This window comes from Nelumbo lutea, chromosome 6 (assembly GCF_056320005.1).
Source record: "Nelumbo lutea isolate HS-2025 chromosome 6, American lotus-T2T, whole genome shotgun sequence".
NCBI classification, from domain to species: Eukaryota; Viridiplantae; Streptophyta; class Magnoliopsida; order Proteales; family Nelumbonaceae; genus Nelumbo; species Nelumbo lutea.
In genome coordinates, this window is record NC_142689.1 from 8,065,541 (window position 1) to 8,197,294 (window position 131,754).

General features: G+C 39.8%; 5 protein-coding genes across 12 annotated transcripts in view; 3 read left to right on the plus strand and 2 right to left on the minus strand.

Annotated features, from left to right (window-relative positions):
• Positions 1-2,716, plus strand: part of LOC148847154 (alpha carbonic anhydrase 7-like) — a 4,553-nt gene extending 1,837 nt beyond the window's left edge. Inside the window, exons 3-7 of the mRNA XM_088949293.1 lie at positions 261-367; positions 1,422-1,536; positions 1,703-1,867; positions 2,104-2,157; positions 2,277-2,716. Of these exons, the coding sequence (XP_088805419.1) occupies positions 261-367; positions 1,422-1,536; positions 1,703-1,867; positions 2,104-2,157; positions 2,277-2,351 (516 nt within the window). The 3' untranslated portion in view covers positions 2,352-2,716. The remainder of the gene's footprint in view (positions 1-260; positions 368-1,421; positions 1,537-1,702; positions 1,868-2,103; positions 2,158-2,276) is intronic.
• Positions 2,717-3,178: 462 nt separating this feature from the next.
• Positions 3,179-6,741, minus strand: LOC148847155 (E3 ubiquitin-protein ligase RZFP34-like). Its single transcript, XM_088949294.1, has 13 exons — positions 6,578-6,741; positions 6,094-6,239; positions 5,921-6,008; positions 5,767-5,826; positions 5,285-5,317; positions 5,084-5,161; positions 4,927-4,970; positions 4,762-4,802; positions 4,583-4,665; positions 4,380-4,471; positions 4,210-4,279; positions 4,047-4,088; positions 3,179-3,946 (listed from the first exon to the last, which is right to left on the minus strand). Exons 2-13 carry the CDS (start codon positions 6,192-6,194, stop codon positions 3,794-3,796), a joined length of 885 nt encoding a protein of 294 aa, XP_088805420.1. The 5' UTR covers positions 6,195-6,239; positions 6,578-6,741; the 3' UTR covers positions 3,179-3,793.
• Positions 6,742-16,723: 9,982 nt separating this feature from the next.
• On the plus strand, positions 16,724-106,221 carry LDA (limit dextrinase). Of its 7 annotated transcripts, XM_088950671.1 has the most exons (30): positions 16,724-17,131; positions 17,277-17,418; positions 17,646-17,698; positions 18,223-18,331; positions 25,108-25,244; positions 25,362-25,561; positions 25,760-25,909; positions 26,377-26,437; positions 27,183-27,303; positions 40,111-40,201; positions 40,301-40,394; positions 40,517-40,612; positions 40,778-40,918; positions 55,275-55,325; positions 55,992-56,062; positions 61,489-61,581; positions 65,809-65,899; positions 70,047-70,118; positions 88,026-88,082; positions 89,964-90,032; positions 90,130-90,186; positions 90,299-90,373; positions 100,274-100,362; positions 100,613-100,690; positions 100,927-101,065; positions 101,775-101,884; positions 101,989-102,088; positions 104,176-104,446; positions 104,549-104,746; positions 105,708-106,221. In XM_088950671.1, exons 1-28 carry the CDS (start codon positions 16,910-16,912, stop codon positions 104,284-104,286), a joined length of 2,880 nt encoding a protein of 959 aa, XP_088806797.1. In that variant the 5' UTR covers positions 16,724-16,909; the 3' UTR covers positions 104,287-104,446; positions 104,549-104,746; positions 105,708-106,221. The 7 variants fall into 7 exon arrangements, with proteins under 7 accessions (XP_088806797.1, XP_088806800.1, XP_088806801.1 ...); XM_088950674.1 differs by lacking the exon at positions 88,026-88,082; XM_088950675.1 differs by lacking the exon at positions 105,708-106,221 and having other exon boundaries at positions 100,488-100,690; positions 104,549-104,901.
• A 1,504-nt stretch (positions 106,222-107,725) lies between these two features.
• Positions 107,726-109,445, plus strand: LOC148847157 (transcription factor FER-LIKE IRON DEFICIENCY-INDUCED TRANSCRIPTION FACTOR-like). 2 transcript variants are annotated; one of them, XM_088950678.1, is made up of 4 exons: positions 107,726-108,341; positions 108,439-108,648; positions 108,760-108,944; positions 109,054-109,445. In XM_088950678.1, the coding sequence occupies exons 1-4, from the start codon at positions 107,859-107,861 to the stop codon at positions 109,076-109,078; spliced, it is 903 nt and encodes a 300-aa protein (XP_088806804.1). In that variant the 5' UTR covers positions 107,726-107,858; the 3' UTR covers positions 109,079-109,445. The 2 variants fall into 2 exon arrangements, with proteins under 2 accessions (XP_088806804.1, XP_088806806.1); XM_088950680.1 differs by having other exon boundaries at positions 108,760-108,939; positions 109,054-109,290.
• A 6,174-nt stretch (positions 109,446-115,619) lies between these two features.
• On the minus strand, positions 115,620-116,888 carry LOC148847158 (aquaporin TIP1-1). The gene is made up of 2 exons (XM_088950681.1): positions 116,387-116,888; positions 115,620-116,260 (listed from the first exon to the last, which is right to left on the minus strand). Exons 1-2 carry the CDS (start codon positions 116,768-116,770, stop codon positions 115,886-115,888), a joined length of 759 nt encoding a protein of 252 aa, XP_088806807.1. The 5' UTR covers positions 116,771-116,888; the 3' UTR covers positions 115,620-115,885.
• Between the last annotated feature and the right edge of the window lie 14,866 nt (positions 116,889-131,754).

Consider the following 131,754-nt stretch of genomic DNA (forward strand, 5'->3'; position numbering starts at 1 on the left):
AAATAAAGATAAAAGGATAAAAATAAAAAACAGTATATATTATGATGTTAATGAATATATACTATAGTTTAACATGTATTAGTGTTTTTGTTAAGAAAATTAGGTGGCCGCCCCCTTCACTTAGGAGTAAAGTTTGGGATTAAAAAAAATGATATGGTATTGAATAAAATCATACATGTTGATGAATAACCCTTAATAAATCAAAGGTAAGGAAAATTAATTTTGTTTCTAAATGCATCTTTTTATCGACCCCGATGCAGCTTGAATGGGAAGGAGGCGGAGGATCTATTAACATCAACGGCACTGATTATGTACTACAACAATGCCACTGGCACTCACCTTCAGAACACAGTGTTGATGGAAAGAGGTGATTCTTTACTTTTTCACATAACATCTAAAACTTCTCAAAGGATAAATTAGACAACCACCATGTATCTAGGGGATAGAGATGCTTAGCCCCTCGACCTTTGTTTCTAACAATGATCGTTAGCATTCGATATCTTATATCTTATATGACCATTATACCCTTTGACTTAGTTTTTTTAAAATCCTAATTCCCACATGTTTATGAGTTTTTCTCCAACTTCTTTTAACAAAGTTCATCTTGATAATATTTTGATAATGACTAATTCATCAATGACTTGAGAACAATTTGTCCGTCTTTTAGGATAGCTATTTTCATCATCTTTAATATTTATTGTTGTCACCCCATAGAATTTTGAATGGACAATTTAGTAATTCTATTTTCATTGTTAACCTTCATTAGAGGTGTAAAGTGGACTACGCAAAATGCAGGCCATCACGGGCCGTACCACCCTCCCTAGTTAAAATTTTGAGGGTCGACCCGGCACAGCCCACGGCCTAGGCCCGTGCTGCGGGCTGAGTTAGCCCATGGGCTGAGCTTTGGGCCAGATCGGGCCATGCAACACAGCCCGATTTACACCTCTAACCCTGATATAGCGGGCTAAAGGGAAAAACGCTGTAATCTATACAGTTTAAGGGGCTCTTTTTAAGTGTGTTACCAACTTACCACCCCCTAAGTACAGGGTAGCTATTTGTAATTACCAATTTTGAAAAATCCATTTTACCCTTTTGACATGTAGGGGTGATCATAGGCCAGCCTTGACACCTATTATATGTTGCATAGCCCATAACCTGGCCCAACCCACACCCCAGGCCTAAACCTATACTAGCCTGGATCAGGCTGAGCTGGATTTTTAAGACTACAACCTTAAAGAAGTAATTTAAGTATTATATAAAATATTTCATATTATAACATATATAAGTGTATAAAATATTATATATAATATGAATTTCTGTATTATAATATAATTTTTATGTATAATAATATAAAAGCAGTTGATAATTCTGGTTCATAAAGAAGTATATAACTGATTTATGTCCATAACGCCTGCTCTCAGGTTTGATCTAGAGCTGCACATGGTTCATGTAACCTCGGACACTACAGCAACCAACAAGATCGCTGTCTTTGGAATCCTTTACAAGATTGGCCGTCCTGATATGTTTCTCTCTAAGGTAAAATCTCCAAACAACATAAAAAAAAAAAAAGGGGGGGGGGGAATTTTCATATTTATGAGGTGAGGTAAAGTGAAGATTTCTCGAAAAAATTCAAGTTTTTACAAGAACATCTTTCACATGATATAATTAAAGTTGTTTAATTCGACTTCATTTTTTTTAACAGTTCATGGAAGGGATATTAGCAATTGCAGATAGAAAAGGAAGTATACATTTTGGGATGGTAGACCCAAGCGATATAAGCATTTGCACCGACAAGTATTATAGATACATGGGCTCTCTTACTGTTCCTCCTTGTACTCAAGGTGTTATATGGACCATCGACGCCAAGGTACCCACCCTCCCACCATGACCTGACCCAACCAAGTTTCAAAATATTGCAATATATTGGTGTATATCATATGATATGTATAGTTTTTTAAGGTCAATGATATGTTGAATACTTTGATTTGAATCTACTTAATAGATTTAAACAGTAGAAATTCTCTTCAAGAGCACCAACCTAGTTCAAAATTCTCTTCTCTACCCTCAAATGTTCATGCATTTATAAATCTAAATTGCTTTCAGGCGATGTCTGTTTCCAGAGAGCAAGTATTGTTGCTGAGGGAGGCAGTTCATGATGTAAGTCGGTTCCTAGCTATTCCGTTTCCCTCTTCCTTGTCAAATTTAAGTTTAAGACTGGGTTTAAAAAGAAATGGTTGGTAATACATCTAACCCAAGTATTAATTTCCTTGTTGCAGTTTGCACAGCAGAATGCAAGACCCTTGCAACCTCTCAACAGTCGTCTAATCCAACTCTATGAGCCCAGCGCTTAGTCACAAGACATACGTAACTGTTACTTTCTACCTAGAGTGGTATATATCTCTATGATGGATATGTGAAATATAGACTTGAATGTGGTACATTTGCATACTTGAATATCCTATGATCTAGTTTGATTGGAGTGTCCTCAATGAAAAATGACCTAGAGGATAACAGATTCACTCAAGGATTCGTTTCTGTCTAAAGGAAGAAGAGGGGTTGCAAATCTAAAAGGAAACAAGACCTAAATAGGCCTCTGGCCCTAGTGCATAAATCCTCAAGGCCAAATAAAGGCTATCACCCATTGTATTCCACTTGAAATTATATTTTTGTGTTTATATTCTAAGAGTAATGCATTGCTCTTGAGTGGTAAGCTTTATGCCCCCCCCCCCCCCTTTATTATTAATAAATTCTCCCCCTTCTCAAAAAAAAATGAAAAAGAAAAGGAAAAGGAAGAGTATCAATGAACTTGTACTTATAAAATTAGCATAAATTTATAAAATTAAATATAGAACAAATCCCACTTAATGTTAAAGAATTGTAATACTAAAATTGGTATTTTATATATGCAAATCAGATACGCAATGTCCAAATTCAATTCAATTAATAATAGATCATATTTTCAAATCCTATAATGGCTAAACTATAATGTATTTCAAAAATGACTCTCTCTCTCTCTCTTGCAAAAATACCCCAGTGATAACAAAGAAATTCAATATCAAATTCATGATAGACGTAGCATTCACAAGCTCATCAAATAATAAGAAGAACAAGATGATGAAAGAGGTAGCATTCACAAAACGAGAACATTATGAAAGGGATGAAAGTTGAGAGAGCATGATTTCACGAGGAAAAGTGAAATTTATTTAAATGGACCTTTCCAGGATTAGACAATCAACATCCTTTTTGAAAGCCTTTGGGCTAATACAATTCAATCAAAGCAGATTACATATATTCAGCAACCACTGGCCTAAGGAATTCTGGTGTGGAATACCAGGTCTGAGTAATATCATGAGAAGCTGCATAAGAAGCAAGTTTATGATCCACTCAATTATAATGAGGAGATACATATGTGATCTTAGCATTCGAGAAAGCTTTCAGAAGAGACAATCAACGTGAAATGGGGATTTCTCTGCCATTTGTATTATTTAGCTCCATACACTTTTCTGGTTTCTGCTCTAAAAGACCAGCCTACATGATGAATGTACTGTATAGTACTATCCCAGTGGCTCCACGGCATTATGGATTGACCATTCTGAGCAAACAATTTCTGTCTCCCACCCTCGACAAGCAAATTTACCAAGTGATAATTAACATGGAAGGGACAGATAGCTTTCTCATTTTTCAGCTCTATACCTGTTTGACATACATTGGTTGTGGCTTTTCGTCCATGTAATAATGGCACCATCTGCAGAATTCCTTTCAATGGGGAAGTCTCTTAATGCAAATGTAGCCATCAAATCACCACCTCTGAAACCCTTGATGAGCATGAAGCAGGGCCTCCACGTGTCTGCCTGGTATTGTATGACTTGCAGTTTAAGCACTTGTGTGCCACTATGTGAAAATTAACAGTGGATGTAGTTCCACAGTCATTGCACAAGATCCACACCTAATCGTTTGCAGAAGAGAACCATAGAAATTTAGAGATTGTTTGCCATATGGTACCAATGTCAATAGAAATATTGCTAAATTTTTGCTCTCCTACTTACCATCTTATTTTGGTACATTTCAGGCATGGGTGTTGAAGCAATCTGGATATCACAGTATTTCAGAAAGATGCATCAGAACTTTTATGTTTCATAGTTATTCAAGGGCATGAGTAACATTAATGCACATAATACATCAAGTTGATACATGATAGATGTTAAGTACCTCCTGATCAAGCATTTCCCACACTCTGGTCATGTTACAGATCGATCTTGAGCAAACTGGGCATGAGTACCTGCAAGATGTTTGTTCAATGTAAACCACTCCCCCCCCCCCCCGGCCCTTTTATAGAAAGGAACTAGAATTATCATGTTATCTTCTTTGCAAATACTTACTGGAGGTGCTGCTTCATCTGGTTGAGACAGTCCAAATGTATTGTGTGTCCACACTGAAGGACAGTGATGTCTTTTGTTGAATCAAAGATATACTGCAAATAGAAATGGAAAAACTCAACTTTCTACAACGGCCATTGCTTAAGCTAGTTCAACCAATTGAAAGAAGGATCAACAAGGTTCTACTTTCTTGTTTTGATCTTTACCTCAAAGCAAACAGGACAATTATGGTGCATCGCCCTTTCCACGCAACGGTGTGAATTCTTCAACAACTTTGAATAACAGCATCCTGAACAAGGAATGTTAAATTAATGTACATGAAAGATGAAACTACAGGAAACAATTCCAATTACCAAAAGCTGGAGAAAGACTAATAGTAACTTACCACATTTGTTGCAGTGGAAGAAGTTATCCTGTCCTCCAGTTCTGTAATGGCAAAAACAGGGTAAATTCATTCAGTGAATATTTGTACAAATAACTAGACTGGAAATTCTTTAAAAATTGAATTATGAAGAAAAAGAGAAAGAAAAACACATGTCAAGTGTTCAACCTGCATATTCCACATTTGTCACAATGATATTGATTCTTTGACACCTGGAATGAGAGACCAATTTGTTCTGTAAGATAACTACCATATGTATATTCAAGGAGTTAAACTTAAAAAGAAAAAAGAAAAAAAAAACTGAGAAATTCTTAGAAAAGCTTACATCATCATCGAAGAACCGGCATTTCTCACAGAAATACTTCCCCATGCAAACCCCACAGTTGATGCAATTCTGTTGAACCTGAATAAAAAAGAGGGAAATTTTTAGATAAATTTTCAATCATAGTTTACACTTCCCTTTTGTATTTGTACTCCTTCCAAACTGAACCTAATAATTTTAGAGTAAGTTTCTTAGTAGACTTACATCTTGCTCTGTGTCACACAGGGAGCAGATGACCTGAAAAGTAAAGCACACAACAATTTGACGCATTAATATTTCCCATATTTACTTGTTTTTGCTCAAACAGAAAAGGGTTCTATATGCCAGAACAAACGAGACAATACTATAAAATTTTCTCTCTTCCTTTCTGTAAGTGGGGGAAAATGTATTACTGACTATAATTTACAGACTATAATAGTTTTGGTGTCGGTCTGTGTTTGGATAAAAAGTCCATACAGATAAACCTTATCCGTAATTGGGTGTCTTTGAACAAAGTCCATAACTTTTCTTGAGAGACACAGAAAGCATTTGAAAAGGGAAAGTTAAAAGGAGAGGTTCTCCGTGAACCCAAACTGCTCCCATGATAGATAAATAAAATAAAAAAGACAAGAAAAGCTTAAAATAAATTAAAAAAAAAAAAAAGCGACGAAAGTAAAGAAAAATTTCTGGAAAACGAAATAGCTAACCTTTTTCACTTCATGGCGAGGAATTTCATGTCTATCAAATGGATTTACTTCCACTGAATTCTGTTAAAATTATCAACCCAAATTAATACCAAATACTAAACATTATCATAATTAAGAGCAGAAGGGCAATGTGATTAAAGAAATAAAATATCACCTTCGCTTCGTTGTGGCAGTGCCTGCAATCGAAGATCTCGTTGCAACAAGGGGCTCTGATCTTGCATCGTCTTCTGTAATGCGTGCACCTACACAATAAAATTTCATTCAGAAGAGCCGAAAACGTTTCAGAGAAAGTTTAACAAATAGGGCGTTGAAATGAATGGTACACACCCGAAATTCCCACATCTCAGCTCCATCAGTAACTCGTCTTTCTTAGAAGACTTCACGAATTCAGACCCATTACACGATTGGGGCAGGAATCCTCTTTCCATTCTCTCCAGGATTTATTGCGTTGCTATATTTCTTACTTCTCTGAACTGAACACGAAAGAAGCTCAATGATTAAAAGGTCAACAGAAACCACGCATTCCATGGAAAAGAGGTCTTCTCTGTTCGGTATGAAGTACGGAACCCCAAATACCAGTATACCACCATTCAGATTAGGCTGCTAGGGTATTTGGGAAGGTTAAAGCTTCCCAGAGAAGAACAACCATGACCCATCATCAAATTTCTTTAGCTTAACAACGTAAACAAGAGTTCCTTTAGCGGAAAAACGGTTTCCGGAAATATTGAATAATCAAAGACTCTGAGAGAGAGAGAAAGAGAGAGAGAGAGAGAGAGAGAGAGAGAGAGAGAGGAAATCTGTTGTTACGAACCGGCAATGACGCAAAATCCTCGGAGAACGAAAGCTTCTTCTCTTCCTTTTTCTTTTTTTTACTGGTTCGTAGTGAATAAAAAAGGACTGTAATAAGCGATTTGTGTTTTTCAGAGTTAAACAGAGGATTCATTTTTATAACTACCGAGTCGAAGGTTTGGCGGGAAAAGCCGATCGTCTATGTCTCGACTGTAATGCTATTCGAAGAAAAAGCGAAATTACCTTAACGGCCCTACTATCATTCCTCTGAATGGCGTGATTCGCTGGGTAACTGTAATTAACTGAGAAGGGTATTTCCGGAAAATAGTAGTTTGGACTGCGATCGTATGATATAACGACTGGCGGCCGTTGCACCGCGGGACTTTCACATGGGTTGGGCCGGAGACCCACTTGGATAGGAACTGAGGATTTGCTGACGAGGAGTGGGGCCCTCCACGTCAATCGGACCAACATTTTTGTCTTTCAGTGGCCCCGCGGGAACGGATGAGAAATCTTCAATTATTCTCCGACAGCGCGTGCCCGTCGCTTCTTCCACACGTGGCAAGTAATGGGTGGAGATGTTTCGTTGATCTGACGTGGCGTTTTATCAACCGATGTAGTGTGACAAAACGATCGCTTTCCTCTCAGAGGGGGGAATTTGGTTCTGCTCTCACTGAGCGCGCCTCACATCGGTCACACGTAAATACAAATACGAGAGATGTTGCCAATGTGCGGCGAAGATACATGTGAGGTCGGTGTGAGGCGCGATATATGATGAGCAAATTTCGACTCGGACTTTGAATATAACTAGCCACAATGTTCACGTGTCTTTGCTGCACTTCCCACACGTGACTGATTTTGATTTGATTGCGTAACTTTACACTTGGCATATAAAGAAATCATCCTACCATTTGTTAATCATAACCGTTGGATTAAATAGAGGATGAATTTAGATTGGCACCCCACATGCACATCTCAGTGTCACGGAGAGATGTTCTCAATCCACCGTTGGGATATGCTGTGAGACACGTGTAGAACGCCCATATCATCTCATGGATAATAGCTTCACTAGCTCTCGGATCTCCTAGAGGAAATGCTTCACTCACATGGCACCCGCTCTAGATCCATTGCGTTTGGACTTGAAGGGATTTTCTGTTCGAGCCTATTAAAATTTTGACACACCAATTTGTGTTCAATTAACCATCACCTGCAATCAATTGAAACTTTTATGACCGATTGACAATATTTTTTAAGGTTAAATTTTTTAAACTATCCTTACGGTTTATCTAATTGACTAAGTGTGCCCTTGCTATTTGAAAGTTGATTGATTCTACCCCTATTGTTCCTGACAATTGTCTAAACATGAACAAAAAAAAAAATGTAAAATGGCTGTTTTACTCTTAAACTCAATCGAATTCTTTGTTTTCATCCCACCAGGAAATTGCATCGGAAAACCACCAAGCCAAGAAAGTTAGTTGCATGTCTGGAATTTTTCAGTTGGTTTGCAAATACCATCAACGTTGGAAGCTCATCATCTCTGGTATCCCAACTGGTCTGAAAACCCCACTCCTCCGAACTCATAAATGATTTTTTTTATCACAAAAATTACACAGGTTAAGTTGAATTGGATGTTCCAAAACCCGTAGAGAGAAAATAATAAATTTGCCACAAATTTAGCAAAACAATCGGAAAGCCATAGCTTGAATGACTCTTCTCCAAGAATTATAGAGAATGAAAACCGCCTTGAGTATATGTGAAATAAAGAATAGTGGACTTATGGATGACGAGAGCCAAAGATTTGGATCTGAAATCAATAATGGTATTGTTGGAAATGAGTGAGAAAAAAAAAACACAAATGTAGAAATGCATAAAATCGTCAATCATTTCAAAATCCATTCTGCCATTATTATAACAGAACCTAGCCATGAACTCAAAAGTCTATACTCTCGGAAAGTCATGGAATATGATTCATAGATTTAGAATATCATTTGCTTAATCTACCCGAAAATGATGAAATAATTTTCTACAAGTACTTGGGTGAACAAATGGACACCTCCGATTATTTGTTACAACTTTGCATTGTTGTTGCTGCAACTTTATGAAACAAGGGAAAGAGGGAGAGAGAACAAAGGGGAAGGGGGAGAGAGAGAGAGAGAGAGAGAGGGGGGGCAAATGTGGAGGGTTCCACTAATGGTGTTGCTGGTGCTGGAGATGGATGGGTGATCGCCGGTATGGTGCTTCCATCACACCCTGGCCAATGCTTATTTTATCAACAATTCCTTTTATTAAATTTAAGTTTTTAACATCTTGATATTAGGTTGCACCGACTTTTTCGTCCCATTTTAAATGATTACAACTTTTTGGTTTTGCATTTTGTATACATTAGAAAAAAATGAATGCCATAACTCAGAGAACTTCCATATCAGGAATACAATGCCAATCGGGAACTTTCAGATGTGATGGAGTTGATTTGAATACGAACACAGAATTTGAGACGATGATGAGAGAGATTTTTAAAGATTTATTGATTTTTTAGAGGAAATCTAGATTTGCTCCTCCGACCCTAGGTAAGAGAGAAAAATAGAGAGAGGTAAAAGAGTACAAATTGCAGGTCTAAGGAGGAAGGGGTTGCCGATCAGAGGAAGGGGATGAGGGAGGGGTAATATTAGGTTATAAAAGAAGTTTAAACGTCACGTGAGATCACGTATATGTTGGTTTTGACGGAATACTAACGAATTTTAACGGTAAAGATAGAGTTAATTAATTGTCAAAAACAATAAGTATAGCATCAGTCAATTTTCAAACCGTAACAAATGGATTATCAGTAACTGACGATGTTGTCTTTCGTTGTGGCAACGGAGGGTGAGAGAGAGTAGCGTGACGGGCCAGCCGTGACGCCCACGTACTGGATGGCTATCTCCTCGAGGTTGAATTGGGGCTTCTTGGGTTTCACCGTGATGATGATTACAAGGGCCACGACGAGCACGAGGAGAGCTAGGAAGGTCATGAGCAAGAAGAGGCAGCAATAGCAACCCTTGAAGGAGGTGGCCGAGGAAGAGGAGTTGGGATAATAGTAGAAGTCGTCTTGGTGGTGGCGCCGCTACTGGGTGTGGTGAAGGTGGTGGTTCTGCGACGGGCCCGGTGGATGTGAGGCGTTCTCACAGTTCTTGTTAATCCTAGTCGCCATGTTTTGCTACTCTGCGCAGGCCGAGCTTCTTGAAGTGTTGAACCTTCTCAGAAAAATAAACAAATTGATATATGTACACGCCCCTCCCCTTCTCTCTCCTCCCTTTTCTTCTTCTTCATAGAAAATGGAGAGAAGAAGAAGAAAAAGATGTGTAGATTTTAAGCTCTGTTTTTTACACGCCATTCAATGTTCAATTGATCATCGCCTACAACCAGTTGAAGTTTTATGACTGAACAAAAGCTAATACTGACAGAATTTTAAATCCCTCACCGCTTCACATTCTCGTTCTCAGACTCAAACCTGTTCCCCCAACCCAACCATTAATCTCCATCAATGGTGTTCAAAGTTCAAACCGCAACAGAACGGTCTTCAAAGGAGACATGCAACGAGCAGGCCAAAATGATCTACGTTCTACTTTTTGATTTGCAGAGAGAGAAGAAAAATGGTGAAGACTGGAACGAAAATAAATAATCTAGCAGAGTCTTCTTGATCTTAATTGGCGAAACGGAAATGAGTTTTTGTATATAGGTCTTCTAGGCAGGGGCGGGGCCAGAAATTTTTTGTGAGGGGGCCAAAACCTAAAGTGGAATGGGGGATGGGCCCATAGGGGGCAACCATTGGGGTAGAGAGGGAGGGGGGTGGAATTTTATATGGAAATCTCTATTTCAGGTGGAGAATTTTGGACCATAGAGGGGCCATGGCTCCCAGCTCCCCTGGGTCCCCCTGGCTCCGCCCCTGCCTTTGGGGATGAATTCATCTTTTGTGAGAGTTGTGTAGTAACGTGAACGGACAGCCTAGCGAATTGCCGCCCGAGCTCTAGAAAAGCCTTCTTCAACATTGTCCTAGCTATCCTTCTTCTGCATATAATTGAAAGCAACAAGAAAACTAAATTGAATCGAGTCACTTTAATGCGATTGTCAGTTACAGTAGCAGGACTGAATTTGAAGGATGGCATGGGAGAGGGAGACCCAGTAAAGAATTCTTGGATCAAATTCATCTCCAGAGTTGGTACCAGTGCCAGAGATATTTGCGGCACGTGAGAATCTTTTTGTGATTGAAATGGATAATGGATGAACTGAAAAAGGTGACGAGGTTTTTTCTGATTTAACGGACAAAAAGTAGAGAAGCAGAAGGAGAGTTGGGAAGACCGGAAGAACACCGTTATAGTTGCCGTTAAAATCTACAGTTACCGAAGGTTAATGGTCGGGTCAGGGAAGCAAGGTATAAGTTTGATAAACAGAGGGTTTTAGAAATTTTTTTGTTTAAAAAAATTGTATAACTTGACATTTTTTTTATTTATTATTTATAAAGCTTCAACCAGTCAACGGTAATGACTAATTGAGCACCGAATGACGTGTCAAACTTTTAGTGGATTCGAAGAGAAAATCCCTTCGAATCCAAACGGACTGGATCTGAAGTACATGACACCGGGCCACAAACATTGGAAATATCTCTCACGTGTTAAATTCTTCGGGAAATCAAATCAGCCCCCTCACAGCATCCCACAATACAATCCTGCCCCATATTGGAAACATTTTCCGATGACATATCAGAAATGATGATGTCATTATCGGAAATGTTTCCAATATACAGCGGAATGTATTGTGAGACATTTGTGGGGGGCTGATTTGAACTGATTCTTGGGGTGGTCTTTCTGTGAGATTACTATGCTTTACTTGCATGTGGCAGCCTTAGGAGTCCAGATCTGCTAACCATAATTTGTTTGTTTAGACAGGAACCTAAAATGAGAATCGAAATAAGCTAGAATGGGATCATTTCCAAAGCCAAAGTAGGGAGACGAAATGAGCATTTATTCAAATAGGGAAATGCCATTTTACTAAAAATTGGAAATGAGATTTCATTCTGCGTATCAAACAGTTGGAATCAGAATTCAGATTTCAGACCCCTATTCCTACAAACCAAACGGACCCCAAGCTTTTACACTTCGATTCCTTGGAAATTTGTTAATCTTGTGGTTTTGATTTTTCCCCTTTCATAACCAGAGTTCAGATTGACCAGATGTTTCCAAACTGATCAACAATCCTAAATTGATTAGTCCTAACAAGAACCTTACAGTGTGGCTGTCATTGTTAGCAAGTTAGCAGAATGTGAGCAGAAAGGGATTTTTTCTTTCTCCTATACACTCCGGAGTGCGTTTGAACTAAAAGGAATTTTTTCTTTGAGTCCACTCAAACTTTGATGAATCATTCGCTGTTCACCTGGCCAATACCCACTGGCTGAAGTTTTAATGCTAGCTATGGCTGATAAAAATATTTTAAATAAAAACTCTCATGCTTTAAATAATGAAAGAAAACTCCAAAAACCCTCCTGTTCTATACTCAAATCCCGCTCCCTCAACCATTAACGTTAACAAGCTTTGGAAGAACGACAATCTACATGCACTATTGCCATGGAAGAAAGACATTTTCTTCATAGATTATATATTCTGATGAGAAACAGAAACAGATCTCCCACTCTCCGATTCCATTTTCATTCTTGAAAACCACATAATATAGAAGCCGGAAACCAAGAGCGATAAACAAACTAACTCTTACTCGTTTGGCAAATTATCAACACCGACCAAGCCAATTGACCCACTGATTTGTGTAAAAAACAATCCATGTAACACCACTCTCTGTACTAAAATCTGAAACCCTATAATCTTTTTAATAAGAAAACTTTGTGTGATACTGATTAGATATATTTTTTTTGGAAAAGTATCGGAGTTATTGCTTTTACTTGCAGAGCTTCATATGGAGGTAGAAGAAGACGTTCATTGCAGTCTTGGATAGGGCTGTTCACAAATAAATTCAAACCAACTAAAACGACCAACTCAGCCCTACCCAATTCGATTTGGTCAGTTTTTCTTCACCACTGGTCTGTTTCGGGTTGAAAAGATGGGTAAACCGATAATTTGATTCGGTTTCAGTGTTCACACATGAAAATCCAAACCAAATCGATCCAAGTTATCTATAAATATATTTTCACTAAAATGTTATATATAATATGTATATTTCAGTTTTAAATATATTTCCAAAAAATATATTATGAAATATTATATATAATATATTTATTTCCAAAATATATATATATATATATTTAAACCAAAATTGACCTAAACCAACTAGGTCAATTTTGCTTAATAGAGGATCGATCTCGATTTAATCTTTAAATAATCCAACCAAATTAGATCGGTTGAAAAAAAAAATAGTAAACCGATCGGATGAATCAATTTTTGGTGATGTATCAATTTTTTGTGCTAAGTACCTCGTCATATGGACTGCTTCCAAATGGTCGATGACTCAGAGGCCGAAGTGAACTTTTGCTGGATGAGGACCTAGATGCTGAGTTGACCAGGCCGAATTGGGGGCAGATTAGGTGTCGAGTTAACTGGGCCGAGCTAGGTAGGTTAGGTGCCGAATTGACTAGGCCAAGTTAGGCAGGTTAGGTGACGAGCTGACCAGAGGGCCGAGCTGCCTAGTGGCGAGCTTGATTGATTGTTGAGCTTCATATTTCTTTAGAGACATGCAAGGAATCAATGTCAGAGGACACGAGGTGGTTAACTCGGCAAGGTCGCTCTGATTCTTAAGTTAGTACTCTCATAGTAGACTGCAAGCTAAAAATCACAAAGTATGAGAGCTAGAATATGCTTATTTGCCCCCCTATGCCATTGGGGTTGGTGCCTTTTATATAGGCATTGTTTGGTGTGGACTTCACACACCGCATCCAAGATTTCCGAGAAGTCATCTAAGTGGTCCAAGATTTCTTAAGGCAACCACCATGTACGTTGACCACCCTTCGGATCGTTTGGCATGTGGGCCAACTTCCAAGGATCGTAGGAGTGTTAGGGTATGCATGCCGAATTTGTCAACGAGCACGTCTCGCTGATCGCTAGGTCGGCACCTGTACCAGGCCACCAAGTCGGCGCTTGTGCCAAGCCGCCAAGTCACGCCTAGGCTAGGCCGCTAGGTCAGCATCTGGGCCGGGCCGCTAGGTCGCACCTGGGCCAGGCCGCCAGTTCGCGCTTGGGCCAGGCCACCAGGTGGGACACCACCAACTTGGTTAAGGCTAGTTGTTGCCTAAGTGGTTTCGGGTGTCACGTAGTTGTTCCGAGGTGCCATGTTGTGACGGTCTGACACTGGCTTAGCCTTGCCTACGCTTGGTAGGCTTACGTTAGGGACATGCCTGTCATTTTCGCCTGTAAGATTTTTGGGAGAACTGATGTCATCTTCAGGCAGACCACCAAAAGCTAACGTACTCTTTGAGGAGGGGTGGTTGACCTCCTTGGGTGCCTAACCTTGGCACTCCTAGACCATCATCCCTTGCGGGGCGGCCCTGGTTAACGGCTAGCATGGCTACCAGGGTTCCTCATGGGCGCACACTTGCTCATGGGGACAATGTTGGACCAGCACTGCGCTGCCGATACTCAAGGGAGGCTTGGCATGTGGGCTTGGCTCAAGTACGTCCCTTCACAACGCCAGTCACTTGCCTTAGCTGAGTGAGCTACCCCGTTGCCCTTGGCACATGGGTGTGTTCCGTCCCAAGCGGTTGCCTATCATCATGGCACACAGGTGCCTGTCATCATCGACTTACAGGAGACCCATCACATCGGTGCCAAGTCACCTCATCGGCGCATGGTCGCCTTCCATTATGGTTGTCCCCCTTTAACACGTAAGCGGCGCCTCCCATGGACCGGTCTGAGCCAGGAGAGTGCCCCGGCCATTGGACTTGAAGTCATGATCCAGTGCTACTGACTTTGGTGGAGCCATCCCATCGGGCAACTCCTAGCCTTTATGCGTTACAAAGGCTTGTTCTGGCCTGCCTTGGCCAGGACGCCGCACGGGTTCTTTCGCTGTAGAATTACTCCCGTGACAATGTGTCACAATATCATTGGAGGGCTAAATCTGTCATCATCATTTGCCCCCACTCCCGAGCTGAAAGTAACTCGGTGAAGAGAGTAGATTGATCCTTTTGGCTTGAAATGACTAATTCGATGAGCTAGTAAGCGTCAATTCAATTCCTTAGCCTTTGGGAGCGACTCGCAGTCCACTCTCCTTACCCTTAATTTTGCCCATGCTGAAGAGGTGACTGGGTCTTATGTGGTGCCGAGGTCTTTTATCAGCTCGAAACCTTAGAGCTATGGCTGCGCTGCACCAGCCTCGTTAGTGACGTCAGTTACCCACTCCTACAAGAAACTACTAGGAGCTCGACCTACGGGGGCAGCACTACTGACTTTAGGTCACCAACTTGTACGGGAGCCTTGGAAGGCTCGACCGGCAGGGGCGTCCATGCAGTCTGTTGGCCACCTACTCCCACGGAAGCCATGTAGAGCTCATCTTTGTAGAGGGTATCTCGTGAAGAGGACTGATGAGGCTTTATCTGAGTTGAAATAAAGTTGGTAGAGCTGCTTAGTCTGTTGGCCATCAACTTCCTGCATAGTCTTTGAGTTCATAAAAAATAGAAATTAGAAAGTGAGAGCTTTTAATTTCTAAAAGGTGAGAACTTAGCTTTCTGGAAGAAGAGAACTTAGCATTTCAGAGGATGAGAACTTAACTTTTTGTAGCGTTTCCCACAGACGGCACCAAATGATGAATCGATTTTTGGTGATGTATCAATTTTTTGTGCTAAGTACCTCGTCATTTGGTTTGCTTCCAAGTGGCCGATGACTCAGAGGCCGAAGTGAACTTTTGCTTGATGAGGACCTGGATGCCGAGCTGACCAGGCCCAGCTAGGGGCAGATTAGGTGCCGAGTTAACTGGGCCGAGTTGGGCAGGTTAGGTGCCGAACTAACTGGGCTGAGCTAGGCAGGTTAGGTGACGAGTTGACCAGAGTGTCGAGCTGACCAAAAGGCTGAGCTGCCTATTAGTTGCCGAGCTGACCAGAGGGCCGAGCTTCCTGGTGGCGAGCTGGATTTATTGTTGAGTTTCGTAGTTCTTTAGAGACCTGCAAGGAATCAATGTTAGAGGACCCGGGGTGGCTAACTCGACGAGGTCGCTCCAATGCTTAAGTCAATACTCTCATAGTAGACTGCTAGTTAAAAATCACAAAGTATGGGAGCTAGAATATGCTTAGTTGTCCCCCCCCCCCCCCCCCCCCCTTATGCCTTTGGGGTTAGTGTCTTCATATAGGCATTATTTGGCGTGGGTTTCACGCACCGCATCCGAGATTTCTGAGAAGTTGTCTAAGTGGTCCAAGATTCCCTGAGGCAACTGCCATGCACGTTGACCACCCTCTGGATCGTTCGACACATGGGCCAACTTCCAAGGATTGTACGAGTGTTAGGATATGCATGTCGAATTTGTCGGCGAGCACGTCTTGCAGGTTGCCAGGTTGGCGCCTGTGCCAGGCCGCTAGGTCAGCGCCCGTGCTAGGCTGCCAGGTCGATGCCCGTGCCAGGCCACCAGGTCAGCGCCGGTGTCAGGGCGCTAGGTCGGCGCCTAGGTTAGGTTGCCAGTTCGCACCTGGGCTAGGCCGCTAGGTCGGCGCTTGGGTCAGATCGCCAGTTCGCACCTGGGCCAGGCCGCCAGGTGGTATACCATCAACTTGGCTAAGGTAAAATTGTTGCTTAAGTGGTTACATGTGTCACCTACTTGTTCCGAGGTGCCATATATCACAATATTATTGGAGGGCCAAATCCGCCCTCATCACGACCCAACCCGACCCGTTAACAGCAAGTCACCTTGTTTTACTTGGCGAAGGCTTTGTTTTCCCATTAATAGTTGGGGGAACGGGATTTGGGTTGTGTTTGGACTAACAATGCAAATTAACATTAAAGCTTCAGCCTGGTGTAGCATGCAGCTGCATGTGTTGGTCAAGTAAAAAGTAAAAGACGTGTTAAAATTTTAGTGGATTCGAAAAAAAAATCCCTTCAAGTTCAAACGCATCGGATCCGAAGTACAATATCCATGACACTTGTCCGCGTTGGGTTACACATGGAAAGGTAAAGGGTTAAAGGCCTTTAAACAATCAACAACCCAACTCATTCATTGTAAAGAAGTAAAGGGCTAAAGGCCAAACTCGAAAGTGAGTGATTCCTGCAAGGAAACCTGAAAGCTGAAGCATCAAAATCGGAGAGAGAGAGAGAGAGAGAGCAGAGGGAAGCATCCAGCAGCCATTTCCGTTGCTCTGTTTTAATCTTTCTGGTCGTGGACCTACCATAATATTATTATGTCAATTACATCCTCCCTTTCTATCTGCCCCATCTCTTCCACGTCCCGTAAACTGCCCAGCTCGGGCTATTGCTCTTCACCTCCCATCAGTCGATTCCGCTCTAGTTGCATTACCATACCTTCCACCTCTCTCCACCTTTCTTCCTTATCCCGTCAAAGAGGTAAGAGAGGCACCGTCTGTTGCTCCTCCATGCCACTAGAGCAGATTTCCTCTCCACAGGTTTGTTGCTTCTCCTTCCCCATCACTCATCTTCATCCCCTTATACAGAATTGAACACTCTTGAATCGAATGAAGTTCTAACAGACCCATTTATAACTGCAATATAATTTAATGATGGACAGTCTTTATTTGCAATGTCTTGCAGTTGCAGTGTAGCTTGTTATATTCGAGAGCATACTGGGTTACGAGATCTCTAATTGCATGGAACATCGATATCGCAGATGGTTCTTGCTATCTCTACGCAAGTAGAACTGCGGGCTTAGTTGTTGCGGAGGGCGGTATTCAAGGTTTGGAAATTGGATTGCTTTTTGTTTGATGTTTTGCTTAATGATGTTAACTTATTTAGTTCTGATTGAGGAGGCAGAACCCATCTTAATTCATCCTAGCAGAATCCTGTCAGCGTTTTCTACGTTTGAATCTAAGATGGTCCACTTTGCACTGTAAATGTTCCCTAAATTTGCAATGCCTTACTGGATATTCATTCTAATGTTACACTTAATTCCCATGCTAACAGGTCACGAGGTGAAAATTAAGCTTGAAGTAGAAAACAGCGGGTTACCTTCCAATGTGAGCTGTTGGTTTGTTTAAACATTACATGATTACATACGACAATCGTTAATTTTCCCTGTGATCTATGGTTTTATTTGGTGGCACTTTGCTTTTTGGTTGAACATGAGCTCTGTTGGTCGTTTCACATAAGAAACACCCTAGTAAATTTTGATGACTCAGGCCCAGTTTGGCTCGTGGGAATAGACGTCTGGAATCGGAATCGAATGGGCTATTCCTATTCCTACCGTTTGGTTGGGCGGAATCGGAATTCCATTTCCCATCCTGTTGGAATGGCATTCCCCCATTTGAGGGAATGGCCATTCCCTGGCCCCCTCCCTGGGAATGAAATTCCATTCTTGCTGATTCCAATTCCCATTCCCATTCCTGTCTGAACCAAACAGACTATGGGAATAGACCATTTCGATTCCAATTCTGAAGGACTTCAATTCTGACTCCGAATTTCCGATTCCGACTGCGAACCAAACGGACCCTCAATTTGGTATCTGATTGGTTTCCTTCTTACAGTTAACATCTTATTTCAGGTCGTTGAGAAGTTTCCTCACATTCGACATAATAGAGTTTTTAGAGTCCCAACTTCTGTGGATGTCAAGAGCCTTGTCAAATGCCAGTTAGCAGTTGCTTCTTTTCATTGTAAGAATTAGTGACTCTCTTTGTCTCAATTCAGTCTTGGCTCCTTCTTGTAGATTGAAGTATGGTGATTGTATAAAATGCTGGCTCTAAATGGTCACATTAAATCACATCCAATTGGAACATCAATAGTTTACTTTGGGATTGCATCCATGTTAATTGCTTTGAACTTATGCATCAAACATTGAGCTCCAAATAAAATCATTGGCATGATGCTAAGTGTGATTTCTTAGTCTATATTTTTCAGTTTAGTTTTCCATTACAGCATAGTAATTAGTCAATAGGTTGTGAATAAATTGCAATTCGACTATTAATAGGCAGAATAAGGAGAACAAACTTATAAAATACATCTAATAGAGGGAAAAATATGTGAGACCCTGGCCTTCAAAACTTCTCAGTTTTTTAAACATAAATGGTATTACAAACAAACATAAGTAAATTGCCCCAATACTATGTATAAGAAATCAATCTAGAGATGCCAGTATGCCCTTATTCGGTTCCTACAGAATAATATTAAAAAATAGCATTCAGTTAAGTAATGATGTACATTAAGTAACTCACTTCAATTTGGATGTGAAAATTCTGGCATATCTAATCTGATAAGTGATAACTATCTTTAAATGCCTCTAGGTTTATTCCTGAGCCTTTTTTTATCAGCAGATTTATCCCTGCCCCCCCTCATCCATCAAATTATAGCATTAAGATCTCCCTTGATGCATACAATCTGACGACCCTATGCTAATGTTAGAATTTCACCCTTCATGGGATCCCCTGTGCTTACAGATCCTGATCCAACTAAAATGAACATTACTATACCTATTTCCTCTTTGCCTCTGCATCCCCAAGGGCCATTTGTTACATAAGAAATAATCATCAAATTAAATTAAATGCTTAATGTTGTTGTCAATAGGGGCTTCCGTTGTTGAATCATTGCACCATGTGAGATGAGAATTTGGTCATTATATCCTAATCTTCTCTATCCAATCGATTATTTTGATATTAACCAGTTCACTCATTGCCTTAGAGGGATCTCTTCTTGTTATGAAATTCTAGCATTTAGCGTTTATTTGTTTCTAAATTCTAAATGCTCCAAAACGCCATGTTTAGATTGATGTATCGTTAGATGTGTCAATATATCAACCTTGTTGGCTTTTTCCTTTTTTCTTCCATAATTGGGATGAAAACGATCTTGCATGTTACAGATAAATCTCTTTTTATTGTCTAACGTGTCTACTACTCATGTGGCGTCCATACATATGAGCTACACAATAGAAGGATGTAATGGTGCTTGGTTAGCACTTTCCTGTCTTCGTAACTCTTTTCTCCTTCTTGTTTTTCTTATTAATACAGATTACAACTTTGTATCAGAGCTATTTGTTTTTTGATGAATGATAATAAATTTATTAATTCAGAAGCAGATTTAGAGTGAGTTCATGCAACATCCCAGGGAGAGGCGCGAGCTGCAACCCCTCCTTGAATCTTACAAGTAAAGTAGGAAAGAAAAGCAAGAACCACAACTGAGCCCAAAACAATTCTTCCCTATTTACCCCTTGCTTAGCTAACACATCTGACAAAGTATTTGTTGATCTCCCCACCCACTGTACAGTGACCAACATATTCCTTGTCAACCAATTAAATTTCTTCATTTCATTCTTGTAACGCCACAGCCTCTTCAGGAATTTTCAACCAACCCACCACCACTTTGGAATCCCCCTTGATTGTTAGGTGTTGTACCCCCAGCTGGTTTGCAAATTACACCCCTTGTACAACAGTTAAAAGTTATGCCTTATGGAGTCCCCAATTCTCAAGGGACCTGAGTAGAGCAACAAAATCTCTCCCTTCTCATTTCTCAAAGCACCCCCATTCCGGATAATCCTGGATTACCCATGCTACTTCCATCAAAGTTCAACTTCAGTGAGCCTTTAGATGGAGGAGAGCAACAAAATCTCTCCCTTCGCATTTCTCAAAGCACCCCCAGCTTGTAATTGATTTGTCCTTTAGAGATGAACACCTCGCTACTGCTGACCAATTTCTCCAAAGGTCATTAAAGGAGAATTGATGAAAGATTTCCAAGGTCTTCAGCCAAGGAATTGCCCTATTTAACACACAGTCTTTCAATTCCCGACTGCTCCTTTCCTTTTCTTGAAAAATTCTAATATTCCTTTCTTCCCAAAGAGTCCAAATCAAGGCAGCACGAGCACATCTCCACATAATTGTCCTTATTGTTGTAGGCCAATAAATGGTAGAATGGTTGAAGAGCATGTGAACTTCTGCAGGTAAACTCCAACTACTCCCAAACAACGAAAGTAGCCAAACCCAAAGGTTTGTAGAAAAGGGACAAGATATTAATAGGTGGTAACAATCCTTACCGTGAGCTCTACAGAGGATACACCAATTAGGAGAAATACAGAGGAAAGGTCTTCTCTTTTGTAGGTTATCTAGAGTGTTTACTTTCCCATGGAATACTTCCCAACAAAACACCATAACTTTTTTGGGGAACTGGCCTGCACCAAATTTCTTTTGATGGAAAGGGTTGGTGAGTAGAAAGTTCAGAGATGGACTTGAAGAAAGAAGCATAAGTGAAGGTTACATTGGGTCTAGGAGTCCATACCCTCTTATCTGGCTTGGAGGGATCCAAACAAACCTGATTAAGACAACCAAGCAAGATAGAAAGAGATTCAATTTCATCATCCCTAAGTCCTCTACGAAACCCAAAATCCCAAGTAGGAACTAAGGGTGTTCCCAAAGGTGAGACAAATTTTGAGACAACCTCTTTTTTGTACAAAGAAACAAAAAATAGCGAAGGAAACAAATCCTTTAAAGCTGTGTCTCCTACCCAAATATCCTCCCAAAAATGAACAGTGTTGCCAGAACAAACTTCATACCTAATAAAATTGAGGAATTAAGGAAGGGTGTTGTGAATGGCCTTCCAAGGTGCTGCTAAGTTAGCTTGCCTTGATACACCAACATCCCATCCATTCTCTAACATCCCATGAATGCTTTCCACCGCCTCATGCCACAATCTCTCTCTTTCCAATGGCCATCGCCACAACCATTTCCCTAACAGAGCTTGATTTTTTCTAGTTACCCTCTCAAGTCCCAAACCCCCATCTTCTTTACTTCTGCACACAATTTCCCAATTAACCAAGTGAGTTTTCTTGTCCTAGCTCCCATAAGAAATCTCTCATCAACTTCTCCAATTTCCTAGCTTCCCTAACCGGTATCCTAAAAATAGACAAAAATTAGGTAGGTAAATTAGCCAAGGTAGCTCTTATTAGGGTAGTTCTCCCTCCTAAAGAGACATAATTCCTCTTCCATGAGGCTAATCTCTTCTCAAACTTTTCTATCACTGGGGTCCAAAATCTACTCTCCCTAGGATTTGCTTCTAAAGGAAGCCCTAAATATGACATAGGTCAAGTAGAGGTGGAACACTCAAGACACTCCGCAATAGCCTCGACCTCCCCTACCTCCAAATTTATACCCGCTATGCAGCTCTTTTCCAAATTTATTTTCAAATTAGAAATACTTTCAAATCCTTTGATTAGCTCCTTTAGGTTTGCTACCTTTTCACTAAAACCTCATTCACAAAAGATCATTAGGTCATCTGCAAACTGAAGGTGGGTGACGGGGACTTGGTGTCTCCCTATTCTCTAACCCCTAATGGCATCTTCACTGTCAGCCTTAGTAATGATCCTACTAATCACATCAGCTACTAAGGTAAAAAGGAAGGGCGAGAGTAGATCCCCTTGCTTGACACCCCTGCAAGCTGGAAAAAAGTCCCTCACCATACCATACACCCAAAAATCCAACTACACCACTTGTCCCCAAATCCACAGTTTCGCATAACCTCTAATAGAAACTCCCAGTCCACCAAATCATAGGCCTTTTCAAGATCCAATTTACAAATGAAACCTCTCTTCCTAGACATTTTCATTTCCTTCACACACTCATTTGCAATTAAGATCAGATATGCTATTTGTCGCCCTTGAATGAAAGCCCCCTGGGTTTCACTAATGATAGAAGGGAGGACTGTTTTGATCCTCAACGAGAGCACTTTAGCTAGAATTTTATAGATGCTTGTCACCGGACTAATAGGCCTATAATCTTTTGGGTGGTTGGCATCATTCTTCTTAGGTATCAAGGTAAAAAAGGTGGCATTAATTCTAGGGCTTATAATGTGATTGTCTGCAAATTTCTTAAAGACTTCAACTAAATCCTCTTTCAACACCTCCCAACAGTCTTGATAAAAACCCATTGTAAAGCCATCTGGACCTAGAGCCTTGGATCTATCCGTTAGAAAGACAACTTTCTTAATCTCTTCTTCCTTGAAATCCCTTTCCAGCCACCTTGCCACTCCGTCATTAATTCTTGGCCATTCCACCCCTTCCACGACTGCTCTCTCACTCAAAGGTCTTTTATAAATCGATTTGAAGTGGTCCACAAATTTTCTGGCTATGTCATCCTGGTTGGTAATCACCTCTTCTCCTATTTCTAGCTTGGTCACAAGATTCTTTCTTCGTTTCCCATTTGCCAAATCATGGAAAAATCTAGTGTTCCCATCGCCTTCCTTAATCCACTCGTGTCTAGATTTTTGTCTCCAATTGATTTCTTCCCTCAGTAACACCTCTTCCAAATCCTTTTTCAATTGTCTCCTTAACACTCTGTCCTCCTCGGTCAACCCGTTTTGAGATTCCTTTACATCCAAGTTTTCTATTCGAGAGATTAGGCACAATTTTTCCTCCTCAATTCTACCAAAAAGATCTCTATTCCACTCTTTTATTTTGGCTCTCAACCTTTTTAATTTCTTATGAAACTTGATCCCCTTCCATCTAACCCCCCTCTCCTCCTCACCCCACCATTCCTTCACTTTTTTTCACAAAATCTGGATGGGTAAGCCACATATTTTTGAATCTAAAAGGTTTGGGTCCTATAGGAAAAAACTCAGTACCTGTCTGGATAGGACAGTGATCGGAGGTGACCCTGGGTAACGCTTTAGCAACCAAGTTTTCCAAACTATTCTCCCAGGCAAGGTTAAATAAGAACTTGTCCAACTTTGAACACAAAGGGGTTTCCTGAAGGTTGGACCAAGTGTAACTGGCTTGCAGCAGAGGTATTTCCTTCAGTTCACATTCTTCAATAAAACCATTAAATTTCCTCATGCTTGTTGTAGTTACCTGTTGGGGATTACTGGTTTCATCAGAGAATTTAATGACATTAAAATCCCTGCCCAGGCACCAAGGGCCATCCCGTAGCCCCTTGATTGCTTATAGTTCCTCCCACATCTCATTTCTCTCTCTATAGGAATTAGGTCCATAAACATTGGTTAAGACCCATACACACCCATCCTCTACATTCTTACACTTAATGGAAACTGAGAATTTGCCCATCAATTCTTCCACTACTTCCACCACATCCTCCCTCCACAGTGTCACGATCCCCCCCAAGGCTCCCCAAGAAGGAGACGAGCTGCAACCTAAAACTCTAGACCTCCAAAAACTCCTCACCCATCTCCCATCTAATTCCATCATTTTGGATTCTTGTAACAGCACAATATCGGGTTTTTCCCTTCGGAGTAGGTCTTTGATCACCCTTCTCCTTCTTGCACTCCCTAACCCTCTTACATTCCAGCTAATAATTTTCATCGAGACAAAATAGCAAAAAACCCATGAAAAGGCCATAATCTCCTCATTTTAGGCCCTTCCTCCTATCCCCTCTACCACTAAATTCTAAATCTCCCTCAATGTCTGAGATTAGCCTTTCCACTTCATATCTTTTTTTCTTCTTTGTTCCTTTTCCCTCCCTTCCTAATACAACAATCATCCTCTTTCTTTTCTCCATCCTTTCCAGCCAATGTTTGAGGAAGAATTTTACCTGCTCACACTTATTTTGGCTACAACATGTCTCTAAGAATCCTTCCTTTTTTTTTAGTTCCTCCATCATTGTACAGATCAACTCCCAAATTCTGTCCGCCTCCCCCTTACTACTTCCTTCCATCACCCTCTCTCCTTCCGCTATCACCCTCTTTCTTGCATCAGAACCTCCTGGATGGGAAACTGGAATATCTGTTACAGGCATAGCAGACAAGTCAGTACCTAAAAAAGAATTGACACATGCCTGGTAGGACGGGCATAGGACTAGAATCACTGGAATTGAGTTGCTGACAGGCGACAAATGGTTTTAAGGCCTTTCCCCTTTTTGGACAAAGTTGTGAAGTAGACATAGTGAAAGAATCACTTCTTGATGACCTACCCACTTGGAAATCCTTTCTCTGTGTTTCCGACACTAGAATACCCACATCCATTCTTACGGCCGATTCTTGTCCCTCGATGAAGGGAAGAGGAGTTTTCACAGTTTTAGGACCATTTTCTTCGCCATTTCTAGTCTTCACGCCGCCTGCCTCTTCAATCTCTTCCTCTAAAAACAACAGCTCTGTATGCAAACTTTCTATTTCAAGTAAATCATTGTTGCTTTTCGGAGACAGACTTCCCAAACTTAAAGTTTCGTCTCTATCATTGTATCAGAGCTAATTGAGTGGTAAATCTTTTTCTTTCTTCTGTATCCAGTCAATTGTACCATCAATTATGGTGACTTCTGATGCACATGCAAATGGCTATTTTATGTGGATTTCTTGCATTATGTTCATGCTTTCCTCATACACATTAATAGTTTTATTCATTTTTGCTTTTTCTTCGTTAGTGAAGACTGCAAGTGTTTCTTTTTCATTATCCTTGATTTAGAATTGATGCAAATTTGACTTGTCTATCTTTTCTCCTATGTAGCTGATGGGCAATGCAGTAATGCCACTGGTTTACAGTTACCTGGTGTTATAGATGACTTATTTGCATATGGTGGCCCACTTGGTGCTGTGTTTACAAAAGAAGCTGTATCACTTTACCTTTGGACACCTACTGCTCAAGTATGACATATTTCCTGTGACCTTAAAATGATCTCTCTCTCTCTCTCAATATCCCTCCCTCCCCTCCCACTAGGCTGGTAACTTAAAGTTCTGTGCCTCTTTTATTTCTGCAAGCAGGCAGTATCGGCTATTATCTATGGTGATTCATCAGGCGGTGTTCCCTTAGAGAGTGTCCAGCTTGAGGAGGTTGATGGTGTTTGGAGTGCTCATGGACCAAGAAATTGGGAAGGCTGTTATTATGTGTATGAGGTCTCTGTCTATCATCCTAGTACCTTGCGAATTGAAACATGCATGGTGAACGATCCATATGCTAGAGGGTATGCTGGCTTGTCAGTTTATAACATTAAAGTGGCTAATGTAATCTTTTAGTAAGGCTCTAGGTGTGTATGAAAACTCTACTTGCATATGCAGATTTACATATTATGTTCACCTTTCATTTTGTTTGGATAGGTAGTGCCTCCATATGTAGTATGCATTTTGTGCGTACGTTCTCATAGTTTCATCTTGTTGCACAGGCTCTCATCAGATGGCAAACGGACATTGTTGGTCAATCTTGATTGTGATGCATTAAAACCAGATGGATGGGATGCTTTGGCAGATGAGAAACCCAAGCTTTCTTCTTTCTCTGACATCAGTATTTATGAGTTGCATATAAGAGATTTCAGGTCAGTAATCTGTTTTTTCCTTTTAGCATCTTTTCTCGTATGTTTAATACTAATATTCTCCAGCATGGGACTGAAGGATGACTTGTTCTATATTCTGAATTAATATTACGTGTAAATCTTGGAGTTGAAATGTGTGCTTGGTAAGAGGTAGAAATTGACACCGTCTTTAATAACTACAACTCTTTGGCTTGACAAAATTCCCCATGCATTAACTCTCACTCTTCTCTCAACCTCAAATCATTTTGTGATTTAGATTTTAGAATTTTGTGAAAATAATGATTCCTCCCTCTCCAAAGAAGGGTTGAGCCTTGTGTGGGAATTTCTTGGTTTCTGCATGTTAAATGTTAACTAAACACTCACTGAGAATACTTGATTTAGGCACATCCTGAGACCTAGTTCAAAATTCAAATTAACTGTGTTCACATTTATATTTTTCCATTCCTGTTAATATTTGCTTTTCATTCCAGTGCCAGTGACCAAACAGTGCATCCTGATTTCCGTGGTGGTTATCTTGCTTTCACCTTACAGGTAGTGTTTAACCTTGTTAACCAACATTCTTGACTTCTAAATAATTTTCTCAGATATTTTCTCTTCTTTCTCTGTCTCTCATTCTCTCTCTTTTTATCTATCATATTTACTTTATTTATGCTTTTGCATCTTCCCTGCTATGAGACTTGGTTCTATAGCAGTTACCCTTTTCAGGCTACCAATAAAAACATCCTGATGGTTATTAAATATTCCTAAGTTTTCTTTGAGATTATATGTTGAATTTCTATCAGCAATTAACATGCACGTAGACCTAGTATACTGTTTAAAAAACATTCTTAAATTTGTCTTTTATTTCTGAGAACTATGGTAATTAAAAAAAGGTTTTATGAGTTAATATGGAGTGCTGTTCATTAATGTTTGCAACTCTAAAAATCTATGTATTCTACTAGATAATAATTTTCTTTTACACATCATCATTTATGTTTATACTTAGATAGGCATTATTTATATTCCGATGCATTGTTGTCTTAAATTAGATGACTAAAATAGTGGTAAGTCTTTTTTATATGCTTACGCTTAATTATTCTATGCCTCTTGTAGTGTATATCATGTGTAATCAAATTATGTATGGTGCATTTCTTAAGTAAGAGTTGCCAATACTCATCTGAAAAACACACACACACACAAACATATTCTAGTTGCAAGTTTGCAACTAGAAACCTTCATTTTAGGTAGTTATTTTGTTGACAGATTTATTTCTTGGCAATGCACATTCTGCTTGCAGGATTCTGCTGGTGTGCTCCATCTAAAGAAGTTAGCTTATGCGGGTCTCACACATGTGCATCTGCTGCCAACCTTCCAATTTGCTGGTGTTGATGATGAGAAGGAGAAGTGGAAGCACGAAGGTAGGAGTTCTGTTTCAAGTTTCAACCCAGCCTTTGTTCCTAAATACTTCTTCAGGTGTAAGGGCATAGACATGTGAACCAACACAGACCTTGTTTAATTCATCCTGATTGAAACTGAGTCAGCTGGGTCCAATGACTAACCCCGGTTACCAAGCAGTAATTCAGAACAAATTATAGGAGCAGTGTAAGAATAAACTAGTGCCTGATAGCTGGCCACCTTGCCTGACATGGCATAGAAGATTTCAGAAAAAGCTTCCACTCAAGTAATGAGGAAATATATATATATATATATATATATATATATATATATATATTGACTGGAAATGGTAACTTTCATTAATACAAAAGTTTGAGGTGTACAACTGTCAACCACCCACAAGTTTTGACCCCTAGTTTTCTCAAAGATTACAACATAGCCCAAAATAAATTGTTTCTAAGGGTTCCTTGCTTTGCCAAGGTGTCAGCTAAACCATTATTAACTGACCTCCTGGTCCATTTGAAGGTTGCTTCAGCTTCCCTTGCTAAGCAAGAAATTTCCCTCATTTGTTGTTTGAATGTCCAAACTCCCAAACTCTTTATTTGTTGCCAGCCTACTAGTACTCTAGAGTCTCCTTCAATCTCAAGATTGTGAAGTCCCCATTGCTTAGCCAGTCTCAAGCCTTGGAGTAGTGCCAAAATCTCAGCTCTTAGTGAATCACCCACGCCTACTGGTCCAGAATATAGTGCAATCAGTTATCTGTCTATCCTCCCCATTTCTGAACACTCCCCCAATTCTAGAGGGACCCAGGTTACCTAAGGAGCTTTGATCAAAATTCAGCTAAACCCTCTATTGCACTAAAGGGATCCATTGTTCCTAGATCACATTCTTTGTACTTGTAGAATTTTCCACTATAGACCATCCTCTAGAGATGTCCTTAATCGAGTAGTCCTTAAATAGCTCGATCGATGTCAACCAATGTATGATCCTATGCCATATTTTGTTACCTTTTCTTCATTAGGCTTAAGCTAGGATTTTGGGTTTAAGAGGGGGTTGAGGGATAATGAGTGTGAGGCCCTTATTCAACTGGTAGACAAACCTCAATAAACTTTTTTGGTTCAATATGTGGAGGATACCGGAGTTTGGTCTACCACTTTTGATGGTATAGTCACTTGTGCTTCTTTCTTCAACACTCTTGTGCAACTTCCTACAGGGGGGAAAGCTTCTCGGTAAAAGAGATATGGAGTAAGTCATTCCACCCAAAGTTCAAGCACTGTGTTGGGAGGTTTTCCTTGATAAGGTGAACACTTGTGACATGCTTCAAAAAAGGAGGCCAAACAAATGCTTCTCCCCTAATGTGTGTTTTCTTTGTTGATAAAGTTCAGATCTGTATATCTGTTAATTTCAGAATAATAGAGAGGAAAAGATAAAGAAGAGAGAGGAAGAGAGGAGAAGAGTGAAGAGAGGGAGAGAAGAAAGAAAGGCTGGTTCGAACTAGAGAGAAAAATCTACTCTCTCGAGTCGGCCAGGTCATATTTATAGTTTTCTATATCAAAAAACAAATTGACTCTTGTTCCCCTACTTAAGTATGGGGCACATCACTTAACATTACACCTCATACTAAACATAAACAAAAGGACTAATCTGCCCCTATATACTTGACACTAACACCCCCCCTCAAGCTGGTGAGTATATATCATAGAATCCCAACTTGTTGCATATGTAGTCCACTCTTGCCTGACTCAGCCCTTTGGTGAACAGATTTGCCCATTGGCTTCCTGTGTTAACATATGTTGTATTTATTACTCCACTAAGAACCTTCTCTCTCACAAAGTGACAATCAACTTCTATGTGTTTTGTTCTCTCATGAAAAAATTGGATTAGAGGAGATGTGGACTACAGCTTGGTTATCACAATAAAGCTTCATTGGAGTGTCAATTGAGTACCCCATATCCTGTAGAAGGTTTCTCAACCACACTAATTCACAAGTTGTATGTGCCATAGCTCTGTATTTAGCTTCTGCACTGCTTCTTGCCACCATTATCTGTTTCTTACTCTTCCATGTCACCAAGTTACCCCCAAGAAAGGTACAATAACTTGTAGTGGACCTTCTGTCAGATACAGAACCAGCCCAATCAGCATCAGTGTATCCTTCTATTTCAAGTTTTGCTCCACTCTTGTATAGCAAGCCACGACCAGGAGCTCCCTTCAAATACTTTACAATCCTTAGAACTGCATCCCAATGTGGAACCCGAGGGTTCTGCATAAATTGACTCACCACACTAACCACAAATGAAATATTTGTCAGAATAATGTTAGGTTGTTTAGCTTACCCACCAACCTTCTGTACCTTCCTAGATCTTCAAACTCCTCACCTGTATCACTATTCAACTTGACATTCAATTTCATGGGTGTTTCAACTTGTTTGGCACCCAACAACCCTGTCTCCTCTAGTAGGTCAATAACATATTTCCTCCGGCACAAGTTGATACCATACTTGGACCTCACTACCTCTATCCCTAAGAAATATCTTAGTTTACCAAGGTCCTTTGTTTGGAAGTGTCATGCAAAAAAGTTTTCAACCTATCAATCCCGAACTTGTCACTGTCGGTAATAACAATATCATCTACGTATACCACTAACAAAATCTTCCCAGCACCAGGCTCATAGCTGAATACTAAATGATCGACTTGACACTGTTTCATGCCAAATTTCTTCACTATTTCACTGAATTTTCCAAACCATGCACGAGGGGACTGTTTAAGTCCATGAATAGCTTTCTTGAGCTTACACACTTTACCATTCTCCCCTTGAGCAACAAATCCGGGTGATTGCTCCATATACACCTCAAGAATATAACCAAGCAAAAAAGCATTCTTAATATCAAGCCAAAACAAAGGCCAATCATACATAGCAGGTAGAGAGATCAAAACACGAACTGAACTAATCTTGGCAATAGGAGAGAATGTCTCTGTGTAGTCAATGCCATATAACTGTGAATCACCCTTGGCAACCAACCGAGCTTTCAACCGCTGAACACTACCATCAGGTAAATACTTGATGAAAGCTAAACTACTGTAGCTGAAGTAGCAGAAAAAAGAAGAAGAAGAGATGCTGGAATGTCAAACTAGCTTACCCAGTCGACAGTACTATTATTTATATTAAAGTATAGTACAATGTTACATGAAATGACTGGGATGTCCCTGATTAGTGATGGGACACCTAGACAACTTAAAACACTAAACAGACTTAGGCTCATTAACACAGGCCCGGTACATAACAACTTAAACTCAAATACAGGCTAATAAGAACTCTTATCAGCCGAACCATCCATACATACAAAACCTTCAACCTAACACTCCCCCTCAAGCTAAGCATGGATGTCAATCATGTTTAGCTTGCCAAGAAGGTCCATGAGCTTTGTTGCAGCCAACCCTTTAGTCAATACATCTGCAATTTGCATCTCAAATGGAGTATAAGGCACACAGAGTTCACCCGAGACAATTCTTTCTCTAACAAAGTGCCAATCAATCTCAATATGTTTTGTCCTGTCATGCTACATGGGATTGTTGGCAATGTTGATGGCAGCTTTATTGTCACAATATAGCCTGAGAGGACATTCGGCCTTAATACCAAGTACATTAAGAAGAGTTCTGAGCCATAAGAGTTCAGCAACCCCGTGGGCCATAGCCCGATATTCTGCTTCTGCACTTGATCTAGCCACTACATTCTGCTTCTTACTGCGCCATGTGACCAGGTTTTCTCCCACAAATGTACAGTAATCCGAGGTTGACTTCTTGTCTCCAACAGACCCAACCCAATTTGCATCAGTGTAGGCTTCAATTTCAATTCTATTGTTTTTCCTGAAGAGAATTCCCTTCCCTGGGCAAGTCTTCAAGTACCTGAGAATCCTTTCAACTGCTTTCATATGAGGGATCTTTGGAGAGTGCATAAATTGACTGACAACATGCACAACATAAGCAATATCTGGCCGAGTGAGGGATAAGTATATCAGCTTCCCTACCAATTTTTGGTATCTCTCTGTATCATAGTAGTCCTCCCCTACTGATTTCTGTAGGCCATGATTCTGTTCTATTGGAGTATCTGCTGGCCTGCACCCCATCATGCCTGTTTCCTCTAGGAGGTCAAGAACATACTTCCGCTGACATATGTAGATTCCCTCTCTTGACCTGTCAACTTCAATCCCAAGAAAATATCTCAAATGACCCAAGTCTTTGATCTCAAATTCCGAAGCTAGAAACTCCTTCAATCTTCTTATCTCTTCCAAGTCATTCCTGGTAATTACCATATCATCCACATAAACAATGAGTGCAGTAAGTTTGCTATCTTGTCTCCTTATGAACAAGGTATGGTCTGCACCACTCTGAGTGTACCCCACTTTCTTCATGGCCCCACAAAGTCTGTCAAACCATGCACGGGGAGATTGCTTCAACCCATATAATGCTTTCCTCAGTTTGCACACCTCTCTACTAAAATCATAGCCTGATGGAGGTTCCATAAATACCTCTTCATGAAGGCCACCATTTAAGAAGGCATTCTTCACATCCAGTTGATGAGGTTCCCATGAAAAATTTGCTACTAGTGACAAAAGAACCCGAATTGTGTTGAGCTTTGCTACTAGGGCAAAGGTTTCTTTGTAGTCAATCCCTTCTTTTTGAGTAAGCCCCTTTGCCATAAGTCTGGCCTTGTACCTTTCAATAGACCCGTCCTCCCTGTGTTTTATAGTAAGCACCCACTTGCACCCAACAATGCACTTCCCCTCTGGCAGATCCACTAATTCCCAAGTTCTTGCTTTCATTAGGGCTTCCATCTCTTCATTCATAGCTTCTTTCCACCTTGGATTAGACACAACCTCTGAGTACCTGGAAGGAACACACATAGAGGAAAGAGCAGACACAAAGGAGTGATAGGCAGGAGATAAATGTGAGTAAGAAACAAAATCAGTAATGGGGTGCCGGGTGGTGCAAGAGCGAATAGGCTTACGGAGAGCAATAGGAAGATCCAAATCAAAAGTATGTGAGTTGGAATTACCCTGGATTGTAGAGACAGATTGATCTGAGTCCAACTGGTTGCTGTCATGAGATTGAGGGCCCCTTTTTCTTCTGTTGTATGTAAGTATCTCTTTCTGTTGCCTAATGGAGCCTTTAGGAACATCTGCAGCATTAGAAGAGGTAACCGACACAGTGGGAGCCTCACTGGGTTGACCTGGAATGCCATAATAAGGAGTAGGAGGAGAGGATGGAAGATCCGAGGTAGATAGGGGAACAAAAAAGGAGGGAGAATGAGAATCCTCTTCCACCCCACTAGTCTCCCCCTGAAGAGGATTCTAATAAGACTGAAAATAGGGTTGAGACTCAAAGAAGACCACATCTGTGGTGACATACTTTCTCTTGGAGATAGGGTCATAACACTTCTAACCCTTTTGTGTAGGAGAGTACCCTAGGAATATTCCCTTTGTAGCCTTAGGATCCAACTCGGTCTTCTTTAAATCCTTCACATGTATGAAACATATACAGCCAAAGACCCGAGGAGGAAGGGAAAAATCTAGAAGAGTGGGACACAAAACAGAGAAAGGGGTTTTCATACCCAACACCTTAGATGGCATCCGATTTATCAGATATGATGCAGTAAGAACTGCTTGAGACCAGTATTGCTTGGGGACTTTGTGCTGGAATAGTAAGGCTCGAGCTGTTTCCAATAGATGTCTATTCTTGCGCTTAGCAACCCCATTCTGTTGAGGGGTATAAGCACAAGATGACTGATGTAGTATGCCAGCATCTTCCATGAATAAGTCAAGGATTTTTCAAAGTATTCAACAACATTGTTTGACTTTAATTGCTTAATCTTCTTATTAAACTGAGTTTCAACCGTCTTGCAAAATGCCATAGTTATCCGTGGTACTTCCTCCCGTCCTTTTAACAGGTAAATCCATGTGCATCGAGAGTAGTGGTCAATACAACTGATAAAATACCGGAAGCCATCAAAAGAATAAATGGGTGAAGGGCCCCAGACATCAGAATGAACCAAATCAAAAGGAGCACAAATATCATTACTGGAAATTGGATACACAATTCTACATTGTTTTGACACTTGACATACTTCACAGGTTAAACTTTGACTTGAAATGCCCTTAAACAGTTTGGGAAACAACATTTCTAATGAGGAGAAAGACACATGACCTAGTCTAGCATGCCAAAGATGCAACTTAGCTTTTGACTCCACACTCTTCGGACTACTACCAGCAGATGCTTGTAAGGCTGAACCGATGTCTGCATCAAGATAGTAGAGTCCTCCATACTCATGACCGCACCCAATCGTTCTCCTTGTCAATCTGTCCTGGAAGACACAATGAGTAGGAAAAAAAGTTATACTACAGTTCAAATTTTTGGTAAGTTTTAAAACAGACAAAAGATTTGAGGTGAGACTGGAAACATGCAAAATTGATTTAAGAGAGAGGTTCTTGCTTAGGTCAACCATTCCCTTTCCAGAGATAGTGGAGAAAGACCCGTCAGCAACTCTCATCTTATCCTGACCAGACAACAAATGATATGAAGAGAATAGGGAAGACATATGTGTCGTGTGGCCAGTTGCACTGGAATCAATAACCCAAGAAGTAGAGTCAATAGATCCAGTGGCGCTGAAGGCAGAGGCTGTACTTGATCTGGCAAGAGATGTAGAAGCAAAAGAATTATTCCTTAGACGGGCCAATGCCCTGCTAAGGCCCTCTACCTTGCTAGCAGTGAAGCCCAAAGCACCAGTTCCAAAGGAATCAGCAACCTGTCCCATAGGAGAAGGAGACATTGTTGGTGTATTTTGTGAGTTGTCATCACTGTTGCTGGTGACAAGATTCCCACTTGCCGCAGGCCTGTTATCTCTAGAAGACACTTCTCTGGGTATTGAAAATATCTTGACTGCAGCCACTGTGCAGGTGACACTGATTAAGACTAGCCGAAGCAGTTTTGAAGGTTCTGAACCAGTTCTGGAGCAGATTCTGATTAGTCGAAATGATCACAGCAGGTTCTGACAGCACTCGACACAGTTTCAGACTTGCCAAGACTGTCACAGTTCTGAAACAGTTCAGTTACAGCAGCAAGCAAGGAGTTCTGGGCTGGTAACCGACCTGAAGCTAAGGATTCTCAACTATTGTGCTATGCAGACTCCACTTGAACTTCGAGTACTGCAACTGTAAAGAGAGTGCCCCTCCTTGCGGCCAATACTAGGACTGCTGACATCAGTCCTCAACCAGGGTTCACAGTGCTGAACAATCTGGAGCTAGCAGCTCCCTAGGTAATCTCACAGCAGTGGTGAGGGATTTCGGACTGATAACCAACCTGAATTTGGAGCTGTTTACCACTTTGCTATGCTAGTAGAAGTGTTCACAGTGCTGGTAGAATACTAGATAGACTTCACTTGGGCTGAACCGAAACTGCAACAGTTCGGGTACAGTAGCACGTGAACAGTTCGAGACTGTAACAGTAGCAAGTGAACAGTGGGCTCTGTAGAAGAAGCTAAGTCTGTGCAAGTCTTGCTGGAGCATCGAAGCTGCAACTGTAGAGGAAGCTCTCCCCCTTTCGGCTAGTGCTAGGACTGCTGAAATCAGTCCTCAACTAGGTCTGTCCTATATAGACCTCTCTTAGTAGCCAAATAGCTACTATTTGCTGGAAATAACCTAGTAGGACATCTACTTCTGGGTCGTACTTCCCTTGAGTCCTACAACCAAGAGAAACTCTAGGTTCGAACTTGCTTTACTCTCTTACACCCCTAGGTCTTTACTGCAGAAACCCAGAAAAGGAAGAGAGAAGATGAAAAGACAGCAAGAGAAGAGAGTGTGCGCCGGCTGAAACCAGGAAGAAGCTAATGCTCTGATACCATGGAAGCTAAACTAGTGTAGTCGAAGTAGTAGAAAAGAGAAGAAGAAGAGATGCTGGAATGTCGAACTAGCTTACCCAGTCGACAATACTATTATTTATATTAAAGTACAGTACAATGTTACATGAAATGACTGGGATGCCCCTGATTAGTGATGGGACACCCAGACAACTTAAAACACTAAACAGACTTAGGCCCATTAACACAGGCCCAGTACATAACAACTTAAAAATCAAATACAGGCTAATAAGAACTCTTATAAGCCGAACCATCCATACATACAAAACCTTCAACCTAACACTTGATAGTGTATACCCACTTACATTCGACAGCATGCTTACTTGGAGGAAGAGTGGTGAGATCCCACATATGATTATGAGCTAGAGCGGAGAGTTCTTCCATCGCTTGATGCCACCCTGTTGAGATAAGGGCTTCCTGGACTTCCTTAAGAATAGAAACAAAAGATAACAACGAAACAAACTATTGATGGGAAGGAGAAAGGTGAAAAACAGAAACATAATTAGAGATAGGATGAAGAGTACAACTACGCTTACTTTTTCACAGGGCAATGGGAAGGTCAAGGTCAGAAATGGGGTGTGATGGTGTTGCGGAAACCACTGCCGGATCCGTTGACGATGAAGTAGTTGGAGGTGTTGGTGCATGTCGATGTGTATACACTTGCTGGATAGGTGGCTGTGCAGTGGGGAGTGGCATCGGAGGCAAAGGCTTAGTTGCAGCTGGAACAAGTGAAATGGGGTTTGCAACAGGGACTGGAAGCAGAAGCAAAGAAGGATGAACCATTAGCAAGGGTGACAGTGTGGGTTGTCGAGGATGAAGAAAGAGAAGAGAACACACCTGGAGTCCCAATCATATGATCGGAAGCTCCAGAATCAATGATCCAATGGGAGGGTTTGGATGCCAGACAAGCCATACCTGAGTGGGCAAGTGTAACTGTACTCAGCTGAGAAGTATCATGGATCAATCGCTCATATTCATTATGTGAAGTACTCATCATCTCTTGTCCGGAGGCATCTATAGATGGAGGTGTCTGACCGGCCTGTTGACTCTCTTCTCCCATACCACCACTAGCCACTGCATGATTTGCCTAGGTTGAAGGTGGGCCATGTAGATCATAGCAAAAATTAACAATATGTTCATCCATACCACAATGCAAACACCTTCTCGGACCATTACTACGTCCTTTACCACGAGCTCCCCCTGAATCTTGACTTCCAACATGCCCACCACCACGACTGTACATGTGTCCACCTCCACCATGACTGTACATGTGTCCACCACTACCACCACAGCCTGGCTGACCCTAATGAGTTACTCCTCTACCACCACGACCTCCCCTTCTTGTCACTGCAAAAGCAGACCTATCTGATATGGTGGGGTTCTCCAGATGTCCAATGGAAGTCTTCTAGAGGTGGGCAAACGCCTCTACAAGGGAAGGGAGGGTAGACCCACCTAGTATCTGTGCTCTCGCTGGTTCGTATTCAAACTTCAATCCCTCAAAAAATCTGGTTACATCAAGCTGCTCTCTCTGTTGTTGCTGAATTTTGACATCAGATGTAAGGGGATGATACGCATTCAACTCATTCCTTAGATTCCTCAGACTAGTATACTACTCAAGATTTTGATTATCTTGCTGCAAATTAAAATACTCTTGGTAGAGCTGGTATACTCTAGTGGTATTGTCCTGCCCTGAGTAACGTTTCTTTGCATGATCCCAAGTCTCCTAGGCCGTGTCTAAGAACATGAAGTTCACACTAATCTTAGGTTCCATGCTGTTCCATAACCAAGTCATAATCTGTGCATCTTCTTGTTCCCAATCATTGTACTCCTGAGAGTCAACTAGGGGTTTGTCTTCTCTCACATGCTTTACTTTCTTCTTAGCTTTGAGAAACACTTCAACAGATTTGGCCCAAGGCACTTAATTCTCTCCATTCAATTTGATGGAGGTCATTTGCACATTCAAGTAATCAAGGGGAATCATAATAGACTTGTGTTCACTACTGTCTCCCATAGATGCCAATTTTTTTTTCCTTCCTCACACTAATATGTTACTCTACCTCACCAATAATCACCACTGTTCTCCACTTTTGGCACCACACAAAAACCATCACACACAAAGACATCACACCAGCACTCCACACATCTGGTACTAGATCTTTGACCACCTATCTGAACCACACATCTGAACATAGACCACGGAACTACTGTAGCAACCCTCTTCGGTCCATCGGAGGGTTTCCTACCAGCCACCTGAAGCCACCACACCACAATCAATTGGAGGCATTAAAACCTCCAGAAGAAAAAAACGACCACTCCTTTTCAGCCTTTTTGTCAAACTCCAAGAAACCGAAGAGAAATCTACAAAATACTCAACTAGGGTGCACAGGAGACTATACAGATCTGAACTGATCTAACCTCGCTCTGATACCATGATAACGTTCAGATCTGTATATCTGTTAATTTCAGAATAATAGAGAAGAAAAGATAAAGAAGAGAGAGAGGAAGAGAGGAGAAGAGTGAAGAGAAGAAAGAAAGGCTGGTTCGAACTAGAGAGAAAAATCTACTCTCTGGTCGGCCAGGTCATATTTATAGTTTTCTATATCAAAAAACAAATTGACTCTTGTGCCCCTACTTAAGTATGGGATGCATCACTTAACATTACACCTCATACTAAACATAAACAAAATGACTAATCTGCCCCTATATACTCGACACTAACGTTTGTTTTGAAAATGCTGAATGTGAATCCCTAACCCATTTACTGCTTTATTGTCCTGTTGTGCTATTTGTTCGGAGTCTTTTTGCTCTCTCTCTGGGTGCAGGTGGATCACTCCTCAGAATGTAGTGAGTCTCTTCAGCCCAAATTTCCTAAGGCAGCCAACGAAAAGAGGAAGAGTGATGTGGAAAACAATTAGGGTGGTGGTGGTGTGGACTGTTTGGGAGGAAAGAAACACATGGGTCTTCAATAAGAAGCACAAGCCAAAGGAAGAAATTGTGGAAACTATAAAGATAAAAGTTGCAGAATGGATAAAAACATTAGAGCTATTCCAAAGTTGTTCAGCGTCTGACATGATAATATCATGGAATGAAGTGGCACACTCTTCTAATGTAAAAGAAAAAAATGTGATGGAATGGAAGCCCCTAGCTAGCAATAAAATCAAGCTGAACTTTGATGGGAGCTCTTTATGAATCTCAGGACTAGTAGGTACTGGTGGTGTGTTTAGAGATTCCTCAAGTAAAGTGTTGGCAATGTATTCAAGCCCTTTAGGGGTAGGAGATTTGCTAAAGGCTGAGCTGTTAGTGTTGCTACAAGGTCTAAAACTTGCTAAGCAAGCAAATCTACAAAACTTAGAGGTCGAAGGGGACTCTAAACTGGTCATCTCTTGGACTACCACAAGGAATAATGTTCCTTGGATTTATAGACATACCTTGAGGGAAGTAGAAAGCCTGACTAGGGAACTCAATGTCACTTTTTCTTGAATCAGAAGGTTTGCAAATGGGATGGATGACACATTAGCCAAGTAGAGGGTCTATAGGCAGCAATTGTTTTGGGCCTTATTGTAGCCTGTTTTCTGGGCTTGATTGTGATATATTGTAATCCTGTTTTTTTTTTTTTTTTTTTTTTCTCGTCTTATTAATAAAGTTAACTTTCCTTGTAGATAAAAAAAAACCAATGGTATAACCTTAATAGTTATGTAGTCAATGGCGAAGTCTAGGATATAAAGAGAGGGATGAGGCTACTGTTTGGGATTGCATATTGAACAGGGCTATCAATTGGACTAAATCATTGCATCTTTTCTCACAATTCTCTTTTGTTGACATTTGGAGAATCTGGGAATTGGTTGCAAAATCTTCTTTGGTTAAGAACAAACCTATTGTAGCTTGGAAGCCCCCTGAAAAAGGCTAAATCAAGCTAAACCTTGATGGTAGCAGCCTCAGTAATCCTGGCCCTTTTAGTCTTGGAGGAGATTTCAGGAATGCAGAGGGTCAGATACTCAGATTGTTGCCTTATTCTCTGGTTCAATTGGAGTGGGTGATGCAGTTAGTGCAGAAGTCCAAGTAGTTCTACTGGAAGTACAGATTGCTAGAGTGCTGAACTATGGGAGATTGCTCATTGAAGGTGATTCTAAACTGGTATTGGGTGGCTGATGGAGCCGGATACTGTAGCTTGGTCCTTTGGGGGGGGTGATGACTGATGAGAAGATGCAAATGCTTCCAGGTTGCATCTTGTGCCTCTTTGTGGGAAACTTTATGCTGTATTGATAGTTCATCTTGATTAATCTTGATAAAATGCTTATTATTATTTATCAAAAAAATTTCTAGATGTAGCATAGGAAGTATACATTTAGACTTGAAACCTTATTGCAGATGAAATGTTAGCTTTAGATTTTGATTAAAAAGTGAGAATTTACTAAAAATAACAAGAAGCAGGTATAGGTGCTAAGAAATCACTGACAAAAAGAAAATAAGCAACAACCCTCATCCAAACATTGGACCACTTCCAAGACCATCCGGACTACATATGAAGACTCTACAAACTAAACTTCACTAAATCTTGAGCACAACAATAAAAGATCCCTAACAGAAAAGTCATTAGGAAACCAAGATGAATTATTTCATTCATCTCCACCTTAAATTTCCCTTAAAACTGTTGTACATCAAACTAAACCTCTTGTACATCAAAAACGTCCAACTCCACCCTAATACTTCTCATCATCCCTATTTCTGCTACCTAATCTGGAGTTATATAATCTTATCTTTATATTATTGTTGGATATTTAACTAGATTTCCTTTAATTGTGATGGGAATAATATTAACTCATGCTTGCTTTTATGGGTTTTATCTGCTATGGTTTAAGATCATCTGGAATTGTCATGCATGGTTGGCATTTTATCTCTCTTTAACATGACAACTTCTACAGACACCGATATGCTGGCAACATTACCACCAGATTCGGATCAGCAACAAGCTCGAGTTACAGAAATTCAAGACGACGATGGATATAATTGGGGGTAAGATTTTATGAATCTGGATTCTATTGAGTGAATTGATTAATTGTAGTTTGGTGTTTATGCCCATTCTTATTAACCTGCATCATTTTTTTTACCAAGATACAATCCTGTTCTTTGGGGAGTCCCCAAAGGAAGCTATGCAAGCAATCCAAATGGTTCATGTCGTACAGTTGAGTTTCGGAAGATGGTACAGGTACTTCTACATCTGATATTATCCATATATAAATCATAGATATATCATTTATTTGCCTACACTTGAGTTCTGGTTGGTTTGTGCTTACTTGTTCATAGCTTTATTGATTATCTCAATTTCAGGCACTTAACCGAATTGGTCTTCGTGTTATATTGGATGTCGTCTATAATCATTTGCATGGAAGTGGCCCACTTGATGATTACTCTGTACTTGACAAGGTCATGATTTGATTTCTATGTTCATATCCATCTATAGTTTCCCTGCTAATCCCCAAAGTGTGGCAAGTTGGCAACCTGTAGTGCCTATTTTACTGCTTTACTATCTTATTCGTGTCTTTTTTATTAGTTTAGTTTCTATTCTTAAGACTCTGATTTTGTTTGTAGGTTGTTCCAGGTTACTATTTAAGAAGGAATTATGATGGATGTATTGAGAACAGCACATGCATAAATAATACTGCTAGTGAACATTTTATGGTAGAACGTTTGATTCTTGATGATCTTCTCTGCTGGGCGGTTGATTATAAGGTGGTCCTTGAAACCTCTGTGATGGTGTTGCTAAAACAACTCTAGTGTATACATTTTTTTTGGTGAATCACTTGAAAATTTTATTGAACTGCTACTGTTTACATTTTATTTTATCTAGTTTAGAAGATCCTACTACCTTTTTAATCAGTAAGTGAGATATATTTATGAGAAAGAGAACAGTGCACAAAATGCAAATGAAAAGAAGACTGAAAGAAGCTCCAATTTGAAACCCAATGAATCCAAGCCAACTACAATACCTCATCCACCCCTCTGCTCCCCCATAAAAAAGGAAAAGAAAAAGAAACATACTTATGCAGCAAAGTATTGACCCTTACAAAAGGAGTATTAACTAGAAGCACAAAATACCCTAGGAACCCTCAAACAAATAAATGCAACCCAACTTACACTCTATTTGATGAAAACCTTCTGTAAAAGGGAAACTACCTAAAGATTGTTTTTTTAATTGTGGCCAATGGTTTTTTTATGGTAATAAATAAAAAGAAAATTTTATTAATTAGAAATGCACTTAAAGTTGGTGATGAGGCATCACCCCAAAACAAGAAGAAAAGACATAGTACGAGACTTATCTCCCAAGATCAAGATCTAAAACAGAGGAAAAATTACAATTAAAGTCTTTATTTGTGATTCCCTCATATTCTGGAAGGAACAATGGTCAATCCCTGAACCTCTATCCACATAAGAAAACAATTTGGTCTCAGTGCTTTGATTGGTCATCAAATATTCTTTTGCTTCGTTCCTTCCAAATATCCCAATAGATAGCAGCGAAAGGGGATGTGGCTTCAAACTATCTTCACCTTTTTACTTCCACAAAAGCTGAAAAAGTCTGAAGTAATGCCCCCAAGCATACTTGGAAAAACAACAATCAATAAACAAATGCATCACACTCTACCTTTTTGCTAGGCAAAGGTAACTTCTCCCTGCCAGTTGAATTCCTCTTCCTTTAAAATGATCTTGTGTAAGAATGCTGTATAAGGTCAGTAACCACGCAAAAGCTTCCACTCTAGGGGAACCATATTTCCCTAAATCCTGATGGCATTAGATTTCCCCACCTGGTTCCTTGCCAAAGCATTATAGAAGGATTTAACACTACTAGTATTGCTAGATTCTCCACCATTAGAATCCTCTTCCTGCTGTTCATTTAATATTTTTTTTCAAAATAGTTTTCCATCTTTGTTTGATTTCCTCATCTTTTACCAAGGCTGTTTGATCTTCATCTTTAATACACCTAACATGGTTTAAATCTTTGCCTTTCCTTTCTCTCAGCTTTTCTAGTTTATACATTCCTTTTTCTCCCTCTTTAGTGCCTAATTTATGGTAAAGCTCATCATAAGCCTTACATTTAACTAAATTTACTTTCTTTTTAACTTCCTTATGGTTTTATATTTTTCTCAATTTTCTACATTTCTAGCTTTTTGCCATTCTTTGTAGCATGCTAGCTTTAACCTATTTATATTTTGAACCTCTTCATTCCATTACTAAGTTTCTTTAAGTAGAAATCTGCTGAATTAAAAAACATGAAAAAAAAATAGTTTCTTGAAGAGAGAAGGAGAAGAATAGAAGAAGAGAAGTTGAAAAGAAAAGCAATAATCTGGCCACCCCCTTCACTTATTATTTATACTAAAAATAATAGAGCAGTGCAAAGACAACTATGCCCTTATAGGGCGGCAAAACATAAAACAACATATATAACACTCAAAAACATAATAAAATTTGGACTCACATAACTACCGTGGTCTCCCACCTCCTATCTAACAACTAATATAAAACATCTACTTAGAAAAACATCATAAAATTGATTAATCTTCAACACTCCCCCTCAAGTTGGGAATTAATGTCACACATTCCCAACTTGTGTAGATCATGTTCAAGCTTGTTCTTTGCCACCCCCTTTAGTGAGAACATCAGCCAGCTGCAACTTTGAAGAGACATAAGGCAAACAAACTTCTCCAGTTGTTACCCTTTCTCTTAAAAAGTGTCTATCAACTTCAATGCGTTTTATCCTATCATGCTGAATTGGATTGTGGGCAATATTGATTGCAGCTTGATTGTCACAATATAACATCATAGGTTCCTCTGCTTTCACCCCAATCTCACTCAAAAGAGATCTAACCCAAAGAAGTTTTGAGACACCATGAGCCGTGGATCTATACTCAGCCTCTGCACTTGACCTTGCCACAACTGCTTGCTTCTTATTCTTCCAGGAGATCAAGTTTCCACCTACAAAGGTACATACTCTTGATGTAGACCTCCTGTCATCTAAGCATCCTGCCCAGTTTGCATCTGTATAGGATTCTAGCTTCAGATTCTCATGATTTGAGAAAAGAATGCCTTTGCTAGGGTGTTTTTTTCAGATATGCAAGTACTTTTCTCAATAACTTCCCAGTGCTGAACCCGAGGTGCATGCATGTACTAACTCACAACATTGACAGCATAAGAAATATCTGGTTGTGTCATACACAAATACAATAGTCGGCCCACCATTCTTTGATATCTCCCCACATCCTTTACCAACTCACCATCCACACCATTAATTCTGTGATTTGGATTAATAGGAGCGTCTGTTGGTTTGGTCCCCAACTTCCCAGTCTCTCACAATAGGTCAAGTACATACTTTCTCTATGAAATGAAGATCCCATGCTTGGATCTTGCAACTTCAATCCCCAAGAAGTATTTGAGCTCACCAAGATCTTTGATATCAAATTCTTGTTGCAATGATTTTTTGAGATCATCAATCTCCTCTAGATCATTTCCTATCACCACTATATCATCCACATACACAATCAGAATTGACACCAGAGCATCTCTCCTCTTCACAAAGAGGGTGTGATCAAACTGTGTCTGTGCGTATCCAAAAACGAATGAGTTCCCCTCTAAACCTGTCAAACCAAGCCCTAGGTGATTGTTTCAGTCCATACAAAGATGTGCTGAGTTTGCACACCTTTCCTTTACCAGCATTTTCATAAAAGCCCGTTGGAATGTTCATATATACCTCCTCTTGTAAATCACCATTAAGGAAGGCATTTTTGACATCAAGCTGGAACAAGGGCCAGAATAGGTGGCTACTAGAGATAAAAGAATACAAACTGAACTCATCTTAGCTACTGGTGTAAAGGTTTCCAGATAATCAACACCATAGGTCTGAGTATACTCTTTTGCTACCAACCTTGCCTTGTACCTCTCTGTCTTGCCACTGGCCTTATACTTCACTGTGAATACCCATCTATATCCGACTGTCTCCTTGTCTGGGGAGAGATCAATTATTTCCCAAGTTTGGTTTTTGACCAAAGCATCAATCTCATCTTGCATGGTTGTTTTCCACTCAGGTTTGGAGAGAGCATCAGTAACATTCCTAGGTATAGACACAGAATTCAGGGAAGAAAGAAAAGCACGGTAGGAGGGTGATAAGGCACTGTAGGAAAGATGGTGTGAAATGCAATGGGTTGTACACTTTCACTTCCCCTTACGAAGTGCAATGGGAAGATCAAGGTCAGTGTGAAATGCAATGGGTTGATAGAGAGTGGTGTGGAGTCAACCATTATCTGTTGGAGCTGATATTTCTGTGAGGCTGCCCGTAGTGGCTAAGGTAATGAAACTGGAGGTGCAGGTGCTGGCTGAACTGATGGAGGTGCTGGTTGAACTGATGCAGGCACCAAAGAAACAGGAAGAGGAACATATTGTAAGTTATCCTCCTCAAAACTCTCCCCTTGAGGAGAGCCACTCGAGAAGAAGGTGAATTCGAAGAAGGTAACATCTATAGTGACAAATCTGCTCATCGACACTGGGTCATAACAGCAATACCCTTTTTGGTTCTGAGCATACTCAAGGAAAACACATTTCTTGGCCTTAGGATCCAATTTCTTGCGATAAGGACCAAGAATGTGAACAAAGGAAACACAAACAAAACCCCTCAAAGGTATATGAAATATCTCCCCATTTGGAAAAAGAAGACTAAATGGCACCTTAAACCCCAAAGTCCGTGAAGGAACACTGTTAATCAAGTGCACGACTGTAAGAACTGCACAGGAACTAAAGAACACACCATAAGACTCCTTGCCACCTCCACAATGTGTTTGTTTTTCCTCTAAGCAACTCCATTCTGTTGTGGTGTATATGCACAACTGCTCTGATGAATTACACCATGTTCTAAGAGATACGTGGTCAGGTCCTTCTCAAAGTACTCTCTGGCATTATCTGATCTAAAAGCCTTAGTTCTCACCCCAAATTTCGTAAGAACTATCTGGTGGAACTGTAGTACCAAGTTAGGAACCTCATCACGTGATTTCATCAAATATATCCAAGAATATTGTGTATAATCATCCACAAACAGGAGAAAGTAACGGAATCCTCCCATGGTTGGGATATGATATGGCCCCCATACATCAGTGTGAACAATATTAAAGGCAAAAGTGCTTTTTTTATTACTTAGTTTAAAAGACTGTCTACAATGCTTTTCTAACTGACAACTCTCACACTCCAAAGTAGATAACTAAACAGACTCAAACAACTTTGGGAAAAGACATTTCAAAGAACTAAAAGAAAGATGTCCCAAGCGATTGTGCCAAAGCATAATCTGGTTCACTGACTTTCACCCACTACTATTGCTGCTGCTAACATGATGGCCCTGATGTCTCGAAATCTCATCCAGAAGGTAGACTTCATTCACCTCACATCCACTCTCAATCATCTTCTTTGACTCAAAATCCTGCAAAACACAATTACTAGGAAGAAAGGTCACAAAACAACTCAAATTTTTTGTCAAAGAACTAATAAACAGTAGGTTGGTATGAAGTCTAGGGACATGTAAAACAGAATATAGAGTTTATCATTGGTCACTCTAACTGTCCCCTTCCCAACAATGGGAATATGTGAACCATCTGCTGTAGAGACTTTGTCTCTACCAGAGCACAACTGATAAGAGCTGAAAAGGGTAGGGGCATTAGTCATGTGCTCAGATACTCCCGAGTCTATAATCCAGGGAGGTCCGTCCTTACCTGAAGTGGATGCAAGATTTGCAATTGCATATGAACTACTAATATGTGCAAAGGAAGTGGTGTAGTTGGCTCCTGCATTCTATTATCCATCTGGAAGGCTAGAGCTAGGTGAATTTTTCTTACTCATAAGCTGTCTAAACCTCTCCAATTCTGTTCTCACTGCTGCTCCTGCAATGGATTCCCAATCAATTTGGGAAAGAGGGCCCGAAAAGTCTCCTATAGTGGCTACATTTGCATTTCCCTTCTTGTTCCTTATCCAGACAGGCATAAGATTTGGATGAAGCTTCCAACACGTGTCCCTGGTATGCTTAGGCTTCTTGTAATAATCACACACCAAGTCCTTTTTATCTTCCCTCCTAGTCTCACTACTCCTCCTATCTCCATTCGACTTAGATTTTGTTGTACCAACCATAGCTGATTGGTCAATCCCAGGCTGTCTCAACATTACATTCCTCATACTCTCCTCTCCAGAGACAAAGGCATAGGCTTGAGAGAGTGTCACACCCTCCCTAGAAAGAATATGCTGCCTAGCAATGCCAAATTTAGGGTTCAGCCCTATCAAGAACTCAAAAACCCTATTCCTCTCTACCAGTTTGTGATAGGTTGCTGCATCATTTTACACTTTCCCATACCACAGTTTCTAAGTGATCTATTTCCTACCATAGGGTTTTCAGCATGGAGAAATACACAACAAGAGGCTTTTCTCCCTGTTTCATACTTATCACCTAATTCCTTAATTGATAGGCTCTGGCTTCATTTTGTTTCTGAGAGTAGGTTTTAGTCACTCCATCCCAATTCTCCTTAGTAGTATTAGCCCATAGGAAATTTTTTGCAATATGAGGTCACATAGAATTACACAGCCAGGACATTACCATGTATTTCTCCTGCACCCATCGAGAAGAGTCTGTATTAGGTTTCTTCTCCTCTCCAGTGAGATACCCTAATTTTCCACGGGAACCAATAGCCATCTTAGCTGATTGTGCCCACTCCAAATAATTTGTACCATCAAGTTTTACTGTAGTAATGATCCCAGACCCAAAAATATCACTACTACCTCCAACACTCAGTCCCACAGTACCGGTAGATTTCATTTCGGTATTCCAACTCTCCATCTTACTTCAAACAGTTCAACAGTAAGAAAAAATAGATTGGAGACTTTCCAAAAGTAATTTAATATCACACACACAGAAACCAACCCTTCTGGAAGAAGAAAACCCTATCTGGAGTGAAATCGCTCTCCTCCCCATGCCTCCCAATAGAGAGAAGTGTGAATCGATCACTCCAGGAGGCTCAGAAAATTCCAGAAATCAAACCACCCTCTTCAGAAAATCAAAAGGAAACTAACAATACCTGGGTGCACAAGATCAGGTAAAAAATAAAGAGTCCAACTTTTCTGAGACGCTTCCCTGTACTCCAGTTCTTCCTGATTTTGATGCCGAGTAGTAGATCACCTTCCTAATGACTAGATCCCACCAAAAAATCCAAGAACCGAGCAATCTATAGCAGATCGATCAGCCCTTTATTAGTTCATGCAGTCGGCTGATCTAGGGCTGCATGAGAATTCTTCAAGAAACCCTAGCCGATGCTCTGATACCAAGTAGAAATATGCTGATTTAAAAAGTATGAAAGATGTAGAGAACACTGATGTGGGCCCCACAGCTGTGGTCCCCACTGTGTTCGTAGGACAATATGTGTAATTATTTGTTTTAGTCATGGTAGTGTCAGTTGGGGTCAGTTTGTTATTTCAGTTTTTATTTACTTTATTTGTCATGTAAGTACTAAGGGCAGATCTGTCCTTTTTTCTATGTACTGAACATAACCTATAAATACTAAGAGAGTGGTGGCGGCAGATGTGTTAGAATCTGTCCCTTCTTTCAAACCTTTGTGTTCTCTTGTTCCTCTTCTTTCTTTTCTCCTTCCTCTCACTTTTCTTCTACTTTTCTTAACCTAAAATCTATTAGGGTTCAAGGTTGATTGCAGTCTTGATCTTCTACTAAAGAAAAGCAGTTTCTTGAAGAGAGAAGGAAGAGTGAAGGAGAAGAAGAGAAGAGAAGTTGAAAAGAAAAGAGAGCAATAATCTGGCTGCCCCCTTTCACTTATTATTTATATTATGTAGAGGAGATGGGCCGAATGGCCCATAGACTGTCACTTCATGTTATGTTATGTTTCTCTCTGTTATGGGCCTTATTCTGGGCCCATACTCTGTAGTGTTCTGTTTTTTTTTTGTATTTTTCTGCCCACTCAAGGGCCTCTCTGTAATTTATCAAAGATTAACTTAATAAAAGAGTATTAGAGTGTTAGAGGGAGGTTAAGTTTGAACTCCTCATTCTCTAACTCTCCTTGCCGCAGTTCTCTCTCTCTCTCTCTTCTTCTCTAATCTTCTCTAATCTTCTCTGGTTAGTTTTTTTTCTGGTTTTCTAGCACAGTCCCATACTTCTAGGACTGTTTTTCAACTTGGTATCAGAGCGGGTCGTTACTTGGCGTGTCCCTCATGTGGTTCTAGTTCAGCCAACTGCATGAGGAGGTTCTAGGGGTGAATGTTTACAGTCATTCGCCTGGTTCTTGGAGGTCATTGGAAGGTGCCCAAGTTTCTATACACTTGGAGAAGGGTTTGGTGACCAGGAGGAATTAGAGAGCAAGTTTTTTCAGCCTGATTTGAAATAAGAGAAAAGGGATTTCGAAGCTAGCTCAAAGAGCAAAGAGTTCGGCCTGGTTTGAAGTTCAAACCAGAGATACTGTAAGTTGTTTTCTCAGTTCTTTGCAGAGTTATTTTTGTTATTTGGGAGGACTGTTAAAGCATTCAAAGCACACCTCCATTCGGCCCACTGTTGCTGGACTGATTTCTGGGTTATTCTGGAAGTGTTGTTCGGCTGTTATTGGGCTTCCAAACTGCTGAAAAACTGATTTAAATTAAGTGGTACAAGCCTCTACTTTAGTTCAGCTGCTTCTTGGACCTAGACAAAGTGTTCTTGAAGTGATTTCTGTTTGTTAACAGTGAAGTGTTGACTGTTGCATACATAGTGTTTGTAAAAGGTCCTCTTAGGTACTGTGGACTGTTTTCTTTGTTCTCCTTGGGAAATTATTGGTGGGAACCAAGAATACTATTGTTTGGAGGCCTGCTGATTGTTCCTTGAAGGCTGAACCAGGGTTTCTTCTCTTTGAAAGTGCTGCCACCGAACTTGGTTCTCACGGATGTCAGTTCTGAACTGAGTTTGTGTATTGCTGTGTTTGCTATTATTTCAACTCAATTTGAGTTCTTTGAAGTCAGATCACTTTTAAAGGCTTGCCGAAACCCTAATTGAATCTGTGTTTGCTATTATTTCAACTCATAAACCGTATGCCATCCAGGGTTTTAGGGTTTAAATTCCCCTTCTGTCTTCTTCATCTAGACAAGGATCTCTTCCCAATTCCTCTTCGTGTGTTTGGCTGTACTTGCTATGTTCACATTCCAAGTGTGCAGAGACATAAGTTTGAACCGAAAGCCCACAAATGCATCTTCATTGGTTACTCCCCCACACAAAAGGGTTATTGTTGTTTTAATCCAAAGATTGGCACCCGACATGTCTCTATGGATGTTACCTTTGATGAACTTTCTCCTTTTTATGGTTCCTCTCAGGAAGGACATTGTCCACAGGGGGAGAGTTTGTCACAAGTTTTTGCCCTTCATCTTCCTGTCCCAGTTGAGTCTCTTGACAAACCTGTATCCTCACCAAATGAATCAAAGGAGGATCAATCACTTCATACCTCTTGTCCTAGTGCTCCTATTTCTTTACCTCCTCGTCCTATCCATAATCCCAAAGTGTATCAAAGGCAGAGATTCAGGAATGAGCAATTCGTTTCCCTTACAACAAATGAGGCTCATACATTCCCAATCACAGATGAGATAATATGTACTGCTTCAGCTCTTTTGGAATCATCATTCCCAGACCTTGATGTCCCCATTGTTGTTAGGAAAGGGAAGCGGAAGTGTACTGCACACTGCATTTCAAAACACCTTTCTTATGACCTGCTTTCTCCTTCATACTTTGCCTATCTCTCTTCTGTTGCTTCTAACCCCATTCCTAGGTCTATCTCAGAAGCCCTTGGGATTCCAGAATGGAGAGATGCCATGGAGATCGAAAAGGATGCTCTACATGCAAATGGTACTTGGGAGGTGGTGGATTTGCCTGAAGGGAAGGATCCAGTTGGGTGCAAGTGGGTTTTTACCATTAAATACTGGGCTGATGGAACTATTGAGAGGTACAAGGCCAGATTTGTTGCAAAAGGCTACACACAGACATATGGGATTAACTACCTGGAGACTTTTGCCCCTGTTGCCAAAATGACATCTGTGAGGGTTCTTTTATCTCTGTTAGCTCACTTTGATTGGCCTCTCTATCAGTTAGATGTAGAGAATTCATTTCTGAATGGTGACTTACATGAGGAGGTCTACATGTGTCTTCCTCCAGGGATGTATGGGAAAGATATGCAAGGAAAGGTATGTAAATTGAAGAAATCACTTTATGGTCTCAAACAATCTCCTAGAGCCTGGTTTGAGAGATTTAGAGCTGCACTTGTTAAATTCGGCTATGTTCAGACACAGTCAGATCATACTCTGTTTGTGAAGAAAAGTAGATCTCTAGCAGTGTATCTCATTGTGTATGTTGATGACATTATAGTGACTGGTGATGATGCCTCAGGCATTCTGGCCCTTAAGTCTTTCCTCAGTACAGAATTTGAGATTAAGGATCTGGGGGAGTTGAGATACTTCCTTGGCATAGAAGTTGCCAGATCCAAGGATGGGATTCTTATTTCCCAAAGGAAATATGTTCTTGATTTGTTGTCTGAAACTGGAAAACTGGGTGCAAGACCAGCTGTAACTCCCATTGATATGAGTCACAAACTTTCAGCTTCGAATGGAACTTTGTTGGAAGACAAAGGGGTATTTCAGAGACTTCTTGGGAAGCTTCTGTACCTGTGCATGACTAGGCCAGATATTGCATATGCTGTCAGTTGCATTAGCCATTTCATGCATGCTCCTAGAGATACTCATATGGCAGCAGCAGAACGGATTTTGTGCTATCTGAAAGGCTCTCTAGGGAAAGGAATTCTATTTACCAAGCATGGTCATCAGAAACTTGAAGCCTATACTGATGCTGATTGGGCTGGAAATATTGATGATAGAAGATCTACTTCAGGGTATTGCAGTCTGGTGGCTGTTAAAGTTGTCTCTTGGAGGAGTAAGAAACAATCTGTTGTGGCCCGATCCTCCGCAGAAGCAGAGTATAGAGCCATGGCACATGGAGTCTCGGAATTGTTGTGGCTAAGGTCCTTAATGGAAGAACTTGGGATTGATCATGACAAACCCATGATGTTGTACTGTGATAATCAGGCTGCCATCAACATTGCTCACAACCCGGTACAGCATGATTGAACCAAACATATTGAAGTTGATCGACACTTTATTCGAGAAAGAGTCTCCTTTGGAGAAGTGTGTCTTCCATTCATTACTTCTGAAGGACAATTGGCAGACTTTCTCACCAAGGGCATTTCCAAGGCAAGGCTTCATCATGACACTGGCAAGCTGGGCATGATTAACATCTATGCTCAGCTTGAGGGGGAGTGTAGAGGAGATGGGCCGAATGGCCCATAGACTGTCACTTCATGTTATGTTATGTTTCTCTCTGTTATGGGCCTTATTCTGGGCCCATACTCTGTAGTGTTTTGTTTTTTTTTGTATTTTTCTGCCCACTCAAGGGCCTCTCTGTAATTTATCAAAGATTAACTTAATAAAAGAGTATTAGAGTGTTAGAGGGAGGTTAAGTTCGAACTCCTCATCCTCTAACTCTCCTTGCCGCAGTTCTCTCTCTCTCTCTCTTCTTCTCTAATCTTCTCTAATATTCTCTTGTTAGTTTTTTTCTGGTTTTCTAGCACAGTCCCATACTTCTAGGACTGTTTTTCAACTTACTAAAAATAATAGAGCAATACAAAGACAACTATGCCCTTATAGGGTGGCAAAACATAAAACAGCATATATAACACTCAAAAACATAATAAAATTTGGACTCACATAACTACTGTGGTCCTCACCTCCTATCTAACAACTAACATAAAACATCTACTCAGAAAAACATCATAAAACTGATTAATCTTCAACACTTTAGTACCTTGCCACTTGCCTTTATATTCTCCTAAGACATCCTTGTTACTTTTTTTTTTAAATATTTTTTTTTTCCATTTCAAGACAAAAATAATTAATATTTCCATCTAAATTCCAATTCCCTTCAATTGTCTATCTTTTTTTTTTTTGATTGGAAATGGTAACTTCATTACTACATAATTAAGATACAATTGTCAACCCCTAATAAAGGTGTTGAGCCCAAGTAATCTGAATTACAAAACTGCCCAAAACAAACTTTCCCTCACAGTCCCTTGTTTGGTTAAGGTATTCGCCAGACCATTAGCTAATCTTCTCCGCTTGAAGCGTGCACCAATCTCCCTTGTTATATTGAGAATTTCCCGTATGGGCTGTCGATACATCCATGCTCCTAACTTGCCTAATTGCGGCCAACATTAACAATTTAGAGTCTCCTATCACAACTTGGTGTAACCCCAATTGTTTGGCATATCTTACACCTTGAAGCAGAGCCAACACTTCCGCTCTCAGTGAGTCTCCCACCCCTATTGGCCCAGAAAAGATAGCAATCTCCCATCTCCATCTTTGAATGCTCCCCCTATACTTGAAGGCCCCGGGTTACCTCTAGAGCTCCCGTCGAAGTTCAACTTTATTCTTTGTTGTGTTGGTGGGGACCATAGTTCCTGCACAATAGGTTTTGTGGATGTTGTAGCTGCCAGCACTCCCCAATTCCTAAATATGTCCTCGGTTGAGAAATCTTTAAACAAATCTAGAGTTTTCAACCAATGGATAGTCATAATGGTTATTCTTTCTACAGTTTCCTCCTTGGATTTCTCCACTCCTTTAAAGATCTTGTTATTTCTTTCTTCCCAGACTGACTAGAGTATAGTTGTTCTTGTGGTTCTCCACATGGTTCTACCACACCTTCGGTTGCCTGAAAAATCTTGGGTCAAAAGGCTTCCCACATTCGGGGCAGGTGTCCACCTGCAACCGAAGAGAGAAGAGAACTAGGACCAAATAAAGTGCACAAAAGGACAGGATATTAATAGGTGTGTGATCGTCTCACCAGAATCCAAGCAGAGGGTATAAATATGGCATTCTTGGAGGGTCGCCTTGCCCAAACACATACATATTTATATGTAAGACACCACACAATATTTTATATTTTTATGTAATGTTATTAATAGTAGTACAATAGATATTATTAGACTAAATTGTTCATATTATGGGTTTATAGTATTAATATTGTTATTGTTATACTAGTTTCCTTTTGTTATTTTCTTATTTGTTTGGGTTTAATCGAGACACAAGTTAGTGACATGGTCTTGAACCCTTTAGGACTTTTAAACCTGACTTGTGAAAACTGGAAGATTTTATCCAATTGACACACAAGAACAATCAATAGGACTTCTTTTTTTTTGAGAGAAGGTAAAGTAAAGATTTGTATTAAAAGTAAGCTGTAAACACAAATAGCAAGTGTTGACAGATCAACCATGTACAACCAGGAACTATACATCGGAATTCACAAAAAGATCCCAAAAAGTTTTAACAAAGAACATCAGAAGCAAGATTAAAAAAACTTGTCTGCTTATCTGATTAGCCAAAAGGATGCTGTTTTCAAAATACTGATCGTGAGAAATTATTCTAAAGAGATCTGCGACTGAAAGCCAGGAATGGATTGAAGCCACAATCTGATGCACCTTGTCCACAGCCCAGCTTTCTTTGTAAAAAATTCTTCTATTTCTCTCCTTCCACAGTCCCCAACAAATGGCATGGGGGATTGTGCTTCACAAAATCTTCCTTTTTTGATTTAAACTCAGCAGTTTCCAGGACTTCAGGAGATCAAATAAGCACCTTGGTTGGCACCACCTTACATTTAGCAGCTCACAAACATGATTAAAAAAGAAACTTGCTACTTGACAGTGCAAGAGAAGATGGTCGGTGGATTCTGTTTCTTGACTGCACATCACACAAGCCAAAGAGTTCAAAGGCATACCTACCTTTGATAGGCACTTGCCATTTACAGCTGTCCACATGAAATTTATCTTAGAAGGGATATGATCATATGAGAGACCCAAACCTCCTTCCAAGGAAAATCTAAGGGGGGTGAGTGAACCAATTCCTCAGAGAAGGATTTGACAGAGAAGTTTCCATCTTTGGACCATCTCCACAATCTTCCCTCCTGCCGATTCGTATCAGGTAAATGTGCCTGAATGAATTGGAGAAGGCTTACCAGATCAAAAATCTCCCAATCATTAAGTCGCCGCTGATTCTGGTCAATAGGTCTTCTTCTTCTTCTTCCTAAGACCAAAACAAGGGCTCAACCCTTATTTTTTGTATGTTTATTTCCTTATTTTTCTACTCATAAATATGTTCACTTTCTATATATTGATATGGAGTTTATACTTATTTCATGAGATTTATGGCAATTATTAGTTAAAGATCACACTACTTGTTACTATGAAACCTAGGGATCTACCCTAAGATATATATATACACACACAAAATAGATAGATAGATAGATAGATTTTTTTGCCTAGCTTTACCTTGGTGCCTTGAAACAAGAGTAACCAGTTCATTCACCATTGCCATTTCCGACTCCCTTAGTCTTCCCCTCAATCCCAAGTCCCTGGAAACCTATCACTAAGGGGAATCTCTCCAGCTCAAACATCTTCCCAAAACAACACTTTGTTTCCTGCATAGGCATCAAGTTTAAAGTAAGGAAGGATGAAAGGCAATATACCATGAATAGCTTTCCAGGGAGAACATCGAGAAGCCCTAGGGTCAACTCCTGCATCCCAACTATTATCTGCCAAGCACCCTATGCCATAGTCTATCCTGTTCCAACGGCGACCTCCATAACCATTTCCCCAATAATGCTGTGTTTCTCATCCTAACATTTCCTATTCCTAGGCCTCCTTCACTAGGTGATCCTTCTTAGAGTCTCCTGGTTCCCAAAGGAAGTCCATCATAATCTTCTCTAACTGGTTTGCCACTTTCACATGGTAGTCAAATAGAATTGATGTTGTTCCTTTTGTTCATACAACATATTGAACATTGAAGTCTTAGAATAGGATTTCTACCAAAAAAAGAAGTCTTACAATGGGATTAGTCAATCAATTCAAGCATGAGAGATGCACCTTGTTCTTTGGAATGTTGTTGTTCATTATGTGGGGTTCTTGTTATAAACTTTAATTTCAATGACATTTCATTATGTGCCATTTTCCAGGTTGATGGTTTCCGGTTTGACTTAATGGGACATATAATGAAAAGTACCATGGTAGGCATTTCTCTGACTATTTTTTTTATTGACTTCAAATTGTGAGGGATAAAATTGAAAAGGAACAATTGCAACTATTATGCAAACATACCATACATGGACACAGCACTGATAGTGTGTTGCAAGCTTGTCTCAGGAACACCACCATCCATGGACATACTGAAATACAATTTATATGCTATCTTCTTCTTCCAAAAAAAAAAGAGAAAAAAAAAACAAAACCAAACAAAAAAGGGGGGGTATGAAAGAGAAGACCAGAATTAGATTATCTTGATTTTTCATGTTAAATGAATTTTATATTTTGTAATCAGAATAAAAAAAATCCTTTATGGGAGCATATCTTGATATCTTGTTATGCTACCCCACTCTCCTGATGATATTATTTTATTGATAAATCTTTGCAAATCTCCATGGTTGTAATCTAATGAATGAACCTAACAATAATCATCTCAATCAATGTTTAACAATGTTTCACCTAATTCTAGAATGCTTTTGCATTCCTCTCCTTTCAAGTACTCCACAACTGTGCATGCAGTAAAGCTCTCCACCTCTTACTGGGTGCATTGAGAGGGTGATCCCACCAATTTAATATTCTTTAGTTTGTAATACCCAATAAAGATGTGACTGCAAGACAGATTTAAACATTTACTTTTATCTTGAACACAGGTAAAGGCAAAGAATGCTCTCCAAAGCCTATCCAAAGAAAAGAATGGAGTTGATGGTTCTACGATCTACATGTAAGGATAAAGCCACCGGGTGGCTCCTTTTTCTTCTAAATCCAAAGTCTAATCTTTTGTCATTTTTTTGGTAGCAAGATCATGCATGCATTAATGAAAATGAAGAGGTAAAAATTACATAAATTCAAGCTTACTCTCAAAAGAGAGGGCCTGAGTCATAAACCCTCTACACAAACATCATGAATGCAACCTGGTCAATAAACTCCTGGATGATCATTAACAAGACCTTCACAGGTATCAGCTAAGGTGATCTTGATAGAAAATCTTTTGGAAATTCTGCACTCATCTCCTTTTGTTCCATAAATCAGTCCAGCTCTCTCTTAGGCCCAGAAATGCTTCTGTACTGCATCACGATACCAGTCTAAGCCCCCATTTGGGAGTGTTTATTAGATAAATAAGTGCTTATGAGTGTTTGGTGAAAAAGCACTTCTATCAAATGGGGATAGTATAGGTATTATGAAAATTATGTGGTGGGCCAAGTTCGGCCAGAAATGTAAGCACTTGTTGAAAAAAATGCTTAAAAATAAGCACTATCAAATGGGGGATAAGAAGAGACCAAGAGAATCCCTTGGATTCTGGAATTGGGGAGTAATTTTAAATCCTGAAGGTAGCCTGCAGTGGGTCTTAAGTGGCCCAACCACTGCATCAGATGGTTCAGAACCTGAGGTTAAAGCTCTTCTTAAAGGCCTCCAGATAGCCAAATCTCTACAAGAAGAATCTGTGTTATTAGAAGGTGATCCAAAGATGTTATTGTCCGGGTTAATATGAATGGGACAGAATTAATCAAGTGGCTGATCTTTTGGCTAAATCAGGGCTGGTAAGGGATCTTTAGTGCAAATATTTTACCTGCTTCTTGATTGGGCTTTGATTTTTTATTTTAAGCCCTCCTTTTTGTATATCATTTCATGTATATTCCCTCATTTTGTTCGAATGAATTTCCTTCCCCCCCCCCCCCCCCCCCCCCCCGAAAAAAAAAAAGAAAAAAAAAAGAGAATATCTTAGTGAAGGTGGCTCATTGGGTTAAAATGGCCATTATTTGAGCCATTATCTGGGAATGAGATTGTTAGAGGTTGGTACAATATAGCAAACAGCTCATCTGCAAGGACAGCATTGTACCCCTTGCAGGTCAGCCCCTGGTAGTAATTTTATTAAGCTTAATTTTGATGAGAGCAACTTGGGTAACCAGGACTGTTTGGCATGGGGTGTATTCGGAAATGGAAATTGGAATGTTTTGGTTTCGTATACAGTAGTACCCTTAGGTCAAGCGGATTCATTGAAGGATTAACTGATGGCAGTTCATCAGGGTTTGAAATTAGCTAAGAATTGTGGAAGGTGACAATAATGTTGTACTAAGCTGTTTACTGAAGAATAGACCAGGACTGTAGCAATATAGACATGTGTTCAGAGAAATAAGGAAGTTGTATCCAAAATTAAGGGTGGAGTTTCAATGGATAAAGAGGGAGGCAAACAGCATGGCTGATGCTCTAGCCAAAGAAGGGAACATAGTGTCACGGGGATAATCAGCGAGGCCCCGTGCGGCGCTCGATGGGGTCGAGAAAGCCTACGAAAGCAAGCAACAACACACACCAGGCAACAAAAATGCACACAGATTAGACAAAAGGTAACTTGTATTGCATTAATCAATGGTAAGCACAAGCACACAGTACAGTGTCGAGGGGATCTCGTGCTTAACCTTTACACGCTCATGAACTCACTCGACTACCTACCTCCCCTCAAAGAGTACGTTAAGCTTTTGGGGGAGTGACAGTAAGAAACATCAAAAGAATGAAAATTCATACTATGTATTTACAATAACGCCATTGGCGGTCCCCCCTTACAAAATACATGCGTAGCCCACCCATGACACACATGCTGACACCTTGAAGGCACGCGGTTGGCACTCTGATGGCTCATGGTAGGTGCTTGATGGCGCGGCAAAGGAGTCACTCGTGACATTCTCCCCCACTCAATTCGATCTACGTCCTCGGAGATCGGCTTCGGCTGGTCCCTTAGAGTCACTACTGCGGAAGGAAGGTTCTTCTACTGCTCCCGAACCTGCTGTCGTCCAAGGCCGAGGTGTATAGTCTTGTAGCATGGTTGGGTTGGCCTACTCTGTTGTGGTTTCTTAGGGCTAAGTCCTTTCCTGGCGGCCTCAAGGTATGTTAATGGCTGATTCGACTTGGTTATTGGGTAGGTTTGGGCCAGGTAAGGGTCAAAATGATGGTTTGGATTGTTGGAGTGTTGATTCCCATGAATATTTCCCCAAGGGTCTCACAAGGCTCCTACATGATTCAGTCTGAGGGATGGTGCGAAAGTGGTCCCTAGGCAGCTTGGGTGGCACTCGCTTTCCCCTGTGGTTGTGGTGATAGGCGATGTTGAACTTGGACACGGCCTTGGGTCTTCTACTTTGCTTGATGGTTGTCGACGCACACGAACTCTGTTGCTGGAGAGGTGTAGACGGCTGGATGGTGTGTTGTTTCCTACTGCTGCTGTAGTTGTTGGCTCGAGGTGCGGCTTCTTCAGCTTGTAGAGTGGGGAACTTCTTTGCTTCCTTCATGTTGGCGTTGAACATGACTTCTTCATGAAAAAGTTGTAGTGCAGAAACTTTCTTCCCATGAACTCGGGTAGAAGTCACAACTGGTACCATGCAAGGGGAGCGCTCGTCCAAGATGCACAGAGAGTTGATGTGAGGCAGGAGCGCGACTTCTGCTTGTCTCATGAAGTCCATTCCCAAGACAACTCGGAAGTCATCCAGGGGTACAACTGAAAGATTAATCTTGTCTGTCCACGACCCAACTTGGAGGTCAACCCCACGAGCCGTGCCTTCAATCGCCTTTGCCCCGGAGTTCACGGCCTTGATCCACCCTGTCTCTTTCACGGTGTTCAGCTTGAGTCGCTTGGCCTCGGCAACTGAAATGAAGTTGTGGGAGGCCCCTGTATCAACAAGGGCTTGAGTCGACTTCCCGCCGAGGAGGATGTCTACATACTTCAGCCCCCTTTGGGCTCTCTTTGGCCTTCCATGATTGGCCTCTTTCTTCACCATGGCATTGAAGAGTTGAAGGGCGCCCACTCTTGGCGCCTGCACAGACTTTTCTTCATCACTTTGCTCGTTATCACTGAGCTTGGCAACAAAGGGCATTGATCTTCTTCTTGGTTGGGCAGTTGCGAACCAAGTGATTTCCCCCACAAAGGAAGCAAGAAATTGGGGACCCAGCGGTTCTGGGCATGTAATGGTGCTGAGGGCCTTGCTCTCCTTGTGGCTTCTTCCCGTAGTCTTGTCTTGCTGGCTTGTTGAAGCTGGAGTTGTCGTACGGAGGGCGTGAGCGACTTGCTCCCCCACTCAAATTAGGGGAACACGGGCTTTCTGGCTTAGGAGCTTCTTCATCTGATATGCCGGTCTCATTGAGTTGCTCCGCCACTGCCATTGCTGTGGCGAGGTCCTGTACGTTGCGGCGTTGGAGTTCTAGCTCGGCCCATGGCTTTAGTCCATCCATGAAGTTGAACAGTAGATCCTTGTCGGACATGTCCGTGATCTCCAAGGTAAGGGCTGAAAACTCTTTAACGTAATCGTGGAGTGAGTCCCCATGTTGGAGTGCTTTCAACTTCTTCTGCGCCAAGTACTCCACGTTCTCTGGGTAGAATTGCCGCTTTAGTTCTCGTTTGAAATCAGCCCATGTCTCAATGGTGCACGTACCCCGTTCAATGTCTTGGCATCACTTGCGCCACCATAGCATAGCAATGTCAGTCAAATACATGATCACTGTACGAATTTGTGTTAGGTCATCACCAATGCTAGCGGCATGGAAATATTGTTCCATCTGCCACAAGAAGTTGTCAAGTTCCCTAGCATCTCGGGAGCCGGCATAAGGTGTGGGCTCCTGAATCTTCACACGAGCAGGGGCCAGCATTGTGGAGGGGCTTGGAGTGCTGGCCACCAGTCTCTTGAGGAGCGACATGTCTCCTCTTAGTTCATCCACATGAGTCTGGATGTCGGAAGGAGAGGCCATGGCTACTTTCATGGCCATCCATTCAGCTTTCATCTCATCCACCTGGTCTTGGATGTCGGATTGAGATGAGCTCCCTTTTTGTCGAGATTTTGTTCCAAGGACTTCCTTAAGGGTTCTATTCAGGACGTCTTGGACCTCATTCATAATGCCATTTAAACGGGCTTCTAGCTCCACCATGGAGCTCTCAATTGTTTCCACATTCAAGTGGATTTCTTCTACACGGTCACGCATCTCCCCAACAGTCACTTCACAGCGAAGGATGTGTGTGTCGAAGGCAGCAAGCGTATTAGCTGACTTGTCAGGCTTGCTTGTCTTGGATGTGCGACCCTTTGGGGCCTTCTCTGCAGCGGCTTCATCGCCTAGAGACTCATCAGTCTCCCTTGCATGGGCAAGGCCATGCCTAATCTCGTCGGTGAGTTCCTTGTTGTGCTTCATTGCGCCACCACTAGTGTTGCTATGCAAGGGTCACGAGCGTTGAGGAGCAACCTGCTCTGATACCAACTGTCACGGGGATAATCAGCGAGGCCCCGTGCGGCGCTCGATGGGGTTGAGAAAGCCTACGAAAGCAAGCAACAACACACACCAGGCAACAAAAATGCACACAGATTAGACAAAAGGTAACTTGTATTGCATTAATCAATGGTAAGCACAAGCACACAGTACAGTGTCGAGGGGATCTCGTGCTTAACCTTTACACACTCATGAACTCACTCGACTACCTACCTCCCCTCAAAGAGTACGTTAAGCTTTTGGGGGAGTGACAGTAAGAAACATCAAAAGAATGAAAATTCATACTATGTATTTACAATAACGCCATTGGCGGTCCCCCCTTACAAAATACATGTGTAACCCACCCATGACACACATGCTGACACCTTGAAGGCACGCGGTTGGCACTCTGATGGCTCATGGTAGGTGCTTGATGGCGCGGCAAAGGAGTCACTCATGACAATAGGGCATGCATGTACTTGGGGTGGACAGGGGAACATAATGCTTTTGGGACTGAAAGTTGATGTGGTTGTAATTAACCTTACGGTGTCTAGCTCAATCCTATTTATCTAAAATTCTTGTTTAATTAATAATTTTTTTTCAATTAATCCAAAAATCCAATAGGGTCTGAATCCAATCTGCCCCCTAAATGTGATTGTTATTGGATGGATCAAATATGGATTTTAATCGGATTGTACTCAGATGTGGCTGGATCTGATCTGAATTCAAACTGATTACATCCCTACTCTAGACTTGAAACTAAAGCAAGGGTTCTTCCTACCTTGATTGGCATTCCCTACATGCAATTGTGTCATTGTCATGTTATAAATGGGTTAGCCATTTATGCATCTTATTAGTCTTTCTGGTTGTCTCCTTTAGTTATATTTTTTTTACTTAAATTTTTAACTAATAAAGTTCCTGGTTTTTAAGATATGGTGAAGGATGGGATTTTGGTGAAGTTGCTAAAAATGGCCGTGGAATCAATGCATCACAACTTAATCTTTGTGGGACTGGCATTGGGAGGTATTATGGTTTTCAATACGATTCTGCATCTTCTACACATTGATAAGTTCCATGTTTGAAGGCTTAAATTTTCTATACTGTGACTGTTTGTGAAATTTAATTAGTTATTATTTATCTACTCCAATATTTGCCTCTACTTCCCTTTAATGTTAAATGCGCATTATTCATTTTAATAAAACTTTTCCTTTTGCTTTGGCGTAATAAGTTTCTTTTAGTTATCAAAAAAGAAATAAATTTTTATTCATGAAATCTTAGTTCCCTAAGAAAAATGTTCCAAAAAATGGAGAGAGACTTCCTTTTAGAGAAACGTACTTTGTTTATTATAAAACAAAACCTACTCTCAGGATGTGCAACATCCCGAATTCCAGTTTATGTTACTTGGCTGGGTTTGGTACTGCTTGGGATTCAGTCTAATCCTAAGATTGATCACCATTCACAATTGTCAAGAAATATTTGTGATCTTATAATATAAACAGTTCCTAAGAGGCTATCATTTGATGAAATTTAATTGAAGTAATCCAATAGTGGTATAAAATAAATTTAATTTAGAATATAAACAGGAACGAGTCTAAACTTTTGCAACTCTCTCATGCCAAATAACCATGCTTTCCTGGTGCATTGTGGACAAAGGCTTTTAATGTGATTGTGCATGCAATTAGTTTTGTAATAAACTTGGACTTGAATCTTAAGGATTTCTCACGTTTTAAAAGGAGGGATTTTCTGTATTACTGGCCAGCTATTTTTAGTGTAGAAGGTGGTACACTTTTAACTCCTCTTAGAAGCTGTTAACCGTACTTTTTTTGGATAGGTTAGTTAACAATAATTTTATACATTTTCATAATTAAATCCATTGACAAGATCTCTTTGGCTACCATTCAGAAAAAAAGTAGAAAGCCTGCTAGGGATTTCCCTTAGAAAATAAAACTTTCAATATCCATAATTAAGAATAATTATTTCCATAAATTATAGAAAAGACCTAAACAACTCGAAACATACTAAAAGTATATATATTTATTGCCCTACACGCAAATTCATACTTCATCTTAGATAACATATACTCTTGTGGGAGTCTTGATCTGCTGCACTTTTTTCCTGCAGTTCCATTCATTCTGTAATAGATGTCTCATTCACACGTCTGAGTCTCATGTGTATGGGTATTTACACACATATAACGGGACACCTGTCAGAGTGAATGGAAATGCAGGAAAAAGTGCAGCACATCCTGACTCATAGGCCTAATGTTCAAATCTTAAAAAGAAATCCAAAATATCTGGGCCCATTTTGGACCACTAAATATCAATTTTTTTTTCGAAGAAACACTAAATATCAATTGAATTTAAATAATAGCACAAATTGTCTCTTTGGATGGGTGCAACATGCTAACGGACCTCTGGTTAAGGAGGATCCGGCTTTGAATTTTGGCCTGAATACATGATTTGACTCAACTCGACTCATGCAAACCTTGTCCCATGGGGTCAGCTACACGAATCCTGTTCCACCATTCTATTATGTTCAGTGCCATATCCATTGTTAAGCTATGGGCCCTCAAATCATTTCTCACCACTTCAACTCATATCCACATTCCCATTAAATAATTTCTCACTAAAGGATTTGACTTGCAAGGAAAAATGGATTTCTGTAAATGCTAGATGATGCTTTGTGCCTCTACAACCAATCTGACATTTTGAAAAACAAATTAATAGGAATGTGTATTTGTTACATATTTAAAAGTTAATGTGATCCATAATGTGATCTGATAACTGAATGCAAAAATGTAAACCAGATCCCACATTTTTCATTTTACTTGACTAAGAAATATGTTCAGCTAACTAGCGCAGGTAACCCAGGTCCCTCTGGTATTGGAGGGGTGTTTAGAAATAGTGAAGGCAGAATTGTTGGTTTATTCTCGGGTCCAATTGGAGTAGGTGACTCCTTAAGGGCTCAGGTTGTGGCTGTTATGGAGGGATTGCAAAAGGCAAAGGACATAACTTTAAGAAAGCTGATTATAGAAGGTGATTCAAAGATGGTAGTGGAGTGGCTGCAAAAGGAAGAAAAGGATTTCTGGGTTTTTACTAATGAAAAGAAGAGGTTCAAGTGGCTGACATGAAATATGGATGTGAAATTTAGTTGGATTGAAAGAACTGCAAATGGGTTTTCTGATGTACTAGCAAAACATGGGGAAAGTTTACCCTCCTATTCTTGTAATTAATGCTGATAAAGGATTTTCTATGGGAGTCAGGTGCTAGGAAAAAAGATCATTTGGTGAGATGGAGGGAGGTAACTAAAATAAAAGAGGGGGGGGGGTGAATTGGGACTAGGAAATATAAGCAAGAAAAATTAGGCTCTTCTAAGTGAGTGGCTATGGCACTTCCCATTGGAAGCAGGCTTTCACCATGAAAGCTTGTTAACTCCGTGGTTTCGAGATGGTTAGAGAGTTCTTCATGGATTCAAGTGAAGGAGCTCTAGAAAGGGTGAAATGGTTAGAGATATGTCTGGTGGGACGTTTTGTTAACTCTGAACCTGATGAGTTAGAGGTTCAAAGCTGGGTTAGGTCAGAGTGGAGCTTGAAAGAAATCCAGGTGAGGAAACTAAATGCAATTTTTTTTTTCTTTTCATTCTCAGCAGTAAGGAGGAGGCAGATGAAGTTCTGGATCGAGTTTCAAGTAGTTTCAGAATGCCTGAACTCAGGCTGGTTAAATGGAAGTATGGAACCCTCTAGTAGGGGCAATACGAGAAGTGGGGCATTGGAGCTTGGTACAGTCTGCGCTGTGGGAAACACCTGTGGTTGTTCAGAAGAATTGATGCCTACACATACAAGATGAAGAATCTGGTTGCTGCGAGAATCCTGGTCGAAGTTGAGGACATTCACTTGGTTCCGTTGAGTCTGGTGCTAAATTTCGCTGGGGAATGGTATGACCTGAGAGTGATGGTCGAAGGCTGCATACCACTTCGATGGTTTGAGGAGGATACAGTGGTAATACCGAATCGATGTCAGGAACCATATTTGCCGTGAAGAGGATAAGGGGGAGCTGCAGCTGCAGGTCTCTAGGAGTCCAGAGGAAGAAGATGTTGGGTTGGGAGACTAAGAGATGGGGAGTTGGAGAGCCGCATAGAGGAGAAAGGGGAGATTCTAGAGAGGTGGGAGGTTAAAAAGGAATTTTGGGCGAAGGAGATGAAGGAGCATTAGTTGAGAAGGGACACCTGGCAGGAAGAGGATTTAAAACAGAGGCTGGTCACGCAAAAGCTTTTTGCTCCTTTTCAAGTATGAATTTGGAGCTAAGCAGAAGTGGGGCCCACGTGATTAGCAGAGATTTTTTATTGACTATGGGTGGTGCCGAAGCGACAACAAAGGAGTCTTCGTTTGAAGGTAAGGTTTCAGAAGTCAATTATCTAAAGGGAAAATTCCAGATTAGTACCCTGTACTTTGGGTCTAGTGCCACTTAGGTCCCCAAACTTTAAAATGCGATAATTTAGTACCCGAACTTTCAAAATGTGCTAATCTAGTACCTGCCATTAATCAGCCCGTTAACCAGCCGTTAAATGCCATTTAAAAAGACAATTACCCTTCGAGTGTCATCTAATTCTCTTTATCAACCATCCAAACGTTGACAAAAAATGAACAGTCCCAAATCCTTGCCTCTTCTGTTCAAAAAAGTTGGGGTCACCAGAATGCCCACTGAGACATAACCCCAACTTTCTTGAATAGAAGAGGCAAGGATTTGAGACTGTTCATTTTTATCAACATGTGAATGGTTGATAAAGAAATTTTCTTCCTAGTTTACTTGGATTTGAGAATTAGAAGTACGCTTCTGTATGTATTTACATTGGTCCCTTCTTGAGTTCCATTGACTGCTTTCAGGTAGCATGGATTGACACCTCGTAGGTGCTTCTTTCCCTTGTAGGTGGTGACCAAACTGCTTTTTCTCCATTTTCAGGTGCATTGTTGGGAATGGACTTTCCCAACACATCATAATGTACCAATCTTTTATCTTTATCTGATACAAGTTGACCAACCAAGGATTATTTATAGATTCTGCAACTGTGCTTGTCTAATCATTATTTCCACTTTATCTTAGAACTTTGGTTACTTGTTTTAGGCTTTGAAGCAACTTTATAGTATTATTTTTCCAACTATAGAACTCTGTCAGAGTTTTGACTATTCTACATGTTTCCAATGGTGCTGTTCTTTTCTCTTTGTTTATGAGTTCCTTCTTAAATCCTTTACAGCTTCAATGACCGGATACGAGATGCAGTACTTGGGGGATCTCCATTTGGTCATCCACTTCAACAGGGTTTTGTGACTGGCTTATCTTTGCAGGTAATTAATATTTCTGTATTATGATCTTAAAACTAAGTTGCCTTAGTTTTTATCTGCGACAAGTGCATATGATTCCATTTTGTGTTAGTTTTCACTTTTCTGTAATCCATACCTATATGGAATAAGAATGAAGAATTTGAAAATATTTTCAATATCAAGGAGAATATCAATGGACAAGTTTTTACCTTCCAAAATCATGTGATGTCTTCGTTCGTTTTCAAAATCATTACAAGCTTCCCTTGGAGAGGTGCTAGATGCAACCTCTCTGAATAAAAATAGTCAAAGCATTATAGAATACATATTACAACTAAGCCCAATAGAATTGAACCCTGTTGACCCCTTGCTTAGCTAAACAATCAACCATTACATTGGCCTCTTCCCCCATCTATTTTTATTCTTTCTTTTATGTGAAATGGTAACTTTCATTAAACTTAAAAGGAAAATTAATACAGCTGTCACCTTCAGGGGCGAGGTGACCCCTCAAAATAAAAAAACAACTTACAAACAAGCCCAGAATAAGGGACCAAGTGCCCTCCTAGTCTATTTAAAATGTGCTTTAAGTTCCCTTGTTAGGTTCGTTATATCCGTTATAGTCTATCTAAGGAACCAAGTGCCCAATACTTCTGCTCTAAGTGAGTCACCCAACCCTATTGGGCTAGAGAAAAAAGGCTAGAACTCTTCCTTGCACATCTCTACAAACATCCCCAATTTCAGAGGAGGCAGGATTACCTACAAAGTTCCCATCAAATTTCAATTTCACACTATATTGTAAAGGAGGTGGCCAATCCTTGAGTGGTAATAGATGAACAGGAAGAACCCGCTATTGTGCTCCAACCTCTAATCAAATCAGCTACTTAGAAGTCCTTGAAAAGATCCAAAGTTTTCAGCCAATAAAACCTTGATGGTGATCTCTTCTATGAGTTCATGTACAGTTCTTTCTTGCCCTTCAGAAATCCTGTTATTTCTCTCTTCCCATATTGCCTAAATAATTGCTGCCCTCGTTGTTCTCCACATCGCCCTTCCCCTTTTCTTTGGTTGTTGGAAAAAAAAAACTAGATCAAAAAGATATGCGACACTTGTGGGAGGATTCCACCTGCAACCAAAGAGAGAGGAGAACCAATCCCAAATTTGAGTAACAAAAGGACAAGAGATTAATAGATGATTTACCGTCTCACCACTCTTCAAGCAAAGGCTACAAACATGTGGGGATAAACATCGGCTTGGTCTTTTTCTTTGAAGCACATCCAAGGTGTTAATTTTTTGGAGAACCACTTCCCAACAAAAGGCCCTCACTTTTGGAGGTATAGGAGCACACCACATTTCTTTGACAAGAAAAGAGGTAACCAAGTTAGAAGATTGCAACAAAGCATTGAAAAATGAAGAGTAAGAGAAACAACTTGAGGAGAACTCTGACCAAATTCTACTATCAAGACAAGACTGATCAAGAAACATTGGGTTTAGAAGAGAAAAAAATTCATCTATTAAACCTACTTCTAAATCCCTTAAACCTCTCCTTAAATCTAGATCCCATGAATCCGCAGAGACACGAAAACAGGATATGACTTTAAATTTGTTTAAAGAAAGAGAATAGAGGATCTTGAGTCTATCCTTAAGAGTATGGTCCCCAATCCAAGTGTCCTCCCAAAAGAGAACCTTATTACCCAAGCAAGCATTATACTTGATGAAAGGAAAAAAAGTGGGTAGGACACCAACGGTGTCTTTCCACGGGAAGGAATGAAAAGCCCTAGGGTCGAGACCAACATTCCATCCTTTAGCTTCCATTCCATATATACTTGGCTACACCATTTACCAAAATGGAGTAGTGGCAAGTAGATAAACAATCCTTGATCCAGCTACACCATCTTTCTCCAAACCCTCTATTTCTCAAAACTTCAAGCAAAATGCCCCCGTCCACCAAATCATAAGCCTTTTCCAAGTCAATTTTGAAAATCAGCCCCTTTTCTCCTTTTCTTTTCTATAATCCACACGTTCATTGGCAACAAGGATCTGATCGGTAACTTTCTCCTAGACACAAAAGCTCCTTGGTTTGGAGAAATTAGGGATAGTAGTACTTTTTTGATACTTAAGGCTAAGACCTTAGAGATGACCTTGTACATACTACCAATCAGGCTAATGGGTCTAAAGGTAGCATTTCTTGAGTTCATATTTCTTGTTAACCACTTGAATTTCTTAATTTCATCCCTATATCACCATATTACTGACACAAGTTCCTCCAGCCACCCCACTACCACTTTAGAGTCACCTTCAATAATTAAGTTCTCCATGCTCAGCCTGTTTGCAGTCTGAACTCCTTGTGTAGCACCTAGCAATTCAACCCTTATAGAGTCTCTTGACCCATTGGTTCCAAGAACAAAGTTTTTACATCCTTGTCTCTTATAACTCCAACTCTAGATGGCCCTGGATTACTTTGACTACTCCCATCTAAATTCAGCTTCATGTGTCCTTCCAAAGGAGGTGTCCACACCAAGTTTACCCTAGTCTTCTTTGAAGAACTTCTTGCCACCATATAACAATCATCAAAGGAGATTTGGCAAAAGAACTCCATAATTCTTAACCAGTGTATTACCCTGCCATCACACTTTTCTTGACCTCATGTCCACTTCTACCCTTTTCTTGGAAGACTCTTGTGTTTTTTTGCTAAATGGTCTAATCACTGCTTCTCTTGTACACCTCCACATTATCCTTTCCCTTCTCATTGACCAGGTAAATGTAGATGGATCAAATAGAAAACTTCTGTTGGTAGCAATTTTAACATTTTGATTCACACATGATGCACTAGTTTGGGGACATACAAAGCAAAGTTTTTTTTTTTTTTTCCTTTCTTTTGCAAACAATCCAAGGTGTTTATTTTCCCATAGAACACTTCCCAGCAAAGGGCCTTAATTTTAGGAGGGATTGGCCTGCAGTGCACCAAACTTCCTTGAAGGGAAAGACCTGAAGGTTGGAAGGCTGAGAAAGGGACTTAAAAAAGGAGGCACAAGAAAAACGACATTTGGGTGAGGAATGGGGCTCCAGACAAACTCTAGTCAGAAGATGCAAAAGCTTTGTCACTGAAACAAGCTCTTTCTTCCTCAATCATCTATGAAAATTAAAATCCCAATTATGACCCAATGGAAGTAATGGAAGGGTAAGGCTGAGAAAGGGACTTAAAAAAGGAGGCACAAGAAAAACGACATTTGGGTGAGGAATGGGGCTCCAGACAAACTCTAGTTAGAAGATGCAAAAGCTTTGTCACTGAAACAAGCTCTTTATTCCTCAATCATCTATGAAAATTAAAATCCCAATTATGACCCAATGGAAGTAATGGAAGGGTAAGGAATTTTTAAGCAGCCTCATTTTTATTATATGCTCCATAATATTACTTTAATAAAATTCCACAATCTACACCACTGTTCACATTTTTGTTAATGTGAAATTTTAATAGTAATTACACGATTCAGTTTTCCCTTGAAGCTTTATGTTCATATTGATGCATAAGTCATAAAGTGCATCCTAAGAGTACTTTTATTCATTTTTATAGGTGTTGTAAGCCTAGTGTTTTTAGATGGTTGTATTGACTTGAGGCCAGAAAGTATCAGCTTTATTTAGTAAGGATGCTTCATACCTTAGAGTCTTAGACTACTATGCCACTATGCCAGAAAGTTGCTCGAGAGTCATGATAAGATGTGCATTCAAAAGAACTTCAGAGACTTAAAGGGTCCTCCAAGAGGGTTCTAGCTTCTAGAATATCTTTTTATTTGTATAAAATGTAATTATTTGTTATTCTGCATGGTGCTGTTGGTGGGGAATTTGCCTCAGGTGAATCTCCTAACCTCCTGTACTTCTTCTAATCCTCTATAATAGAATTTTCTACATTGCTGAATGGTGATGAGAAAAGGAAAAATAGATGTTAGGTAGTGATGGTAAGACCAGATCATGGCTTTACTTGCTACTATAATCATGAAAACCATTTTGAATTGGATTCTCTTTAAAGCAAAATTTGCAAGAAGAGGCATAACATTTTCAATTCTTGAGTTTCAAATATTCCTGAAACTTAATTGCCCATGTTTGTGGTTTTTATGCTTGTTCCACATGATGATTGGAAGTAGAGTATTTGGTTGTTGGTTACTAACTTCTTCTCTCACAGCCTAACTCACACGACCATGGTGATAAAACTTCCATGGACCACATGCTTGCAGTGTCACAGGACTACATCCAGGTGCGTCTTTTTATTACACAGATGTTGTGCATAGCCTGCACATTTTGCATAATACTATAATAGATGTGAACTTTAACCAAAGCAATCTGGTGGTTAGCAACAGCATAGTTGAGGTGGCTAAGCATTGCTTAGGTGTTCCTGCCTGGCAAGGCAAGTTGAGGCCTAGGTGAAAAAGTAAATATTATATGTATATATAAATCATTTAAATAGAAAGGTTATTACAAGATCTGATGATATGATATCTATAGTTGTTAAGGTGCATAAGCAAGTCTATGCTACAGTGGAGCACCTAGTTGCCTAGGCAATAGAATTTTATAAAATAGAAAAAAATAAATTCTAGGTTAGTTTTCTAGTTTTATATACCAATAAGCATGCATCTAAATTGAAAAAAAAATCACAACCTTAATTTTTTTGATAAGTAATAAGAAGCATTTAATTAAAGATCAAATAAGAACTATCAAAGGATACAGCACAAAAAATCCATAATGAGGTGCAAGATGCAGCCTCAAAAACAAATCAAGATTATGATTGAGCCCAAAATAAATGATCCCTATTCACCCCTTACTTAGCTAGAAGATCTGCCAGCCCATTAGCCGATCTCCTCTCCCACTGAACTCTCACTATTATGTTGGAACCAGCCATTTGAATCTTTTCATTGTCCCCTAAAAGACAAAGCTACAGTTCAGCTCCTTCAATGGTTCAATCACCAACTACTAGTTTGGGATCACCTTCAATCTTTTTTGGTAAATAAGAATCACCTTCAATTAGCAAACTCCCAAAGTTTAGCTCTTTATCAATCTGTGCTCCCTATAGAGTTACTTAAACCTCTGGCCTAACCACATCCCCCACTCCAATTGGACAAGAAAATAAGGCAACAATTTGATCCTCTGCATTTCTAAAAACTCCTCTAATACCGGAAGGCCCAGGATTACTGAGGCTGCTGCCATCAAAGTTTAGCTTGATAAAGCCTTATTCAGGGGGTTTCCAAGCTACTATGGGCTTGTCCTCAAAGAAAGAAGATTTTGCAACCAATTCCTAGTTTCTCCAAAGGTCAATAAAGGAGAATTGTGAGAAAAGATCCAAAGCTTTAGCCCAATTGATAACCTTCTCCAAAATGCAAACCTAAACAGTAGTCCCTTTCTTTATCATTAAAATCCTAGCATTTCTTCCCTCTTGAACCTTCCATACCAAAGCATCCCTAGCACATCTCCACAAAACCAGGTAGTCGGGTTGAAGGGTCCACCAGTTTGCAGAGGCACTGTCCACTTCCATCCAAAAAGACCAAAAATCTTTTCCCTAAGTCCAAAAAGAGAAGGAGATTAGTAGGTGGTAACAACTTTCTTCATTAGCTTTGCCAAGGAAAAACTAGTTTGGTGGGATACTAAGATTAGGTCTTCTCTCTTGCAGGTTATTCAATGTGTTTAATTTTCCAAGAGAGACCTCCTAGCAAAGGGCTCCCACTTTAGGGGAAATAGGTTTGAACCAAATTTCCTTGCAAAAGAAAGGTTGAGGATTAGGGATAGAGCACAACTAAGAGAAAAAAGAAGCTTAGGAAAACAGACCCCAGAGGGTTAGGAGTGCATAGATGGGCATCGGGTTTAGAGTGATCCAAATAAACAGGGTCAAGAGTTTTGAGAAGTGAAGCAACCAGGTCAAGATTTAAAATTTTGAAATCTCTTCTAAAACTATATTCCAACTGAAACCAGAAGAATGGGAAAGTGAAACAAACCTCTGAATGGGTTCATTTTTAATGAGGGACAGGGAATATAGGATGGGAAAAAGCTCCTTGAGAGTGGAAATACCACTGCAAACGTCCTCCCAAAACAGAACCCTATCTCCTGTACACACATCATACCTGATAACAATGTTTTGAAAATCGTAATCATATTGTAAATCATAGAGAAAGTTGAATCAAATCAAATTGTGAATCGTATCGTAAGTTGTATGATTATTTCTATTTTATACAAACTTGTCAAAAAATTAAATATTGATACATATATATAGGAAAGTGATTTTACCCTATTTTTGATCTATATCTACCATATATGTACTTAAAACAATAGATTTACCACTTATACAATAGAAGTCTAAGATGATATAATCAAGTTTGACTTGAAAATCAAACAAATATACATACAATGTCCCTTTAACTTACATATGATAGAAAATAAACTCAATTTCTAGTCTTGAATAATGTAAATAAGTCGTTTTCTAGTAAGGGCTAAAAAAGTCTCCCATGGCAAAAAAAAAAAAAAAAAAACAAAGTAGAGAACTAATTCTTAATTGAATTTATTTGAACCATAGTGAATCGTAAAAATTGTAAGATTTATGAATCGAATCATAGGATTTAAAAAAAAAATCGTAAGATTTTTGCAGAAAAGGATTCAGACATAAGATTTGAATTGAAACCCTTGGGATTCTTGATTCAAATCATGAATCGTAAGATTTTGACAACATTGCCTGATAAGGATTAGGAATTAGGGAAGATTACCATTAATAGCCTTCTACTGAGAGTTTAAAGTGGCCTACCTAGAAATACCAGTATCCCGACCATTACCTGCACACCGGTGAATATTTCCTACTACATTATGCGAAAGTCTCTCCCTTTCTAAGGGCCATCTCCATAGCCATTTACCCAATAAAGCTACATTCTTCCTCCCTAAATTGCTTAAGCCCAAACCCCCTTGCTCCTTACTTCTACACTCTTACTCCCATCTCACCAAGTGGTCCATTCTTCCTTCACCAGGCTCCCATAGTCCTATTAGAAATCCCCCATTATCTTCTCTATTTCCACACCTCCCTTTATTGCATCTTAAAGATGGAGAAATTAAACCAGAAGATTTGCCAAGGTAGGCTTTATTAGAGTAATTTGACTCCCAAGTGACTTAATTTCTCTTCCAAGCTGACAATTTCTTAGCACAATTTTCAATAATTGGACTCCAAAAGCTTCCTTCCTGTGGGTTATCTCCTAAGGGCATACCTAGATACTTCAACGACCAACTAGTAATAGGATACCCTAAGACCCCCGCTACCCCAACCAGCTCCTCCTCTGCCAAATTCAACCCCACCATGCAACTTGTTTTCCTCAAAACTAATCTTCAATTTAGAGATAAGTTTAAACAATTGTATCATTAGCAAACTGCAAGTGTGTTAGAACTATACTCTCCCTCCCTACCCTCTAACCTCCAAAGAAATCCAAACTATCAGATCTCAGTATAAATCTACTGAACACCTCAACTACCAAGGTAAATAAGAAAGGAGAGAGGGGGTCCCCTTGCCTCAATCCTTTGGTGGCTAGAAAGAATTCTCTAATCACTCAATTAACTATAACCTAACAATGACAAATTTTCAAACACCCTTCAATCCAACCACACTGCCTCTCTCTAAACCCATAGCTTCTCAACAAATCCAACAGAAAATACCAATCATACATGTCAGCAAAAGATGTCTAACTCTAAAGAGAATGAGGGTTCAAGGCACAGTTCATTGTGACACCGGAGACTGTTATCTCTGGTGACAAATCTCAGGTAGGAGCAAGACAGCTGCTGAGTAGAAAGTGGTGGACTGGTTTAAAGGCTTCGTAGATGGTCTACTTTATGCCGAAAAAACACAAGGTTGGGGAAACGAAATGACTTATAAAGGAAAGAGGTTCACAGTAGCAAACAAAAGAAATAGAAATGGAGGATTCTTAGTTTTAACAGAGTTCTTTGGCAAGGGGATAAAACAAACAATATGTATACCAGAGGGACAAGCTAAACAGGGGTAGAGGGTGATTGCTGGAGCACTTGAGGAATTCAACCAGGGAAAATGGGAGTTACTAGACAACGAACAGCAAGATAGAAGTAAAGAACTTAACTCAGGGGTCATAGGTGGGGGAAAATTTGGGAAAACAAACCAGCATAATATCTCGTTCTTTCCCATTTCAATACTCTCTACTGAAACCAATTCGAAGGTATTGTGTGAGGAAAGGAATGCGGACTGGGGCAAAAGGAAAGTTGTAAAACTTAAAAAAGAGGTGGAAGACTGGCAGGAAGTGTTGCACATACTGGTGGAGTCGATTAAGCCAAAGGAGAAAATCATCCTGATATCATGTTGACAGGTGTATTATATGTACTGTACACAGGTTTAGTACCCACAGGGGTATTTTTGTATTTTTACAGTCTTATTGTGTTGTACAGTATAAATACAATGCTTCACTCGACTGAAGCTGAACTTTTGAGGCCTCAACTCTGTTGCCTCTTCTTCTTCTTCTTCTTCCTTCTTTCTTCTTCTCCTTCTTCTCCTGCTCAACATGGTATCAGAGCAGGACCGTCCAGGCCTGGAAAACAACCAGCCGAGGTCTCTCTCCACTGCTGCGTAGAAGCTTAGTCCTGATGCTTGAAGACAAGGAAGAGGAAGTATTCTCTAGTGCTGCTGCTAGTCTCCACTGCCGTGTAGGGTTCTGCTACAAGTTTTTTCTTCTTCTTCTTTCATCCTTCAGCCTTAGGTGCTGGTAACTGGAGTTGCTCAGCTAAGAAGACTATAGAAACCATCCCAGATGTACAAAGGAAGGTTCTGATTTGAAGAGAAGTTCGAGTCCTTGACTGTACTGCCTATTCACAGTTCGGGTCACCTAGGTACTGAACTGTTCTTTTCTGTTTATGGTTCTCTTCTTGTACGACTGTTGATGTCCCAAAATCTGAGTAAGGACTGTCCCCTTTCCTCCGATTGTGTGTTGCTCTATTCTGCTCTCTAAGGGACTATTGATGAACCCTAGACCCTAAGTGACTGTTCGGCTGCCCTGGAAAGTGGATATCAGCCGATTAGGTGTGGTGAACCACCACTCATATTGCTGTGTTCCTACTAAGTTTGTTTTTTTTTTTTCAGCTGACAAACTGTATTAAAGTTGTAAATCTGTAGGTCATTCAGACCTGGTTACATTGCAAGTGCAGTTCGTATATTGTTCAGTGAACTCCTACACAGTGTAGGTCATACAACTTGTACTGCTGCTGCAGTGTTTGTGCTTGGTTCCCTGTGAAACCGAAAATCTGCAAGTGCCTAGTTGTGGACTATAGCAGCTCTGTAAGGCAGTGTGCCTTTGGTTTTGTGTACTTCTAAACCTAGAATCATGAATAGTGAAGATTCAGCTACATCCAGAATCTCCACAATGCTGAATGGAATGAGTGGGAACAGTGACCTATCCTTCCCTATGGTTGTCGTTCTGCTTGATGGGTTAAACTACCTAGAGTGGTCAAGGGGGATCAAGCCATACATAACTGCAAGGGGAAAAATAGGCTACATAAATGGAAGAATCAAAGAACCAACTTCTGGAAATGCAGAACATGATAGATGGGATCAGGAGAATAGCATGGTTATGTCTTGGCTTTTGATCTCCATGCAACCGCAAATAAGGAAGAACTTCATGTGGGCTGAAACTGCAAATGAGATTTGGGAACAGGCAAAATCCACATATTCTGAACTTCAACACTATGCCAAGATTTATCAACTGCAAGCAGTTTCATCTACTTGTAAACAGGGGGAGAGGAGTTTATCCGTTTATTACTCTGACTTGACAACCGTTTGGAAGGAGCTGGACCATTACCAGAATATTGATTGGAAGTGTGATGAGGATGCAAAATTGTACAAGAAACTTGTCTCACAGCAAAGGGTGTTTGCCTTTTTACATGGCCTTAATCCTATCTATGAATCCATCAGAGTACAAATTCTAAGTTCTAAGGATCTTCCTTCAATGCTCTTGTCCAGTCTGAAGAGAGCAAAAGAAACTTGATGAACAGTACTGGAGGGGATGCAATTGTGTTGGCGGCAAAGGGGGTTCCTCTACTAGTGGTGGCCTTTCTTCCAAGAGAGGGGATCTCTAGAAGAAAGCAGAAGATAAGGAAAAATTGTGGTGCACTAATTGTCAGAAGCCTCGGCACACCAAAGATACTTGTTGGGATCTCCATGGGAAACCAAAGTGGGCTCAAGATCTACCTAAGAAGCAAGGCTTAGATGTAATTAGAAGACCCGGACAACAAGGTACCAAGAAACACCACATGGCCAATATGGTTACTCGGGAGATTCAGCCCTCCACTTCTACTGTGACTCAAACACCACATGGCTAACATAGCTACTATGGATCTGACCCAAGGGAGGATATTGTAAACTCCTTCCGTGACCATTTGGACCTTTATGGTAGAGCTATTCGCCAGATGGATGCTCCTCCCACCACCTCTTTTGCATCCACATCAGGTAATCCTGTCACAGCTTTCCATGTTGCTTCTCATAACTTTGACTCTCCATGGATCATTGATTCTAGAGCGTCAAAACACATGACTAGTATGTCTTCTTATTTTCAAACTTATCACCCTCTTTCCGGAAGAGATAAAGTGAGACTAGCTGATGGATCATACACTTGCATAGCTGGTCAAGGAACTCTCTCTCTTCCCCTCGGCCTTACTCTTTCTAATGTTCTTCATGTTCCAAAATTCCCTATGAATTTGTTTTCAGTCAGTAGTGTTACAAATTCCTTAAACTGTACTGTGACCTTTTTCCCTTCCTATTGTGTGATTCAGGATCTGGCCTCGGGAGGACGATTGGTAGGGGACGTATAGTTGATGGACTCTATATGCTGGAGAATACGACTGACCTTCATGTTACAGAGTCTATGAGTCAATTCAGAAAGAGTAAAATGTATTTGTGGCATTGTCGTCTGGGTCATTTGTCTTTTGAGTCCTTGAAAGTTGTTTTCCTAGAACTGTGTATGTCTGTGTCTGTTTCTATTTTTTCTTATCAAACGTGTCAGTTAAGCAAGCATTGTAGAACTCAATTTCCTCAAAGAAATAGTAAATCTAAGTTTCCTTTTCACATTGTGCATTCTGATGTGTGGGGCCCTGTTACTTTACCTTCTGAGAGTGGCTACAAGTACTTCATTACCTTCATTGACGATTATTCCAGATACACTTGGGTATATCCAATGCGAACCCGTGAGGAAGTACCAAAAATTATCCAAGATTTTCAGTGGATGGTCTTCACCCAATTTTAGACCAAACTCCAAATATTTCAATCAGACAATGCAAAAGAATTTTTTCATAGTGACCTCACGGAGTTCTTTGCTTCACATGGCTCACTTCATCGGAGCTCTTGTGCCTGCACGCCACAACCAAATGGTGTGGCTGAACAGAAGAACCGACACCTTCTTGAAGTGGCACGCGGTTTACTACTCCACATGAATGTTCCCAAACGATTTTGGCTTGAGGCTGTCCTTTGTTCTACATACCTCATTAACCAGATGCCCTCTCGTTGGTTAGAGTACAAAGCCCCACATCAGCTTCTCTTTCCTAAGGCCCCTCTTCTTTCTATTCCTCCTCGTGTTTTTGGTTGTCGGTGCTTTGTCCAAAACCTATCTCCCACCCGGGGGAAATTGGACTCTCGTGCTATCCCGTGCATATTTCTTGGCTACTCATTCTCTCAGAAAGGGTGTCGTTGCTTTGATCTTGTTTCTCGGAAATTCTCTGTCTCCATGGATGTTACCTTTTTTGAGGATGAGCCCTTCTTTCCCGTTTCTCCTCAGGGGGAGTGTAGGCATGAGGAGAAACTGGTTCAACTGCCTCTTTTTCCTACTCGTTCTCCCCCTTCTCCTTCTGATCCTCCACCTTTCCGTGTTTTTTCTCGTCGTAAAGGCCAACCAGGTTAAAGTGTTGTGGAGAATCCAGAAGCCATACCTCAAATGCCATCAAATTCCTTGGGGGAAGATCATGCTCACTCAGGTAACTTGACTTCCAACCTCCCTGTTGCTAATGATCTTGACCTTCCCATTGCCCACAAGAAAGGTGTTAGGTCGTGCACCACTAAACACCCCATTTCCAACTTTGTTTCCTATGAGAAAATCTCACATTCATTTCGTGCTTTTCTTTCCTCCATTGATAGTATCCTTATTCCCAAGAATGTGGCAGAAGCTCTCTCAGTCCCAGAATGGACGAAGGCCATGAAGGAAGAAATTGATTCTCTTCATAAGAATGGCACGTGGGAACTTGTTGATCTCCCTAAGGGAAAGGATCCAGTTGGATGTAAATGGTGTTCACTGTTAAGCATGGGGCTGATGGAACCGTGGAGAGGTATAAAGCTCGTTTAGTGGCAAAGGGTTTTACTCAAGTGTATGTTGATTATGCTGAAACCTTTGCCCCTGTTGCCAAAATGAACTCTATTAGTCATTTTTTCTCTTGCTGCCAATTTGAATTGGGATCTACATCAGCTTGACATCAAGAATGCCTTCTTGAATGGTGACCTTGAAGAGGAAGTTTATATGGTTCAACCCCCCCGGTTTTTTGGCTCAAGGAAGTGAACAAAAGGTGTGCAAATTGAAGAAGCCTTTATATGGGCTGAAGCAATCTCCAAGAGCTTGGTTCAGCAGATTTCATACTGTAGTTCAGTAGAGGGGATACAAGCAACGTCAGTTAGATCACACACTGTTTGTAAAAAGAGTAGAAGGTAAAATGGCTGCCCTAATAGTATATGTGGATGACATAATTGTTACTGGTGACTAGAATGATGAAATTCAAAGTTTGAAGGACTTCCTTGCCACTCAGTTCGAAGTGAAAGATCTAGGACCCGCAAAATACTTCATTGGAATTGAGGTTGCCCGATCAAAAAAGGGTATCTTCATCTCCCAAAGGAAATATGTCCTAGATTTGCTTAAGGACATTGGAAAGATTAGGGCTAAACCAGCTGACTCTCCCATTGACCCCAACCACAAGTTAAGTGACAGCCAAGGTGAACCTATTAAGGATGTGAAGCAATTTCAGAGGCTTGTAGGGAGACTGTTGTACCTCTCTATGACTCATCCAGACATAGCATATGATGTTGGTGTCCTCAGCCAGTTCATGCATGCACCTAGGTCCACTCATCTTGAAGCAGCGGAGAGAATACTGCGGTATCTTAAGAAGTTCCCGGGTGCTGGCTTATTATTCTAGAAACATGGGACATTTGAGAGTTGAAATTTACACAGGTGTGGATTGGGCTGGATCTCAAAGTGACAGAAGGTCTACTAGTGGTTCCTGCACCTTTGTAGGAGGGAACCTTGTTACTTGAAGGAGTAAGAAGAAAACCGTGGTAGCTAGGTCCAGTGCTGAAGCTGAATACCGTGCAATGGCACATGGAGTAGCCGAAGGTATGTAGATAAGGAATTTATTGGGAGAGTTGGGTTTTCCAATTGGTAAACCCATGACTCTGCTCTGTGACAACAAGGCAGCTATAAGTATCGCTGCCAACCCGGTACTACATGATAGAATAAAGCACATTGAAGTTGACAAGCACTTTATCAGAGAGAAAATCATCACAAGCGAAGTATGCACTCCATACATCAGCTCTGAAGACCAACTAGCAGACATCTTTACAAAAGGGCTAAACCATTCCAGACACCAAGGTCTCTGTGACAGGTTGGGCATGATTGATATCTATGCCCCAACTTGAGGGGGAGTGTTGACAGGTGTATTATATGTATTGTACACAGGTTTAGTACCCGCAGGGGTATTTTTGTATTTTTACAGTCCTATTGTGTTGTACGACCAGTATAGCATAAATACAATGCTTCACTCGACTGAAGCTGAACTTTTGAGGCCTCAACTCTGTTGCCTCTTCTTCTTCTTCTTCTTCTTCTTCCTTCCTCCTTTCTACTTCTCCTTCCTTCCTCCTTTCTTCTTCTCCTTCTACTCAACATACCATTTGATAAGTGCAAGGCTCTTCTGGACATGGCCGAACCTCAGAGTAAAATTAGAATATTTGAAACTTCACTTGGCCAGATTGCAGTAGAAAATTGGTCGCCCTTCTGTAATGAAGTGAATATTTCTCAGAAATCCCTAGTGATCAAGACCCTAGGTTTACCCTTTAACTTGTGGCAGGAACACATCTTCCCCAAGATTGCAGCGATTTGTGGTGTTCTGGAAGGATTTTCTATGCAAAACCTCCAAGTGGCAGGAGCAAGAGTGGAAAAAATCCCAAGAAGCCTGGACATTTTCGCTGACGATTGCTGGAGAATGGTGTGGTTGGCGTTGAAAGTTGAAGTGTCTCTCTAGAATGGTTCGGAGGTTGAAGAAGGTGCTGACATGGACTGTTGGAGAACATGTGGCATCAGCTGGGTGGACCGCCCAAAGGGCCAAGTTGACCAAAATAATGGGGGAACTGAAAGGTCACGTGAAAGACCTAAGTAGCACTTATCTTCATTAAGGGAGTAAGTTCGAAAGTTTTTGAATGGGATCCAACGGCCCAGATGAAATTGTATGTAGAGGTGCTGAAGTCCAAAGGCAGGCCAGCTCGTGCCCTGTATGAGAAGATGGAAAGTCTAAACCAGGCTCCCACAACCCGACCCAACTTCTCATGCAGGGTTTTAAGATTCAAATCGGGTCACGTGACCTCATCATCCCCAACTACTTCTGTTTGTTCGTCTCGTCCCCAAATAGAGGCGGCGATCTGAACCCCCCCCTCCTCTTCCTCCGGCTGCTAGAACGACTTCGACAACTAGGATGAAGCTTCAATGGAGGCTGGTGACTGAAGATAACTCCACGACTGAAGATAACTTCATCGAAGATTATTGGTAGGAGCAGGGAAGGATGAGTGGAAGAAAAGAAGGGTGCTAGTGGCTGATAAAGGAGTGACAGATTGGAGGAGGGTTCTGAGTACAGTTGCAGGGGAGATAAGTATTGGGAGTGAAGCTATGTTGTTCCCTTTTGCAGAGACGAAAGTCGTGCTTGATGTAGGCGACCGGGAACTAAGTTTTAAAGTAGTTGTGGTGGATGGAGGTCTGATACAGGTTCATAATTGGAGCCCAATCTGCAATGAAGTCGAAGTCCAAGATGGGTGTGTCCGGCTGAAGCTTGTAGGCCTTCCATTTCACCTTTGGCGAGACTCTATTCTTGAGCACATCGTGCAAAGTCTGGGAAGCATCTTGGTGAAAGCTGATAAACGAAATATGGGTGCCGTGGAGTTACAGGTAGCTGGTGTAAGGCATGAGAACCTGCGAGGTTCTTTGAATCTGCTCGGATGAAGCCTGGTACAAGGTGTGGGTGGCTTCCGAAGTTGAACGGTCATGGTGGGAAGGTGCTCCTAAGGTAGAAGATGATGAGCTGGCTGGGTGGTGGACACGTGGAGGGCAGAGGTTGGGAGATGAAAAGGTGGAGCAGATGAAAGTTATTTTTGGGGTTACCGAGCCAGTTGGGGAAAACAAAATGACAAGCAACCTAATTAAGGAAACTAATTCAAATGGGTTTGAATTAAACAAATTAATGGCAGGCTCTTCTTCTAATGCTGATGTGGCGAAGAGGCAGGATGGGTTGGGGAGCCGAAAGGTTTGGTCCGAGCCGTTGAAGGTGGCGGGTGGGTCAGGCAGGGCGAAGTTTGAGCCGAGACAGCGTTGGAAGGGCCCACGTGACAACTTAAAAGGTCACGCGGGTGGGTTGGGTGGGTGTAACACTGAAAGGAGGCTCCACTTGAAGGACCCACGTGATAACTTAAAATGTCACGTGGGTTGGGGTATGGGGACTCTGCTTGGGCCGCTGATAGACGATGTTAATGGTCTATCATCGTCCCAAGTCACGAGAAAGGGGGGGGGGGGGAATGCGCGCAGCGGCGGAAAATGGAGAAGAAGTTGGATTTGCAGTGGGTTTCCTGACGAAGTCTGGAGGAGCTTAGCCCCCTATGACGCTCCTCAGAGAGGCCGAATCCAAGATACGCTAGGGAAAGAACTGAAGAGAGGGAAGAGAAGGATGAAGGTTAGGTGCAGTGTAGTGAAGGAGATGAAGAATCGGAGGACTTTTCTGTTGATGGTACTAGTGTGGGCATTGTAAATGACGAAGGTAGTTGTGTTGGAAGTGACATGGATTGGTGGAATATTGCAAGCTTATTTCAGGGTGAAGATTACAATCGGTTTAACTCATTCCCAAGACTACAGAGTGTGCAAGGAATATTAGAAGGGGCAAATCGGGAGAACTGGAAGTAGAGCAGGAACACACCATCTAGGGGTGAACTAGGGGTAGAGTGGAAAGATCACCAGGATGACCAAAGGATAGAAGTACTTCCCAACCAACTCAGGGAGATAGATGTTTACCAACCTTTGGAACAAGAGAGGGAGGCCGGGAGCAGTCCTTTTCTAGTCTGTCCATCAGTCCCAGGTAACCGAGTGATTTCAGTTTGTGCTACTAATGTGTCTCATGTGTCTTTGGTTCCAGATTATGTTTCTATTCCATGTTCTGTAGCCCATGAATATGCAGCCAAGCTAGTAGGCGGGCTCTCCGAGGAGGGGGAGAGGGGAAGGAAGGAAAGTGGGAAGGTGCGGGAAGGAAGGTATAGGAGTGAAAAAGTGTGGGAAATCATTGAAAGAGTGTTTAAGGAAGTGGAAGGAAAGTTGCTCTGGAGGAGGGAAGGGGAGGAAGAGGGGAGGGGTTAGTGGAGAGGAGGGAAAGGAATGAGGGTAGAGATGGAGAGAATTACAGGGAAAGAACAGGGAAGGAGGGAGGTAACAAGAGAGGGAAGATGGATGGAGAGGAAAGAACAGAGGTGGGACCAGAGGAGAGGAAGAAAGGGCAGGTGGACAGAGATGGAGGGGATTCTGTAGGAAGGGTAGGGGTGGAGGACTCGGTGAGAGAAGACATGATAGCAGAATTTGTAGGGAAGTTGGGTTGTAGGTTGGAAGATTTGAATGTGTTAAAGAAAGCTTACAAAAGAGGAAGGAGACCAAAACAATGAAGAGGAGATTGAGTGAAGTAGAGAGACTGAAGAGAGATGTATAAGGAGACAAGAAGCTCAGGGTAAAAGGAGATAGAAGGAAAGGGGGAAAGTAGTGGGTAGGTGGCAAGGGGTTTAAAAAAGAAGCAGAATGAAGATTCTTTGTTGGAATGTGAGGGGAATTGGGAGTGCAAGGAAGAGAGCGACAATAGAAGAGGTAATAAGGCGGTATGACCTAGACATTGTGCTGTTGCAAGAGTCTAAGAGAATGGAGTTTAATAACAAATGGGCAAGGAGTGTATGGAAAGCCAGGGGGATTAGTTGGGTGGCTGCTCCCTCGTGGGGTGCTTCCAGGGGGATTGTAACAATGTGGAAGAGGGATGTGGTTGAAGGTTTGGAGGAGTTGATCAGAAAGTACTTGGTTTCCATGAAGTTTAAGCAGCAAGAGGATGATTATATGTGGGTGTTCACAAATGTATACAGACCGAATGACTACAGAGAGAGAAAGGAGTTGTGGGAGGAATTGGCTGATGTTAGAGGGTTGTGGGATGAGCCTTGGTGCATGGGTGGGGGTTTCAATGTGATCAGATTCTCGGATGAATCCAATAAGGGTGATCAGAGGGTGACAAAAAGCATGAGGAAGCTTAACAGTTTTGTGGATGCCTTTGTGCTTAAAGGGATTCCCCTAGCCCATAAGATATTTACATGGTCAAATCTCCAATCTAGATCCATTTGCTCTAAGCTGGATAGATTCCTGTTCTCTTTGGATTGGGAAGAACATTGGGGAAGCTTGGCTTCTAGAGCTCTCCCAAGGGTGACCTCGGATCACTGGCCCATAGTGTTATGTAAGGAGGAAAGAAGGTATGGAGGTCCTACCCCCTTTAGATTTGAAAATATGTGGTTACTTCATCCAGGGTTTATTGACAAAGTGAGGGTGTGGTGGTATGAGTGTAACCCATTGGTGGAATGGGAGGGGATGAGATTCCATAAGAAGCTACAGTTCTTGAAAGCAAAAATCAAGGAGTGGAATTTGGGAGGATAGAAGAAAGAAAGGGAGATATGATGGATACGATTGAAAGCCTTGACTCTAAAGAAGAAATGGGAGAATTTGGAGAGGAAGACAATGAACTCAGGAGAGATTTGAGAAGATAGTTAGAGGACTGCCTGCACAAGGAGGAAATTAGCTGGAGGCAAAAATCTCAGTGTAAATGGTTGCAAGAGGGAGATGGAAACACTAGGCATTTCCACTCTCTAGCAGATGGCAGGAGAAGGAAGAACTTTATCTCCAAATTGGTAGTAGATGGAATTGAGTTAATACAACAAGAGGAGATAGTCGGGGCCTGTGTGGAGCACTTCAAATCTATTCTAAGAAGGCCTGTGAGTAGAAGGGTGTGGGTAGAAGGATTGGATTGGCCAGATGTAGGGGTGGAGAACAGGAGAAGGTTGGAAAGAAGTTTTAATTTAGAAAAGATCAAGGAGGCTGTGTTTTCTATAGATAGAACAAAAGCTCCAGGGTCGGATGGGTTCACAATGGCTTTTTATCAAGACTGTTGGGATATTTTGAAAGATGATCTTTTGCGGGTGTTTGAGGAGTTTTTCAAGAGAGGAATTGTCAATTCGGGTGTGAACTCTACATTTATAGCCTTAATTCCAAAAAAGAAAGATGCATCCCACTCGAAGGATTTTATGCCAATTAGCTTAGTTAATAGCTTGTATAAGATCATTGCGAAAGTGTTGTCTTTGAGGCTGAAGGAGGTATTGCCAGGTTTCATTGCGAGCTTTTGTGAGTGGAAGACAAATTACTGATCAGATTTTAATTGCTAATGAGAGTGTGGAGAACTTTAAGAGGGATAAGAAGAAGGGAGTGGTCTGTAAGTTGGACTTGGAAAAGGCTTATGACTTGGTGGACTGGGATTTCTTGAGGAAAGTTTTGACTAAATTTGGGTTTGGGGCTAGATGGTGTAAGTGGATCATGGGTTGTGTCCAGAATTGTCATTATTCAGTGCTAGTGAATGGGACAGTGGTAGATTTCTTTCCAGCCAGTAGGGGTATAAGACAAGGAAACCCCCTTTCTCCTTTCTTGTTCATTCTAATTGTGGAGGTATTGGGGAAACTGATTCACATAGTAGATTCTAGGGGGCTCATTAGAGGCTGGAGAGTTGGGAGGGTGGAAACCCCCCTCACTCACTTACAGTTTGCTGATGACACGATTCTATTTTGTGAAGGCGGTAATGTGAGTTTTATTAGGAACTTGAAGTTAGTGATACAATTGTTTGAGCAAATGTCCAACTTGAAGGTTAACCTTGGGAAAAGTTGTGTAGTGGGGGTGAATTTGGAAGAGGGAGAAATCAGGGAGAGTGCTGAAGTGCTAGGGTGTGAAGTCTCGGGGTGGCCTTTGAACTACTTAGGGTTGCCATTAGGTGATAATCCTATGAGAGAGCTTTTGGAACCTGGTGGTGGAAAGGTTTGAAAAAAGACTGGTATCTTGGAAAAAGAACTACCTCTCTCTTGGTGGGAGAATTACACTAATTAAGGCCATGCTTGCTAACTTACCCATCTTTTTCCTGTCGGTGTTTAATATCCCTGTGAAGGTTGCTAACAGATTGGAGAAGCTAATGAGAGATTTCCTGTGGGAGTTGGGAGAGGAGAAAATGGATCATAGAGTTAGCTGGGAGATAGTGTGTAGGAGTAAGACTTGTGGTGGTTTGGGGCTTGAGAGTATCAGGAGAAGGAATATGACTCTTTTGGGAAAGTGGTTGTGGAGGTTCCCTATGGAGAAGGAGAAGCTATGGGCTAGAATAGTGGCAAGTATACATGGGATGGAGCACAATGGATGGGGCACTGGAATCAGAGCTAGGATCACAAGCAATTCTCCTTGGAAAACCATTCATGACCTGCTACCAGTTTTCTCCCCTAATATCAGGTATGATTTGAATTCCGGTAACTCCATAAAATTTTGGGAACAAACCTGGGTGGGGAGTGCCCCTCTAAAGGATTAGTTTCCTTCTTTGTATGCTCTTTTTGATTTGAAAAATGAGCCAATCTCGTCTTTCACCACCCCGTCCTCTTCCACTTCTGAGATTGGGTGGAACTTGGGTCTAAGAAGGGATTTGAGGGGCTCAGACTTCGACAGTATTTCGAGCCTTCTTGCACTTCTTGATAACATTGTCTTAGACCCCCCTAGGGCGGATTCTAGAATTTGGACACCTACCCCCAATGGCATCTTTTCTTGTGCTTCTTTCTTCAAATTTTTAAGTCAGTCCACCAGTCCTACTTTCCCCCCTTTCCCTGTTGATGAGGTTTGGTGCAGAGCAATACCTCCTAGGGTTGGTAGTTTTTGTTGGGAAGCCTATTTGGAAAGAATCAACACTGGTGATCTACTCCAAAAGAAGAGACCCAATACTTGCTTGTCACCTCATTGGTGTGTTCTTTGTAAAGTGGATGGGGAGATTGGTTTTCACCTACTGGTGTCTTGCCATTTTGGGAGGTCAATTTGGGATTGGGCTTTCTCCCTATTTGGATGTAGCTGGAATCCTCCATTAGACCTGCAGGGCCTTTTTTCCCCTTCTTTTTTCAAGTGGCGGATAAAAAGGGGAAGGACTATGTGGAGAGGACTAAGGGCTGTAGTATGTTGGACACTTTGGGAAGAAAGAAACTCTAGGATATTCTCAGAAGCTGAGAGAGGAGTAGCAGATCTGAGGGCTATCATACATATTAGGGCTGTATGGTGGCTGAAATCTTTGGAGCTATTCACCGATTACACTGTTGATGACATGTTGAGGAAGTGGGGTGAAATTGCAAATTGCACACAAACCAAGTTAGTAATGAGTGTGGCTTGGACCCCTCCACCTGGTGGATTCTTGAAATTAAACTGTGATGGGTGTAGTAGGGGAAATCCGGGACAATCGGGGATTGGGGGTGTTTTTAGGGATGAGAATAGGGTCATTTCTGCCATGTTCTCAGGTCCAATTGGAGTGGGTGAATCCCTTAGAGCTGAGATCTTTGCAGTTATGGAAGGAGTCCGGAAAACTAAGGAGTTGAACATCAGGAAACTCATAATTGAAGGGGATTCAGAGGTGGTGATAGGGTGGCTGATTAAAGATAACAATGGCTTATGGAAGTACAACAATGAGAGGAGGAAATTCAAGTGGCTGGTGCAGGAGATGGAAGTTAAGATATGTTGGGTTAAAAGATTGGCTAATTCTCTAGCTGACGGTTTAGCTAAACAAGGGGCAGAAAGGGATTCACTGTTTTGGGCTAAGCTGTAACTTTAGTGTTTTTTCCTTTTTTTTTTCCTTTTCTTGAGGTTCTTTGTTGCTCTTGGAAGATAAGTGCGTTTGTCTTCCTCTTGTAAATCTTCTATTGATGATTTAATGAAAGTGTTATTGATCGAAAAAAAAAAAGATAGAAACAATAATTTCTTTCACCTGTGAGTGGCACCCTCTTCCCTGTTGTAGCCAGAAAAGTATTGCCTCTAGCCAATTGGGTTTGAATGTGAGGAATGCCAAGTTTCTGAAGGTGGTCTAAACTTTAGAGGCTAATCTGCCAAAAATAAGGAGATGACCTGTGGACTCTACTCTCTGATTAGCATGATATACACATGCTGAAACCAAAGGAATGCCAAGGTGTCAAATGCTGTCATCTGTAGGAATATCCCCTTTCAACAGTTTCCAAGCAAAAAGAAAAAGAGATTTTGGGGGGTATTCTTTTGTTCCAAACCAAGGAATGCCAGGAGTTAATAATATCTCTCTGATGGAGAGAATACCAAGCTGATTTACATGAGAAATTACCACTTAGATAGAGTTTCCATAACTGAATGTCCAAACCATCTTTGAAACTAATCGGAAGGGATGAAAGAGAAGTCAAAATGTGTGGCAGTAGGTTGTTTTCAATTCAGTCCCACTGCCACACACCATTTCTGTCCTGGATATCATTTATTTTCAGCCTGGGATCAAAAAGATGATCAAGCATACCAATAGTAACTACCCAGGTTAAGGATCCCTTGTAGTCTCCCTGCAAATGCCATCTAGAAAAGAAATTGGCTTTGAAGAATTCAGCCCAGCAGCTATCTTGATTCTGTGTTCTCCTTTACTTGCATCATTATATTTCCCCAATTTTTTTTTATAATTCTCTTTTTTAGTTTTTCTGTTTTTTACCTTTCTGTATTTAACTATGCTTATGGTTGTAATTTTGTTCCATTTATTTCTACTTCAGGTTGGCATGGCTGCAAACTTGAGGGACTTTGTTTTAACTAATCATGAAGGGGTAGAGGTAAGGAATAGAGCTGTATTGGAGACACTATGATGCATTTCTTATATGCCCATACTTTCTATGATGGAACAATTATGTGGAATGGAACCCTTAATTCACAATGCAGTTCCAATGCGATGTTATATGAATGAGAAAGCTAGCATGTTACTTTTCTGGTCACCCTTTATCTCAAGAGAGGTGGTATGTCTTAGGTTTGCGATCAAAGATACTGTAATCCACTGATGTAGGACAAGTTAGCACTTCGGAGTCTTTCAATTTTCAGATCTGATGGTGAGCTTGTAGGGTGAAGACAATTTGGGTGATTTATGATGAAGAACAGATATGGAGAAGTAAATAGACAGCTTACTATCCATCGGAGAATGAGCAGGATATTAGAAAGAAAGAGAAGAACTCTCAGGGGTGCAAGTTGAGAGAGAGAGAGAGAGAGAGAGAGAGAGAGGAGAGATATTCTTAGGTAACCCATAGGGATACTTAAACAACTCTAATAACTCATTACTACTCTTACAAAAACTAAGAAAACCAAAAACAACTCCAAGAGTAGCCAAGAAATAAAACCAAAATCCCATCATTGATGAACAACCTATCAACAGAACAGCTATATCTCTCTCAAAACATACAGATTTACATAGTACCAATTTCATTGGTTAGATAATGATACCAAAATTATGCAAAACAGAAAATCTCTGGTCCTTGAGAAATAGGCTAAATAAAAGCGGAATTATCCAAACTTCAAATTTTCAAAAAAAAAAAAAAAGTCTAATAAGACTTATTAAACTATTTTGACCCTTTAAGATAACTGACCTTAGCTCTATGGCATTAATAAACTAGAAAATAAATTTAGAAAGAGAAAACTCAAAAAAAAAAAGTAACTCCTTTACCGATTCCATATCTCTTGAAGGAGTTAGTAGACAGTTTATGATGTGAGGTGAATACCCACTTTGATAAAGGAGAAGTTTTCATGTAAAAGGGGCCCATCAGGGCAATGGGAGAGCAGTTGTGGGCTACCTCAATAGATCTGTACTTTTGTGTAAATAGTCTTTACACTTGTACCTTACACTGTACATTTCTGATACTTAATAAAAATTTTACTAGTTACTGATTAAAAAAATGAATATCTCAATCACAAAAAAAAATATGAAATTGGAAGAAAATTGATTTGTTCTCCATGGATTCTTTCCTACTTCATATCTGCATTATTTATACTCAACTCAACTGCACTACCCAGTCCCCCCAAAGGTTAAAGCATTTGTCTTTGGTGGTTACTCTCCGTGGATGTTACCTTGGTTAGTGATCATTTTGGTTTTTTGCTAAGAAGACCAGTTATTGATCATTTGTTGAGTATAGGCTTTTGGATGGCCAGTTTATGTTTTGATTGTCATAAGATATTCCTCATTTTGCCCTAACTTTTCTTGAAGTATGTAGACAAAGATCCTTTTGAGTGCTTTCCCTTCTAATCTGATGAGGAATTTGAGGAGAAAGAAATAGAAGATTATTGAAGGAAAAAGAAAAAGTGGTTAAAGAAGGCTTAATTCAAGAAACTATCTTTGGATTCCCCTCTCCTTCTCATTAAGTTGTTCTACCGGCAGACAAGAAATTGGATATGGGGCAATTTCTATTATGTTGGAAGGGTTATGATATTGGAACAACTTTGACTAACCAGACCCCCCTGGTGAATTTTGATGAATACCAGCTGATTGGTTACCGCTTTTATGATATTGATTATTGGTTATCAGTTTTCTAGGTATCATGCCTTTGGGGTCAGAATCACTTTTCTATTTTCATGAAGCCTCTTTAGCATTCTTCTGCTGTAGCTGTAATAATTGGTAAATTTTCTATCATTTTCAGTTTATTATATTACAAAATTAAGATGTTCCTTCCCAGGTGAAAGGATCTGAAGTTCTAACTCATGGCCAATTGCCTGTTGCATATGCTTTGTGCCCCATTGAAACTGTAAGTATTATTATAAGATTTTCCTGTCTAAACAATCTTAGTGAGCTAGAGCTTGTGATTCTATCCCACTGATTTTCCATTTCTATTCATAAACCAGATTAATTATGTCTCTGCTCATGACAATGAGACCCTGTTTGACATAGTGAGCATGAAGGTACATTTCACTTAAAACGATTGAAGTTTTTTGTCTTAAACATAGTAGAAGTTGGCGTTTTTATATTCCCTTTTATGGAAGTCTTAACTCATAAGCTATTGTATTTGTATAGACCCCAGTGGAAATTTCTGTTGATGAGAGATGCAGGATAAATCATTTGGCAACAAGTATAGTAGCACTTTCACAGGTTCTTTCTATCTTTGTGGAATCTTTTGTTTCTAAAGATGATGATTATCTGGAAAAAAGCACCAAGATAGTCTGTGCTTTGATTTTCTTAAAACTGATGTAATTTTTTTTGTGTTCTTGAAGCAGCCCTATTAATCAAAATAAGCAATAAAAGAATCGAACAGTAATATTTAAAGAAGAATGAGAAGAAAAATTGTGCTAATAGAAACAATCGGTGCATTGCTTTATCAGCCATGCGCAGCATGATGCTATGTCCTATTGTTAGAGTCGGCTATTAAGGGGTAGTTTGGTCATTTTGTCTTACATTAAGTGTGTGGTGTAATATCTTTTATAGTTTACTTTAAGTGTTGTCTCATACTTAATTAGGGGCATAACTGTGTTTGTAACACTCATTAGAAACATATAAATACTACTTGGCCAACTAGAGAGGGCGATTTTTCTGTAGTTTGAACCAAGGTTTTTCTCTCCCATCTCTCCTCTTCTCTTCTCTTCTCTTCTCTCTCTCTCTCTCTCTCTCTGTTCTTTTTCTTTATCATTCTAGGACTGAAACCAGTGCATACCAGATCTGTAATACTTATCATTAAATAAAAAATCAAGTCTATGTTATTTCATGATTTATCCTTTTCCTATTTCCCTTTCTATAATCTTATTAATTTCCTATGATTAACACCTTGTCATATTTAATGAACACCATATGATCAATCTATGTACAACTAGTCCATGTTGCTAGAGGCCTAGAAGTGTCTAACCAAGTCTTGGTGATTGCTTTAGCATAGTGTTTTCTTAAGTCTACAAACTTACCATTTATTGTTAGGCAAATTGAAGTACAGAAATATCCCACTTTAATCATTACAAAAAACTGAAAGACTATTTTATATAACACAATAGATCAAAGTGGAGTTGTTTCATGGTCTAGAATATCAAATGAAGAATATAGCAATAATGAGAAAGAAACAGAAATAGAAGGATCTAAGTTGGGTTTTATCTTGGGAAAAATTCATGTCGTCTCAGCAAAGCCTTATCCTAAATATGTGGTTGGCTACTTGAATCCTGTTTTATCATTACACTGTCGTGGACCGTGTCCATCATGGGAAAGTTCCCACAAAAATTATGGTATTAGCAAAATGATGATATTTCTGGACATATTATTGATATTTTGGAATATTGTAATAGCCTGAACCTTGCACATAGAAGACCTACTACTGTAGAAATAAGGGTTTACTTAATGCAATTTGATGGTTCTAAAAGAGCCAGGAGAAGGCCAAAAGGGACATGGAATTATCTGGTTCTGAGGATTGGCATTTTAGTAGAGGCTATGGCCCTTGATAGGGTTAAATAATAAAACAGAACATGTAGGGAAGATTGATATGGTTGAATAGAGCTCTTTTTTTTGTCAGTAACAGATCAAGGAGATTTTATTGTTGGAAAAGGAGCAAAGAGCAATACAAGAAATCATAAAACTTTGCCGACTGGTACAACTTGCTAAAACCTAATAGATAGATATCCCAGAAACAAATTATCACCTTATCACATTCGCCTATAATCTAGGGCCATAGTGGAGGCCCCTGATATAGGGAGCTTCCCTATCAACAAGGTTCAAAGATATGATATGCGCCATATCAGGCGTAATTGTATTAATAGGCCACTGAAATGCTTAATATTAGGAGTTATAAGATTTGATGTTTTCAAACGTTAAATGCATGTTTTATAATACCCCTGTAAATATCTGAAACAAAAAATAATAGATAAAAATAGTATAATGGTCACCAAAAACGCACAATATACCTATTTGTGGATATTGATACTTTGAACTTTTCCTATCAAAATTTTCCTAGATAAAAGTAGGCAGAGCTTTGAAGCCATCTAAACAAGAAAAATCAAATCTGTGGAAGGAAAAACTCATAAAAAATTCAATTATAGAAAGACCCCTGTTTAGTGAGAAAACTGCAATGACAAGAGTGCCCCTGTCCCAATAATATGGGTATGATAAAATCCACTCTAAGTTGACTGAAAGCTTTAGTAAACAGATCTGTAAGTTGATTTTCTGATTTGGTGTGAGTGGCGATATCATTACTATGGACCTTACAAACAAAATGGTAATCAACCTCGATGTTTTTTCCGCTCTCATGAAACACAGGATTTATAGGTGTGTGGTAGCTTGATTATCGCAGAGAATGAAAGTGGAAAAAACCTTTTTTTCTTGAAAAAGATTCTTCAGACACATTAAATCCCATGTTTTATGATTCATAGCTTGATATTCTGTTTCAGCACTTGATTTAGCACCCATGCTCTGTTTTTTACTTTTCTAGGTCACAAGATTCTCATCATCATCATCATCATCATCATCAAAGCCTTATCCTGACTATATGGGGTCAGCTATGTAAACCCTGCTTCACCATTCTGTTCTGTTTAATGCCATATAGTGGATTTGCAGCTAGAGTGTGAATTTTCCCAGTCTTCATTAGTAAAATCAGATATATGTTCCTCAGGAAAAAGATAGTAGTGCCGCTCCGGTGCTTGATGGAAATTTGGACAATTCTTTAACTCAAGAAAAGGAAATTGTTAGAATGCTCGAGTCAGGGGTATTTTGGTCATTCTGGATTATCTTCTTGAGAGTAAAAGGTCTATTGTATCTGTGTTTAAGTTATGTGTCCCATCTTCTATGAGGGACAAAATGGTCTTTCCTGTAACTCTATGTTTTTGAATAAATACAAGTGGGTCAGCTAGGGAAGGGTGATTTTGACTCTCTTCTAGTCTGGCCGAACCTTTCTTTCTTTCTTCTTCTTCTTCTTCTTCTTCTTCTTCTTCTTCTTCTTCTTCTTCTTTCTCTTTTTTTTCTTCTTCTCTACTTCAACCTAGAATCTGCTAGAGTTTACTAACATGGTATCAGAGCTGTAAGGTCGTATCCTCATTTCTTTCTTGCTGCTGTTCTCTTTCTGGGTTCGCCGCCAACTTTCACAGTCATCTTCTTCCTTTTCGACTGACCTGAGTGGAGGTTCGATAAGGGGCTGAAAAGGAGCTGTCGTTTTGTGGGCCTGGAGGTGAGAATGCCTCCGGTCGTTGCTGTGGTGGTCGTTGGAGTGGTATACTAAACCCTCTATTCAGTATGGAAGAGGGCTGAATGTATACAGGTATGAACACTACTGTTGTTTGTCCAAGTAAGGAACTGCGAATGTTTCCTTTTGTTTCAAATGTTGGTTGTGGTGGTGCTCAGTGTGACTGATATGGATCTCAGTCATGTTCCTCTGCATTTCTCTTCGTATGTATGTTGAAAGAAGAGTTGTCGACTGCTGAAGTTCACAACAGCAGTAGATTGGTGGTGGTTGTGTCGTGGTGATTGGTGTATCTATGTTTCAAAATATTTAAAAGTGATCTCCTATACCTTGTGTGTAATCAGTTCTGCAGTGTGCAGCCCAAGTGTTTGATGTGAGGACTGAGTGATTTCAGTCTTAGTGTGTTGATGGTGAATGGTCCTGCAGTGTGCAGCCCAGGTGTTTGATGTGAAGACTGAGTGATTTCAGCCTTAGTGTGTGGTGTGTAATGTGTATTTAAAGAAGCTGGAATTGGTGGTGTTATAAGTGAGATAAGTCTTGTGAAAGAGTGTGAGGTTGTGTTGTATATTTGAAGGTGAAATAATTAAGATGGCTTCATTTGAAAATGGGGATGATAACAAAACAGGTGTCATGCTTTCTCCAGACTATTTAAGTGTTCAAATGACATCCATCAAGTTGAATGGTGAGAATTATGTACCATGGGCAAAATCTATGGAGGTGTTCTTGAAGGCCAAGAGGAAGGTAAAACATGTAAGAGAGGAGAAACCTCCCTCTGATACCCCTGGGTTCAGTGACTGGGAACAAGTAGATGCACAGATAAAGACATGGCTTTGGAACAGTATGGAACCAAAGATTAGTGTGAACTTCATGTTCCTAGATACAGCTAAGGAAATTTGGGATCATGTTAAGAAGTTATACTCTGGACAAGACAATACAACTAGGGTGTATCAGTTGTACCAAGAGTATTTCAATTTGAAGCAAGGGAGTCAAAGCTTAGAAGAGTACTATGCAAGTTTGAGGAACATTCGTAATGAGCTTAATGTTTATCATCCTTAACATCAGATGTTCAGATCCAACAACAGCAATGTGAGCAGCTTGATGTGACAAGGTTTCTTGTGGGGTTGAAGGCTGAGTATGAGCCTGTTAGAGCACAAATATTGGGAGGATCTGCTCTTCCCTCACTTGAAGAAGTCTTTGCTCATCTTAAGAGGACATCTATTGAGTCGGGAGAACATTCTTCTCTCTCTGACAGATCTGGTTTGGTAGTGACTAAAGGGGGTGGTCGTGGAAATAGAAGTGGTGGTGTCAGGAGTGGACTCCCAAGCAACTGTGGTGGTCACATGTTTACCAGGGCTAGTGGCCGGACTAGAGGCTGAGACTCAGGGGGAGGTCCGGGAAGAGGAAGGAGTAATACTCAGAGAAAGTGTACACATTGTGGTTTAGAGGGGCACACAGTTAATTTCTGCTATGATTTGTGTGGTGCACCCAACACTTGGACTAACCATGCTAGGACTAAGGGTAGTGACACAATTACTGAAAGTCAGCAAACTGACCCAATCCTCTCCACATCTACTTGTGCTTCTGAGAAGGAAATGGTGAGTGTACCACGTGAAGTATATGAGCAGTTCATTCAAACATCTGAACAGAACACTGCTACACTTGCCCATTCAGGTATGGCACTGGATCATTGACTCCGGGGCCTCGGACCATATGTCTGGGACTCATGATGTATTTTCTTCCCTTTCCCACTCCTCCACACCTCAAACAGTTACACTTGCTAATGGTTCTACATCTCGTATCTGTGGTGTTGGTGATGTTAATCTCTCATCCTTGCCTTTATCATCTATTTTATATGTTCCTAAGTTTCCTTTTAACCTTATGTCTGTCAGCAGATTAACCAAGTCTCTTAATTGTTCAGTAACCTTCTACCCTTCTTCTTGTGTGTTTCAGGATCTCAAGACGGGGAGGAAGATTGGTGGAGGGCATGAAGTAGGTGGATTATATTACCGTGATGGTGGTGGTCCTCCAGTAGCTTTTCAGTCATCTCTTACTCCTCTTCAATGGCACTGCAGACTTGGTCATCCTTTTCTCAAGGCCTTGAAGTTACTGGTTCCTTCCTTGAGTCATCTTTCATCATTAGATTGTGAGTCATGTCAATTGGATAAACATCATAGAGTCTCATTTAGTCCAAGAGTTGATAGTCGTGTCTCAAGTCCTTTCTCTTTAGTTCATTCCGATGTATGGGGTCCAATTAAAGTGGTGTCATACAATGGGTATAAGTATTTTGTAATCTTTGTTGATGACTTTTCAAGGATGACATGGATTTATCTTATGAAAGATCGTAGTGAGTTCCCTATTTTTCAAAAATTTTATGCTGAAATACGCACTCAATTTGGTGTTCATATTAAAATTCTTCGCTCCGATAATGCCAAAGAATACAACTCCTCACCATTTCAGCAATACCTAGAACATCATGGGATCATTCATCAAACTTCTTGTGCCTACACCCCACAATAGAACGGTGTAGCTGAACGAAAAAATCGACATCTTCTTGAAACTGCTCGATCCTTGATGATTAATATGAATGTCCCAAAACATTTTTGGAGTGATGTTGTTCTCACATCCTGTTTTCTGATCAATCGGATGCCCATGTCAATCCTTGGAAGTCAATCCCCTTTCTCCGTGTTGTTTCCCACTTTATCTCCATTTCCTCTTACCCCAAGAATCTTTGGTTGTGTTTGTTTTGTTCAACACTTGGGGCCTGGGTTAGACAAGCTAGATGCTCGAGCTACTAAGTGTATCTTTCTTGGCTACTCAAGGACTCAGGAAGGGTATAAGTGTTATAACCCAAAATCCTATAAATCGTTTGTGTGCTCTGATGTCACATTCTTTGAATCGGTTCCGTTCTTCTTAGATGTTGGGGTCTCTTCCTCTCCCTCTGTGGTTCCCCTTCCGGTACCTGTTGTGGACATCCTTCCAATAGCTCCTGTTTCTACTGCAGATGCACATCCTATGCTTGTTACTACTGAGAAGCCGCCAATCACTCAAGTGTATACCTGTAGAAGTGCATCGGGCCCTCCTCCACTTTAGCCCCTGTCGACAGGTCCTGCTACTGTTCCTTCTCCTTCAGATCCTGATCTTCCTATTGCTCTGCGAAAAGGTAAACGTACTTGTGCTTCTCACCCCATTTCACACTATGTTTCTACTACTCACCTTTCTGCTTCTCATTGCAAATTTATATCATTACTCTCATCTGTTCTCATTCCCAAGACTGTCCAGGAAGCTCTTGCCTCCCCAGGGTGGCGGCAAGCCATGGAAGAAGAACTCTCTGCTCTACAACATAATCACACTTGGGAACTCACCGCTCTTCCTTCTGGTAAACACACAGTTGGGTGTAAATGGGTCTACACAGTGAAGTTTCTTCCTGATGGCAGTGTGGAGCGATTGAAAGCGAGGTCGGTGGCCAAGGGTTATTCTCAGATGTATGGTGTGGACTATATGGAGACATTTTCTCCTATGGCTAAGATTGGTTTAGTTCGGGTGCTGATTTCATTAGCTGCTATGTATGATTGGCCTCTTGTACAACTTGACATCAAAAATGCCTTCCTGCATGGTGATCTAGTTGAGGAGGTGTATATGGAGCAACTACCAGGGTTTGTTGCTCAGGGGGAGTCTGGCAAAGTGTGTAGGCTCAAAAAGGCAATTTATGGACTGAAACAATCTCCACGTGCTTGGTTTGGCAGGTTCAGTGAAGTGATGAAAACCTTTGGGATGAAACAATGTCAGGTTGATCATTCTGTGTTCAGCTATAACTCAAAGGATGGGAAAATCTTGCTAGTCGTGTGCGTGGATGATATTGTCATAACTGGGAGTGATAGCAATGGAATCAACGGGTTGAAGAAATTCTTACAGGATCACTTCAATACGAAAGATCTGGGGAAGCTGAAATATTTCTTGGGAATAGGTTGCGAGGTCAAAACATGGGATCAACCTATGTCAGAGAAAATATGTTCTTGATCTACTTGAAGAAACAGGGTTGTTAGGTGCTAAACCAGCAGAGACTCCTATGGAACTCAATGCCAAGCTGAGTGTTGATGCGGGTGAAGAGTTTGATGATCCTGGAAGATACAGAAGGTTGGTGGGCAAATTGAACTACCTGACCATTACCCGACCAGATATATCATTTGCTGTGAGTGTGGTGAGCCAGTTTATGCAACATCCTCGGGTTCCTCACTAGAAAGCTGTTCTGAGAATTGTTAGGTACCTAAAAGGTGCTCCAGGTCGTGGTTTGTTATACCAAAGTGGAGGAACTCTTGAGATAGTAGGGTACACAGATGCTGACTGGGCTGGATCTATGTCAGATAGGAGATCAACTACAGGGTATTGTACCTTCCTCGGTGGCAATCTTGTAACTTGGAAGAGCAAGAAACAAACAGTGGTGGCAAGAAGTAGTGCAGAAGCAGAGTACAGGGCTATGGCCCATACCACATGTGAGCTAGTATGGCTGAAGAACTTGCTTCAAGAGATGGGATTCTCAATTGACAAACCCATGAAACTATACTATGATAACCAAGCTGCTGTTCACATCTCTTCCAATCCTGTCTTTCATGAGGGAACTAATCATATTGAGGTTGATTGCCACTTTGTAAGAGATAAAGTGATAAGTGGAGTGATAACCACATCTCATATGAGCTCAGGAAATCAGTGGGCAGATCTTCTCACAAAGGGATTGTCTCGGGGAAGAATAGATTACATTTGTAACAAGCTGGGACTATATGATATATACTCTCCAGCTTGAGGGGGAGTGTTAGAATGCTCGAGTCGGGTATTTTGGTCATTCTGGATTATCTTCTTGAGAGTGAAAGGTCTATTGTATCTGTGTTTAAGTTGTGTCCCATCTTCTATGAGGGACAAAATGGTCTTTCCTGTAACTCTATGTTTTTGAATAAATACAAGTGGGTCAGCTAGGGAAGGGTGATTTTGACTCTCTTCTAGTCTGGCCGAACCTTTCTTTCTTCTTCTTCTTCTTCTTCTTCTTCTTCTTTCTCTTTTCTTTCTTCTTCTCTACTTCAACCTAGAATCTGCTAGGGTTTACTAACAGAAATGATTGTTGGAGATGGTGGGGATGTATTCAAGAAGCAGTAAGAAGATTCAGAGCTGAAAACCAGAGGGAGTCTGGAAGAAGCAGTGAAAACATTTAATACAGTTCTAAGATTCAGAGCTCAAAAGGCAGAAATAGGGATGGGAACATATGTTGGGCTTTTAGTGGCCCGAATGGTTCTGCTAACTCTAAAAAGGCAGAAATAGTAGCTGCCTTCACGGGTCTTCATTGTCCCAAAATGCTTGGATTTACTCCCTAGTTATTGAAGGTAATTCAACCAATACAATAAGATGGTTAATAGAAAAAGACAATGGACCTTGAAATTTGGCTCATCTTTTGGCAGAAGCTATAGATATTTTGAACTCAATGCAGGTTAAATTGAACTGGATTCCTAGGGAACTGAACACTGTAGCAGATGGATTAGTTAAATCTGGTGCTCATAGAGATTGTTTATTTAGTGATAGTGCTCTTCCTTTGTAATCTTTTCTTTTTTTTCTCTCTGGTGTACATCTTCTCATGTACCCCCCCCTTTTTTAATAAAATCTTAGTCACTTTTTGCTAAAAAAAAAAAAAAAAAGAAATTAGAGCTCAATAGCATAGAAAAAGTCATCAGCCGGTTCCAGTTTCAAAAGTCTTTGCACGGATAAAAGGAGGCTTATATGGCGTTGGGCTTAATAAGCTCGTCAAAAAACACAAAAGAGCAGAGAGGGGGCTAGAAGAACATTCTCAAAAAGCTGATAAGAGTTTTTGAGTGGGAGTCCTGGTGGGATTGGGTATTAGGTGTGCCATTCCTGCGGGTGTTGATTTTGGTTTGTAGGGTCTGGGTTTTGCATTAGTGTTGCAGTTTGGTTCTTGTTTTTGCTGGTTTGCAAGTATTATTCAGTTGTTGAGCTGGTTTTCTTTTTGGAGCTTGGGGTTTTTTTGCTTGGTTTTCTGGGTTTGTCTCCTCGGGTGATTGCTTATCACCACCTTCTTTGTAATTGTTTTTTGTTTTAATAAAATTTCTTTTATTTATCTTCAAAAAAAGATTTTATTGTCATAATCTAAGCAAGATATTCTTTTTAAGGCAGAATCTTTAGTTGTCTAATGCCTTTTTCATACATAAAACTCATTCTGCCAGATCAGGAGCTCTGCCACTGAATGGTGGTATCAAGGAGTACTTTCATTGGGTTTTGTACCTTCCAGACTATAATGCTGTATTTACTGGTAACTATGGGCTTGTAGAGTCTTGCGATCAAGGTTCCCAGATTGTGAGTGATAGTTTGGATAGAGGCCCTTGGAGATTCTCACCATATCAGAGAGGTGAGATCTTTGATAACCAAAGTGAAACTACTAACTCCACTTGGTTCTTAGATAAGCTAGTTTGATTTCAGGCATCTTGGCAAGAGAGCGATATTAAGGAGTGGCTTTTTTTTTACTTATTTAGTTTTCTTGGCATGGTTTTGTTATAGTCTTAGGGGTTATGTGCTATATTTCATAGAAACTCAACTGAGGGTCTTGGGTAGCCATGAATTCATTATTTTCACATGGTATTTTCTCATACTTCTAGCCACCTCTACATTAACTTATAGTATGTATTTTTGATTTGTTTCTTTAGTTAAAGATATTATATAACATCTGAGTTCTTTTTCTTCACTGTTAGGGATGTTTAGATACCATTTACACATTATCTTCTGTCATTTGTTTACCTTTTTTGCCCCATCTATTGTATTTATGTTCTACCATTAACTAAGGTTTCCTTCTCCAGGGAATACCTTTTTTCCATTCTGGTGATGAGCTATTACGCTCTAAATCACTTGATCGTGACTCATATAACTCCGGCGATTGGTTCAACAGGTTTGTTATTCTAAAATGCCCGCCACATTAGTATGAGGCTCATTATGTGTTTCTTGGATGGTCAGGGTACTGTTACTATTGACTTGATTAAAATTAAACTCCCATTCTCTTTGGTAATACTGCAGCCACGTTTTGATCATGGACTTGCAGATTGTCATAGTAGTCATTTTCTAGTCCTACCATCATTGGATGAGATGACCTTATTCCTACTGCTAACATATACTGAAGTCTTAGTCCTCATCCTTTCCAGGCTAGACTTTAGCTATAACACGAACAATTGGGGTGTCGGTCTTCCTCCCAAGGAAAAAAATGAAAAGAACTGGCCATTGTAAGTGTTTATTAATATTCATTTAGTTCCTCTCTATTTTTCATCAGTTTCTGATGTTTTAATGTTAATTGATGGTTCATCACTTTGGGCTGATCAATTTCTCAGGGCAATTGATGTGACAAAAAAAATTCTTGCTGACTGCTTTCCACTCATAATGTTTCACTTATTTCTAGCATGGGGCATTATCTTACATTTATACTAAAGGTTCCTAGATGCTGATCTGCTTCTGTTTTCAGGATTAAACCACGGTTGGCAGATCCATCCTTCAAGCCTCAGAAAAGACACATCCTTGCTGCTGTAGAAAATTTCTCAAACATGTTAAGGATTAGGTATTCTTCACCACTTTTCCGTTTAAGGACAGCAAATTCCATCCAGGTGAGGCATTATTAGTGGAACACTTTTATGTCAACTTATGTCTTTCTTATACTTAAATTTCCAATTTATCAGAATGGGTTAGGTTATAAAATATCTTTTGGGACATTGGAGTATCTATTTCTTTTCAACCAAGCTTCCTCAAATTAGCTATGCATTTGTTTGCATTTTAGCCTCTCTACTTGCTAAGTGGTGATCCACAATATTGCAAATGGTTGGGAGTGCTTCAAATTCAATTCAATTATTGGTCTGCTAGGCCCAGCCAGACAAATTGTGTTTTAATAATAAGATTCACATCCATACACATGTATAATGGATTCATAAGCATGATCTGACATGTTCAACGTATTTGATAATTATGTATCTATATATACATATACAGAAGGATGGTTTTAAATTTATACTCAAACCACATTATATTGGCCAGGAACAAATTTGATCAACTACAAGATGCCAGACCAGAAATCCCCTATTTATATCAACTTCGTAAAACTTCACTAATTTGATCAAAATTTTTGCATTTCATCACACCTGATGATCTTAGAATCCCCCCCAAGATCAAACAGACACTGTTTGTGTTGAGCATTGTAACAATTCGCCTTTTGCCTTTCAATCAAAATGTTTGCATTTCCCAGTCCATACACAGACTGGTACAAATTAGGCTTTTCTCCCAAGATCTAATGGCTAGATGTGATATTCTTTTCCTGTTCAGAGAAGAGTACGTTTCCATAATACTGGTCCATCATCAGTCCCTGGGGTCATTGTGATGAGCATTGAAGATGGATATGAAGGGATGCCAGGGTTAGCTCAACTAGATCCCATGTGGGTTAATATAAACTTAGTATCACATTCTCCTTACGTCAGTTCTGCAACCTGCAAACTCTTAATGGATAATATATTTTATATTGCTTTTCTTTTCCCAACAGCTACTCTTGTATCGTCATCATCTTTAATGTATGCCCAACAGAAGTCTCATTTGGGTGCCCTGCACTGCAGAAAAGAACTCTTAAACTGCATCCCGTACAGGTAACAGTGTTTCTCTATTAGGAAGATATTGTCTGTTTCATTGAAGTGCTTTTTCATCCTTTAACCGGAAGCATGTCTGAAATTATAAAACAAAGGATAAAATTGTTAGACAGTTTTGTATGCCCTTAGCTTCAATATGATTTGATGTACTTTTGTTATTTAGTGGAAATAAATAAAGTGCATGTTTGATTCACGTTGTTTGGTTTAATTTTGTGTAAAACCCTAAAACTGAACATTTATAGACTCATGTTAGTTTTAGATGTTCACAGCCGTTGGATAAGTCTGGGGAGATTTATCCTGCCAAGGCTGATACTGGTGTGCCACCAAGTGTTGGGATGGCCTGTCTCAGCCATCAGGGTAAGACCCGAGGCACATGCAGTATGGGATTACTTGAATCCTTGAATCGGACCAGATTTCCAGTATTGCCCTGGACCTTGGAGATAGATGGGCAAAACTGGAAAGTTACACCTGACCCCTAGACTCGATTATGACATTTCACTAGGTGTTGGATCAGGCTGCCTTTGATATGCCATTCAGTGAGATCCTTAGCGGGGATCAAAACCTGGGTATGTTGGGGCAGTTTGAGAATTCATCTGAGTGGGTGATCATAGTGACAGAATCAGCCACTTTGTCGGACAAAGGGTAATGATCGGGAATGCACTCTCTCTGATGGAAACCAAACTGCCGGCAGTTGATTTCAATCGTTGGAATTTTGTTTTGCAAAATTAATATATTTATATATATGTACGGTTTCGAATTGTTTGCAAATGGTTTTAATTCCCGGGATCCATGTGAGAGGAGAGTGCGGCACTGTTCCTTGCAGCCGAGGGAGAGGTCCTCTCTTGTCGGGCAGTGCTTGATCATTAAGGGCTGAGAGGTTAAGTGTAAGACCATTGAGGATAATACCTGATGGGCTAATCTTGCACCTGCCCACAGTCCCTGGGTTTTTATAAGATGGCTTGGCCCAGGGACCACTTAATGTAAGTGTTGGGCCCATAGGGTCCATATGATGGACTCAAGGGGTTCATTGAGTTTTTCAGTGAATTTGGCTGGGCCTTGTATTAAAGGCTGGGCCGAACCCATGTGGCTGGTGTGTAGATCAATGCTTGGGTCCCACGCCATACAAAGAAGCCCAACTGGGCAGCAGATTGGAAAGTAATTAGACACTGAACACTTAATGGGCCAAAAGCCCATTTCGAGGTGGGCTGATATGATCACCCATCCATGGGGCGAATTTGAGATTAAAGTTAGTAAAAGGATTGGGCCTTTAGCCTTATCCACTCTTAGAGACCAAATTCAAATTAGATTTGAATCTGGTAACCTCCTGATAAGATCAGGAGTAAGCTAACTCTATCTGCAAAAGGATTAAGATTATCCCCTATCCAAATACTGATTTGGATTGGGATAGCTCCTAAAAAGGAGGTTTCTTAATCAAGAAGAAAGGAGGAGATTTCGAACCACCTTGAAGAGGTATAGGATACCTCCTGCGAATTCAGATCTGATCTGATTCATACTCTCCAGAAAAACAGAAAAAGCAGTTCAGCCTTTTTCGATTTGGAGATCTCCTCCTGCCGCCGCCATCTGCCATTGCAAGATTAGATCTTTGCAGAGAAGAAAGTCAAGAAATCTGTTCTTGACATCAGTCTTGCAAGAAAGACTGAAAGGATTCAGTGTTTTAGTACTTCCAGAGGATTCTTGTGAAGGATCCAGTGTGTAGGACGCACCCTGCTGGTTCTGTTCCATCCACAGCTGTGTCATTTTCAGCAGGAACGGATCTTGGAGCATTCTTTGGGCGTGAACACCAACTTTGGGAGATACTGCTTCTCCGGATCAGGTATATTCCTCCCATTTATCTTTTGGTACAGATCTGGTTTGATTATGGTTCAAGTAGGATCCTTGAATATTGTATTCTAAATTTAGGGAATATGATTCCTGGTTGAGAGAAGGTAGGAAATTTTTGAAATTCGCCCACCCATTCCGCAACCTTTATAGCGTCCATTAGATGGATCCTACCCTTCTTTCAGAAATAAATGAAAAGGTTCTGTCCTTTGAGAAATTAATGTTCTCTCTCTTTGGTCCTGGTGCAGTTGACGTCCACTGACCAGATAGTCAAGAACTCAAAGTACGAAACCTCCTCTGGGAGCTTCATTGTGCCACCAAGGACAACATCGGTCTTTGTGGAAAGTCGTGACATTTGATTGATTTGGTGATAGAATTCAGTTTATCAAGAATCAGAACCAGAACCTAAAGAACAGTATTAGATCCCAAGGGTCAAGCAGCTAGCTAAACATATTAAAAATGGCAAGTTCATTCCTCACCTTGAAAATGGATCTTGACCTTGAAGCTGTTTCTCATCAGGTACAGTTTCTAGTCTTATGCACAGATGTTAGTTATATGCTTTATGGATTTATTCCAGAACAGTATGACAATTAGATTATTTTCAATGTTGATGTGGAACAGAGGAAAGTTGAAATAGTCTTATCTGAGGTTGGAGTGAGAGAAGGAAGAAGCTAAAATAATGTACATATTGCTCAAGAGGAATAAGCTGCTGAACCAGTTCACGCATCTTGCTAGAATAAAGCTAATTGTAAAGACTCCTGGTGAGCGGAGCACAAGAAATACATCATTATCTAGAGTGCTTCCACTGTGTTAATCAAGGTACCAAAGTAGAAATTCTTTATTTTGTGTTTTATTTGGAACAAAATCGCACTAAAATGTCTAAAACTAATGGAATGAAGGAAAACCACTCTTAGTCTCTTACTGATTGGATGTCAAACGTAAAAATGCTAAATTCAATTTTGTGCTTTTTTTTAGATTTTTTTCATTGTATAATTGTTGTGAAACGTCCTCTTGACACCAGGTTAAACTCTTTTTGTCAATATCTTTCATTGCTAAATTGGACGGTTCAGACCCTTGGATCCAGGACAAATGTGCAAAACGCTGGAGATGGAATTTCTCCAATTAAGCCTATGAAAACTATCTGGGTTTTAAGATTTTAACTCAAGACCTCTCCTCAAATGCAGTTTTGAAAACAAAACCATTCACAATGGCAGAAACCCCCTTATATGAAAGCCATCAAACCACAAGTTATATGAGGCATATAGTTTCCAACCCACTGATGGAAGAGTGGCCATAGGCCCTTGTTTGGAAAATGCAGTGGCCATGTGATAAGCCACATGGTGGTGGAAAATTGGTTATGCTATATTTTCACACAACTAAAATGGAAAGCTATTTAGCTTGGTTTAGGTATGTGATCAAGTGATGAGATCTTTAGTTAGTGAGACACTTGTTTCAATCCGGATGGGATTGAATTGGTTTGTCGAGTGTCTTGTTCCCAAGGTTCAGTTTGGAAAGAGTACAAATGCAAATATGTACAGTATAAATAAATACAAATTCCAAGGTTTTGCACTCTATATGTTTGTATTTGTACTCCTTCCAAACTGAGCCCAATGTGCAAATCAGTTATGTTCTTCACCTTATAAACAACGAAATAGATATTGCGTTAAGCCATTATATAATAAATGGCATCTCATATACGAGATAACAAGAAGGGCAGCCATCCATGACCCAGTAGATACTGCTCTAATAGGCTGTGTCTCGGATACTTTGTTTCTTGCAGGTTAGATTGCCCCAGCCACAGCCATCCACCACAGGGAGCATCCAAATCTGATCGTGTCTACACCCATGACCCAGTGGTAGCCTTTCGGTTTTACAATTGGTAAATAAACAAACTTTCATAATTCGAGTGAACAGTCTGTTTTGCGGCTCTTTGCTAAGAGGCCCAAGACAACTCTTCCTATTAGACCTGGCAAAAAGTTGATTCAACCCACGAACCCGACCCAACCCAACCCGAAAAAACAGGGTTAGGGTCTCATATTTAGCTACCTGAATGTGAGAATGACCCAATCTAAACCAGCCCGGAAAAACTGGGTTGGGTTGGGTTGGGTCATGGGTCAACCCGCTGACCTGATTGTCAAGTCTAATTGGGACTATTTATGCATTGTTAGAAGTTTCCACTCTTTAATTTTTTTTTTTATTTGGTCTTTACTCTTTATTGTTTATTCTTTAAAATGTTCAATGTTCAAGTTTTTTTTTTATTTTATATTTGAAATTTTAAGGTGAATTCCTTTAAATTCAACCCTAACCCAAATATTTAGGGTTAGGGTCTAGCATTTGATAACCCAACCCAAAATTCAACCTGATCCAAAATCAACTCAAAGTGTCTTGACCCAACCCAAACCCAAGCCCGGCCACCCAACCCAATTGAGAAGACTTAGTAGTGATATGGTGAAAAGGCTACGTTCAACGGTTCAATACCCAACCTTTTTATTCGAGTTTTTAGCTATGGCAGGGTTCAACTTTACATACTTAATGCATCAGGACCCACTCCAACCTAAGAGATTACTGACAAATTTAATCTAATTATTTGGATAGTGAAAAAAAAAATAAAAACAATCCTTACAACTCAAATTGTAATGATCATGTGGCCAATTAAGTCTTTTTGATTTTATATTATCAAACCTTTTAGGGAGATGGCAATTATAAAATAAAATGGTAATCAGATGTTAGACTAAAACTCTGTAATTTGTCCATTATCATGATACGTATCGATTGATACGGGTCGATACTTTGAACATTGGTTTAACTTTCCTCCACCCCCTAAACTGGTCAGAACCCAGATACACCCCCTGTAGGCATGTATCAAGAAGCCACCGGCACGATACGTATCAGCCGATATGTATCGATACTTTGAACCTTGTGCATATAAAAAAAAGGGAGAATGACGGAGCTTAGGGTCAGAATTTTTTGGTCCAAAGTACAGTTGGGGTTGGTGCCTGCTCAGAATTGATGCCAATTCACGGGTGGGCATTGGTGTATAGAGTGGAGGTTTTTGATATTTTGAATGTTTATAGCTCTGCAGTGGAATTCAGAAATCTGTATTGCCTTGTCCGTACTTTTTCTGAAAAAAAAAAGATTTATTAGAAGATCAAAAGAAACATTACAAATGTATTATCTCACAAGTTATTACATATATTTTCGTATTTAGAGATGGAGTACATGGATGCTCATGATTGGCTGAAGGCACATGTGGATCTCTTGTGGGCATACGAGGCCACGCCGTTTCCTTGTTACAATTTCATTATAGAATCGTGAATCGAACCCATTTAAACACTTGTCAGCATCACCCCATCAGAAGCCATGCCACACTTACGGGCGTGTAGTCCACGCTCAACAATAATATAAATTAAAGAAAACCATATGAATTTAGATGTAGATATAGTCTCTCTCTTTCAATGGCCTTCATCTTGGAGTTAGAAGCTCCACGCTGCCTGTTCACCCAATATTCTTCCCTCTCTATGGTTTGATAGAGTATCAGAGTACCACCTAATTAAAATATTTTCAGAAGTAGAAAACGTTGACACAAGCTAATTAATTAAAAGTCAAACTTTACTAAATTAAGAACCTCAATCTAAGGCTTGGATCTCCATTCTACTTTTTAATTGAAATTATATATATTAAAGTATGTAAGTAAAAACAAGATAACATTAAATAGTTTCAATTTGTATTTTGTTTCAATCAAGGAGTTGTATGAGGCTCCAAGTCCTTACTATTTAATTATTAACTGTCACAATGATAGGAGCTCCATTTGATTCCGTTCACACAGAGAGAGAGATGTTTACCCTCCAGCCTCTATTATTACTAATACTAACATGTAAACCTCCTAACATCCATGTATGCATGAAAGAGAAAGGAAGTAAAACACCTAGAAATGGAGAATCCAGCATTCCAGACTCCTCAAACCCAATTTGGTGACTCTGGTTTATTTCATGATTTCATTGACGACGACAACTTTGAGCAATTTATCAGTCTCATTAGAGGAGAAAATGCAGATCCCATCACTGCTTTCAACTCTAATTATGATGCAGAGCTCGTTTTCGATCATGGGTTATTGGTTGAAAGTCAATCTTGTCCCACCACCTTGGGAGACACGTTTGCTTTCAACTCCACGAGTAATTCAGAGCCCAACTCCATTTTCATGCCATTACCACCCTTCAGTGGAGATGTGGAGGGAAGGGATGATGAAAATGATGGTGATGGTGACGATGATTCTACTGCAGCAACGACTACAACTAAATCGGAAAACAAGACAAAAGGCGACCGTTCGAGAACGCTGGTTTCTGAGCGGCGGAGGAGAAGTCGAATGAAGGAGAAGCTCTACGCATTGCGTTCCTTGGTTCCTAACATCACTAAGGTCTACCTATCTCTCTCTCTCTCTCTCTCTCTCTCTCTCTCTAATACATCTAATGAATAGTTTTCAACCTGCTGGGTCTCTGGGATTAATAATGCAGATGGACAAGGCATCCAGTGTAGGAGATGCAGTGTTGTATGTGCAAGAGCTGCAAACGCAAGCTAATAAGCTACGAGCAGAAATAGCAGAGCTTGAGTCATCCTTCAAAGGAGAAGAAAGATATCAGAGTTTGGTCGTCGACAGCCCAAAGAAGACAAAGCAAGCGTTTGCACAGAAGAAGCATCATCCAGTTTGTAGGAAGATACTCAAGGTTTGGTTCACAATTAATTAGAATACAATATATTAAAAATTCTTATCTGTATTTAATTAATTATATAATACAACAGGCTAGCTGCAGATAATGAAATGGTTTCTTTTACAGATGGATACATTTCAAGTAGAGGAAAGAGGGTTTTACGTGAGGGTAGAATGCAACAAGGGAGAAGGGGTGACTGTGGCTCTTTACAAAGCACTTGAGTCCCTAACGGGATTCCACGTTCAGAGCTTCAACTGTGCCACGGTTTCTGATCAGAGATTCGTCCTCACATTTACTATCAACGTAGTATGGTATGATCGATCACTTAATTGACGTACAATAGATCTCGATGAATTTAATATAATCTTGTTCCTGTTTAGTTCATCATGTATATATAACTGTGTTAATAAAATAAAACAGGTTGGAGAATGTGGGGAAGAGATGATAAACTTGTCGTCACTGAAGATATGGGTGGCTGGAGCTTTTCTCAACCAGGGATTCGAATACAACAACTACGTCTTGTCTCCTTGATCACTTACTCTTTCTTCCCTCGATATATATATGTTCCATGGATTAATTTCTACAAAATAGTGTATCAGTACTTCTCTCTACAGAAGTTGCTATATAGTCTATAAACTGTACTATGACTTAACTAATAAGGGGATAGAAATGGGCTTACCTGCAATCATCAAGCTCCACAAGTTTTTAGTTTAAGCACTGAAAAGGAATGAATTGGCCTTTCGAATAAAGCATGATATTAAATAGTAGTATATTACTGTTACTTGATATGGAAGGAATTGTTTGGTGACCAACTGAAGTACTGTGGGGTTACACCCAAAAAAAAAAAAAAGAAAAAAGAAAACTGAACTACTGTAGATTTTTTGTAATATTGTGCAGTTTAATGTGGCAGTGGGTTTTTTGTGTAATAATATCAAGATTTTGAAAATCGACCTAGAGACCAAACTGCTTTGGTGTCCAGTTTTTGGATCAGTGGCTTGATCGTAATGGATCACCTCGAAACATATTTAAATATAAAAAAATAAAAATAAATAATTACAAAATAAGGTTAACCAAAAAACCGTTCAGCGGGTCAAATGGTTTAGAGGTTTAACCATCCGTGTTGGTGATTCTCTGACCATGTCAGCGGCTATTTGATGAAAAGATGGTTCATTCAAGGGTAAAATGGAATTAGTTGTATGGCCGATTTCCAAGCCAAACAGTCCAACCATTCAGATCAATGACAGTTCAAAAACCATGTATAATATTATAATGCTTCCATTTGTAATTGCCAAAAATTTTAATTATATGTAGTCAGGTGGCTGAACTTAAAACTTATCGTTTAAATTTTTATTGAATAAGGATTTTAAGGAGGTTGCGGACTCTTTAGTAGTTGAAATTGAAGTTGGGTATATTATTATACCCTTGAATATTTTTTATTAATTAAGTTATTCAGTTCAGAAACATAGAGAGATAAGAGCAGAGAACTGCCAAATTTTCTAGCCAACAATAGCATTTATCAGAAGAGCTTCTTCTTTACCTACATTTCAACTCAAGACATCCCCTATATAAGCTTATGATTTTGTTGCTTGAAGACTACGAGAGGCTTCCTTATGTATTTTCTTCAGAGTTTTGTTTTATGGGTGGGGTTGAGAATTGAGATGGTGAGGTTGTGTGCATTGTATTCTGAGATTCTTGACATGTTCATGAATCTTCACGTTACATATAATAGAAAATTAGCAAAAGCAAACTCAATTGGAAAGACTTGGAAGAAAACAAGGAAGGAGATTAGATTTCTGTCCATAAAACGGACATTGGCCCATTTCAGCAACTCCTCGTTGCAACTAGACCTGTTCATGGGCCGGGTAGCCCGATGGCCTGGCCCGCAACCTGGTCGAGCTTGGTCATATAATTAGGCCTGCGGGCTTGACCTCGTGCCTAACACAGTAAGCCCGATTGTGTTTCGGGCCAAGCTCGGGATTTATCAAAAAAGCCCGGCCCAACTCAGCATTATATATTTTATAAAATATATAATATGTATTTTATATATTATATAAAATATATATAATACAATATTTATTAAAATATATATTTATAATTTATTATATGCATTTTTTATTCTTGTCTTTATAATCTCTCTCTCTCTCTATCCGCTAATAGTATGGGCTAAATTTTGGGCTCGGGCCCAAGCCTGGACTTCGGGCTTTTATGAGGAATAGGCTCGGGCTCGGGCCTTAAAAAATTCTATTAATACAGAGTGAAAGCCTGATCCGAACCCGGCCCATGAACATGTCTAATTGCAACCGATGTGGTCCTCCACATACAACTACCACCAGGGGCAGAGCTAGAGGGAGCCATGCCCCCCCCCCCCTTCAATAAAGAATCCTACCTCCGCTCCTGACTACCACCTTGTTAAGATGGCACGGTAACACTCAGACCCAGTTTTTAATCGTTTTCCTAATAATTCCTTCTTAATTAATTGAGAAATGAACAGTCGGATCTTTTAGATTTTTCCCATTTTCTGAAGTAATTCAGATGTTATTTTTTAAGGTTGCTGTGTCCGATATATGTGAATTAGTTTGCTTTTCAAATATCATAAACATTGAAGCTGGCCGGCCTTAAAACACTTTTCGCAAAAGAAATTGCCTTTTGATAGAAATCATTCAACTAATTTTGATTTAATACATCCACCAGCTAATGTCATTGTTTTGTTTATTAAGGATAAAATTGTAGAAAATGTATTATTTTTAGTAAAGCATGATTTCTTTTGTCTTATTAAAATTAAAAATAAAAAAAGAGCTTAGGGTGCTCCGATGGCAATTTGCCATCTGATTACACAAAATATTACACCCAAACCATTAAGGATTCTTTTTTGTTTTTATTTTCTGATAGCTAAAAGATAAGTAAATTAGAAATTTAGAATTCATGAATTAGGGGTGCAAATGCTATCCAATTATTCAAACTTGAGTTCAAATTCGATCTCATTAACGATGATATGAGTTCAATTCGTTTATAATTGGACCCAACATAGATCCACTCCTATCTGATTAGAAATAATTTAGTTTGATTCAATTAAAATATATATTCTCCCTACTAAAAATTTATGCTATATCTGATTTAAAAATTGACTTATATTTTACTTAAATTGTCATAGGTTCAAATTTCAAACAAATTATTACACAGGTTATAAAAGGTCCAAAACTCCTTAACAGTAGAGAGTATAACTGAAAATATGAAACATTGGTTCGATTTAAAAGAAAGAAAAAGGCCTCCCGGTTCGATTAACACAACACAGACTATTCTGTGGAGCCAATCTCAAACAAATAAGAAAAAAAAAAAATGGAAGCCAGCTAACACCCCTCTATCTTCAAATGTCCCGTTGCAGCCAAAATCCCTTCTCTTCAACCACTTAAGCATTAGCTCAATAGATCCAATATTGGAAAAGTGAGCAATCTAAATTGCTGAAACCTCCCCCTTCAAGTTTAGTAATTGCAATCACCTTTCCTAAAGTTTTTAATATAGTTATAAGTAGACCTCTGCGAGTAAGATTTTCTTAAAAAATACATGAAAATGTCTAAAATATACATACTATTATTGAGGCTGGTTTTTAGGAGAGGAACTATACAAATTTTACTAAAAACAAAAATAAAGAGAATTTATTACAGTTTTATCTATGAAAGACAAATTTGAAAAATAAATTAATTTAAAAAAAAATTAAAAAGATTTTGGATAATGATTTATACAACAAAAAATTTTGAAAAATAAATATTTTTACTAAAAGTAATTGCATGATATTTTTATGCCTTTTTTAAGAAATTTCTACGAGAAAGAGTCTATTTGCAACTATGTCAGATTAGCTGAATTTTCTAGCCAATGAATAATAGACACGAAGGGGTTACAGGGATTCTTAGAATGGTATCGCTCCCACCCCATCTGCACACCCCACCGATTTCCAAGGTTCAGCCACGTGAAATTTAGGGGGAAGTCGTTTTCCAGTATAATAGGCTGCCGGCCGTCCCGTAGCAAGAGAAAGGGCGATAGAGCTTAAAACAGCAAAAGCAGCAGCCTGGGTGGGGGTTGGGACCCAGTTAACCACATGGGGTGGTTCGAAACCTGTTTTTGACTATCCAGAGAAAGAGACATCCTCATTCCTCTGTCTCTGTGTTTTGTTTCTGACCATTTCAAGCTTTTTCTGAACCGAAATCAGAATCAGAAGTAATCATACCGTCCACGATTCCTGCCTATCCATCCAACATTCCAATCCTACTAATAAAAATTCAAATTTCGCATCACCTCGAAAAAAAAAAACTTTGTCTGTCCACATTCTACAGCCTTGACTGTGAACAGGGTTCTTTATTGAGCTACACATTAATTTGACACTGTTATAACTTAGAAGTCTTGTTAAATTTGGAAAAATCTATCATGCCGAATATACATGATATCAGCATAAATTTCGCCAATCAAAACCCTATGAATTTTTGTTAAAAACCCACCTGATTAATATAAATGGCAATTTGATCTGTTTCCCGTAGGGTTTTGTCCCACCCCACCTTAATTGGCGCGGTTTTTTTGACAGGGCAGGTTTTGAAAAACCCAAAACATTAAAAACTAATAATTGGATGGGGATGGTATTTATCCAATTAACGTGGGGTAGGACAAATTCAAGGATTTCTGTTCGCTATTGGGATTAAGGGTATAAATGGACCGCTTTTGGATTGGATCTCGTCCAAACCAAAATCAATTTAGATGGATTGGATGGACCAATAAGATATATTGAATTGAATCAGTTCAGATTTAATGGTCCAAAATATTTATTGGATTGGATTGGACCTGATCCATTTAGATTGGATTGGATTGAGCCAACATCTGGTCCATTGATGGAAGATAAGAATATAGGTGTCAATGGATTAGGTTTGGTTTAAAGCCAATCTAAATTAAAACAAATTTGAACAGATTGGACGGTCCAAACATTGAATTAGACCGATCCAAAATAATCAAACTATTCATTGGATTGGATTGGACCTGATCCATTTGCAATGGATTGACACTGGACTGGATCGGATTGAACCAAATCCAATCTAATTGACACCCATAATTGGGACAGAGATGGGGTTGGGATTTTTAACCACATTCACATACAGCAAAGTATTTGCATGCAAAACCTGGCCCCACCCCACTCCATTGCCTTTGTTATAAGTTTTTTTAGTATCACATCTTTATGACATCACAGTTGAACCCTTTAAATTAACTAAATCGAATCAACCAAATCAATTATATTGTTCTTTCAAATCAAATATATAGTTAACACTAGCATACAAATGTTCCTAATTTTATTGTATTTTTATTATATTTTATATTTGAAAGGATAGCCATCTTATTTTGAAGCAGGGATGCAAAGAGATCGGATTGGATTTGAATAAAGGGTATATCCAAATCCAATTCAATAACACATATCCTAGACCCGATTAGATCTCACAAAATAGTGATTCGGATTTGAATCATTAAAGATGTTAGATATCCAAATCTGATAGATCCAATTCAAATTTTAAAAATTTTAATAAATCATTAAAAGAGAAAAATAATAATTTATATAAAGGAAAACAAAAATATATATTTTCAAATATTTTCATCATATATACTAAAATATACATATCCTTTTATAAAAAAAATACAATATATATTATATAAATAATATATTAATATAATTTAATCTCTAATTTTCAAATTCAATCGTACCCTATTATCCAATTCAATTCAGTCAAACAATCTAACAAGAGGTTATCGCCAAAAAGATCGGATTTCAAATCGGATGATCCAGTCTATTTGAACCCTTGGCGGATCGCCGGATCCGATCCATCGACACTCGAGTGGAGAACCGTGTTTACGGTCCATGATGTCAATGCTAGACAGCAAATTTTGGTCCACTACATACGCACAAACGGACACACCTACTTCAGCTTGTTTTCCGTTCAATCATTGCTACTTAAATTACAGGCAAACAGTAGCATCAAAAGTATCGTCCTCTTCGGATCCGCTTCCCTTGTTTACTTTATTTAATTCTTTTGTTCACTAATTACTCCTTACACGTAATTCCCGTGTTTTTAGTCTTTAAGAGACATGGATGGATCAACCTGGCCCATCCAACCCACGAGATCGGCCCAGTCCAACAATATTTTATAAAATTATCAAAGAGTGTGGATAAGGAGTGTGGTCGTGATGCCTCGGGATGGGTAAGCACTACCCCTTGTCCTTGATCGAGACTTATGACAAAAAAAGCCAGACAGGACGAACAGCTACGGATCCTTTGGTTTAACACCGCCGGATCGGATCTGTCATCCATGAAATGAGAATCTACATTGCACCATCTGCCAGTAAGGACTACTTACTTGCCACGTCCGCTGATAGTGACTTGACATGCATCCACCACCGTCCATGATAACTCCATATCGTCCACCTTCATACTATTTCTACTGTTACCTTCGGACGAGTTCTTACTTCTTAGTCAGTCTCACATGCGAATCGGTCTCGCAATCATTCCCCTGTCTTAATATTGCCATTTTTTAACTCCCTGTTTGGTTCTTTGATTTGATTAATTTTTTTATCCACAACAATCTCAACACGTGATGGCAATCGCTGCCGTTGGTGTCAGAGCACTACGTAATCAGAGCCCTTATCATCCCGGTCGTTCCGGTAGCCGGTCAAATTATCATTTACTTCTCGGTTCACCCGGCGGGACTTTCTACGTTACGACTTACCGTTAAGTCCGTGACTTACCGCCACCACGAGTCCCCCACCCCACACTCCATGCTTCTCCATCTCTTCACGAGTGGAAAGGAAGAGAACAGAGTTGCGTAATACGTTACTCACCAGAAGATAAACGCTATGATCTACATCGTTGGATCATTTTGTGGTTCATCCTGTGTGTATATGAATCACAAGATCATCCAGCCGCACCAGAGACCAGAAGATCAATAAAATGGAGCAGAGGATGATCGCAATGAAATCAGAGGACTGAAACACAATTACACAATTTCAATCCTGCCCACCCGAAACACACGATAGCATTCAGGGAAAGCAGATGGTGGAAATGGACATGTTGTGAACTTGTGAATTACGGTGGTGATGGTGAATTCAACACAAGAAGTACGGCAAAAAAAGACCCTCAACACAACTACATACAACAATGGGAAGCCGGCCGGCCGGCAGTCCGTCCACCGGACGCACTTCCTTCCGGTGCTTTTCCTTTGCTCGCTTTTCAGTAGTCTGCTGCGGTGGGCAACTGCTCGTGAGAGTGGTTGATGAAGAAGAACTCGTAGACGAGACCAGCAAGCCCACCTCCGATCAGAGGGCCGGCCCAGTAGACCCAGTGGTTTTCCCAGGTCCAGCTCACCAAAGCCGGTCCGAATGACACAGCCGGGTTCATTGAAGCTCCGTCAAAGGCTCCACCGGCCAAGATGTTGGCGCCCACGATGAAACCGATGGCAATCGGTGCAATCGTTCCCAAGCTGCCCTTCTTTGGATCAACTGCGGTCGCGTACACAGTGTAAACAAGACCGAAGGTCATCACGATCTCCAGCACGAACGCGTTCCACACGCTCACCCCAGAAGACAAAGAGAAGGCGGAGGTAGTCTACAGCATCAGAACATCACCCAGTCAGAAAACAAGGCCCAAGCCCACTTTAACGGTCAAAGCAACGGAAATAACTAAAACTTTACCATCCCCCCCACGTGCCAGGTGCTAGGTGGTGCAACTTACCAAGCCACCAGTGGCGAACTTAAGAAGCAGGCAAGCGACGGTGGAGCCGAGGAGCTGAGCGATCCAGTAGAGGATACCGCGGAGGAGAGTAATGTTGCCGCCAACGAAGGCACCGAAGGTGACAGCAGGGTTGACGTGGCCTCCGGAGATGTTGGCGCCGACGGAGACGGCGACGAAAAGACCGAAAGCGTGGGCCAACGCTGCGGCGACGAGGCCGGCAGGGGTGCTGGAACCATTGCTGGTTAGCTTATTGAAGGCCATGCCGGAACCCTCTCCGGCGAAGACGAAGATGAGTGTAGAGATGAACTCAGCCAACGCGGCTCTCAAGGCGTCGGGGTGAGTGGCCTCCTCGGGCCTACCAACAGCGATCCGGTTGATCGGCATCTTGTCACAATGGAAAGATCACACGTCTCAAGTCTCTCAACTAGCCAAAGAGAGCCCTCTCTCTCTCTCTCTGAGAGTTTCCTCCTATTCTCCACTCTGGGTCTCACAAGAACTGATCTCCTCATCCAATCTAGTGTCTCCATTTATATTGGGAGAACGAGGTCCACCGCAACCGTCTGTAGCCGGTTCCCCGGTCATCAACACTAAACCCTTTTTTTTTTCGTAATAATTTTCGGCTTTGGAAGCGGGAACAGCCGTTTGCCCTTGTAAATACAGCTAAGCGTTCACCTCCAAAACGGTGAGAGGAAGACACGTGTGTGTCTTGGATAAGAGCCACGTAATGTCGGCTCTCCAGCGATGTGACAGCCGAGAGTGGACGTTGTCTACTTTGCTACAATGCTAGACACTCTGGAAGGATCGGACGATTATTTTAAAAGAAAAAATTGAATTATCAAAGGAGAAGCAGAATTTAGTGGATTAAATTTTCAATTCCGTCGTGATGGTTTGTCCATATTTTCTCGATTGGGGAATCAGGAATCTTTTAATGGATTAAATAAATTAATTAATGTTATTATCAAATAATAAGCAAGAAAAATTGAGTAAATTAAGCAATAAAGAGCAGGAGAGTGAAAGAGTGAACCACTCAAATTTGATTAGTTTTGCCTCTGTTTGGATTATTTTGTTAATCTCTAGAGATTCTTTATGTCTGTTTTCTATTCGAAGAAATAAAGCAAATTGATTATTGAGTTGGGTTCATAATTGTTACTTTCTTTGTACACATCACATTTTTTGGTTCATTCACCCACTGTTTTTTGTATCAGGTGTTGGATTTTGTCCTCTCAATTGCAGACTCATTAATCCTTTGCTTATTTGATCATGTGGCTTTGCTGGAAACTATGCAAAACTGAGCTAGAAATGGACCCAAATCAGAATTTAAACAAGCAAAGAGGCCCCTTGTTTTAATGTTTTTCTTCCAAGTTTGTTTCAACAGTTTTTGGGCTTAATTGCACCTAATCCTGCTGCCTTCATTGCATCTGTTCTCCTCAGTGATTTTCCTATTGCTGTGTTTGGTTGCAATGCAATGCAAATAAATTTGCACTGATGCAAAATTATGGAAGTGCAAATGATTTGAATGTAAAATTTGACTTATTTTTTTAATTTATTTTGTTTGATTGCAATACGAATAAAGTAAATTAAGACATGAGGTAGAATAAAGTAAAATCCAAAACAGAATTAAATGAGAATTTATTTATTTTTTTATTTGCACTCTCATACATTTCTATTTATGCAAATAAAATTACACTGCAACGAAACGCAGCCTAAGCAAACAATAGAAATAAGTAGTGACTACTGGTTCAGAAACCCAAATTTTGAAATTTTGGTGAATGCCTTGCCTTGAAAAGACATAACATCCCGGGTTAAGTGCATGGTTTTAAATGTAACCCAAATTTTTTATTGAAACATTTTACTTATTTTGCTTTTAAAAACACGATTTAAATTTGAATTTGACAAGCAATAGCTATGCTTATTTGAATAATATATATTTCATTTTCTTGTGATATATCATTACATATTTCAAGAAAAATATGATATGTCAAATAAAGAATTAATAATAAATAAAAATATATATATATATATTTTGTTTCATTTATTATGCATTTTTATTATAGAAATATATACAATATGGGATAACAAACAAATAAAAAAAAAAGAAAAATTATTGCATTTAAATTTTGTCCAAACAAAAACCCAAAACTTATATTTTGATATTTGATGGAATTTTAATGGCATTTACAATCGGATCATCTCAAAACCAGGCAACACCACCCTATTGATCTAGGGCCCAATATTACTTGTTGTTTGCCATATGCTCAGACAATAAGTACCACCGTCTGAGACAGTTCTTCAGTCTTCTTCATGAGTACATTGGTTCACAAGATGCTATGAGCTACAGTGGAGTTACTTGGCACAATCTAAATGAATGCAGGTGAACAGACATTGTTGATCATTCATTAGTGCAGGTTTAAGTGCTACATCATCTTTGACAAGACTAATTTAATAACTAGTGGGTCCCAATTCTCTAGCTTTGAGTTGAGACATGTGGACACTTGTGGGCGATATATAATTCCCTCTACAATTGCATTCAACTTAGCCGAATATAATCATTCAACTGACCAACAACTGTTCATTATCTATGATTTGTTCAATAATTCCAAGTTGATGAACTCACAACTTCCAACATGAGAACATAGTTTATGGATTTTCCCAATAATTTCTCTTCAGTAGAATATATTTTAGTGAAGCAGTAGAATTCTATGTGAAATTTGAAGTTTAATAAATGAAAAAAAAATCAATTAAGAAGAGAAAAATGGTAGAAAGGATGAGATAATATTCAGTCTTCTTTATTTTTACCCTTTTTTTCTTTGTACTTTTTTATGATGAACCATTTGTTCTATTTTGCCTTGTAAAAACTAGACTGAGTTCTGGGTTCCTTTACCATCATCCATTTTCCATCTATTTTACTTGCAACAAAACCAAACAGGCAAACACAGCCTTGATCTCTTTGCTCACCTATTGCATTGCTTTATGGGTAAAAAACATATAACCTGGAAAAAGATTGAAAGAAGTACATGAAAGATTCATATTCCCCTCTTCTCCACTGTGTAATGCAGGCCACTAAATTCAAAACCTCGAAAAGGTGAAAACGACTTGGAAAAAGTTGAGTTTTTGATTTCGACTACATGGCTTTTAGCCACTTAGAACCAAATTGGCTCTAACAATCTCAGCTGCCTACAGAGTGTAGACTGTACACTTGAAAGATAGCAGTGTACTTCTAAGAAATATTAGCTTTTATCTTGGTTTAGGTACATCATAACATCAAAAGCCAGAGAGTAAAAAAGGGCTAAAAGCAAAAGTGTATTTTAATCTATCAACTAGGTTTTTCTATGTACATATTTTATTCCTTTCAAATCTGAACAAAGCCAAGTTTCACCTAAATGAAGTTGCTTTCAGAAAGTTCTTTGCTGGGCTTTTGCAATCTGGTCCTAATTGCCTCAGATTGTTGCTTGTTTGATGGAACTTCAAGGGTCATCTAAATAGGAACCTTGTACATCATATTGGGCCAATAAGTCAAGAATAGTGAAATATTGATTTGAAGTATGAGTTTAGAAGTAATACCTCCAAGCAGAGAGATCTTTATTCAAATTCCTGTACTTATAAAAAACAAATGAAATGACTAAATAAACATTAGAAATAAGAATAAGATAGGGAAAACATTTTCTCACTGCATTTAAATCAAAGAGATTTTGAGAGAGAGATAATATTGTAAGGCCCTTAGTGAGTTCTCCCTGGGTCATCATGTCGGGTTCTAACTTACATTTCTAACCCGACCCGACCCAACCCGATTGGAACTACTGTAATTTGGCAGGAGGATCTCTGTAGTCTGTACTACTATTACTTTATACCCCAAAACTTGACATTACCAAAGGTGTAGTAGGCCGGCCTGATCCCAATCAATGAAAGCAAAAGGGTATGGTCCAGACCCACCCACCCTCATAAGGGGTCTCGGGTTATGATGCTTTCTCCTCCCACCACCTCCACTTCATTCATTTGATGGTACAAATTCGTTCAAGGTAAGGACCAAACAGGCCCTTACAATTAGGCCCACTTGAGTGATTCTCGTACAAGTGGGCCGATTTTGATGTATTAGTTTCTCTTACTAAACATTTCCCTTCTTCGCTTTTTCAAATGTTTTATAATTAGAGGTTGTAATCAGGGATGCCGTTGATTCACCATTGCTCATGTAAATTGGAGTTATGAGTGTCAGACAAATTAACCCATCAACTTCAATTAAACCGAGTGTACACTCTTTTAACCTTGAATTCGTCACTGTATGAACAGAGTTCCCAAACAAAGTCAGAAGTGGAAAAGGGTTTCAGAGAAAAAAAAAAGAAATTGTTAGATAAATTTGGGCCGTTTGTGGGTTGGTCAGTGGGCCCATGATTAAAATAAGTAGTGTATGCCCGGTTTTTTACCATTTCCGGGTTTCATGAGTGGAATTAGGACCCGTGATCCATGATTCCAGCCTTCCAGGCTGGCACTCTGACGGGTCGGACACCCGGACTTGCCCAATCTTCACTTGACAGCTTTACAAAGAGACCACCATGGGTGAGATGGGGACCATCACGTGTTCAGTGGGACTCGTTTGCTTTCCTGATCCTAATCCACAACATCAAATATGATATATTTTTTCAGGGGAACAAGGGAAGGTTGTAGACATGGTTGTCTTACTCTTGATCCTGCTGTGCCTCCTACTCTAATATTATATTACCTGTTATACTGTATTGGTGGTATGTGAATAAAAAGGAAACCCCTCCAACTTCTGTAACTGGAAACATTTCGATTTTAATCTAAGTGATAAGTATGCCATGAATGGACCGGGTCGGATCTGGGCTTTGATCCATGTTATTTGGTGGATTATTTAGAAGTAGAGGGAGACTTGTTAAGGAATTTCACAAATTCTGTTAAGAAGTCTGCCTCAAGTTTCTCTGTTTCTCTCTTGTTTTCTATCAAACCAAACATAGTCTAAATGGTGCCAAATGGTAGATAATGAATTAAACTACACTTGATCATAAACAGACCCACATGGGAATAAACAATTGTTGACTAATATCCAATTAAATAATGATCTCTACGATCCAAAGCATTAGCAATTATTCAATAATCTAACCATTAATCAAATGTTATATTTGGAATTTTACTATTGTCTTGATTCAACTTAAACTTTTTCTATTTTGGTTTTTCAGAGTTTTGTATTGGTCATGAGCACCTTGCTGCTTCTATGGTTCCTATTTTCAAACGACCCCTGATTAGTTCCATGTGAAAACAACTCTACTAACACATGCATTCAGTATTTTGGGAAGGGAAAAAACAAAAATATAAGCAAAAAGATAACTAAAACAATTAGGGTTGTTTAACACCATGACCAAGCTCGACTTATCAGTTTGTAATGAGGCCAGAAAGAGCTTATCCTTTTGGCCCCAGTAAACCAGGTAGATTGCTTATTAAATAGGCACATTATTATGAATTTATGATTCTACAATAAATGAAATAGAAGAACTCTCTACTTGTATATTCTGCAGAGATTATGAACATCTCCAACCGTTCTAGATAATGTATTTAAACCTCTAAACCATGTTTTGATATGTTTTATCTAAATCTAAATCTATAAACTATTCACTACTATATCTCTAAAAGGGTCCTCCACTACTCCCTTTCTACAGTTGTCACTGACTCTTCATATAATCAAACTTAACAATGGATAATAGAGCTCGTGGGGAGATCTTTAAATTAAACTCAATAATTAGAAACCATTAATAACCAAAACTCACTTACCCATTACACTGTCTTTCATTTTTCTTTTGGGTAAATTACAGATAGCCACCCTGTACGTTAACATTTACCACTGCCCCTCGCGAACTACTAGAATATTCCAGCAGTTTATTCCCTGAGCTGCCTATGGTTACGTAATTGTTTATTGTGTTTTATTACGCATAAGCACCATCAGGCATCATTAGGAACCATAGAGGTAAAACGGAAACGCAACAATTGAACCACCAAAATGATGTTTCTACTTAAAGTGAGTAGAAACATAACCTAAATAAGAAAAAGTACAAAATATTTGTACTGATCAGTCTACCAAACAAGATTCAAGTATAATCGCTTATATGGTACTAATGTATCACTGAAATAGAATTACAACACCACCATATTAAACAACCAGTAAGGGGGTGTTCGACAATATGGTTGAATTTGTTTTTGAAAACAAAAACAACTGCCATATCAGCAATAACTTTTTCTAATGTGGCAATTGGTTTTGTTTTCAAAAACAAAACCAACCATATAGTAATGTTGAACACTCTCTAAATTGCCCATCCAAGATTCTATGGACTAACAAAAACAAGTAGGAAGACCCACACCGATTAATTTAGTGGCTCAATCTGTTTCATTGTACCGCGTGAACACCACCTTAGTGCCATGGGCTATTAATAAAAAATTGGGGAAAGTGAAAAAGAAAGTAAAAAAAAATGATAGCTTGGTAAAAAATTGCTAAATCCAAAGAGGATGGGGAATTGGAGTTCAAGAGAGAAGGTGAATCAAATCAAGCGATGATTTGTGCCCACTAAGTTGGGCGAAGGTGAATCAAACCAATTACTCCAGGATGGGGGACAAGCTTAGGAATTCAAGTGTTCATGTGGAAGTTGTGTAACTGAGGATTACTGACAAAGGAGGAATTATTACGAAGGAATATGAGGAGAGAAAAAGAGCATGAACTATGCCACTAAGTTAATGAATCTTTATACCATTTACTTGTCACCTATGCATTTGCCTGAGCTGTTTGGAAGAATTGGCGACAGGATATGCTCTATTTCTGCCTTCAAGTTCTCTCATTGTTGCAGTAAGAGATCTTTGCATTGCTCAACAAGCGGTACAGGCTGAATGGTGAGTTCTCCCCTATGCTCGCTGTGAAACCGACGATGAAATTTCACATCAGTAATAAATTCATGGGCCTCACAGTGATAGGTGCGAGCCCAATGCATTTTATTAGTGGCGTACTTTATCATGTTCGGTCAAACCTTGCTCTACATAAAGCACATGTTCTTGGGATGCATAGGGTTCGGATCTTTATGGATGCCCAAAGTACTGTTTTCAAAGCTTGATTTAGTGAAGCTTTTTTGTGTGCAAAAAGGAAAAAAAAAAAAAAGTGAACCCTATTGAAAGAAAAGAAAATTGAGATAAAAGAGAGTTAGGACATTTAGAAAACTAAATTAAAAGGGCAAAATGGTCTTATAAAATAGCATATGATAGTTTGGGTTTTAGAAAACCTTGCCCTAAGCACAGGGTGGGTGTCTCTAATTTACCTTTTTCCTTTTCATGTTCCATGGCTCTCCTCTTGCTTCCAACTGCCCCAATTACCTTAAAATGGTTGCCTTTTCTAGGCTGTTTTTTTCTTCTTTTTAATGGTTGCTCAATAACATTAAGAAATCCCCCCAAAATAAGTAGAAATTCTAGAATTGACAAAGTAATTTTTGTCACATTAGTGGAGTATATCTTTCTGCTGTTACAAAAAGAAATAAGAAATGAAAAGAGAAACAATAATGACCATAACAGCAGTAGGCAGAAACGAATGGGCTACAAGTTAAAGATGATGGAAAGAAAAATGTTAGCAAATCAAGCTCTCATTCTTATCACTTATCGGCCATAGTGCCCTTCTATCCATTAGGTGAAGTTATGTAGGCTGTGAAGGTGGTTCAGGTGCCTACACATTCTGATTACAAGCATATATCAGAGGGAATACTAATAATAATGTCTCCTCAACCACAATTATCTTCATATAATGGTGGATAGTGCACATGACTCTCATGGGTGGCCCAATGGTTGCATTCACAATGAGTCAGAAAACTACAAGGGACTACCAGGGAGAGAGAGTGGAGATCCTTCTATATTCTCTACTTGCAATTTTGGTCCTTTATTCACATGGCTGCTGACATGGCGAGGCCAAAAGGGTCCACAAGGTGTTGGCTGAAATGCCCATGAAAGGGGGAGAGACCTGCCACATCCTCGTTCACAACACCAAAAAGCCTTGAAGCTCTGGCTTCTTCAACAGCTGAATAGGCAGGCAGGCCCACTGGCTCTCAGTCTCAGGGCCCAGCATTGCTGGTAAGACTTGAAAGCTCTCTCATTTATTGAGCATTGACCCTCTGCGCGTGCCTGTTTAGCTGGCCTGTTCCGTATCAACCGGAACATCCACATCGTTTTGTACTCGAATGCCTTTTCCAGCTCCAGAGTGGCGCCAAGAACATGCAAGAAAAAGTAATGAAGAACAAAAATCTCTTTCCGCTACAACTCTCCTTCTTTCAACGGCACTGTACATCCCAACCAGTTACTGTAAACATCTTTCATTTACAATCACAAGTAAGGGAGATGATAAATAGATGTGTTCATGGGCCGGGCCAGGTCAGGTTCAGGCCAGGCTTTGTCTATGTATCAATAAAATACATTTAGGCCTGAGTCCGAGCCTAACCCGACCGTTAGGCTTAGATCTTGAGCCCGAGCCCAACCCTCATATAAAGCCTGAAGCTTGAGTTCGGCCAGAAATTTGAAAATGGAATTTTTTTTCTTTTTTATTTAATAAAAAAGTGTTTTATTTATATTAAAACCTTCAAGACTCAAAAATAATAAATATATCACTATTACTTAAAAAAAAGAGAAGAAGAACAAAGAAAAAATATTATATATATTTTATTAAATAGAATATATTTTTTATTATTTAATATATAGTATCATGTCAGGCTCGGTCTCAGGCTGGGCTTTTTGAGAAAGCTTGAACTCGGCCAGAAAAAAAAGTCAGGCCCAAAGCTTTAGGTTCAAGCCCAAAATCACGAGCCTAAAATTATGACCTAACCCAACTTATAACGGCCCAGGCTAGGCCATTGAACTACTCGGCCCATGAATAGGTCTAATGAAACATCACTGAAAGAAATTTCTAATACACAATTGGGATGTGTTGTGGGGTACTGATGTGAACCCAATGTAGAATTGCATTCTCCACTTTAGTGACTAGTGACAATTGACTACACTATGATATGGAAAAAAAAAAACGGACACATGGGTTGGTCAAAATTAGCATTTTACATTACTTTATATTTGGACCTGATTTATTCAAATTTTTATATAAGCCTAATTCATGCCCACTCAAGTTGCACAGCCTTGTACCCCTAAAAAAGAGAATTTTTATCTCACTGAGTAGTGGCTTAATTGACATTTAAACCGGATAGTGCCAAACAATATGCGGTTTCGAGTCCCATAACCCCACCCCGTTAAGAAAAAACTTGGAGACAATGTCCATTGTTAATTTAGGTTGCAACTCGGATCAAATTAACTCGAACCAACCCAAACAAGAAATAGGATTGAAGATGGATTAAGAAAGTGCCTTAGTTGTGTATGTTTCTTTTTTTTATTATTGTATACTATAATATGATACATGTATACAAGCACATCTAAGATTGTATATAAGTGTATATTCTTGTATATTATTCCAACCCGAATTCGACCTGACCAACCAGATTTCATGATGATATTGAGTTAGGGTTAGGTTGGGGGCAGAGTTGAGGTTTTGACTTTTTGAGTCTTTTGACAAGTTGGGTTAGGTTAGTGTTGACTTCAACCTAAGCCAACCTGGTTCAGATTGCATTCCTATCACTAACGATAATGGGACTCATCCCTTAGTGTACACTTGAGTCGGAGTTAACCCAAATTCAATTCGAGCCCAACTCAGAAAAAAAAGATCGAGTTGGGTTGGGTTGAAGTTGGGGTCAGCATATTAAGATTGGGAAAAAATATATTTAACTTTACTTTGGATCAATTTAATCCAACCTGAACATGATGTATGCATGAAATTATACATCCATGAACACATGTATTTATATATGTGAATCATCAATTTTTAGTATGAAGTAAAAATAACTATTTAGTATATATGATTGAATATGGTACTTCTAAAGCACCATAGCTTTATCCTTCTACATATAATAATGCTAAAATTAGTAAATCTTGATCGTCTAATCTAAAGTTTAAGAGATAAGAAAATATTAACAAAATGGAGGGGTGCATTTGGACTTTTGTGTGATAAGGGAATACCGTTTAGATTAAAAAGAAAATTCTAAAAATAATTGTAAGATTAATTATGTTATATGGAGCAAGAGTGTAGGATAGTTAAGAAATAATATGTCCAAAAAATGAGTTAGGTAAAAATGAAGATGCTAAAATGGATAAATGGAAAAATTAGAAAATATAGGATCAGGAATGACATCATCTGTAGGAACCTAAGAATAGTTTCAATATGTAATAAAATGAGAGAGAGAGAGAGAGAGAGAGAAAACGGTTTAGTCACATGTATATAAGACCACCAACAACTCCAATTAGAAGAAGTGGTTTGTTACAAGTGGAAGGGGTTAGAAAAGTTAGGGATAGATAAAAAATGACATGAGTAAGAGTAATAAGAAATAGTTTAATCGCTAATAATTTAAATGTGGATATGGCTTTAAATAGAATGGATTAGATGATGATGATGATGATGATTAACAAAATGAGGTGAAAAAATCGGACCAACTCAAACTTAACCCAAGCCTAATCCAAATCCAAACAAAAAAAAAATCGAATTGGGGGTTTATAACAACTTAGTTGGGTTAAGGTTACCTGCACCCCTAATTCCAAGTCCCCAATTAATGGATACATAAGTTACTAAGGCCCCGTTCGCTTTTCGGTAAGTTAGTTACCCAAGTAAATGCAATTACTTGGGTATGTTTTTCTTAGAAAACACTTACTGGGATAACTGCATTTATCCATGTTCTTTTATTTCTCATATAAATAAGGCAATGACCATTTTAGTTATAAAAATTCATTATTAAAAAAGGGCATTTTTGTTCCATTCAATTGTTGACAACTTTTCTCCTAGGTGGAAAAGTTATTTACGCACATAGGAGATGGGTATCACTTACTCCCTAATCCCCACATAAATCTAAAAAAAGAACATGGGATTATTGGGCAATGGGAACCAAAATCCCATTGACCAACTTCCCCCCCTCTCAAAATCCGAAAAAAGAACACCTCCTAAGTTTGACAAAAAACACATTCTATAACAATCAAACACTGTATAGTGTATATTACCTAAGCAGTATTTAATTAAGGTCAAGACTAATTGATGCTTCCATCTAGGGATTGGACCTGTTCATGGGCCGGGCTTCGGGCCTGACTTACACTATGTCAGGGTTGGGCTTCAGGCTAGGCCCATTCAAATTTTGGCAAAAGCCAAGCCTGAGACTGACCCATGAACAGGCCTAATAGGGATGTGAGGTGCAATTTTGGATCTAGATAAGCCCAAACCCATCTCAATGGAAATCCCAAACTCACTGTAGACGGATGAAGAAGATACTTGGGAATGGCAACCGGGAGGGTTTTGTAAATTTTAGACCCTGCATGCCTCCCTAAACCTCTCAACCCATATCCATCCCAAAACCCGTAAAGGGTTGGATTTCAAGAAACCAAACCTTCCACACACATAAAAATTCAAACCCTCCCCGACCTTACCCTCTTTGCATTCAAGGGTAGGGCGGGTTGGGATTAGAACCCACATCTAATTTTTCATTACTTCTTTTTATATATAAGCAATAAATAAGTAAAATAACACACCAATTGAGTGGTGGTTCGGTTGGCATGTAACTGGATAAGCCCCAGACGCAATGTGGTTTCGAGCCCCACTACTAGCGGCTCTAAATCCACTTTCGAGGAGAGTGTAATGTTGCTAGGTAAAGTTTGCGGTACTATGCCATGAATAAAATAACACAAGCAAACAACAAATCTTCCAATTATTTGTTTAAGACATGTAAAAATATATAAACAATCAATTATCATTCACATAAAATTCAAAAATTGGTGTATCTGAAAATTAACAGAAAATTGGTGTATCTGAAAATTCCCCTAAATTGTAATCAAATGTTTTGGCCTTGGTCTGTTGGCCATCTTATTCTAACTGAATAAGCTGGTCCAACCGTCCAAGTTAAATTGTAGTCGATTTATCCACATGTTCTGGAGAAGCTTCAGTAGGGGAACTCATCAGTGGTACGTAATATAATCTACAGATTATACCAATAAATGTGAACATTAATTTGTTCAAATTATTTTATCAATGTTATATTGAGGAAGCTGTATGTCATTTGCTATACGTACATATATATTATACATATTTTTATGGTCCAATAACTTAATGGGAGAGCAAAGCTATCTCTCTGATAAAGATATCTTCCTAACTGAAATTTAGGATTAATAAAAGCAGAAAGAGCATGCACCGAGTATAGCAGGACTTGGGTAAGCATATTTTACTGAGATTTGAGGACTTTCGCTCTCACAGACTTACCAAAGATTTGAGTCTAATTTTTACTCACCTGGATTAGGACCACAATTTTATTTAACATTTATCAAGCTGAAAGCTCTAACTTGGTGTTCTTTGTCTTCTTTTCTTTTCTGTTTTGTTTTGTCGCAAGGCTACAAAACCGGTGTTCTATTCTATCATATTCTAACATTCTCTTTTATTTGTGGCTCATTCTTAGATGCATGCCAAAATGCATAATTCATATAAAAATTTAGACTATGTTTGGTTTGAAGGAAAATATAAGGAAATGAACGGAAAGGAAAGGACTTCACAAATCTTGTATTGGTTTCCTTATCTTTCCCTTCATTTCCTTACATTTTCCTTCAAACCAAGCATAGCCCTATGCCTAGCTCTTTCAGTCCATAGATTCATAAATTAAAAAGGGGTTGGAAGAGTTGAGTCAGGATGGAAAAGGCTTGGTGGGAAATAATAAAGAAATTGTTTAATTAAGCACACATAATTTAATTATATATAGCATGGTTTTTGAAATTAGACCGGACCAGATGGTTGGATCGGAAAAACCGAGAACCATGACTGGTTCTGTTTTACTCCAAAACCATTATTTTGCCAAAAACTATTTGATTTGGTCAGCAAATCGTTGATTCGGGCAGTCGAATGTTCAAACTGTTCGAACCGTCCAATGATTTTGACTGATTTTTATTTTTTTAATTTTTTTTGTCAGAATAACCAATCCATTTAATTTGAACAATCGGACCATTCGACCCGAAAACTGAATCCCTAACCAATTTATTGTCCAAGCCAATTTTAAAAACCTTAGTATATAACATTAAACATAGTAAAACGGCAAAACAGGATTCATATAGCTGATCCTATATAGCTAAGACAAGGTTTAAGGTTCAAATTATTGATACGTTATGCCTTCTATGATATTATGAATGTTTTAATACACCTGTTTAAACGTAATTTTAAGAAATTATTTATTTTATATTTTAAGTATCAATATACCCCTGCCGATACATTTCGTTATATCGATACATTAAAATTTGCCTATGCCTGTAAAATGTCAATTTTGCTGGATTACACGAAAACCTGATCCACAAGGTTCCAGCAGTGGCAATTGGCCGGATTAGGTGTGAGGTCCATGAAGAATCCATCCATTAATCCCCCATTTTCTCGGTATATATATAGGTTCCAGCCCAACCTGCACCCAACCATCCATCCGTTCTAGCCCATTTAAATTTGAAACCCTCTACCCCATTTGACTACATCAACCACAATCTTAGGGACAGAAAGACGGAGAAGAGATAGTGAGATGTTGAAAAACTGAAATAAGCTGAACGCTCACCACATGAATTAATAAGAGTCTGGTCCAGGGGTGCCAACGACCCAACCAATCCAATTAAATCTACCCAATATATGATCCCAACCTGCTAAGTAAGGGGGTGTTTGAGAGCACGGTTTTGTTTTTGAAAACAAAAACAATTACAGTGGAATCAATAGAATTTTGCTTATATTGGCAGTCATGTTTTTGTAACACAAAGCATGTTGTCAAACATCCCCTAGCTGGTCGGATTAATGTGCTACATTCTACATGGGTTGGATCAGGGGTAGGGTGTGCAAGTCAGATATCCGATTTGAAGATTTTATACTGTATTAGGTCTGGACTTTCGGGCCAAATTCATTGAAACTTCAATTAAATTCCAACGTGAGACTGTTACAAGTTGCACCCCTATTTAAGGGTTGTCAAATCACAAATTAATAGAAATGGGCCACAATCTTTGTTAGTTTAGATCCAACCCATATAGGCATAGTGGAAAGAAATCCAATTCTTAGGATCCATTTGATTCACAGGAATAGGGTCTGGATTCTGGAATCGATTTTCATTTATGATGGAATGGCATTTTCTGTAAGGACATGATCATTTTCTCTCCATTGGAAATGAGAATGAATTATGGCTGATTTTAATTCGGATTCCAGTCTAAACTAAAATAGGTGGGGTAATAGATTATTCCGACTCTCATTCCCACTGTAAACCACAAAATTGGCCCGTTTGTTTTCCTTGAATTTAAAAGGATGCTGACCTTTGAACAGTATGTTTCTGTTTGTGAGTGGGGATGTAGTCACTAACAAACCAAACATTAAAGGCAACTTAAATAGTTGGGATTTGGGAGAAAGCTGGGATGGTATTGACAATGAATTAGATGCAGTCTGATTTAGATGTGTTCTGTCAAATCAGCTCCCCCCACCAAAGCCCAATGCAAGTTACCATCAAATTATAGTTTCGTAGGCAAATGAATGTTTTAGATTAAGAATTAGTGGAACCAAAAGAGCAGAACAACAACGAAATCTCTCTCCGTGAATCCTTTCAAAGGAGATCACCAATAACTTGAAATAAATTACAGAGAATACAAAGAAAATTTTGAAATTTTACATTGAATACCTTCTTGAATGGTATTATTAGATTTTAATCTCATTAGAGATTAAATCCAATGGGTTTGATTGATCAATTACATTAGAAATTATATCTGTACACTTGTTTTCAAAAATAGTTTTTCTCTTATTAAAACCAGTTTTGAACTTATAGTTTCCTGGGAACGGATTTGCTTATAAACCAATAACAAGCTCAGTGAAACTGAATGGGGACAAATAACGTTCTAAAAACATTAGATGCGGCCTAGAGCTTTTCCGTTAAGTTTCAATAGCCCCATTTCCCAACAGGTACTGAAGACCTACCCCATTGGCATGAAATAAAGGGTGAACCAGCCGAATATAAAACTGTGAATGTGTTCAATTTGCAAATTGCGAAGCTCAAAACCCTCGAAACTTATTCCCATATTTGAAGGTGAGATCTTTTACGATTATAAATAGTGGTACCCTATGATCATTTTGCAGTCAGAGGAGTTAGATAAGCTGAAAATGAAGATTCAATGAACTAAAAATGAATAATGATCAGACATACCTCTATGGAAATAAAGGCAGATTGATGGATTTGGATATCTCTTCTGATGAGGGAAGCGACCTGAAATCAAAATAA

Excerpts from the sequence above, each read along its gene's own strand:
- LOC148847155 (XM_088949294.1), bottom strand. The coding sequence starts at position 6,194 with ATGGAAAGAGGATTCCTGCCCCAATCGTGTAATGGGTCTGAATTCGTG. Across the intron at positions 4,971-5,083 it reads GCCGGTTCTTCGATGATGAT|GTGTCAAAGAATCAATATCA; the intron begins GTAAGCTTTTCT and ends CTCTCATTCCAG. Across the intron at positions 4,803-4,926 it reads GACAAATGTGGAATATGCAG|AACTGGAGGACAGGATAACT; the intron begins GTTGAACACTTG and ends TTGCCATTACAG.
- LDA (XM_088950671.1), top strand. The coding sequence starts at position 16,910 with ATGTCAATTACATCCTCCCTTTCTATCTGCCCCATCTCTTCCACGTCC. Across the intron at positions 26,438-27,182 it reads ATCTTGCTTTCACCTTACAG|GATTCTGCTGGTGTGCTCCA; the intron begins GTAGTGTTTAAC and ends TTCTGCTTGCAG. Across the intron at positions 40,202-40,300 it reads GACGATGGATATAATTGGGG|ATACAATCCTGTTCTTTGGG; the intron begins GTAAGATTTTAT and ends TTTTTTACCAAG.
- LOC148847157 (XM_088950680.1), top strand. The coding sequence starts at position 107,859 with ATGGAGAATCCAGCATTCCAGACTCCTCAAACCCAATTTGGTGACTCT. Across the intron at positions 108,649-108,759 it reads TTTGTAGGAAGATACTCAAG|ATGGATACATTTCAAGTAGA; the intron begins GTTTGGTTCACA and ends TTTCTTTTACAG. Across the intron at positions 108,940-109,053 it reads TCACATTTACTATCAACGTA|GTTGGAGAATGTGGGGAAGA; the intron begins GTATGGTATGAT and ends AAAATAAAACAG.
- LOC148847158 (XM_088950681.1), bottom strand. The coding sequence starts at position 116,770 with ATGCCGATCAACCGGATCGCTGTTGGTAGGCCCGAGGAGGCCACTCAC. Across the intron at positions 116,261-116,386 it reads AGTTCGCCACTGGTGGCTTG|ACTACCTCCGCCTTCTCTTT; the intron begins GTAAGTTGCACC and ends CTGATGCTGTAG.